A 138,969-nucleotide genomic window follows, 5' to 3' on the forward strand; every position below is an offset into this window, starting at 1 on the left:
AATTTCCAACCATGTGTGCACATTGATACCTTGAGACTTTTTTCTTGAAACTTTTCTCGCCCAGGCTGGTGTGAAGTGGCGTGATCTCTGTTCACTTCTCCTGCTTCAGCCTCAACCTTGGACTACAGGCACATGCCACCATGCCTGGCTAATTTTTTTATTTTTTATTTATTCATTATTTATTTATTTTGAGACGGAGTTTCACTCTTGTCACCCAGGCTGGAGTGCAATGGCGTGATCTCGGCTCACCGCAACCTCCGCCTCCTGGGTTCAGGCAATTCTGCCTCAGCCTCCCGAGTAGCTGGGACTACAGGCACGCGTCACCATGCCCAGCTAATTTTTTGTATTTTTAGTAGAGACGGGGTTTCACCATGTTGACCAGGATGGTCTCAATCTCTTGACCTCGTGAGCCACTGCGCCCGGCCTTTTTATTTTTTTAGTAGAGATGGGGTTTCATTATATTGACCAGGCTGGTCTCAAACTCCTGGCGTCAAGTGATCTGCCTGGCCTGCCAAAGTGCTGGGATTATAGGCGTGAGCCATGGCCATGGCACCCAGCCCCTCCAGTGATTATAAGTGGTATCATTCATTCTGAGGTACTTTTTAGAAGTAGCCATTATTAGAATTTCCTAACGACAGGTTACACCTTTTTTTTTTAAGGTTATGGGGACTGGAAAAGGAAATCGTGAACTATTGAGTGTTGCGGCAGGTATTATACAGGGGGAAGAGTGTACTTCATTTTTTACTTTAGCTTTATTGACTGGATTTTTTTGTCAGCCTAAAGATTGTGACAAAAGCAGCTTATAGTATGTAATAAAGTCTGCTGTAACTGCAGAGCAGCATATACGCTGTTTAATATAACTTGCATTAGGACAGAAGCACCTCTGGATATAGTCAGTTGATTGCCTTCCATGGTAGATAAAGTTTAATGTAGCTGAAAGCCTGGGTATTCAGTGTTGAATGAGTTTGAGGTGGTTTTATACCCTGTCAAAGGACCCTCCTCATTGTTGAGCTAGCTGAGTTTGAAGCACCCTCCCACTTTGATCCTTAAGCGATAAGGTCAAGATTCTTAGTCAACACTGGTGCCCAAACGGGAATATTTTTCCCTTTAGAACCAATGGTTTTCAAATATTTGCCTGAATTAAATTTACCTACAGGTTAAAGCATTACTCACTGCCTGCCAGATTTTTAAACAGTAAGTTTGGGTTGGGTACTGATGATTGCTCGCTGCCTGCCAGATTTTTAAACAGTAAGTTTGGGTTGGGTACTGATGATTTGCTTTTTTCTTTTTTTTTTTTCTTTTCTTTTTTTTTTTTTTTTTTTTTTTTTGAGACATCTTGCTTTGTCACCAGGCTGGAGTGCAACCTCCAGCTCACTGCAACCTCCCCCTCCCAGGTTCAAGCAATTCTGCCTCAGCCTCCCTAGTAGCTGGGATTACAGGCACTCACCACCACACCCACCTAATTTTGGTATTTTTAGTAGAGTCGGGGTTTCACCATCTTGTCGAGGATGGTCTCCACCTCTTGACTTTGACTTTGTGATCTCCCTGCCTCAGCCTCCCAAAGTCCTGGGATTACTGGGCGTGAGCCACTGCACCCAACCAGTTTGCATTTTTGAGAGCTTGTTTGGATGTTCTCACCGGAGTTCAGCTACTTGTATATGGAAGACTTGTCCTCCTCTATTGGGGATGGTTGTCCTTTTCAACACACCACGCAGCGTCGGGAGGGGCACACTGGGACCCATGAGGAAGGAAGGGGGCAGCTGTCCAGCCAGCCAGATCAGCCAAATCAACCCTGGCAATCAGCAGGGTAACAGATAGCGCAGCCAGATCACCCTCACATCCAATAATTTGCATTTTTAACAAGTTCCTAGGTGATTGCAGTGTCAGATCAAGCTTTTTTGAGAACTTCAACTGAAGATGTGTTGGTGGTAGGTCATTGTAACCAGATCCTGCCTGGTTTGGTTACTGTTGCCTTAGGTGCTGATTTTGCTATTCTTTCCAAAGCTAAAACTAAAGGAAAAATAGTCACCATTTAAAAAGATTTATGGGAGACAACCGCTTCCAGAGCCATAGATGCAGTTACCCTTTATTTTTTGCTAAACATAAAAGTTTTGTCATTTTATTGGGGATGTGGTAGGAAATTGCAAGGAATGATACTGGAACAGAACTATGATGGGAATTAGCCATTTTGTCTGACCAAGTGGTTTTTATGTTTTTCCTTTGTTGCACCTCTCAAGTGTAACATGGGAACTAATGATGCTTGGTAACAACTACTTTGTTGAAATTTAACGTGAATGGAAAAATGGAAATGGTTCTCTATCACTCCAGCAGTTCTAACTTGCTGATGGAGCTCAGTTAAACCTCTATTTGGTAATCTGAAACTTGATTTTTTTTTTTTGTCAAAATAACTCCCTATGAAGGTTAGTTGAAAAAATGAGTACAGTCAGGAAGTAACAATTTTGACAAGAATTATATTTTTAAGTTTTTTTCAACACAGGGTTTTGCTTTTGTTGCCCATGCTGGAGTGCAATGGCACTATCTCGGCTCACTGCAGCCTCTGCCTGCCAGGTTCAAGTGATGTTCCTCAGCCTCCCAAGTAGCTGGGATTACAGGCACCTGCCACCACACCCAGCTAATTTTTTTGGTAGAGACGGTTTCACCATGTTGGCCAGGTTGATCTTGAACTCCTGACCTCAGGTGATCCACCTGCCTCGGCCTCCCAAGGTGCTGGGATTATAGATGTGAGCCACCCAGCCCAATTATATTAATTTTAAAGAATTTAGGGCCGGGCGCGGTGGCTCACGCCTGTAATCCCAGCACTTTGGGAGGCCAAGACGGGTGGATCATGAGGTCAACAGATCGAGACCATCCTGGTCAACGTGGTGAAACCCCGTCTCTACTAAAAATACAAAAAAACTAGCTGGGCATGGTGGCGTGTGCCTGTAATCCCAGCTACTCAGGAGGCTGAGGCAGGAGAATTGCCTGAACCCAGGAGGAGGAGGTTGCGGTGAGCCAAGATCGCGCCATTGCACTCCAGCCTGGGTAACGAGTGAAACTCCGTCTCAAAAAAAAAAAAAAAAAGAAAAAAAGAATTTAACTTAAGAGTTTTCAGCTGGGCCGGGCGCGGTGCCTCAAGCCTGTAATCCCAGCACTTTGGGAGGCCGAGGCGGGTGGATCATGAGGTCAAGAGATCGAGGCCATCCTGGTCAACATGGTGAAACCCCGTCTCTACTAAAAATACAAAAAATTAGCTGGGCATCGTGGCGTGTGCCTGTAATCTCAGCTACTCAGGAGGCTGAGGCAGGAGAATTGCCTGAACCCAGGAGGCGGAGGTTGCGGTGAGCCGAGATCGCGCCATTGCACTCCAGCCTGGGTAACAGGAGTCAAACTCCATCTCAAAAAAAAAAAAGTTTTCAGCTCTGTGCTAACTTTGAAGTTTTCTTGTTTTTTGTTTTTGAGATGGTCTCACTCTGTCACCCAGGTTGAAGTGCCATGGTGCGATCATGGCTCACTGTAACCTCCACCTCCCCAGGCTCAGGTGATCTCTCCATCTCAGCCTCTAGAGTAACGGGGACTACACGTGCATGCCACCACACCCAGCTAATTTGTGTGTTGTGTGTGTGTGTGTTTGTAGAGAAGTTTTGCCATATTGCCCACACTAGTCTCAAACCTGGACTCCAATAATTCACCCACCATGGTTTCCCAAAGTGCTGGGATAACACTGGTAGGCCACCACTCCTGGCCTCTTTCAATTGTCAATTATAGCCTTAGAAAGTTGTAATTTCCATACCATTTTAAGAACTCTGTAAAGTCAAATATATGGTAGGGGCTATGAAAATTAGTGAAAAGAGGCCAGGCGCGGTGGTTGACACCTGTAATCCCAGCACTTTGGGAGGCCGAGGCGGATGGATCACGAGGTCAAGAGATCGAGACCATCCTGGTCAACATGGTGAAACCCCGTCTCTACTAAAAATACAAAAATTAGCCAGGTGTGGTGGTGTGCGCCTGTGGTCCCAGCTACTCGGAAGGCTGAGGCAGGAGAATCGCTTGAACCCAGGAGGCGGAGGTTGCAGTGAGCCGAGATTACACCACTGCACTCCAGCCTGGCAACAGAGCAAGACTCTGTCTCAAAAAAAAAAAAAAGAAAAGAAAAGATTGGGCGGGGCGCAGTGGCTCAAGCCTGTAATCCCAGCACTTTGGGAGGCTGAGGCCGGTGGATCACGAGATCAAGAGGTCGAGACCATCCTGGTCAACATGGTGAAACCCTGCCTCTACTAAAAATAAAAAATTAGCTGGGCATGGTGGCATGTGCCTGTAATCCCAGCTGCTCAGGAGGCTGAGGCAGGAGAATTGCCTGAACCCAGGAGGCGGAGGTTGCGGTGAGCCAAGATTGCGCCATTGCACTCCAGCCTGGGTAACAAGCGAAACTGTCTCAAAAAAAAAAAAAAAAAGAAAAGATTAGCGAAAAGAGTAGACGCTTTTAAGGAAGGGGTAGTCTATTGAGTGTGGTAGACAAGAGTCAATAAACATCTCACTTCAGCAGGATTTGTATACTTGAGTTGAAAGTACCTGAGATTAGGTACAGGATTAATAACCTTTATGAACAATGATAACATGCTTCACATATTGCAATATTTATGAGGAATTCCTTATAAGGACCTGATCCAAAAGGGTATACACAAACAGCAGCAGGAATCCCTACCTTTGATTAGGACAAAATGCTTTTCAAGTTTCACTCCTTGCCCCTGCCTGTCAAAAACAGGACCAATTTCAGTTTGCTCAACTTTGACAGGGTGGTTAAATCAGAGGTAGCAGCTTCTCACTGGCTATTTGGATTTTGAGATTTAAAATGGGAAAGTTTGTTTTCCTACATAATAGGAAAATTAAAAACATCACAGAGCAATTAGATCCCAGCTACTTTCTTATTAACTACCAACTCTACTTGTTACATTGATTTTTTTTTTTTTTTTTTTTTTTTTTTTTGAGACAGGGTCTGGCCTCTGTCACCCAGACAAGGACGCAACGATAGCTCACTGCAGCCTTGAACTCCTGGACTCAAGTGATCCACCTTTCACCTCTCAAGTAGCTAGGGCTACAGTCATGTGCTGCCACACCCAGCTAATTTTTGTGGGCTGTGTGTATGTGTGTAGAAATGTGGTCTTGCTATGTTGCTCAGGCTGGTCTTAAATCCATGGGTTCAAGGGATCCCCCTACCTTGGCCTCCCAGTGTGCTAGGATTATAGGCATAAGTCACCATGCCCGGCACTTCACTTTTTTTTTTTTTTTTTTTTTTTTTTTGAGAGGGGTCTCGCTCTGACACACCCAGGCTGGGGTGCAGTGCTTTCATTTCGGCTCACTGCAACCTCCACTTCCCAGGTTCGAGTGATTCTCCTTCCTCAGCCTCCCTAGTAGCTGGGACTACAAATGCACAACCACACCAGACTAATTTTTATTATTGTACTTTTTTAGAAGAAACGGCGGTGGAGGGGGTCTCATCATGTTGGCTAGGCTGGTCTCAAACTCCTGACCTCAAGTGATGCACCCACCTTGGCCTCCCAAAGTGCTAGGATTACAGGCATGAGCCACCTTACCTGGCCACCCGACCTTGCAGCCTCGAAATCCTGGGCTCAAGCAAGCCTTCTGCCTCAGCCTACAAGTAACTGAGACAGGAGTGTGCCACCACACTTAGCTAATTTTTAAAAATTTTTGTGAAGACAGGGTTTTGCTAAGTTTCTCAGGCTCGTTTTGAATTCCTGGCCTCAAGCATTCCTAATGACTCAGCATCCCAAAGTGCTGGGATTACAGGTGTGAGCCACAGAATCCAGCCTATGCCCTATTTGAATAGGGAACCTGCTTTATGGTGTCATGAGAGACTGTGGAAAGGGATTGCAGTTTAAGGGATGATTGGTGTAATGGACAGCGAGACTTTAATGATACTGTTATGCCAGATCAAGTATAAAAATTTAACACCAAGACAAAAGTATGCCAAATTGCAGGGTCTTTATTGCTGGCAGCCATAGAGGACTCACGTCTCTCCAACCTGTGGCCACAAGCTCAGGGGGAGCAGGGTTTTTAAACTGGAAAACCACATCCTGGTTTTAGGACCAAGAGGGTGAGGGGATGCAGGACAATCAACTTTACAGCAAGCTAGCTGTTTTTATTTACAGAAGCCAAGGTCAGTTACTGCAAGGAAAACGAGGCAGCAAAGAATTATCAAAGGAAACGGGGCAGCAGTTACAATTTATTTTTGGAAAAAAAAAAAACGGTTTTCTTGGTGCTTGCAAGGTACGGGGTTTAAGATGGTGTTGCTTAGGTTCTAACTCTGGGTTAGCTATGGCACAGTCCCCCGTTTCTATGTACATTGAATCAAATCATTGATTTTTGTACTTGGAGGGGCTGCTCAGTTTGGTACAAGGGCTCATATTCGGATCTGAGGACCATTAGTTTTACAGAGTTGATTCTTGACTGGATTATGTTGAGTAATTGGTTTAGGAGGCAAGGTCCAATCATAGGTCCTAGTATAAGCAGGATTAGAGGTTCCGCTATTGCAGTAAGCAGGGAAGTAAGCCATGAGGACCAGGAGAACAATTTTTGATACCAATTTTCTGAGGCTTCCTGGAGCTGTCTTCTGGTTTCTAAATTTTGTCTGACCAAGGAGAGACTGTCCCGGATAAGGCCTGACTTATTAGCATAAAAATGGCATTGTTCATTGAGGGCATCGCAGAGCCCTCCTTGTTTTAGGAAAAAATTTGTTCCGTTGTAACTCAGGGGAAGAGTCTTATTACAGAAGTGTTTGTAAGGGGAATTGGTGAGGGTGTAATCAGGGGAGTGGTAACATTTACCCCTTCTCTTGAGATCTCCCAAAGTTAGGTGGAGTATTTTTCCAGAGCACGGAGTATTAGACAGGGTTAAAGTAAGTTGTGCCATTAGGCCCGTGTAAAATGGAGGTTGAGGATTTAAACATAACCAACAGTCTATACCCAAACTCGAGTTGGTTAGGTTAAGTAGGTGGTGGATAGAAGACAATAAATCTAGGAGTTAAGGCTTTCCACAGTTAAAGTTAGGGTCGTTGGGGCTGAGCAAAGGGAGTAATAATGGAGAAAAGGGGGCTTCCTCGGCCGGGCACGGTGGCTCAAGCCTGTAATCACAGCACTTTGGGAGGCCGAGGCGGGTGGATCATGAGGTCAAGAGATCGAGACCATCCTGGTCAACATGGTGAAACCCCGTCTCTACTAAAAATACAAAAAATTAGCTGGGCATCGTGGCGTGTGCCTGTAATCTCAGCTACTCAGGAGGCTGAGGCAGGAGAATTGCCTGAACCCAGGAGGCGGAGGTTGCGGTGAGCCGAGATCGCGCCATTGCACTCCAGCCTGGGTAACAGGAGTCAAACTCCATCTCAAAAAAAAAAAAGTTTTCAGCTCTGTGCTAACTTTGAAGTTTTCTTGTTTTTTGTTTTTGAGATGGTCTCACTCTGTCACCCAGGTTGAAGTGCCATGGTGCGATCATGGTTCACTGTAACCTCCACCTCCCCAGGCTCAGGTGATCTCTCCATCTCAGCCTCTAGAGTAACGGGGACTACACGTGCATGCCACCACACCCAGCTAATTTGTGTGTTGTGTGTGTGTGTGTTTGTAGAGAAGTTTTGCCATATTGCCCACACTAGTCTCAAACCTGGACTCCAATAATTCACCCACCATGGTTTCCCAAAGTGCTGGGATAACACTGGTAGGCCACCACTCCTGGCCTCTTTCAATTGTCAATTATAGCCTTAGAAAGTTGTAATTTCCATACCATTTTAAGAACTCTGTAAAGTCAAATATATGGTAGGGGCTATGAAAATTAGTGAAAAGAGGCCAGGCGCGGTGGTTGACACCTGTAATCCCAGCACTTTGGGAGGCCGAGGCGGATGGATCACGAGGTCAAGAGATCGAGACCATCCTGGTCAACATGGTGAAACCCCGTCTCTACTAAAAATACAAAAATTAGCCAGGTGTGGTGGTGTGCGCCTGTGGTCCCAGCTACTCGGAAGGCTGAGGCAGGAGAATCGCTTGAACCCAGGAGGCGGAGGTTGCAGTGAGCCGAGATTACACCACTGCACTCCAGCCTGGCAACAGAGCAAGACTCTGTCTCAAAAAAAAAAAAAAGAAAAGAAAAGATTGGGCGGGGCGCAGTGGCTCAAGCCTGTAATCCCAGCACTTTGGGAGGCTGAGGCCGGTGGATCACGAGATCAAGAGGTCGAGACCATCCTGGTCAACATGGTGAAACCCTGCCTCTACTAAAAATAAAAAATTAGCTGGGCATGGTGGCATGTGCCTGTAATCCCAGCTGCTCAGGAGGCTGAGGCAGGAGAATTGCCTGAACCCAGGAGGCGGAGGTTGCGGTGAGCCAAGATTGCGCCATTGCACTCCAGCCTGGGTAACAAGCGAAACTGTCTCAAAAAAAAAAAAAAAAAGAAAAGATTAGCGAAAAGAGTAGACGCTTTTAAGGAAGGGGTAGTCTATTGAGTGTGGTAGACAAGAGTCAATAAACATCTCACTTCAGCAGGATTTGTATACTTGAGTTGAAAGTACCTGAGATTAGGTACAGGATTAATAACCTTTATGAACAATGATAACATGCTTCACATATTGCAATATTTATGAGGAATTCCTTATAAGGACCTGATCCAAAAGGGTATACACAAACAGCAGCAGGAATCCCTACCTTTGATTAGGACAAAATGCTTTTCAAGTTTCACTCCTTGCCCCTGCCTGTCAAAAACAGGACCAATTTCAGTTTGCTCAACTTTGACAGGGTGGTTAAATCAGAGGTAGCAGCTTCTCACTGGCTATTTGGATTTTGAGATTTAAAATGGGAAAGTTTGTTTTCCTACATAATAGGAAAATTAAAAACATCACAGAGCAATTAGATCCCAGCTACTTTCTTATTAACTACCAACTCTACTTGTTACATTGATTTTTTTTTTTTTTTTTTTTTTTTTTTGAGACAGGGTCTGGCCTCTGTCACCCAGACAAGGACGCAACGATAGCTCACTGCAGCCTTGAACTCCTGGACTCAAGTGATCCACCTTTCACCTCTCAAGTAGCTAGGGCTACAGTCATGTGCTGCCACACCCAGCTAATTTTTGTGGGCTGTGTGTATGTGTGTAGAAATGTGGTCTTGCTATGTTGCTCAGGCTGGTCTTAAATCCATGGGTTCAAGGGATCCCCCTACCTTGGCCTCCCAGTGTGCTAGGATTATAGGCATAAGTCACCATGCCCGGCACTTCACTTTTTTTTTTTTTTTTTTTTTTTTTTTTGAGAGGGGTCTCGCTCTGACACACCCAGGCTGGGGTGCAGTGCTTTCATTTCGGCTCACTGCAACCTCCACTTCCCAGGTTCGAGTGATTCTCCTTCCTCAGCCTCCCTAGTAGCTGGGACTACAAATGCACAACCACACCAGACTAATTTTTATTATTGTACTTTTTTAGAAGAAACGGCGGTGGAGGGGGTCTCATCATGTTGGCTAGGCTGGTCTCAAACTCCTGACCTCAAGTGATGCACCCACCTTGGCCTCCCAAAGTGCTAGGATTACAGGCATGAGCCACCTTACCTGGCCACCCGACCTTGCAGCCTCGAAATCCTGGGCTCAAGCAAGCCTTCTGCCTCAGCCTACAAGTAACTGAGACAGGAGTGTGCCACCACACTTAGCTAATTTTTAAAAATTTTTGTGAAGACAGGGTTTTGCTAAGTTTCTCAGGCTCGTTTTGAATTCCTGGCCTCAAGCATTCCTAATGACTCAGCATCCCAAAGTGCTGGGATTACAGGTGTGAGCCACAGAATCCAGCCTATGCCCTATTTGAATAGGGAACCTGCTTTATGGTGTCATGAGAGACTGTGGAAAGGGATTGCAGTTTAAGGGATGATTGGTGTAATGGACAGCGAGACTTTAATGATACTGTTATGCCAGATCAAGTATAAAAATTTAACACCAAGACAAAAGTATGCCAAATTGCAGGGTCTTTATTGCTGGCAGCCATAGAGGACTCACGTCTCTCCAACCTGTGGCCACAAGCTCAGGGGGAGCAGGGTTTTTAAACTGGAAAACCACATCCTGGTTTTAGGACCAAGAGGGTGAGGGGATGCAGGACAATCAACTTTACAGCAAGCTAGCTGTTTTTATTTACAGAAGCCAAGGTCAGTTACTGCAAGGAAAACGGGGCAGCAAAGAATTATCAAAGGAAACGGGGCAGCAGTTACAATTTATTTTTGGAAAAAAAAAAAACGGTTTTCTTGGTGCTTGCAAGGTACGGGGTTTAAGATGGTGTTGCTTAGGTTCTAACTCTGGGTTAGCTATGGCACAGTCCCCCGTTTCTATGTACATTGAATCAAATCATTGATTTTTGTACTTGGAGGGGCTGCTCAGTTTGGTACAAGGGCTCATATTCGGATCTGAGGACCATTAGTTTTACAGAGTTGATTCTTGACTGGATTATGTTGAGTAATTGGTTTAGGAGGCAAGGTCCAATCATAGGTCCTAGTATAAGCAGGATTAGAGGTTCCGCTATTGCAGTAAGCAGGGAAGTAAGCCATGAGGACCAGGAGAACAATTTTTGATACCAATTTTCTGAGGCTTCCTGGAGCTGTCTTCTGGTTTCTAAATTTTGTCTGACCAAGGAGAGACTGTCCCGGATAAGGCCTGACTTATTAGCATAAAAATGGCATTGTTCATTGAGGGCATCGCAGAGCCCTCCTTGTTTTAGGAAAAAATTTGTTCCGTTGTAACTCAGGGGAAGAGTCTTATTACAGAAGTGTTTGTAAGGGGAATTGGTGAGGGTGTAATCAGGGGAGTGGTAACATTTACCCCTTCTCTTGAGATCTCCCAAAGTTAGGTGGAGTATTTTTCCAGAGCACGGAGTATTAGACAGGGTTAAAGTAAGTTGTGCCATTAGGCCCGTGTAAAATGGAGGTTGAGGATTTAAACATAACCAACAGTCTATACCCAAACTCGAGTTGGTTAGGTTAAGTAGGTGGTGGATAGAAGACAATAAATCTAGGAGTTAAGGCTTTCCACAGTTAAAGTTAGGGTCGTTGGGGCTGAGCAAAGGGAGTAATAATGGAGAAAAGGGGGCTTCCTCGGCCGGGCACGGTGGCTCAAGCCTGTAATCACAGCACTTTGGGAGGCCGAGGCGGGTGGATCACGAGGTCAAGAGATCGAGACCATCCTGGTCAACATGGTGAAACCCCGTCTCTACCAAAAATACAAAAAATTGGCTGGGCATGTTGGCGCGTGCCTGTAATCCCAGCTACTCAGGAGGCTGAGGCAGGAGAATTGCTTGAACCCGGGAGGCGGAGGTTGCGGTGAGCCGAGATCGCGCCATTGCACTCCAGCCTGGGTAACAAAAGCGAAACTCCGTCTCAAAAAAAAAAAAAAAAAAAAGAAAAGGGGGCTTCCTCAGTTAAGGGGGTGATGGCAGCAAGGGAAGGAAATACGGGGCAGTACAATTCCTGCATTTGGCCCTATAGGGTGGTTAGGTTGGGGTGTGGTTTTAAGGGAGGTTGTCTATCTGGGTTGACAGTACAGATTAGAGAGTCGAAGGTAGTGACCATGAAGAGCGAGCGCGTATGTCTTAGCTTTAGTGAATCAAGGTAGGAGTGGTCAATGCTCCATTGTCCTTCCCGCAGGCCAGTCTTGACGTGGGTGTGGTGAATCCAGGCTGTTAGTCCCTCCACTTTAAGTGCAGTGGGGGTGGTCAGGATGACTGTGTAGGGTCCCTTCCAATGAGGGGTGAGGCCGGAGGTGGTGAATCTTTTAATAAAGACTGAGTCTCCTGGTTGGAAGGGGTGCATCGGCTGGGCAGTGAGGTCCACTGAAGTGGGGGTAGGACGGATGTCTCTGATGAGCTGGTGCACCTGGGATTGAACAGACTAGAATGCCTGTACGGATTTAAGGAGGGTATGGTTATGGACCTCAGCATGTATGGTGTCTGTGGGTCTGGGGAGTAAGGGAGGGGGTCTTCCAAACATAATTTTAAAGGGAGAGAAGCCTTTTTGGGAGGGGGGTGCATTGGATGCGGAGGAGGACAAAAGGGAGCAGGCTGACCCAGTTTTCACCGGCCTCTAGGATGAACTTTGTTAGGGTTTCTTTTATGTGTCTGGTTCATCCTTTCAACCTGCCCTGAACTCTGGGGGCAATAGACACAGTGTAGTTTCCAAGATATGCCCAGGGCCTTGGCCAGGCCCTGAGAAACTTGTGCTGTAAATGCAGGGCCATTATCCGATCCCATAGTCAGGGGCAAGCCGAACCGAGGAACCAGGTCCTGTAACAACTTTTTTGCTACTACCAGTGTGGTTTCAGACCTAGTAGAGAATGCCGCGACCCATCCAGAGAAGGTGTCTACAAACACAAGGAGGTATTTATAGACACACGCTGGGGGCTTTATTTCAGTAAGGTCTACCTCCCAGTGTTCTCCCGGGCTAGTACCGATAAGTCTTCTCTTTACCTGACTAGACCTACTGCCTCCTGGATTTACCCTGGCACATATATCACATTGAGCTGTAGTTTCCCTGACAAATTCGTGTAGACATGGAATATGGTATCTGGCCCTCAGCAGCTCAGTTAGTTTTGGCTGTCCTAAGTGTGTGGCCTGGTATGTGTCCTTAACTAGAGCCTGTCCTAGAGCCTCGAGGACCACAATCCTTGTGTCTAGCAGAATCCACAATCCTGGGGCAACTGAATTGAGGCTGGCAGAGTTACAACGAGGGGGCCACCATATTATGTCACCCAGGCAGGGAGGTAGGCTGTGTGCAGTAGGGGGCTGGAGATTTCAATGGATTTTTTTTTTTTTTTTGAGATGGAGTTTCACTCTTGTTACCCAGGCTGGAGTGCAATGGCGCGATCTCGGCTCACCGCAACCTCCGCCTCCTGGGTTCAGGCAGTTCTCCTGCCTCAGCCTCCCGAGTAGCTGGGATTACAGGCACGTGCCACCATGCCCAGCTAATTTTTTGTATTTTTAGTAGAGACGGGGTTTCACCATGTTGACCAGGTTGGTCTTGATCTCTTGACCTCATGATCCACCCGCCTCGGCCTCCCAAAGTGCTGGGATTACAGGCTTGAGCCACCGCGCCTGGCTGGAACTGGTTTTAACTATGTTTTTTTTTTTTTTTTTTTTTTGTCGTTGTTGTTTGTTTGTTTTTAAGCCAATTCAGATGGAAAAGTTCTGCTGCAGAGACCACAGATTCTAAGCAAGACAAATTATACTAAACATAAAGTCCTGCTGCCTTCAGCTTCTGAATTTTTCCAAGAGACTTTTTTTCCCTGTTAAACTGGCTCCACTGACGATTTGAACCAGCAACCTTGCAGTTGCAGACTCTATACCTTAACTACTGTACTAACAGGCCACTTGCAGTAAAGACAGGCAGAATACTTTTTTTGTCGTATTTTGGATACAAATACTACACCCTGAGGTGGTGTGGCCTGCCTGAAAGCTGGGTGGGGCTGGCAGCTGACAGAGAAAGGGAAAAAAAATGCTTTTCATGTCAGTTTAAAACTTAGCTTGCAGCTGCTGGGCCAGCTGCGAATTCCCCGCCCCTGCTGCTTTTGGTCGCCTTGACACACGGACAATGAAAAGCATTAAATTCCTCTCTCCCTCCTCTCTGTCTCTCTCTTCTCTCTCTCTCTCTGTCTCCTCTCTCCTCTCTTTTCTCTCTTCTCTGTCTACTTTCTCTCTCTCTTCCTTGTCTCCTTTCTCTCCTGTCTCCTCTCTCCTCTCGGTCTCCTTTCTCCTCTCCTCTACTTTTTCTCAATGGTTACTCGGGTCTTGTGGCTTTTGTGGTATTTCCAATTTTGGCAGGTGTTACACTTATGTTCTGCTTTCCCCAGCACCGGTTTTAAGAGTGCCTCTACAGCTAGATCTTGTAGGGAAAGTATAATCAAATTAACAGGTCTGTCTCTGGCACAGGCCAAGGGAACAGTTAGCAGGGTAAGGATAGGATTTTCCTAAGAAGCCCCAAAAGGGCCAGTAGTAAGTCTTATAAAGGTTTTGCCAATCAGTCTCTATTAAACCGTGGCAGCCTACTTCCCAATAGTCGGGATGGTGCCACTATGCTGACCTGTGGTGAGTGTTTGGGCAACACCCATAACAACACCGAATTTTTCTTGACAGCAGAGACAATTACTTCCTTTTCACCCTAAATGAGTTAAGAGGGCTGGTAGTTTCTTATTTAAGGTTTAACTCCCTAAAACAGAAAAAAACTACACCCAAGTCGTTGGGGGCAGAATTTTTTCTCGGACATAAAAAAGAGGAAGAATGAGGCCTCAAAGATAGAATAAAAAGAAGAAAAGGAAAGAGAACAGAGTTATTTCCAGGAGTGTAAACTTAATCAGAGTTCCTTGAAGTCAATGGTCACTTGGTCTAAACCACTGTATATCAGTCAACAGGAGTCTAAAAAAACTGGTGAATCTACAGTAAAGACAGAATCACATATAGGATTGACAGACAAAGGATGGTTGCCCCCCAGATGGGAGACCAGTCTGGTGCCTGCCCGGCCACATCCCCGGAGGGATATTTCAGGATGCCTTGGCTAAGGTGTACCCGTATAAACCCCGGGCCTGGTCACCTCAGAATTTTTAGTTCTTTTTTTTTTCCAGAATTTTTAGTTCTGAGATGAATCACTGTTATGCCTTATGATGCTCTCGTGGAACCACGGGTGAAGTCTCTCACAAGCCCCATAGCCTACTGGCCATGGGACTACATATATACACATTCATTATAATTTACACAGAGGTTACGGGAAACAACTGAAAACTAATACCAGAGCCTCCGCACAATCAGAGGTTACAGAAATACCAGAGCCTCCACACAATCAGAGGTGACAGAAATACCAGAGCCTCGGATGACGTCTCATGGAGGCTTGCCTGGTCAGAGTTGCAATGACGGTGTCCAGTCCCCTGACGCAGGCTACAGATACAGATGGACCGGTCCCCAGATTTCAGACCCAGAACAGACTTACCTCCGGAGGTTTCCAGGACCCTGAAAGAATTTGGGGCAAATGTTGGCGGAGTGGTCGCTTGTCCATCACGGGGCTGGAACTCTGGGGCCCTGGAACATAATCAGGGGTGCCTCCCCCAGAGATCCCCAAGGTGGAAGCAGCTGCCCAGGTGAGGTTCTAAGGGCTTTTGTCCAGGTAATGGAGGAATATAAATAAAATCTCGCTGGGGCCTCCAAAAAGTTATACCAGATCAAGTATAAAAAATTAACACCAGGCCGGGCGCGGTGGCTCAAGCTTGTAATCCCAGCACTTTGGGAGGCCGAGGGGGGCAGATCACGAGGTCGAGAGATCTAGACCATCCTGGTCAACATGGTGAAACCCCGTCTCTACTAAAAATACAAAAATTTAGCTGGGCATGGTGGTGCGTGCCTGTAATCCCAGCTACTCAGGAGGCTGAGGCAGGAGAATTGCCTGAACCCAGGAGGCGGAGGTTGCGGTGAGCCGAGATCACGCCATTGCACTCCAGCCTGGGTAACAAGAGCAAAACTCCGTCTCAAAAAAAAAAAAAAAAAAAGCCGGGCATGGTGGCTCAAGCCTGTAATCCCAGCACTTTGGGAGGCCGAGGCGGGTGGATCACGAGGTCAAGAGATCAAGACCATCCTGGTCAACATGGTGAAACCCCGTCTCTACTAAAAATACAAAAAATTAGCTGGGCATGGTGGTGCGTGCCTGTAATCCCAGCTACTCAGGAGGCTGAGGCAGGAGAATTGCCTGAACCCAGGAGGCGGAGGTTGCGGTGAGCCGAGATCACGCCATTGCACTCCAGCCTGGGTAACAAGAGCAAAACTCCGTCTCAAAAAAAAAAAAAAAAAAAAAAGCCGGGCACGGTGGCTCAAGCCTGTAATCCCAGCACTTTGGGAGGCCGAGGCGGGTGGATCACGAGGTCAAGAGATCGAGACCATCCTGGTCAACATGGTGAAACCCCGTCTCTACTAAAAATACAAAAAATTAGCTGGGCATGGTGGTGCGTGCCTGTAATCCCAGCTACTCAGGAGGCTGAGGCAGGAGAATTGCCTGAACCCAGGAGGCGGAGGTTGCGGTGAGCCGAGATCGCGCCATTGCACTCCAGCCTGGGTAACGAGAGTGAAACTCTGTCTCAAAAAAAAAAAAAAAAAAAATTAACACCAAGATAAAAGTATGCCAAATTGCAGGGTCTTTATTGCCGGCGGCCACAGAGGACTCACATCTCTCCAACCTGTGGCCCCAAGCTCAGGGGGAGCAGGGTTTTTAAACTGAAAAACCACATCCTGATTTTAGGACCAAGAGGGTGAGGGGATGCAGGACAAACAACTTTACAGCAAGCTAGCTGTTTTTATTTACAGAAGCCAAGGTCAGCAGTTACTGCAAGGAAAACGGGGCAGCAAAGAGTTATCAAAGGAAACGGGGCAGCAGTTACAACTTATTTTTGGAAAAAACCGGTTTTCTTGGTGCTTGCAAGGTACAGGGTTTAAGATGGCGTTGCTTAGGTTCTAACTCAGGGTTAGCTATGGCACAATACCTCCTAGATCATTTTCCTGATTTTGGCTGCTGCTGAAACACCAAGTGTATCTCTGGCCCATCTTATTTATTTATTTATTTTATTATTTATTTATTTTTATTTTTTATGTTTCTTATTTATTTATTTTTATTTTTTAAAAATGGGGTTTCACCATAATGGCCAGGTTGGTCTTGAACTTCTGACCTCAGGTGATCCACCCACCTCAGCCTCCCAAAGTGCTAGGATTACTGGCCACCGGGCCCAGTGGTCCATCTTATTTTAAAAGACAAGGTTCTAGACGACTGAATGTGGAGAGGACATGGAAACAAAGCTGAGCTACACAAAGTCAGCAGGGAAGGGTTTTCCTGGCTGGAAAAGAGGAATTGCTTCTGCCTTTCCAGTTATTCACATCTGTAGGCACACATGATGATTTTGCAAAAACCTTTACCTATTCTCCACCTACACATTATTTTCTATATCCTGCTCATGCTGCTTATTCCACCTACACAAGTTTGGCTCTTCAAGGCCAGGTGAGTTTTAAACTTGACCAACTTTTCTAGGAAAACCTACCACTTACTGTCTGTGTGTCCTCAGTGCCTAGAACAGTGCAGACATAAGTAGGCATGTTTAAAGTTTATTGAATAATTTGAATACTACTTTATCCCCTCACCTACTCATTCAGAGCAGGGACCTTTGCTTACCCTGCAGTGTTAGAACCTTACTCAACCCTACATACCTGCTCTAGCTAGCTACATTCTCTGACTAGCTTGATATAAAGGAACATAGGGACAAGAGCATTACTGAAGTACTATAGGAACCTATGTTACAGTTCATGTTGAGGTATGTTCCTGTTTATAAAGGCAATTCAAGCTTTCCTAGAGAACTTAGACAATATTTTAAAACTCAACAACTATTGATTCCTTTGAAATCTGACCTCCTGGAAGTACTGCTATTAACATTTTGTTGATCATTCCATCAGATACATGGCATTTACCACTGCAGAGGCAGTACAGTCACTTGACGCCGGGAGGTGGAGGTTGCAGTGAGCTGAGATCACGTGACTGCGCTCCAGCCTGGCCAACAAGAGCAAAACTCCATCTCAAAAAAAAAAAAAAAAAAAAAAAAAGAGAATGCCGGAGAGAGATCCAAGATGGCTGATCACTAGCAGCTCGGGATTGTAGCTCCCAGAGAAAACGCAAAGAACGAGAGGACGCCACACCTTCACATGAATTCTTGTTGCTCACACACCAGGAGATTCCCAGCGGAGGAGCCCCACGGGTCGCCAGCGCGACTCTTGTGACCGGCGAGGCGGTTTTGCTGGCGCCTCAGAGCGTCGGTTCTTGGTGCAGAGTCAGAAAAGCACCATCAATCTTAACGCCGCTGATTTAGCCGGCGCAGTGGGTTGCTCAGATTTCGGCGCTGAGAATCAATAAGTTGGACGTCCACTCAGAAACCCAATTACAAAGACGGTAATTATAAAGACCACAGATGGATAAATTTACAACGAAGGGAAGAAAACAGTCAAAAAAGACTGAGAATACCCAAGATCAAAACGCCTCTTCCTCAGCAGGGGATCCCAGTTCCTCATCAGCAACGAAACAAGGCTTGATGGAGAACGAGTGTGTTCCAATTACAGAAGCAGGCTTCAAAACGTGGACAATAAGAAACTTCTGTGAGTTAAAAGAACTTGTTCTAACACAATCTAAAGAAACTAAGAACTTTGAAAAAAGGTTTGACGAAATGTCAACAAGAATACAAAATTTAGAGAGGAAAATAAGTGAATTGATGGAGCTGAAAAACACAATGCGAGAACTACGTGAAGTATGCACAAGTTTTAACAGCCAAATTGATCAAGCAGAAGAAAGGATATCAGAGGTCGAAGACCAACTCAATGAAATAAAACAAGAAGACAAGATTAGAGAAAAAAGGATAAAAAGGAACGAGCAAAGTCTCCAAGAAATATGGGACTATGTGAAAAGACCTAATCTACGCTTGATAGGTGTACCTGAATGTGACGAAGAGAATGAATCCAAGCTGGAAAATATGCTTCAGGATATTATTCAGGAAAATTTTCCCAACTTAGTAAGGCAGGATAATATTCAACTCCAGGTAATACAGAGAACACCACAAAGATATTCCTCAAGAAGAGCAACTCCAAGGCACATAATCGTCAGATTCACCAGGGTTGAAATGAAGGAGAAAATACTAAGGGCAGCCAGAGAGAAAGGTCAGGTTACCCACAAAGGGAAGCCTATCAGACTTACAGCAGATCTCTCAGCAGAAACCCTACAAGCCAGAAGAGAGTGGGGACCAATATTCAACATCCTTAAAGAAAAGAATTTTCAACCAAGAATTTCACATCCAGCCAAACTAAGCTTCATAAGTGAAGGAAAAACAAAGTTTTTTTTGTGAACAAGCAAGCACTCAGAGAATTCATCACCACCAGGCCTGCTTTACAAGAGCTTCTGAAAGAACCACTACACATAGAAAGGAACAAACAGTATCAGCCTTTCTAAAAAATACCAAAAAGTAATATAGCATTTTTTTTTATTATTTTTTTTTTTTTGAGACGGAGTTTCGCTCTTGTTACCCAGGCTGGAGTGCAATGGCGCAATCTCGGCTCACCGCAACCTCCGCCTCCTGGGTTCAGGCAATTCTCCTGCCTCAGCCTCCTGAGTAGCTGGGATTATAGGCACGCACCACCATGCCCAGCTATTTTTTTTTGTATTTTTAGTAGAGACGGGGTTTCACCATGTTGACCAGGATGGTCTCGATCTCTTGACCTTGTGATCCACCCGCCTCGGCCTCCCAAAGTGCTGGGATTACAGGCTTGAGCCACCGTGCCCGGCCCAATATAGCATTATTAATTCTAAATTTAAATTGACTAAATTCCCCAATTCAAAGACAGACAGGCAATCTGGACAAAAAACTAAAACTGTATGCTGCATCCAGACCCATCTCACATTCAAGGATACACAAAGACTCAAAACAAGGGATGGAGAGAGACTTACCAACCAACCAGAGAGCAAAAATAAATAAATAAAAAGCAGAAGTTACAATTTTTGCCTCTGATAAAATAGTATTTAAAGCAACAAAGATCAAAAGAAGCAAAGAAGGACATTATATGATAAAAGAATCAATGCAACAACAAGAAGAGTTAAAGGTCCTAAATATATACGCACCCAATACAGGAATACCCAGACATACAAGACTTATAAAGCGACTTAGACTCCCACACAATAATAGTGGGAGACTTCAACATTAATATTAGACAGATCAATGAGACAGAAAATTAACAACGATGTCCAGGACTTGAACTCAGATCTGGAACAAGTGGACGTAATTAACATTTATAGAGTTCTCCACTTTACACAAAATGTACACTCTTATCAGTACCACATCATATCAACTTAGAAGTTTAAACGAAATGTTGGTTGGCTCCTTGTTTGTTACTCTCTTCCCTCATTTTCTTTCATGTCTCCATTATTAAGGACAATTATAGGCATACCCATATTTAGACTGCATTCTAGCCCGGGCAATAAAGCAATACCCCCATTCTCTCTCTCTCTTCCTCTTTCTCTTTCTTCCTCTTCTTTATTCTTTTTCTTAGTATTCTTTTTCTCTTTCCAAAATAAATAAATAAATAAATAAATAAAGAATGCCAAGGAATACTGGGCTCCTGATGCTTAGCCACAATGGTGATCTTGGAGTTGAGATCATAACCCCTTTGTGTGGGAAAAACAGCATTGGCCTTTGAGTGGTTCACATGATTTATCAAATATTTTTGATTACCATACCATTATAACCAATTAAGTGGCTTGTGTTACTAAATAATAAATTCAATTATCTCGTGTTTACCTTTTAAGAGAGTCTGGTTTAGGCCAGGCACTGTGGCTCAGAGTGTAATCCCAGCACTTTGGAAAGCCAAAGCAGGCAGATCATTTGAGCCCAGGACTTCAAGACAAGCCTGGGCAATGTGGCAAAACCTCATCTCTACAAAAAATTCAAAAATTAGCCAGGCGTGGTGGTACATACCACTGTGGTCTTGGTTCCTCAGCAGGCTGAGGTGGGAGGATTGCTTGAGTCAGGGAGGTTGAGGCTGCTGTGAGCCATGATCATGCCACTGCACTCCAGCCTGGATGACAGAGTGAGACTGTGTCTTAAAAAGTGTCTGAGTCATCTTGGATTATATAAATACCTATTTTGTTCTGTTCAAACGTCTTCCAGCCTCAGGTTGATAGCTTATCTTGACAGTTTAGAATATAGATCTGTAAATGTGGCCAAAGTGGTTGACCCAGGAGCTAGGGCAGAGCCATCTGCATTCACTTCTTTTGGGCTTTGGACTGGCTCAAAACTGTACTCTGAAATGGCCCTGAAGAGGAACAACCTTTTTTTAAATTCAAGCCTTCCCATGGAGGGAATTTTTTGTCTTAGTAAATACTACAAGTATGTGCTTTTTAAAAGATTCAAATTTTTCAGGAGAGTAAAAAGATAATTATTTGTACCCATTTCCTAGTCTTTCATTTTCCCTCCCCAAAGGGAAGAAATTAGTTTGTGTCCCCCTTTAAAAGATATCATGTCGGCCGGGCGTGGTGGCTCACGCCTGTAATCCCAGCACTTTGGGAGGCCAAGGCGGGTGGATCACGAGGTCAAGAGATCAAGACCATCCTGGTCAACATGGTGAAACCCCGTCTCTACTAAAAATACAAAAAAATTAGCTGGGCATTGTGGCGCGTGCTTGTAATCCCAGATACTCAGGAGGCTGAGGAAGGAGAATTGCCTGAACCCAGGAGGCGGAGGTTGAGGTGAGCTGAGATTGCGCCATTGCACTCCAGCCTGAGTAACAAGAGCGAAACTCCGTCTCAAAAAAAAAAAAAAAAAAAAAGATATCATGTCGACATATTTGAACATCCAGATTTGTAAAACACATGCTCTCTTCTTTGCATTGCTTAGTGTCTCTAGAAATGTATCTTGGGGCTTGTCAACGATGACAAGAAGGAAGCATAGGTAAGAATAACAGGGTCCAGTGCACCCAGGATCCCGGACTAGGAAATTCATGAACCCGGAGGTCACACCCTTCTATCCTGTCTGGACAGGGTATTTCCTCCTTTAGCCACCAAGAAGCTTGCACAGGTTGTCTGGGAACCATGCATTTGTATTTTGCGTTTGCTTTCAGCTTCAAAAAGTGTGTTTTTGTGTCTGCACGTGTCTGAGTGCGGGGACTTGCATATCATTTAGTATGCCTCTGTGATTTGCCTTAGTTTATCATGTTTCTGTGTCAGGATCTTTTTTTTTTTTTTTTTTTTAGGCGGAGTTTCGCTCGTTACCCAGGCTGGAGTGCAACGGCGCGATCTCGGCTCACCGCAACCTCCGCCTCCCGGGTTCAGGCAATTCTCCTGCCTCAGCCTCCTGAGTAGCTGGGATCACAGGCACGCGCCACCATGCCCAGCCAGTTTTTTGTATTTTTAGTAGAGACGGGGTTTCACCTTGTTGACCAGGATGGTCTCGATCTCTTGACCTCGTGATCCATCCGCCTCGGCCTCCCAAAGTGCTGGGATTACAGGCTTCAGCAACCGCGCCCGGCCTGTGTCAGGATCTTGATGCGACTCGGTGCATGTCGCTGTTAGTGTGACATTGTGTATCATTCTTGGGTATGGGTGTCTGTGTGTTATGTCGTTATCTAAATGTTACTTTCTAGGGTGTGTGTGTGTGTGTGTGTGTGTGTGTGTGTGTGTGTTTGTGTGTATATTGTCAGGGTGCTCCTCAGTTCCCAGCTCCCTCCCTCATCGCATCCCATCATTCTCGAAAGATGGGCGGGTGTATGGACAGTGGCGCGCCCCGACTCCTACCTCCCAGAGAGAACGCGTGACAGCGTTCCTGGTACACCCCGAAGCCGTCCTCAGGGGCGCGCTGGAAAGGCCGTTGCGCGTGCACATGTGTGCGGCCTCGGAGACTAAGCCTTCGGGGTCGCGCGTTCTCTCGCGCGCCCTCTAGTGGCTTGGGAGGGCAGAGCTGACAGAACAAGAGGGCGGGGCTGGCAGCGACGGAAGTGAAGTCACTTCCGGGCTGGGGTGTTTGTTTGGACTGGAGAAGGGAGGCGGCGGGCTAAGCGCACGTCGAGCGGGGGAGCGGCGCTGCCTGTGGAGATCCGCGGAGGCCGACAGGATTCGTTGGCTGCCGTCCCCGCTGCTGTGCACTGGGTGAGGGATCCCCTCGGGCGAAGTGGCGACAAGGGTGCAGCGGTTGAGGGACAGCACCGCGGCGACGGCAGAGGGACCTAAAGGGTTTCCTGGGTGGTTGGCCGCCGAGTCTCTTGGCGGCCTCCGTTATTCGTTGCCTCTTTGCACCAAGTCTGAGGGATGAGCTTGGGCCTATTTCGTTTCCCTCTTCTCTGAGACATGGCCGTCGCTTTTTTTTTTTCATTGTCATTATTTATGATTTGGATCTCGCAGCTCTCTATCCGGGTCCTCGGTGGCGCGAGGGTTGCCGGGATAGCACTTTCTCCTGTTCCCCATTCCTTGGGTCCTTTCTCCCTCCGCCGGGTCCCCTTTCCCCTGCCCCCCACCACCGCCTCGGCAACAAAGCTCATTGTTTCTACCCACTTTACGCCTGCGCGTCGCCACGCGCAGCCCCTACTTGCTGCGCTTGCGCGCCTCAGCCGAGGCTGGGGTTTGGGGGGAGAGGGGCGGAGGGACTGGCGGGCTGTTGGCGACCTCGGGGAACGCTGCAACCGTCGACAGGCCTTATCAGAAGATCGCATTTCTCCCGTTTCTTCGCCATCCCTACCCCTTATTTTTGTTTGTATTGTAGCTCATGATCCGGAAAAGAAAACCTTTGGGGTACTGGAACCCTTACCTTAGGAGGGTGTTGAGTTAGACGAACTTTAAGATTCACTTACCTTTTGATAATTTTCTGTGCTTACTCTCCTCCTTCCCCCACCACCGCCACCAAAAATAAATAAGGCTTGTGATGAGCTTAGGTCTGCAAAACATTTGTTGCAGCAGCCAGCAGTGATGTTTTTTAGTGACTCCTAAAAGTGGTCTTACCTGCTTCCTTTTGTTTCTCTTCTCTGATTTGGCACCCGTATCCAACTCTAAAAAGAATTTGGCTTCCAGTTTGCCTTGGAAGGTGTACCAGCTGACAGCCTTTGACGTTCATTTCAACAGGAAGCAGATGCTCTTTTTGGGTGGGCTGGCTAATGTTGGAACGTGGTGGCTTTGTTTTTTCACAGATTTCGTTTGAGCAGTTAGATCAGGTGTTGGTGTCGCTTTTGAAATTTCAAAAGCGTAGGTTACGTTTGCGATAAGTAAAAGTTCTTTATAAGAATTTTTAATGAGACTTCACTATTTGCTTTTGTGATTCTGTTTTCAGTTGGTGAAAGACAGGATATTTGGGGAAAATTAGACTGTTTATACTACTTGTCAATTGTGAACTTGAAGAAAACTTTCTCACAGAAAAATACCACAGGATAGGTAACCTGATAAGCTGTAGAGCTCGTTTGTGTCTCTTTAAGGGATGGAGGTTAGCGAATGGAGATTTCCTATGATGATTCAAGGCTGTGCATGTTGCTCCTTGGAACTTAAATTGAGGTAATTTCCACCGTCTCTGGGTCAGAATGAGTTTATAGCAGGCTTTTCCTTAAATAATAAGCACTCTGTACCTTATTCAGGTTTATCCCTTTATAAGTAGAGTGTGATGCCCCAGTTTTAGTGAAAAATTTTAAATTTATTAAATGAACACTTAGCACAGCAATTTGGTTGATATTGTGGGAGGTTAAAGAAGTTGGAAGGTAAGACCTCTGCCCCCTTGTAGTCTAATAACCTTTTGTGCTTTTAAAACATTTTCTTGTAATTTACATCCTGTTGTCATTCATTATCATGACAACTTGTGAAATAGGCAGAGCAAGTTTTATCTTGCCCACTTGGGAATTAAGAAAATAGAAGCTTGAGAGATTATTTTTATGTAGCAAATATTTATATAACGTTTAGTGATGCCGGGCATTGTTCTAATTGCTTTTTACAAATATTCTTTGTGTAGTTTGCAGGGGGGAAAAAACAAGCAAATACTAATTTGATCCACAACATAGCTAAGAGGTAGGCCCTACTGTAAAATGAAGAGAACACATGAGAGATGTGAAGTAACTTGTCCAATGTCACATAACTAGTGATAGCCGGAATTCAAATCCAGATAGACCAGAGATTGTGCACTCTTTTTTTTTTTTTTTTTGAGACGGAGTTTCGCTCTTGTTACCCAGGCTGGAATGCAATGGCGCGATCTCGGCTCACCGCAACCTCCGCCTCCTGGGTTCAGGCAATTCTCCTGCCTCAGCCTCCTCAGTAGCTGGGATTATAGGCACACGCCACCATGCCCAGCTAATTTTTTGTATTTTTAGTAGAGACGGGGTTTCACCATGTTGACCGGGATGGTCTCGATCTCTCGACCTTGTGATCCACCCACCTCGGCCTCCCAAAGTACTGGGATTACAGGCTTGAGCCACTGCGCCCGGCCGAGATTGTGCACTCTTAACCAATATACAGTGCTGTGTGATTTAGTGACAGGTCTAGGGTACTTTAAGGTGGTCAAGTAGCATAGCTGGGATTTGAACCGAGGTCTTCTGACTGTGGTCTAAGATTAAAGTTGTTCAAGTCATTGCCTTTGTGATGTAGACCACCTGTTGCACAGGTACATGAACAGTTTACATTCAGTGTAGGCTGTGGTTCAGTTCCTTTTTCTTTTCTTTTTTTTTTTTTGAGACGGAGTTCTGCTCTTGTTACCCAGGCTGGAGTGCAATGGCGCGATCTCAGCTCATCGCAACCTCTGCCTCCTGGGTTCACGCAATTCTTCTGCCTCAGCCTCCCGCGTAGCTGGGATTACAGGCACGCACCACCATGCCCCGCTAATTTTTTGTATTTTTAGTAGAGACGGGGTTTCACCATGTTGACCAGGATGGTCTCGATCTCTTGACCTCCTGATCCACCCGCCTTGGCCTCCCAAAGTGCTGGGATTACAGGCTTGAGCCACGGCCCCCGGCCACATTCCTTTTTCTTAGGTTTTTTTTTTTTTTCCCCCCATTGTTTAGAGTGGAGCTGTCCAATAATGTAGGTATTGTATGGTTATGAGCACTTGAGATGTGGCTAGTGTAAATAAAGAACTAAATATTAATTTAAATAGCTCTATGTAGCTGATGGCTACCATATTGGATGGGCGCAAGTTTGGAGGACTTGAAGTGCCTCTGCTTCTTGTATCAGTTTGTATAAATTTGGGTGGCATTTCTAATGTGCTTGAGCTTTTATCGTAAGTAAGGATGGCCCATCCTTGCTCTCACCTAATTAGCCTTGTTACAGCTGTAGTTGAGATTAGGATAGACTTTGATTGGAATTTTCTTGTGACATTGTTTCACCTCCTAAGGTTTAAGATCTGTGATTTTTACCTCGTCCCTTGGTCTGGAGACCTTTAACTGCCCTAAATTTTTTTTTTTTTTTTGAGACGGAGTTTCACTCTTGTTACCCAGGCTGGAGTGCAATGGCGCGATCTCGGCTCAGGGCAACCTCCGCCTCCTGGGTTCAGGCAATTCTCCTGCCTCAGCCTCCTGAGTAGCTGGGATTACAGGCACACGCCACCATGCCCAGCTAATTTTTTTTTTTGTATTTTTAGTAGAGACGGGGTTTCACCATGTTGACCAGGATGGTCTGGATCTCTTGACCTTGTGATCCACCCGCCTCGGCCTCCCAAAGTGCTGGGATTACAGGCTTGAGCCACCGCGCCCGGCAACTGCCCTAAATGTTTAATCACCAGATAGATAATGCTAATTGTTATGCTCCAGGTTCTCTACCAAGGTACTGTTAACCTTGTATGGATGAGGAAACCGTGACTCAGAGAGGTTAAGTAACTTGCCATGGTCACACAGCTAGTAAAGCAGCCTGGTTCCAGAGTCCATGTTTTTAAATCATTATCTTATTGCGTCAAATAGTAAGACAAAAAAAATCGGTGCTTTTCACAGACTTCAGAGTAGAAAACAGAACAATTGAAAAATTTATCAGTCCTCCCTAACTGCCAGAGGAAGTATGCTTAAACGTATATATTAGTAAAATCGATAACAAAAATATATATGCAAATAAGGATCACAGTGGTTCAAAGTAGAGTCCAAGGGAATGGGAAAAGATGGTGCCTATGGAGGTGAATTAATGAAAGAAGCAGAAGAGAACTATATTTGAATTTTAATGAGAATTCTTAAGTGATGAAACCAGTGGAGAAAGATTGTAAAACCTAAAAGATTTCTTTTTTTTTTTTTTTTTGAGACGGAGTTTCGCTCTTGTTACCCAGGCTGGAGTGCAGTGGCGCGATCTCGGCTCACCGCAACCTCCGCCTCCTGGGTTCAGGCAATTCTCCTGCCTCAGCCTCCTGAGTAGCTGGGATTACAGGCACGCACCACCACGCCCAGCTAGTTTTTTGTATTTTTAGTAGAGACGGGGTTTCACCATGTTGACCAGGATGGTCTTGATCTCTCGACCTCGTGATGCACCCACCTCGGCCTCCCAAAGTGCTGCCATTACAGGCTTGAGCCACCACGCCAGGCCAGATTTTTAAAATAAAGAAATCTTGGCCGGGCGCGGTGGCTCAAGCCTGTAATCCCAGCACTTTGGGAGGCCGAGGCGGGTGCATCACGAGGTCGAGAGATCCACCATGAGACCATCCTGGTCAACATGGTGAAACCCCGTCTCTGCTAAAAATAAAAAAAAAAATTAGGCCGGGCGCGGTGGCTCAAGCCTGTAATCCCAGCACTTTGGGAGGCTGAGGCGGGTGGATCACGAGGTCAAGAGATCGAGACCATCCTGGTCAACATAGTGAAACCCCATCTCTACTAAAAATACAAAAAATTAGCTGGGCATGGTGGCGCGTGCCTGTAATCCCAGCTACTCAGGAGGCCGAGACAGGAGAATTGCCTGAGCCCAGGAGGCGGAGGTTGCGGTGAGCCGAGATCGCACCATTGCACTCCAGCCTGGGTAACAAGAGCGAAACTCCGTCTCAAAAAAAAAAAAAAAATTAGCTGGGCAAGGTGGCACGTTCCTGTAATCCCAGCTACTCAGGAGGCTGAGACAGGAGAATTGCCTGAACCCAGGAGGCGGAGGTTGCGGTGAGCCGAGATCGTGTCATTGCACTCCAGCCTGGGTAACAAGAGCGAAACTCCGTCTCAAAAAAATAAATAAATAAATCAGTCAATCTGTAGACAATGTAAAAGGACACTGCTGGAAACCAGTATGTCTAAGAGGCGTTTCAGGAGGGGAAAAAAATAGCTGAAGATACAGTAAAGCCCTAAGGGTTTGCTGACTTCCAGGCAGCAGTAATGGGGAAAAAAATTGCTCTTACCAACCAAAATCTGGTGAAATATATGAATTTAAGTGTTAAACATCTTAAACTGTCATCTAGAACAAAATTTTTTTTATTTTTATTTTTTGAGATGCAGTCTCACTCTTGCTCAGGCTGGAATGCAGTGGCATCATCTCAGTTCACTGCAACCTCCACCTCCCAGGTTCAGGTGATTCTGCCTCAGCCTTCCTGGTAGCTGGGACTTCAGGCAAGCACCACCATGCCCAGCCACTTTTTGTGTCTTTTTTTTTTTTTTTTTTTTTTTTTTTGAGACGGAGTCTTGCTCTGTCGCCCAGGCTGGAGTACAATGGCGAGCTCTCAGCTCACGCAACCTCCGCCTCCCGGATTCAGGCAATTTTCCTGCCTCAGCCTCCCAGCTAGCTGGGATTATCGGTGTGCACCATCATGCCCAGCTAATTTTTGTAATTTTTTTTTTTTTTTTTTTTTGAGATGGAGTTTCGCTCTTGTTACCCAGGCTGGAGTGCAATGGCGCGATCTCGGCTCACCGCAACCTCCGCCTCCTGGGTTCAGGCAATTCTCCTGCCTCAGCCTCCTGAGTAGCTGGGATTACAGGCACGTGCCACCACACCCCGCTAATTTTTATATTTTTGGTAGATACAGGGTTTCACCATGTTGGCCAGGCTGGTCTTGAACTCCTGACTTCAGATGATCCACCCTCCTTGGTCTCCCAAAGTGCTGGGATTACAGGCGTGAGCCACCGTGCCTGGCCTGAGTGATGAATTTAGTAAAATATAAATGGATGATAATGTGAATTGTCAAGTATTCAATTCAAAAATTATTTTAAAAGAGTTAGAGAAAACCTAATAGTAGGAATCTATCAAGTGCTAATGTCCAAAAAACTAAAGATCAGGGAGGGAAGAAGTAGGTTAATAAAATAATTTTAAAAGGCTTGCTTTGGCCCAGAGCAGGGATTGGGTTGGGTGTATTGCAGAAAGAAAGACATTCTAAATGGGTGTAAAGAGGTGGTTTTTTTTTTTTTTTTTTTTTGAGATGGAGTCTCTCTCACCCATCTCAAGTGGAGTGCAGTGGCATGATCTCAGCTCACTGCAACCTCTGCCTCCCAGGTTCAAGTGATTCTCCTGTCTCAGCCTTCTGAGTAGCTTGGATCTACAGGTGCACACCACCATACCTGGCTAATTTTTGTATTTTTAGTAGAGACAGGGTTTCACCATGTTGGCCAGGATGTTTTTGATCTCCTGACCTCGTGATTCACCTGCCTTGGCCTCCCAAAGTGCTGGGACTATAGGCATGAGCCACCACACCCGGCCCTTAAGAGTATATTTTTAATTGACAGGAAAATAGCTAAAGCTATTAAGTGTAGGAAAAATAAACACTATAGTAAAGAAATAGTTAATAGAACATTTGAAAAAGCATAAGAAAAGTAAACATGAAATTATAGTGAAAGACATAGAATCAAACATCGATTATAAGAATGTTAATTTCTATCCAAGTCACGGCACCAAAAAAGAAAAAAAAAAGTTAATTCGTGACTGGGCAGTGGCTCACACCCATAATCCCAGCACTTTGGGAGCCTGAGGTGGGCACATCACCTGAGGTCAGGAGTTCAAAACCAGGCTGGCCAACATGGTGAAAACTGGTCTCTGTTAAAAATATGAAAGTTAGCCAGATGTGGTGGCAGGCGCCTGCAATCCCAGCTACTCAGGAGACTGAGGCAGGAGGATTGCTTGAACCTGGGAGGCAGAAGTTGCAGTGAGCCGAGATCACACCACTGTGCTCCAGTCTGGGCATCAGAGCGAGAGTTCAACTCCTTAGGAAAAAAAACGTTAAGTCTTTATGAGACAAAGATTCTCAGACTGGGTCACATATTCTATCTACTGTAGTGCAGGAATTAGATAAACCATTTCAGAATTGAACAGATAAGTAAAGTGTAATATGTGTCCATCATTCTTATACTTTAGAAATAGAAATCACATATTCTTCCGTTTAAGCTTAAGTAATATTTTGCAAAAATTAATCATTGTTGTATGCAATCAAAGCTGTAATGATTTCTAAACATGAAGGTTTTCTGGCCACATTTTATTTTTATTTTATTTTATTTTATTTTTTTTTTGAGACGGAGTTTCGCTCTTGTTACCCAGGCTGGAGTGCAATGGCGCGATCTCGGCTCACCGCAACCTCCGCCTCCTGGGCTCAGGCAATTCTCCTGCCTCAGCCTCCTGAGTAGCTGGGATTACAGGCACGTGCCACCATGCCCAGCTAATTTTTTGTATCTTTAGTAGAGATGGGGTTTCACCATGTTGACCAGGATGGTCTCGATCTCTCGACCTCGTGATCCACCCGCCTCAGCCTCCCAAAGTGCTGGGATTACAGGCTTGAGCCACCGCGCCCGGCTCACATTTTATTTTTTATTTTTATTTTATTTTGAGACAGAGTCTTGCTCTCTTGCCCAAGCTGGAGTGCAGCGGTGCAATCTTGGCTCATTGCAACCTCTGCCTCCTGGGTTCAAGCGATTCTTCTGCCTCAGCCTCCTGAGTAGCTGGGATTACAGGCATGCACTACCGTGCCCCGATAAATTTTAGTATTTTTAGTAGAGATGGGGGTTTCACCATGTTGGTCTGGCTGGTCTCAAACTCCTGACCTTTGCCTGCCTCCCAAAGTGCTGAGATTACAGGCGTGAGCCATGGCTGGCCTGGCTGCATTTTATAACATAATTAGAAATCAGAGCATTGACCAGGTATGGTGGCTCACGCCTGTAATCCCCGCACTTCGGAAGATCTGGAGTTCGAGACCAGCCTGGCCAACATGGCAAAACCTCACGGCTACTAAAAATACAAAAATTATTCTGGCATGGTGGCATGTGCCTGTAGTCCCAGCTACTCAGGAGGCTGAGACAGGAGAAGTACTTAAACTCGGGAGGTGGAGGTTGCAGTGACCCAAGATTGCTACTCCAGCCTGGGTGACAGAGTGAGACTCTGTCTCAAAAAAAAAAAAAGAAAGAAAATTTAAAAGTCAACCGGCGCCGTGGCTCACGCTTGTAATCCTAGCACTTTGGGAGGCTGAGGTGGGTGGATCACCTAAGGTCAGGAGTTCAAGACCAGCCTGGCCATCATGGTGAAACCTCATCTTAAAAAAAAAAAAGAAAAGAAAATTTAAAAATTGAAACAGTTTAGGTTAAAAGATCATGCCTGCACTTCATCAAAGGCTTAAGCAACAAGAATTAATAGAAAAAACAGGCAAAAGACTGATGAATTTATATGAAAAGTTTGTTGTGTTCTTTGTACTGTTTCAGTTTTTGATATTGGTATAGAAATACACAATTACAGAATAAAGAATCTCAGAATAGATACAGACAAATGTGAATTTAATTATGATAAACATGAGGAATATGCTTTTATTAGATAATGGGGAATGATATTATTTATATGGAAAAATGTAGACCCTTCACATCATACACAAATGTTCACATCAACTTTAAGTTTTAAATATAAAAATTTGAAGCTATAAAAATACTGAGAGAAATTATAGGAAATATAACCTCAAGGTGGGAAAAGACTTCCTTGATGCTGTAAAGGAAAATAAATGTCATTTTTAACCCATCTGATTGCAAAAATAAAATACACATTCATAAAATCCAAGATTGTTGAAGATGGAGCAAAATGGATGCATCCAAACACTATAAATGTTATAACTATAACATTTTTATAAATAATCTGTCATCTCTTACAGTAAAAATGCACATGGCCCTTGGCACAATTATTTCCACTTACAAGAGTATGTCCTATAGGAAGCACTACTACCTTGTCTCTACTAAAAAACAAGAAAGATCATAGCAAGATTGTTTGTAATAGCAAAAAGTGGGAACATAAATGTACATCAGAAGGGGGGTGGTTGAGTAAGTGCAGTTGCATCCATTAAAAAGTGAAGTATGCTAATACCTGTTGCCTGGTGAAGACTTTATGTAACATATTTAGGAAAATTCTATTAAAATACAAAAATCCTTTATGAATGTTTCTGTAAACAGAACTATGAAATGATACATATTAAGTTGTTAACATTGATTAATTACCTCTAGGATAGGATCAGAGATGGAGAGGGGAACAACTTAATATATACACTTGAGACATTTGTACCCCTAACTTGTATTTTCTTTTCTTTTTTTTTTTTTTTTTTTTTTTTTTTTTTTGTAGGTAGTGTGTACTTTTTACATTCATTCCTGTCACTTTTTTATTTTTATTTTTTTGAGAGACAGGGTCTTGCTCTGTTACCCAGGCTGGAGTGCAGTGGTGTATCACGTTCAAGTAATTCTTCTGCCTCAGCTTCCAAGTAATAGGGTGTACAGGTACACACCACTATGCCCAGCTAAAATTTATTTATTTATTTATTTGTATATGTGGGGTCTTGGTATGTTTCCCAGGCTGATCTTGAATTCCTGGCCCCAAGTGATCCTCCCACCTCGACCTGCACTTTAATGCTTGCTTTAAAGTCCTTTCACTTTACTGCTTGCTTTCCTAACAAAATTGATCCTAAATATGTGCAAAGACCCCTGTGACCAAAAATTTTCAAATAAATACTGAAAGCATAAAGTGCAAAATAACTGTTTATGACAAGTCGAGCATCCAGATTTGATACTTGAACTGTTCCAAAGTCCAGAACTTTTTGAATGCCAACATGACACTCAAAATTTCAGATTTGGGATGCTCAACTGTAAGTATAATAAAGTATTCCGGCCGGGCGCGGTGGCTCAAGCCTGTAATCCCAGCACTTTGGGAGGCCGAGGCGGGTGGATCACGAGGTCAAGAGATCGAGACCATCCTGGTCAACATGGTGAAACCCCGTCTCTACTAAAAATACAAAAAATTAGCTGGGCATGGTGGCACGTGCCTGTAATCCCAGCTACTCAGGAGGCTGAGGCAGGAGAATTGCCTGAACCCAGGAGGTGGAGGTTGCGGTGAGCCGAGATCGTGCCATTGCACTCCAGCCTGGGTAACAAGAGCGAAACTTCGTCTCAAAAAAAAAAAAAATAAAAAAAAAATAAAAAATAAAGTATTCCAAAATCTGAAAAAAAAATCTGCAACACTTCTGGTTCTAAGCATTTTGGATAAGAGGTATACCACCTTTATTCTGTGATTTTTTTTCACCAACAACTACTAGATACATTAAACTGGTTTTTCTGAGTTATTCTTACTGTGTTATCAAAACATGTTATCTCCTTTGCATGAGATTAATGCTGAACATTTTTTATTTTTGATATATTTTCTGACAGTTTTAGGGTTTTAAAGCATAACATAGGCTGGGCGCGGTGGCTCACGCCTGTAATCCCAGCACTTTGGGAGGCCGAGGCTGGTGGATCACGAGGTCAAGAGATCGAGACCATCCTGGTCAACATGGTGAAACCCCGTCTCTACTAAAAATACAAAAAAGTAGCTGGGCATGGTGGCGCGTGCCTGTAATCCCAGCTACTCAGGAGGCTGAGGCAGGAGAATTGCCTGAACCCAGGAGGCGGAGGTTGCGATGAGCTGAGATCGTGCCATTGCACTCCAGCCTGGGTAACAAGAGTGAAACTCCATCTCAAAAAAAAAGCATAACGTGCCTTGAAACAAATACAGGATATAAAAAGCCTCGGGAAAATTATTGGCTTTCTCAGTTAATTCCTGCCAGTTTTATAGTGGGTCAGAATGAGGCATAAGCCAAAGATGGTAACAGATGAGGCTGGGTGTGGTGGCTCACACCTGTTATCCCAGCACTTTGGGAGGCCAAGGTGGACGGATCACCTGAGATCAGAAGTTTGAGACCATCCTGACCAACATGGAGAAACCTGGTCTCTACTAAATACAAAATTAGCCAGGTGTGGTAGTGCATGCCTGTAATCCCAGTTATTTAGGAGGTTGAGGCAGGAGAATTGCTTGAACCCAGGAGGTGGAGGTTGCCATGAGCCAAGATCACACCATTGCACTTCAGCCTGGGCAACAAGTCCTGAAACTCTGTCTCTTAAAAAAAAAAAAGAGTAACAGATGAGTATAGTCAGTTTCTCAGTTTTGTGTTTTTGTTTTCTTCTGTGACTTATTTGTACCAGAGTTTTTATTTAACTGTATTTGTTTTTTGTTTTTTGTTTTGAGACAGAGTCTCGCTGTTGCCCGGGGTGGAGGGCAGTGGCACAATCTCGGCTCACTGTAATCTCTGCTTCCTGGGTTCAAGTGATTCTCCTGTCTCAGCCTCCAGAGTAGCTGGGATTACAGGCGCGTGCCACCATACCCAGCTAATTTTTCGCATGTTTAGTAGAGACAGAGTTTCACCATGTTAGCCAGGATGCCTTTGATCTCCTGACCTTGGGATCTGCCTGCCTCGGCCTCCCAAAGTGCTGGAATTACAGGTGTGAGCCATCGCGCCTGGCCTTTTTACTGTATTGTTAAGTCATTATCTGCTTTTGGCCCTTAAACGTGATTCAAGCAAATCAGGTGCTGCTTTTGTGTGTCCAGTATTTCCTCTAAGTTTTAACTGTTTTTGTTCTGAAGAAAAGCATTCTCTCAACCAAGGGAGACTCTCAGCATATCTAGGTTTGAGCTCATTGACTCCTGGGATGTTGAAGTCACCTGTTTCTGGCTATTTCTGAATAGGGTGATGATATACCCCAGCTATCCACATTTTTACTGTGTATTATTTTCTTTCTTTTTTTTTTTTTGAGGTGGAGTTTCACTCTTTGTTACCCAGGCTGGAGTGCAATGGCGCGATCTCGGCTCACCGCAACCTCCGCCTCCTGGGTTCAGGCAATTCTCCTGCCTCAGCCTCCTAAGTAGCTGGGACTACAGGCACGTGCCACCATGCCCAGCTAATTTTTTGTATTTTTAGTAGAGACGGGGTTTCACCACGTTGGTCAGGATGGTCTCGATCTCTTGACCTCGTGATCCACCCGACTCAGCTTCCCAAAGTGCTGGGATTACAGGCTTGAGCCACTGTGCCCGGCCAATTTTTTTTTTTTTTGAGACGGAGTTTCGCTCTTGTTACCCAGGCTGGAGTGCAATGGCACGACCTCGGCTCACCGCAACCTCCGCCTCCTGGGTTCAGGCAATTTTCCTGCCTCAGCCTCCCGAGTAGCTGGGATTACAGGCATGCGCCACCATGCCCAGCTAATTTTTTTTTGCATTTTTAGTAGAGATGGGGTTTCACCATGTTGACCACGATGGTCTCGATCTCTTGACCTTGTGATCCTCCCAAGGTGCTGGGATTACAGGCGTGAGCCACCGCGCCCGGCCTGTTTTTGTTTTTTCTTAAGTATTCCTTTCGAAGTTTATTGTTGTATTGGCAGTTCTTTTTAGTAGTTTTGTAGAGATGAGGGTCTCACTATATTGCCCATGCTGGTTTTGAACAGCTGGGTCTGGAGACCCACCTCAGATTCCCGAAGTGCTGGGCCCTGGTGCATGTTTTAGAGTCAGGCTACCTTGACTTGAATTTCAACTCCACCATTTACTAGTTATGTAACCTGGTAAAAGCTACTTAAGACTTAATTTCTTTGTCATGGAAATTAATTGGACCATAATGGCTGTATCCACAGGACTTTTGTGGGTATTAAATAGGTGATGGTGGTAAGCCCCTTAAATGCAATGCCTTTGTTGGGTGTGTACTTTTTGTGAGTTCTTTTTTTTTTTTTTTTTTGAGACGGGGTTTCGCTCTTGTTACCCAGGCTGGAGTGCAATGGCGCGATCTCAACTCACTGCAACCTCTGCCTCCTGGGCTCAGGCAATTCTCCTGCCTCAGCCTCCTAAGTAGCTGGGATTACAGGCACGCGCCACCATGCCCAGCTAATTTTTTGTATTTTTAGTAGAGACGGGATTTCACCATGTTGACCAGGATGGTCTCGATCTCTCGACCTTGTGATCCACCCTTCTCGGCCTCCCAAAGTGCTGGGATTACAGGCTTGAGCCACCGCGCCCGGCGGGTGTATACTTTTTAAGACAGATATATGCAGCTTTAGCAGTGCTTAATTTTGGGAAAAGGGCCGGGCGCAGTGGCTCAAGCTTGTAATCCCAGCACTTTGGGAGGCTGAGGCGGGTGGATCACGAGGTCGAGAGATCGAGACCATCCTGGTCAACATGGTGAAAACCCGTCTCTACTAAAACTACGAAAAATTAGCTGGGCATGGTGGCATGTGCCTGTAATCCCAGCTACTCAGGAGGCTGAGGCAGGAGAATTGTCTGAACCCAGGGGGCGGAGGTTGCGGTGAGCCGAGATCGCGCCATTGCACTCCAGCCTGGGTAACAAGAGTGAAACTCCGTCTCAAAAAAAAAAAAAAAAAAAAATTTGGGGGGACAAGGATTTGAAGTGAGGATTATGTTTGGTGGTAAGGAGGGAGTCCGCTACCTTTTTTGCTCATTTTTTGCTGTCGCAGTTGAAAATGTGTAGCTAAAAGACTGACTAGCATTGAAAGAACACACTCTGGGTATACATTCAGGAGAACTGAAAAAACATGCTCATATAAAAACTTGTACACAAATACTGATAACAGCATTATTAATAGCCAAGAAGTGGAAACAACCCAGATGTTCATTAATCAGAGTGGATAAACAAAGTGTGTATCTCCATACAGTGGAATATTGTTTGGCAATAAAAGGAATGAAATGCTGATACATACTATAGAGACAGAAAGTAGACTAGTGGTTGCCTGCAGTTGAAGGGCTTGGGAAATGGAGAGTGACTACAGATGGGTACGGAGTTTCTTCTTGGGGTGATGAAAATGTTCTGGAATTAGGCAGTTGTTGTGTTGTAAAAACCAGTGAATCAGTTTAAAATGGTAAATTCTTTTTTGAGATAAAGTCTTGCTCTGTTGCCCAAGCTGGAATGCAGTGGTGTGTGATCATGGTTCTCTGTAGCCTTGACCTCAGGCTCATGTGATCCTCCCACCTCAGCCTCCTGAGTGTCTGGGAGGTGCGCACCACTATACCTGACCTTTTTTTTTTTTTTTTTTTTTTTTTCTGGAGACTGAATCTCACTTTGTCACCCAGACTGGAGAGTGCAGTGGTGCGATCTTAGTTCATTGCAACCTCCACCTCCTGGGTTTGAGTGATTCTTCTCCCTCAGCCTCCTGTGTTGCTGGGATTACAGGTATGTGCTGCCACACCTGGCTAATTTTTGTGTTTTCTATAGAGATGGGGTTTTTGCCATGTTGGCCAGGCTGGACTTGAACTCCTGACCTCAAGTGATCTGCGCACCTTGGCCTCCCAAAGTGCTGGGATTATGGGAACCAGCCACCATGCCCCGTGTGAAAAGTAGAATTTTATGGGTATAAGTTGGGACAGGATACAAATTGGGAAGATAGTGCAAAGCCATTTTATATTGAGATGTCTTTGTACCTAACGTAATGATAGGTTCAGATGCAGATTTAAGCAAAGTTCCATCCAGTTGGGAGGTAGGATTGATCCCAGCTATTAATAGTATTAGAGGATTAGCTAAAATATAATTTTTTTTTTTAACAGTAAGCAGTTTGGTAGCCTGCCATATAACAATGAGTAATTTTCAGCTGGGTGCAGTGACTCATGCCTGTAATTCCAGCCCTTTGGGAGGCCGAGGTGGACTGATCACTTGAGAACAGGGGTTCAGTGCCAGCCTGGTCAACATGGTGAAACCCTGTCTCTACTAAAAATAGAAAAAAATTAGCCAGGCATGCATGGTGGGACACACCTGTAATCCGAGCTACACAGGAGGTTGAGGCAGGAGAATATCTTGAACGCAGGAGGCAGAGGTTGCAGTGAGCAGAGATCGCACCACTGCACTCTCTGTCTTAAAATAAAAAGAGCCGGGCGCAGTGGCTCAAGCCTGTAATCCCAGCACTTTGGGAGGCCGAGGCGGGTGGATCACGAGGTCGAGAGATCAAGACCATCCTGGTCAACATGGTGAAACCCCGTCTCTACTAAAAAAAAAATACAAAAAATTAGCTGGGCATGGTGGCGCGTGCCTGTAATCCCAGCTACTCAGGAGGCTAAGGCAGGAGAATTGCCTGAACCCAGGTGGCGGAGGTTGCGGTGAGCCGAGATCGAGCCATTGCACTCCAGCCTGGGTAACAAGAGCGAAACTCTGTCTCAAAAAAAATAAAAATAAAAATAAAAATAAAAAGGTGGAGTGCAATGGCGCGATCTCGGCTCACCGCAACCTCCGCCCCCTGGGTTCAGGCAATTCTCCTGCCTCAGCCTCTGGAGTAGCTGGGATTACAGGCACGCGCCACCATTCCCAGCTAATTTTTTGTATTTTTAGTAGAGACGGGGTTTCACCATGTTGACCAGGTTGGTCTCGATCTCTCGACCTTGTGATCCACCCGCCTCGGCCTCCCAAACTGCTGGGATTACAGGCTTGAGCCACCGCGCCCGGCTAATTTTCTTATTTTCTTTAGAGGAACTAATAATTTAGTCAAAACTTGCTGTCAAAATAGTTTTTCATCCAAGTTTAATGATAAATAAAAATAACAGATATCCAGTGTCTTTTTTTCTGTCTTGTCTGCTTTTACAGTGACTCAGTTCCCTAACAAATCATATTTTCTTTCTACTGACACCCTAGCACATAACTCTGAGTCTGTTTCTGCCTTTCTTCTTTTGTTTGGTTGTATTGTTGTACAATACAGACAGGGTCTTGCCCTGCCACCCAGGCTGGAGTGCAGCGGCACAATTTCAGCTCACTGCAATCTCCACCTCCCAGGCTCAGGAGAGCCTCCTACCTTGGCCTCCCAAGTAGCTGGGACTGCAGGCATGCACCATTATACTATGCTTTGCCATGTTGCCCAGGCTGGTCTCAAACTCCTGGGCTCAAGCGATCCACCCCTGTTGGCCCAAAGTGCTGGGATTATAGGCATGAGCCACCACACCCAGCTTGTTTCTGCCTGCCTGCCTGCCTTTCTTTCGTTTTTTCTTCTCTATTTTTTTTTTAGACAGAGTCTTGCTCTTTCGCCCAGGCTGAAGTGCAGTGGTGTGATCTTGCCTCTGTAACCTCTGCCTCCTGCGAAGCTGGGATTACAGGCGTGCACCACCACATCTAGCTAGTTTTTTGTATTTGTAGTAGAGATGGCGTTTCTCTGTATTGCCCAGGTAACGAACTCCTTGGCTCAAGTGATCCACCTGCTTTGGCCTCCCAAGATGCTGGAATTACAGGAGTGAGCCAAGACATACATACTACAACTAGGGCTGAAGTTCCTTAGTATGTTTTAGTTGAGGACCTCTCAACAATTAAAATTTTCACCCCTGTGATCCTATTGTCAGTATCTCGTATTTGTCATATTATGTAAACAGCTATGGATTTTACACTTATGTTCTCTTAAGGATAAGTCTGTAAAATTAATTTAAAGGGCCAGGCAACACACATAGAGCTAGTCTTTTCCTGAAGATTATCCCAAAGGGAAAAAAAATACACATATATTTCCAGTAGGAGATTTTAGAGTTAGTATTTTACTTGATTATGATAAATTTGAAGTAAGCAGACCTCAATAGCCCTTTCTTTGGCACAAGTCACAATACTCCTTGGGTTTAGGTACAGGTAAATTGTCATGTAAACTGCTTTTAGTGATTTCAAACTTAATGAATTGGAATATTTAGAAGGTGAAACCTTGCTTTTCAAATTTTCAGTCTGCAATGTATCAATTAGGTTAGATCATGTTATGAGCTATTGAGTAGTATAAGACATCAGACCTGTATTTGATACTACTTTTACTCAGATGAGAAGATACTGGGCCAGGCACAGTAGCTCATGTCTGTAATCCCAGCACTTTGGGAGGCCGAGGCAGGTGGATAATTTGAGGTCACGAGTTCAAGAACAGCCTAGCCAATGTGGTGAAATCCTATTTCTACTAAAAATACAAAAATTAGCTGGGCAGTAGTGGCATGTGCCTGTGATCCCAGCTACTCAGGAGGCTAAGGCAGGAGAATTGCTTGAGCCTGGTGAGGCAGAGGTTGTGGTGAGCTGAGATCCTGCCACTGCACTCCAGTCTGGGCAACAGAGTCAGACCCTGTCTCAAAAAAAAAGATATTAGATGCCTGAAACTCACAGTACAGTGAGGAAACCCAGACATGGAAGAACATGACATGGACCTAGAGAAAAAGCAGACAGAGAATGGGCTATGAAAGAGAGATCCAGAGCTGTACCTGAGGAACCTAAGAAGTTATTAAAAATCTGTTTTCACTTTCAATCCCTGGACTTTTTGAAGTCAGTTTTAAAAAATGGAATTTGCTTTTCATCATTTCGTCACTTGATGACTCAGTCTTCTAGACCATGCTTGTTTTTTTGTGGCTGTTTTATTTGAGATAGAGTCTCGCTGTGTTGCCCATGCTGGAGTGCAGTGTGATCTCAGCTCACTGCAACCTCCTCCTCCTGGGTTCAAGGAATTCTTCCACCTCAGCCTCCTGAGTAGCTGGAACTATAGGCATGCGCCACTGTGACTGGCTAATTTTTTTGTATTTTAAATAGAGACAGGGCTTTACCATGTTGGTCAGGCTGGTCTCAAACTCCTGATGTGAAATAATCTGCCTGCTTTGGCCTCCCAAAGTACTGGCAATACAGGTGTGAGCCACTGTGCCAAGCCGACCATGTTTGTTTTATAAAGCAAGCAATATGTAACAGAAAATATAAATTGGATGGTTTGGAGAGTCCATGTAAGCAACTGATGGACTTTATTTACTGTTATCAGAAAACATTAAATAAAAAAGAAAAAATATAACTCAAGACAGTTGCAGGTGGGCAAAAAAAAAAAAAAAGAAAACATTAGATGTGGCTGGGTATGGTGGCACACTCCTGTAATCCCAGCACTTTGGGAGGCCTAGGTGGGCAGGTCATCTGGGGTCAGTTCAAGACCAGCCTGGTCAACATGGTGAAACCCTGTCTCTACTAAAAATACAAAAAAATTAGCTGGTCGTGGTAGCACATGCCTATAATCCCAGTTACTTGGGAGGCTGAGGTGGGAGAATCACTTGAACCCAGGCAGTGAAGGTTGCAGTGAGCCAAGATCGTGCCACTGAACTCCAGCCTGGGCGACAGAGTGAAACTCCATCTCAAAAGGAAAAAAAAAAAAGAAAACATTAAATGTTTTAGGCTCTCCTCAGCTATTTCTTAACATTAAAATCATTTGGGAAAAAAATATGAAGCTTTCCATTTGCTCAACTTACTATGTATACTTAATGTATCATCTACTTCTAACACCTATTCATGATGCCTGCTAATAATAAACAGGTGCTCACTAAGAACTGAAAGGATCAGCTGGACCCAGTGGCTTATGCATGTAATGCCAGCACTTTGAGAGGCTGAGGTGGGAGGATCACGTGAGCCCAGAAATTTGAGACCAGCCTGGGTAACACAGACCTTGTTTCTACAAAAAAATGAAAAAAATTCAGCCGGGTGCCATGGTGCACACCTATAGTCCCAGCTACTTGGGAGGCTGAGGCAAGAGATGGAGGCTGTAGTGAGCTGCAGTCGAACCACTGCACTCCAGCCTGGATGATGGAGCAAAACCTTGTTTCAAAAAGAGGAAAACCTGAATGAATAAATTAACTGTAGTGTTGTTCTTTTAAGGTTAAAAACGACAACTAACATCAACCATGAAAGATCCAAGTCGCAGCAGTACTAGCCCAAGCATCATCAATGAAGATGTGATTATTAACGGTCATTCTCATGAAGATGACAATCCATTTGCAGAGTACATGTGGATGGAAAATGAAGAAGAATTCAACAGACAAGTTAGTTTTTTTTGTACAAACATGTTATTTTTTATATTCCATTTCAGTCCTCAGTATGATTGTACTTGTTCCTGAAGTGTTTATCTTGTCCTTTATGTATTAAATATGTAGATTGATGTGCCACCATTCCTATTTATTTGGCTGCTGATTACCACCAGGCTTAACTGCTTACAGAAATAACCTGGGGAACTTGAATCAGGAGGACGAGGGTGGAGCCTGGGAAACTTCTGCAAAGCTCCAAGATGGTTCCAATGAGCAATCAGATTTGGAAGCCACTGCCTTATGCCAGTCAGATTGCTGTGTTACCATGAAAGTCAAGAGAATTCAGGAGTCAGGACAAGACAGGCACAGATTTAGGATCCAGAATTATACTGGTTTTCACCTGCAGTCCTTGATGTGATCAGCCTGAAAAATTTGATACCACTCTTCTGTTGAGAGAACTGTCATGCATTGATAAACGTTGTCTTTTATTCCCATATGTCTGGAATCTGTTCCATTTTCTAATTCCTCACCTAATTATGGCTTTAATAACCAGCAGCCAGCTTGACTTTTCCATATCCGGTGATGGATATTCAAGAGTAAAACACTTAAGTCTTATTTTTGTGAGGATCAGTTGGGTGTTTGGTTTTTTTTTGTTGTTGTTTTTAATTACTCATTCTTTGACTCTGCCCCTTAGTTGTTTTGTTTTATTCATTTTGGGGTTGGATTATCGTTTGTATAGTTTTAAAGTATCACAGGTAATTCTGATATGCATTCCTTGAAGAGAGCGTCTCTTTTTACTTCTTCCCTGCCACCCTCAATGGAAAAAAGAATGTTCTATAATAAAAGTAAAAATATAGCAAAACCCTAAACAGATCCTCACAGGTCATTATAGTGAGCATTTTTTTTCCTTAGCACAGAAGCAGAAAAGAAAGTATGACCTTGTGCTTTTAAATGGTTTAGTTCAAGATATTTTAAGCCATTCCTAGTGATATATATCAAGTGTGTTACAAATTATCCTTTATTATAAATAATTGCAGGCCGGGCGCGGTGGCTCAAGCCTGTAATCACAGCACTTTGGGAGGCCGAGGCGGGTGGATCATGAGGTCAAGAGATCAAGACCATCCTGGTCAACACGGTGAAACCCCGTCTCTAATAAAAAATACAAAAAATTAGCTGGGCATGGTGGCACGTGCCTGTAATCCCAGCTACTCAGAAGGCTGAGGCAAGAGAATTGCCTGAACTTAGGAGGCGGAGGTTGCAGTGAGCCGAGATCGCGCCATTGCACTCCAGCCTGGGTAACAAGAGCAAAACTCCATCTCAAAAAACAAAAAACAAACAAAATAATTACTACAAATTATCCTTTATTATAAATCTAGATAGAAGAGGAGTTATGGGAAGAAGAATTTATTGAACGCTGTTTCCAAGAAATGCTGGAAGAGGAAGAAGAGCATGAATGGTTTATTCCAGCTCGAGATCTCCCACAAACCATGGACCAAATCCAAGACCAGTTTAATGACCTTGTTATCAGTGACGGCTCTTCTCTGGAAGATCTTGTGGTAAAAAGTTACTTTTCATCTTTTTAAAATGTAGTGCATCTTTTTCATGTCGAAAAGCCAGCTGCCATCTATTTAAGAATTCTACAGCCGGGCGCGGTGGCTCAAACCTGTAATCCCAGCACTTTGGGAGGCCGAGGCGGGTGGATCACAAGGTCGAGAGATCGAGACCATCCTGGTCAACATGGTGAAACCCCGTCTCTCCTAAAAGTGCAAAAAATTAGCTGGGCATGGTGGCACGTGCCTGTAATCCCAGCTACTCAGGAGGCTGAGGCAGGAGAATTGCCTGAGCCCAGGGGGCGGAGGTTGCGGTGAGCCGAGATCGCGCCATTGCACTCCAGCCTGGGTAACGAGAGTGAAACTCCGTCTCAAAAAAAAAAAAAAAAAAAAAAAAAAAAAAAAAAAATTAGCTGGGCCGGGCGCGGTGGCTCAAGCCTGTAATCCCAGCACTTTGGGAGGCCGAGGCGGGTGGATCACAAGGTCGAGAGATCGAGACCATCCTGGTCAACGTGGTGAAACCCCGTCTCTACTAAAAATACAAAAAATTAGCTGAGCATAGTGGCGCATGTCTGTAATCCCAGCTACTCAGGAGGCTGAGGCAGGAGAATTGCTTGAACCCAGGAGGCGGAGGTTGCGGTGAGCCGAGATTGCGCCATTGCACTCCAGCCTGGGTAACAAGAGCGAAACTCCGTCTCAAAAAAAAAAAAAAAAAAAAAGAATTCTACATTTCTTCCCCTTCAGAAATTATGCTGCTCTGGCTAGGCATGATGGCTCATGCCTGTAATCTAGCGCACTTTGGGAGGCCGAGGTGGATGATCACTTGAGGTCAGGAGTTTAAACCAGCCTGGCCAACATGGCAAAATGCCATCTGTACTAAAAATACAAAAATTGGCTGGGCACAGTGGCTAATGCTTATAATTCCTGCACTTTGGGAGGCCTAGGTGGGTGGATCACCTGAGGTCGGGAGTTCAAGATCAGCCTGGCCGACATGGTGAAACCCCATCTCTACTGAAAATATAAAAATTAGGTGGGTGTGGTGGCACATGCCTATTATCCCAGCTACTTGAGAAGCTGAGGCAGGAAAATGGCTTGAACCTGGGAGGCAGAGGTTGCAGTGAACGGAGATCAAACTATTGCACTCCAACCTAGGCAACAGAGTGAGAGTCTGACTCAAAAAAAAAAAAAAAAAACTGGGCGAGGTGGCTCATGCCTATAATCCCAGCACTTTGTGAGGCCGAGGCAGGTGGATCATGAAGTCAGGAGTTCGAAACCATCCTGGCCAACACAGTGAAACCCCATCTCTACTGAAAAATTAGCTGGGTGTGGTGGTGCGTGCCTATAATCCCAGCTACTCAGGAGGCTCAGGCAGGAAAAGCACTTGAACTGGGAGGCGTAGATTGCAGTGAGCTGAGATCGTGTCATTGCACTCCAGTGTGGGCAGCAGAGCTAGACTCTGTCTCAAAAAAAAAAAAAAAAAAAAAAACAGAAAAAAGAAATTGTGCTGCTTTTTTTCAGTGAAAGCAGAGTCTCACGATGTGGAGTGACTTCTGGCAACACTGTGGAGCTAGTCTTAGACTTCTAGCTCCTGCTTTTAGTCCTGATGTTGCCCTAGGGTACTTAAATGTCCTAAAGAATTACCAATTTTAAAACACAATATTACCATGTTACTTGCCTATATAAAAATAGCTTGATGGAGAAGTTTTGCTCTTTAATCTTGCCTTGGCTGAGCATGGTGGCTCACGCCTGTAATCCCAGCACTTTGGGAGGCCGAGGCCGGCAGCTCTTGAGGTCAGGAGTTCAAGACCAGCCTGACCAACATGGTGAAACCCCATCTCCACTAAAAATACAAAAATTAGCAGAGCATGGTGGTACATGCCTGTAATCCAAGCTACTTGGGAGGCTGAAGCAGGAAAATTGCTTGAACCCAGGAGGTGGAGGAGATTATGGTGAAACATGCCATTGCACTCCAGCCTGAGTGACGGAGTAAGACTCCATCTCAAAAAAAAAAAAACTTAAACATTCAGTGAAATACGCAAATTTTTATCTGAAAGGTAAAAATTTCAGAGATCTTTTCCTGACCCAGGATTTCATTGACGTACCCAGTTTGTTTGGAACTGTGGTTTAATAAAGAATTTTACGGCCGGGCGCGGTGGCTCAAGCCTGTAATCCCAGCACTTTGGGAGGCCGAGGCGGGTGGATCACGAGGTCAAGAGATCGAGACCATCCTGGTCAGCAAGGTGAAACCTCGTCTCTACTAAAAATACAAAAAGTTAGCTGGGCATGGTGGCACATGCCTGTAATCCCAGCTACTCAGGAGGCTGAGACAGGAGAATTGCCTGAACCCAGGAGGCGGAGGTCACGGTGAGCCGAGATCGCGCCATTGCACTCCAGCCTGGGTAACAAGAGCGAAACTCCGCCTCAAAAAAAAAAAAAAAAGAATTTTACAAGCTCTTAGCAGAAAAGAGACACAAACCTAGATTTGCATTTTTGTTATTCTTAGTGTCTCATTGCTAATGATATAAAAAGTTTTCTTTGGGAATTGTGATAACTAAATATCACCACTAGAGGAGAACTGGTAAGGTCCACTGAACTAATCTGTACTCCGTAATTACCTATGAAGCATTAAATACAAAAATCAGTTCTTTAGTTGCATCCCAGCATGCTCAGTTGTCTGGGCATGTTGATTTTTTTAAAGTACTCCAGAAGATTTATTATATAGCCAACCTGTCTGAATTGGGCATTTTGAAACCATTCTTCTAAAGGATGGTGTAGAGAACACTGATATTTACATAGCCTTTGTTGCAGTAAGTGATGGTAACCCATTTGAGCAGCCGTATGATCTGAACAGTCTCGGTGGGTATGATTACTTACAGCTACATTAGTCACCATAAATAATCCCAGTTGCCCTGTAATGTATAACTTTAATCTGTACCCTGTATAATTCCATAGTACAGAAGCTGATTTGTTTTTCTCAGTCTATTTGATACTACTTTGTTTCATTGTTATTCTTCTGTGACTCTGAAAAGATTGTTCATTTAAGAAGATTATGTTGTGGTCATCCCAGCACTTTAGGAGGCCAAAGTGGGAGGATCACTTTGACTCAGGAGTTTGAGACCAGCCTGGGCAACATAAGGAGACCCTGTCTCTACAAAAAGTTTAAGTTAGCTGGGTGTGGTGTCACAGGCCTGTGGTCCCAGGTACTAGGAAGGCAGAGGCTAGAGGATAGCTGGAGCCCAGGAGGTCAATGCTATAGTGAGCTGCGATTATGACAGTGCACTCTAGAATGGGCAACAAAACGAGTCCGTCTCAAAAAAGAGAAAAAGAATGCTGTTTTTCCCCCTAAACTTCACACTTTTTTTTTTTTTTTTTTTTTTTTTTTTGAGACAGAGTTTCACTCTTGTTACCCAGGCTGGAGTGCAATGGCGCGATCTCGGCTCACCGCAACCTCCGCCTCCTGGGTTCAGGCAATTCTCCTGCCTCAGCCTCCCGAGTAGCTGGGATTACAGGCACGTGCCACCATGCCCAGCTAATTTTTTGTATTTTTAGTAGAGACGGGGTCTCACTATGTTGACCGGGATGGTCTCGATCTCTTGACCTCGTGATCCACCCGCCTCGGCCTCCCAAAGTGCTGGGATTACAGGCTTGAGCCACCGCGCCCGGCAACTTCACACTTTTAAAGTGTAGATACAGTATTTCCCTTGGAGGAAGGGAGCATATATCCTGTCCAAAGAAACTGCTGTGTATAAATTACAAAACTAAAATTATTTTTCCAACATGGTGTTGGAAAAATATTATGCAATAGTCTTGAAGTGATGTAAGGTCAAATTCAGTGTAAAAGCCTGCCAGCGTACCTACATTTCAGGCCCTGGAACCTGCCCTCATTTCTTTTTATTTTTATCAACTTGCAATCTAAAATATCGCAGAGGAAAATTTCTAGCTGTTCTTCCTGGATGCTGACAAGTCTACTTAGGATAGTAAAGATTTAGCGACATAGCATAACATTGGTACAAGTCTCTAAGACTCAGACTTTGCCCCCCCGCCCCCTTTTTTTTAACTGATGCAAAAAAATGGAATCCCAGAGAAAAGTGACTTATCTGAATTTACATAGAAGTTAGGGGTAGAGGTGGGATATTGGACTTAGGTCTTCTTGTTTCCCATGCAGTTGTCTTTTCCTGTTATTTGCCATGCTTCCTGTGGGAATTAGAAGATGGCAATTGTCGAAAAACAACTCCATGTTTTTAGTGAGGATTCTAAAGTAGAATTAATCCATCAAACAATTCTCCACTAACTTTAATCATAATTTCAACACTTGCTTAGCATGTTTCCTTGGTATTTGGTGTTTAAAGAAAGCTACATACCATAATTGAATTAACAGAATTCCTTCTTCAGTGCTATTCCTTTAATTTATATGACGTTATTGGATTTCGGATTACACTTAAGCAAACTGAATTTGAATTCCTACTTTCTCTTTAGAAAATTGATATAATTTGATATGATATATAGGTTACATCTGGTCCCTCCTTTTTGGGGTTAAGTGTAGTCGTACAGTTCTTTTGTCTTACTTTTTGAAAGGTGTTTTTGCATAAGGATCTAGGTTGAATTGAGTATCTGAAACTATCTGTTAACGAACTTGCTTTTTTATATACTTATTTTCCAGGTCAAGAGCAATCTGAATCCAAATGCAAAGGAGTTTGTTCCTGGGGTGAAGTACTAAAATATTTGAGTAGACGGGGCCCTCTTTTGGTGGATGTAGCACAATTTCCACACTGTGAAGGCAGTATTAGAAGACTTAATTGTAAAAGCTCTCTCTTGTCACTGTGTTACACTTATGCATTGCCAAAGTTTTTGTTAGTCTTGCATGCTTAATAAAAGTGCTGAGACTGTTATTAAGTAAAAAGCTGTCAAACATTTACTGAAAATAGAATTGGCCCCATGGCTTCATGTGAAGACAGCAAGGAAAGAAGCACCAGTCAAGTTGTGAACAAGCACCAAATTAAAAGACCTAAACCTTACTAAATTGTCTTTTTTTCAGGCTAAACTGGTCTCTTAATGTTAACTAACACTTGTGTCTAAACTTTAAAATCAGTAAATTTAATTTGAGTTCCAACTGTTAAGCATATTTGAGATAATTTGTTGTAGACAGGTATGTCATATGACTGAGGCTACAAGGTAGTTAGCAGATGAATGCCAGTCCAGGTTTTTCTGATACGTTATTGTGTTAGAAATACTGAGTTCTAATGTTACATCTGAGGAAGTATATAATTGGAGAATTGTAACTTCTAAGGGATTCACTGCATCATAGGTATGCCTGTGTGGATTCTAACATATGACCAATACCAACCCATAATCCAGCTGAACAAAGATACTGTAACATTATGATTTGAGTGGTGCTTTTCCTTGCTTTGTTAACCATCACAAGAGTCTGCAGCACAACTTTTCTTTTAACAAAGCTAGAACAGTTTTGGCTTCTTAAACTTCATATTTGGGTAGGTTAAGCTGCCATACGTGTTCAGTGTGAATAGTGTTTAAGTTGAAAATATTGTAAAAAAATTATATTTTTTCAAAAATATTTAAAAAAATAAATAATAGTAGAACTGAGCAGATGGTTGTTTTTATTGGTGCTGGAATGTACTGTAGTGTCGTTACTTTAGTATGGGCCTAGTGCCTCAGGACTACCTTGCTGGCAGAAATGCTAAGCGATCAGACTTTGTTAGATTCCAACTAACAGATATGTTGCCGTGCAAGTATCTGTTCAGAATACAGCAGTAGAATAACTCCATTGTCCATCCTTGCTTCTTAATCACCTCAGGCTGCAGTGTCAGGGGAATCCTAGACAGCCATGTAAGAAACTTTATGACTGACCAATATGATGGTGACCTTACTTTAATAGAACTTCCATTGTCTTTTGTTTTTTCACAAGGGCTCTTCTTGAGCTTGTTAGGTTGAAAAAGATGAAGAAAGCCATGTAGTCATTTCTGACTCACATTCTTCTGGGAGAGGGGTTCTTTGGTGTGTGCACCTGTGCCCCAGTGTGTGGGGTTATTTTGGGCTTTTTGTTTGTTTTGGAGACGAAGCCATGCTCTGTTGATCAGGCTGGAGTACAGTGGCGCCATTTCAGTTCATTGCAACCTTCACCTCCCAGGTTCAAGCAGTTCTCCTGCCTCAGCCTCTCTGGTAGCTGGGATTACAGGTGCACGCCACTATGCCCGGCTAATTTTTGTATTTTTTTTAGTAGAGACGGGATTTTGCCAAGTGTTGGCCAGGTTGGTCTCGAACTCCTGACCTCAGGTGATCTCTCACAAGAATGAAGATTCTCAAATGTAGCTTTTGTTGTGGAAAATTTTTTAAAAAGAGGGCTCTAGCCAGACTTCTCGATGTCAATCCTGTGATCGTGGCCATGTCACTTAACCCTCTGTGCCTTCCTTTCCACATCTCTAAAATGGCAGTAATAACTGTCTCTGGATTATGTGAGTAGTTAATACATATAAGCATTTAAGACAGTCTCTGGCACATAGAAAGTCCTGTTTTAAGTGTTGTTATTTTTACTATGAGGAGTCATTTAGGCTAACCTCTCTTTTTTTTTTTTTTAAGACAGAGTTTCGCTCTTGTTACCCAGGCTGGAGTGCAATGTCGTGATCTCAGCTCACCGCAACCTGTGCTTCCTGGGTTCAGGCAATTCTCCTGCCTCAACTTCCTGAGTAGCTGGGATTACAGGCACACGCCACCATGCCCAGCTAATGTTTTGTATTTTTAGTAGAGAGGGGGTTTCACCATGTTGACCAGGATGCTCTCGATCCCTTGACCTCATGATCCACCAGCCTCGGCCTCCCAAAGTGTTGGGATTACAGGCGTGAGCCACCGCGCCCGGCCTTAGGCTAACCTCTCTTTTTGAGAACTTTTCTTGTCTGAGGGAACATGCACGTTGAAACCATGTCAGTGTTTAATTAGAGAGCCAGGCATCTGCATTCAGATAGTGACAGAGGGTTTCTGAGCATCAGCTGCCCATGTGTTACGAAGCCCTAAGGACAAATGATCACCTCATCAGGGCCTGTACAGGCATCGTTTTAGGATAAAGGCATCCTGTTTTAGAGGGTTTTAATTTTACGATGTTATTGAAATAAGGTACAGTGTATATGAGAGGATTTTTCATGTTCTTGTGCTGTTCTTCTCAACCTTTTCCATGTTACATATCAAAGTGATACTTGTTTAGCATACTGGAGTACAAGAATGAGGTTGCCCGTGGCTGGAGTTCTTAGCTCAAGAACTCCAGTTGGCCCAGATTTTGCCCAGGTGTATGGAAGGCTAGAGGATCTGCATTTCAGCATACTTGTAGCCTCTTAGTGGCCCATACCAGTTGAGAAGTTCTGCTCTTACTATGAAATGGCAAAGGAATTCCACTTAAAATCCATATATTGACTTTTTACCGAGTTCACCTTCTCTTTGAGGACATTGAAACAGGTTACAAGAAAGGAAACTGAGTAGTTTGGTTTTAGCATAAGAATGTTTTGATTTTTCAACCGTCTCACAAAAACTATAGACACATCCTACCTTTCCTGGAAGTCATTTTTTAGACCTTGGTGCACACAGATGCAGTTTCTGTATTTTCTGGAGTGTCTTCTGGAATTGGAAACTGATCTTTTGAACTTGAAGAAAATCCTTTGAAGACTGGGCAGATAGGAATGTATTTCAGAAAAGCAGTTCTCTTTACTATGCCCATCCCAATGGGGAAGTCATAGCTCTTGAGGCTGGAAGACGTGTCACTGTTGGCATGAGCCCCAGCTTTCCACTGTATCAGACCACGCTCCTCTGGGCTCCCTGGAAGAGGACAGTGGGGTCATTTACTAGGGTCAGCAACCCTCAGCTGCCTCTTACTTCCCATAACCCAGTCCTAAGGCAGACTTCTGGAATCAAGTATCTTTCTTAACTATCATCTGGTCCTAAAAAGCAGCTGTATCATTTCTGAGCTCCTAACTTGGCCAGAGCTCTAAGGAACACTAAAGGATACTAGTTATAATTAGTATTTATTATGTAACTACAGTGTGCCAGGCTCTGTGCTAAGTGTTTTAATTTCATTATCTTGTTTCTTCAAAACATACCCCTGGGAGGTGTATAGGCACCATTACACAAAATTTTAAGACGAAGAAAGGGAAAAAAGGTGAAGTAGTTGTCAACCTAAACCTGTGTGTGGCTAATGTGTGTTAGGCCCCTGGGGACCAAATTGGGCCGAGATTGTGTTCTGGGGTTAATGGAGGCATATTTTGAAACACTATAATCAGTATTAATATTTAGTATTATGATTCTGTATGTAAAAAATAAACTCATTTACGATACAAACTTCAGAAAGTCAAGCTAAATAAAATCTTTGATGGAGGTAGGAATATGACATTTTATTTATATATATGTATATATACACACACACACACATATATACATATATATACACATACACACACACACATATGTATATATAATTTTTTCTTTTTTTTTGAGACAGAGTCTTGCTCTGTCGTCCAGGCTGGAGTGCAGTGACTTGATCTCGGCTCACTGCAACCTCCACCTCCCAAGTTCAAGCAATTTCTCCTGCCTTAGCCTTCCGAGTAGCTGGGGTTACAGGCACATGCCACCACACCGGCTTATTACTGTATTTTTAATAGAGATGGGTTTTACCATGTGGGCCAGGCACTAGTCTCAAACTCCTGACCTCAAGTGATCCACCCACCTAGGTCTCCCAAAGTCCTGGGATCACAGGCATGGCCATTGCACCCGGCCAATAATTTTTACAACTAGGAATTCTTCCTCAGGTCGGGGAGGGGCACATGAGATCTTGGGTTTTCATAAGAGGGCTGGCATTGACAAAGACTGAAATACTGTAAATGTAGCAGAAGGAGTGGAGATGTCCACTTGCTGGCAGCCCAGGCCGAGAACAACCCTGTGAGTAACACAAACCAACTCATGTTTCAGAATCTTACAGGAGGGCACTGAGGGAAAGTGGAGTCCTCAGGGAAGACTACCTGGAAGAGACACTGTTTGACTGGGCTTGGCTGTACAAAGAGCACACACAGATGGGCAGAGTAGAGTGGGATGAGCCATAGTTATGGCATAGGATTATATTCTTGGCGTCTGATTACCTTACACCACTGCCAAAACACATGGCAGCCAGACCAGAGCTTTCTCTAGCCAACCAGTCAGCCTGCCCACTACATCCCGACCTTCAGTGCCTTCTCTACTTCTCCAAGCCCCTTCCTTTTTCCTAGGCCTCACCTACTCTCCCTCATCAGGAAACCCTGCCAATAACTCCAGCCCAGCTTCACTGGCTTCATTGTGCACTTAAATCCAGTTTTACCACCTATCTTGTGCCAGGAGCTCCTCTAAACAAATTGTTACTGACTTAACACTTTTTGGAATATCCTCTCAGTGTCTGATTCTGGGCTAAGCTGGTAAGCTCTAGCAGCATTTGCTGAACTAAGTGGACTGCCCTCTATGGTTGGGCTATGGATAGGTAAAGAGAAAGAGCAAGTGCAAAGTAGCCCATCCCCAGCAGGAAGTTAAGGACTGAGAAAGTCTTTTGCTACTCCATGGTTAAGGATGGGGTTTTGAAACAGCTAGACCTTGGTATGAATCCAGTTTGTGTGACCTTAGGCAAGTGACTTAACCTCCTTGAGCTTTAGGTTCCTCAGTGTATACTGCTGAGCTTATGTGGCGTGACACACACGGTGATTCCTGGCAGGGATGGTTATGATGCTCAGACGGGTTGAAAGGTGAGGTGTGAGGGACTCAGGCAGTTCTGCAGCTGTCTTTAAAGACAGCTGGAGGCTGGGCGCGGTGGCTCAAGCCTGTAATCCCAGCACTTTGGGAGACCGAGGCGGGTGGATCACAAGGTCGACAGATCGAGACCATCCTGGTCAACATGGTGAAACCCCGTCTCTACTAAAAATACAAAAAAATTAGCTGGGCATGGCGGCGCGTGCCTGTAATCCCAGCTATTTAGGAGGCTGAGGCAGGAGAATTGCCTGAGACCAGGAGGCGGAGGTTGCGGTGAGCCGAGATCGTGCCATTGCACTCCAGCCTGGGTAACAAGAGCGAAACTCCGTCTCAAAAAAAAAAAAAAAAAAAGACAGCTGGATAGCTCAGTCTAGCTACCCAAGTCATGAAGAAGCCTCTTGATAAACAGGCGCCTCTACTCAGATGCTCTCCATCTCCTCATATTCCCTAGGCATTGAGGCTGCCATGACTGTCTCAGGGCTATAGGATGGTCTGTTCCAGCCCCCAGTTCAGCATCCTTTAAATGAGAAGGGGTGAGTACCATGTTCAAATACCCACCCATCCACCCACAGGACAGCTGCTACCAAGAGCACCCTCCTTTGATTCTGCCTAAAATCCTATGGAGAACCCTGGCCCTCCTCTGTCCTTCCCACTTTGAGAGAGGGAGGCCAACCAAGGTGGGCGTATCACCTGAGGTTGGGAGTTTGAGAACAGACTGACCAGCATGGAGCAACCCTGTCTCTACTAAAAATACAAAACTAGCCGGGTGTGGTGGCACATGCCTGTAATCCCAGCTACTCAGGAGGCTGAGACAGGAGAATGGCTTGAGCCTGAGGCAGAGGTTGCTGTGAGCCAAGATAGCACCATTGCACTCCAGCCTGGGCAACAAGAGCGAAACTCCGTCAAAAGTGTATACATACATACATACACACACACACACACACACACACACACAGAAGAGAGAGAGAGGTGGCCAGTTGTGGTGGCTCACACCTATAATCCCAGTACTTTGGGATGCTGAGGCTGGAGGATCACTTGAGCCCAGGAGTTTGAGACCAACCTTGGCAATAAAGTGAGACCCCATCTCTACAAAAAATTTAAAACAGCTGGGCATGGTGGCATGCACCAGTAGTCCCAACTGCTTGGGAGGCTAAGGCAGGAGGGTCACTTAAGCCCAGGAGTTTGAGGCTGTAGTGAGCTGTGATTGTGCCACTGCACTCCAGTATGGGTGACAGACTAAGACCCTGTCTCAATTAAAATACATATCCCAGATTTGTGATGTTTTAATTTTGTGACTATGACTTCGTGGTCATAGTTTTTGAGGATGAAGTAAGACACTTCGCTCTGCCTCACCTATAGTAGATGTTTGGTAAATGTTAACTGTTTGTTATCAGAGCACTGGTGACATTTATTTTATACATTTACTGGCACCTTTTAGCGGGCCCCACAAAGTATCCTCAATCTTTGCAAAAAGCTCTGGTACCAGAGGGAGATGTTGGTGGCTCTTCTAGTCGCCATTGTGACATATTTGGAATGGATGGATTTTGCCAACAAACTGATGCTGCATTTATCTGTGTCCTGCTCTTAAGAAAGCAAATATACGGACAGGCGCGGTGGCTCAAGCCTGTAATCCGAGCACTTTGGGAGGCCGAGGTGGGTGGATCACGAGGTCGAGAGATCGAGACCATCCTGGTCAACATGGTGAAACCCCGTCTCTACTAAAAATACAAAAATTAGCTGGGCATGGTGGCTCGTGCCTGTAATCCCAGCTACTCAGGAGGCTGAGAGGCAGAATTGCCTGAACCCAGGAGGCGGAGGTTGCGGTGAGCCGAGATTGCGCCATTGCACTCCAGCCTGGGTAACAAGAGCAAAATTCCATCTCAAAAAAAAAAAAAAAAAGAAAAGAAAGCAAATATACCCCTCAGCCCGGTGGCTGTTAGAAAATAGATGTCAGGCACAGTGGCTCATACCTGTAATCCCAGCACTTTAGAAGGCCAAGCCGGGTGGATCACCTGAGGTTGGAAGTTCAAGACCAGCCTGACCAACATGGTGAAACCCCATCTCTACTAAAAATACAAAATTAGCAGGGCATGGTGGCACATGCCTGTAATCCCAGCTACACAGGAGGCTGAGGCAGGAGAATCGCTTGACCAGGAGGCGGAGGTTGCAGTGGCCAAGATTGGGCCATTGTAGTCCAGCCTGGGCAATAAGAGCGAAACTCCATCTCAGGAAAAAAAAAAAAAAAAAAAAAAAAAAAAGGAGGCCAGGTACAGTGCCTCATGCCTGTAATCCCAGCACTTTGGGAGGCCGAGGTAGGCAGATCACTTGAGGTCAGGAGTTCAAGATCAGCCTGGCCAACATGGTGAAACCCCATCTCTACTAAAAATAACGAAAATTAGCTGGGTGTGGTGGCATGCACCTGTAGTCCCTGTCACTCAGGAGGCTGAGGCAGAAGAATCACTTGAACCTGGGAGGAGGAGGTTGCAGTGAGCTGAGATTGCACCACTGTACTCCAGCCTGGGCAACAGGGTGAGACTCCGTCTCAAAAAGGAAAAAAAAAAAAAAAAAAAAAGAATGGCCGGACGCGGTGGCTCACGCCTATAATCCCAGCACTTTGGGAGGCTGAGGCGGGTGGATCACGAGGTCAAGAGATCGAGACCATCCTGGTCAACATGGTGAAACCCCGTCTCTACTAAAAATACAAAAATTAGCTGGGCATGGTGGCGCATGCCTGTAGTCCCAGCTTCTCGGGAAGCTGAGGCAGGAGAATTGCTTGAATCCAGGAAACGGAGGTTGCGGTGAGCCGAGATTGTGCCATTGCACTCCAGCCTGGGTAACAAGAGTGAAACTCCGTCTCAAAAAAAAAAAAAAAAGAAATGGAAGAAATGGAGAGGAAAGGATTCATAGGACTCAACAGTGACTCTCCTGGCCCCATCCTCTTCAAGACCTCTGAGGCATGTCTGTGCCTCATTCTGTCCCTCTAGCCTGTGGGCACTCCACCAGCTTACCTGTTCCTGCAAGGCCTGCATTGCCTGGGACCTAGCCACAGCTCCAGCTTAGAGGCCGTCTGTTGGAATGCATGAGTTCAGCCTAGTTTTTCATTCCCCTCCCAGGACAGAACCATACCTGGCACTGTGTTGTCAAGTATGAAAGCAAGGCACCCGCCCACAAACATCTCCGTGGTCAGCAGCACCGTCAGAATCTGATCCACTTCAAGAATGCCTGTGGAATAGGCCAAGGGCCAATGGGTGTCATGGTTCAATCTAGAGATCAGAGTTCAGGGACTTTCTCTTGTGCAGCCATGGCAAATGAACAGTACAAATCTCTGTCTCAAACCTATCTGTGCCTCTGTCTTTCCTATCTCTGGGTTCAAATCCCAATTCTGCCAGTTGCTTGCCAGTTGTTGACTTGGGACAAGTCACTGAACCTCTCTGAGCCTCATGTTCCACATCTGTAAAGTTGAAATGATAATGGATAAATAATAAATATAAATCAATAGATAAATAGAGCTGTTTTGAAAATTAAATGAGCACATGTAAAGCTCAATATCTGTCCACAGGAAGTGTCTTAGTAAAGGGCAGCTGTGACCCAGCCTCTCAGCTGTTGATTCACATCGAGTTGGGTGGGATTTGTGCCTCTAGTCGTGTGGAGCCTTTGAGGGAGGAGGCTGTGCTCAAAATTTTGGGCCCACCCCACCTTTGGAGACAGTAAACAGCAGGAGGCACCTGTATTGATGGCGCCAGGGTTCGACTCCAGGTAATTGGGCAGCGTGAGCCCGAAGAACATGGAAAATCCGAGCACGAAGAGGTTGCGAGAGGAGTTCATGTCCACGAACTGCAGGTTGGACAGCCCCACAGCTGTAATCATGCCTAAGGGCGCAGGAGAACCTCTGGAGCGCCGCGCACGCGCAGTCCATGCGGGCCCCCACCACTCGGCGACCCGCGCCGCGCTCCAGGGCTCGCGCCAGACACTCACCAAAGAGAGTGCAGAACATGCCCCCCAGGATGGGGTCAGGGAGCGAGGCGAAGAGGGCCGTGAACTTGCCGATAGTGCCCAGGACCAGCATGATAACTGCACCGTACTGCACCACGCGCCGGCTGCCCACCTGCCAGGGAGCCAGGGGCGGAGCTAGACCTGGGGGCGAGGCTGGGGCGGGGTTAGGTCCGGGGGAGGGGTCTGTTATAAGAGGGAGGCAAAAACCGGCTGGGGCTTCATGCGGGGGCAAGGCCTCTCAAAGACAGGGTGGGGCTAAATCAAAGTTGGGACCGGGTTGGGGCGGGGCCTGCAGCCCAAGGAATTAGGGCGGGACTTGGCGCTGCTCCGGCTCTTCGCGACACCTTGGTAATCCCCAGAACGCCAATGTTGGGACTGGAGGAGGTGGACCCGTTGCCCGTGCCCAATAGTCCCGCGATGATGCAGCAAATGCCTTCGGTGAAGATGCCTCTGTAAGAAAAGGGTGAGTCCCGGAAACTCAGTCCAGCCTCTGCACCAGCCTGTGTTCCTCCCTACTCCCACGCCTACTCCTGTGGGCAATTCTGGCCTTCAGTTTCCTCCTCTGTAAAATGGGGATAAATGCTGGTGCCCGTCTCACAAATGCTTGACAGATTGCATAAGAACGCACAGCCAGAGCCGGGCACAAGGAGGGCTCTCAATGACGGTGGTTCCCCTCGGACTCTGCCATCTACTCAGCTACTCCCAGCAACCACACAGAGGGTGATGAGAGGGCACCCTGATCGCATGCGCAATGAGGTCTGGAGTGTGTTCCCGACTTGCCCAAACCTACCCCCTGGGCCTCCACCCCGTTCCTGTGTGTGCTTCCTTGTGGGAGTCCTGAGATCAGATACTGAGGAGGGCAGGTAGGCTACCTGTTGATAGCATGTACTGGAGGGGGTGGGGCACCAGCCAGGCGCGCACAGGCGTAGTAATCTCCGATGGACTCAATGATGCCTGCTAGAGTCGCGCTGAACATTCCCAGGACGGCAGCCGCAGTTACTGTGGGCAGGCCCCACTGACCTGTGCCGGAGGGAGGCCGGAGGGTAGTTACAGTGAGGAGACTGTGATGGTCAGGAATAGACAGTGCAGTGCTGGAGGGCGCAAGGGCAGGTAAGGGGACCTTGAACTGGGATGGGAGCCGTACAGTTGTGGGAGCTTATTTGGGTCACTCAGAGTCAGGAAGTGGGACTGAAGATTTGTCTAAGTAAAACACCACTCTGCTGGGCGCACTATAAATGTGCAGCTAATGCTAGGTGTGTCACCTGCTGGATTGTAGTCACCAGGGGTCTGTCTTATAGGTGGTCTCAGTTGGGGGCAGAGGGGCCAAGTGGTGTTGCTCACAGGGATAGGGGATTCGGATCCAGGGTGCAATAGCCATGACATCACCACGGGCATCAGTTCGTGCCTGGAAGCCATAGGCTTTTGGGTCTGTGGGCAGCACGTCCGTCAAGGTCAGGACATAGCAGAGCAGCCATACGGTCATGATGGCCAGCATGATCTGAAGCAGGGGGGTAAGGGGGCGCTGAAGGCACTGGAGGTCTCAGTCGGTCCAGGCTAACCAGCTCCCACCTCAGCCAGAGTCCTGGCCATAGTCCCAGCCCCAGCCGCCTGCCAGGTCCTCACAGGAAACATTTTGAAGATCTGGATGCGGAGGACAGTGAGGCCCTTGCCCCAGCGGTAGACAGGCAGCAGGAAGGTGAGGTTGCGCAGGTACTGGGAGAAGAGGATGATCAGGAGAATGGAGCTGGGGGCAGAGGCACAATCAGGAAGTGGATGGTAGGCCAGGCTGGAGCCAGGAGCCAGGACGAAGGACATGAAGAGGGTGGGGTGCTGGGGCTGGGGAGGAATCAGGCCTGGTGCCTGCTCACCAAGCTGAGATGCCCCAGTGGGAGCCAGCTCGGTCGCCAGCAGCTTGGAAGACAGAGAGGCCAATGAGGGAGACAGTGGGGGTGACCGTGAGAGGCCCAATGTAGTTGAGCAGGGCCCCAGGCAGCCCCAGCAGGCCAATCACCACCTCCACCACGCTGGACACCATGATTGCACCCTGGACCTGGAAGGGCAAACATCAGCTGTAAGTCACCATGTAAAGACCATAACCTGGCGGCTAGCAGGATCAAAGCTCCTGGACCACCTCCTCAAATCCCCAAACTCAGTGGCCACCCTCACTCCCATATAGCCCCTCCTCAGGACCCAGCCTCTTCCACTCGAACATGCAAACCCACCTCCCGTATCCGTGGGTGCCAGATATGAGAGGTATTCAGGGGCAGACTCCAGTTACCGTAGATCTCCTCTGGGGGTTGAGTCAGGGACACACACGTGAACCAGGTACAGAGACAGACCGAGAGATGCTGCCATGGCTGCACCCTGGTGTCTGGACCCAGGACAGGCTCAGACCTCCAGGTCTCTAGACCTCCCCTTCTCCCCTGTGCAGACCCGAGAAGTGTACCCACCTTCCGGAGGGCATTTCCATCTCTCCAGAGCCAATATGGCTTTGGCTGGAACCAGAAATGCAAAGGCACTGGCCTGGAACAGAGGCAGCCTGGAGGAGCGGCAAGAGCAACAGGGGAGGGAGGGGTGGGATGGGGCAGGGTGGGGAGGAGGGATATAGTTGTAGGGAGATCGGGAAAGGAGGGCACAGAAAGAGGGACAGAGACACGAAGGACAAGGGCACATGGAAGTCGTTGAGGCCCCAGGGAAGACCATCTCTAACATTTTGGTGGCCCAAGGAAGAAAACAAATGGAGCTCCCAGCTCAAAACTTGCCCCCTTTCCTTCCTCCTGTCAGCTCCTGCACTGTGAGGAGAGAGCACAGGGCTGGAAGTGGACAGCTCAGTTCTGGAATCCAAGCTCCTCACACAGTCTTCCCCTGCCTGTCACTGCCCAAACAGCTCAAATGCCACCGGGTCTAGGGCTTTGCACTCAGGGCGTGGGGCCCCGGGAGAGTGGGCTGTTGAAGATGCCAGCACCGGCCTTGGGAGCCATTGGGCAGTATTCAGAACAGACCTTAAGAGGGGAGAGCCGGCTGGGCGCTATGGCCCACACCTACAATCCCAGCACTTTGGGAGGCCAAGATGGGTGGATCACCTGAGGTCAGGAGTTCGAGACCAGCCTGACCAACATGGAGAAACCCCGTCTTTACTAAAAACACAAAATTAGCCAGGAGTGACAGTGCATGCCTATAATCCCAGCCACTTGGGAGGCTGAGGCAGGAGAATCACTTGAACCCACAAGGCTGAGGTTGCAGTGAGCCAAGATTGCATCATTGAACTCCAGCCTAGGCAACAAGAGTGAAACTCTGACAAAAAAAAAAAAAAAAAAAAAAAAAGGAGAGCCAGTGAGGGCACATTCCCTTAAACCTGCAGATGCCTGGTCTCTGAAATGCACCTAGATCAAGGTGCCCAGGGTCAAGGCCTCACTCTAAGGCTGGCCTGGGATAGGAGAAGCAGGTGGAGGTAGATAGCGGCTTTTTTGTCTCACCGGTATCCTCTGGGAGACCACCTGCTCCTGTTGTGTGGATCAGGAGTTGGGGGGGGCTGGGCAGCTCACCGGATGCCCAGGGTGGTCTGGATGAGAGTGGTGATGCCCACGCACGTGAAGATGGTGCCGATGAGCTGACTGACCATGTGTTGGTCATGGCCCACACACAGCGCCTCGGCCAGCAGGAAGGGCACGGCGATGGTGCCACTGAAGCATGTCAGGTAGTGCTGGGCAGAGGGAGGGAGCAGAGTGCATTAGGCAGGACCCCAGAGCTCCAGGGAGAGGGGACAACCTAGTGTCCTCACACCTGCATCAGCAAGCCTGGACCTGCGCTGTCCGCCCAGTACTGGCAGTCCCACAAGGGATTCCCTGAGAGCTACTGCTCACCACTCTGGGATTACTAATCTCTGCTCAAGTTATTCCTGCGGCTTCTGTGGAGTGGGCTCCACTCTCTGTCACCAACACTCCACCTGGCAAGCGTCACACGCCCCAAGGGAGTTCATCTTCTCTCAGGCCTCCTCTTCCCCAGCCCTGCCTGCTGACAGCCACTGTGCTGACCTCAGTTTTCTCTTCCTGTTACCCAAGATACCCTCTGCTGGCCAGGGAGGGGCTGGAGGCCCTGGGAAGTGCACAGAGTGAGGGCAGGGAGGGCCTGGGGACACACCTGGAAGCCCAGCAGGATGCACAGGTACCAAGGCGGCACGTCCTCAATCTTATACAACATGTCAAACTTGGGCTCTGTGGGCAGGGGCATCGGGGGGTCTCTGGTGGATTCATGCTGAGGGAAGCAGAGAGAAGTAGCTTAGGGTAGAGTAATGGGGACAGACAAAACTCCATTCTGCCCTGGAATCCATCAGGTAGCCCAAGTGGCCAGTCAGCAACTGAGAGTGGGGTCCCTGCCCTCCCCAGCAGTCCATCCACCCGGCTGCCACTCGCTCTGGCCACAGTTGTCTCCCCCTTCACATTGCTTCCTGCAGGGATGAGTCTACTGAGCCGACTTCCAGAGCCCTCAGGACCTGGCATTCTAGCCAGGGAAATGGACCCCTAAGTCAGAAGTCTTGGGAGACCACAGGAGAGGGGGCTGAGAGGGCTCAAGACTGTGGACAAGCCCAACCTGGTCCCACTTCTTCCCCCTGGAGATCCTTAGGATGTTACTGGAGGGGAGGGTAGGCCCCTCCTGAACCCCCACCTGAGTCAGCCAGTCCCAAAGCTGACACCTCCTTCACCCCCACGTCCACCCATCCCCCAGTTGCCACATTCAGTTTGGGCCAGTCACTCTTTATTGAGTTCATCAGAGCATTTATCTCTGGCCTCCACAGGCCCTCCCACCCCCACCCCACCACCTGCAGTCCCCAGCACCTGTGTCCGGCCCTCGGGGTCCTCCTGGGCCCTCATCTCTGGGGCACAGGTTTGAGCTGTTCCTGAGGAGAAGAGGGGATGACTTTACGAAGGCCAAGGAGGAGGACTTTACTCCACATATCAGGCATTGTTCGAAGTAAATCTGTAACCAGATGCCCAGCTCCGGATTGCGAAAGGGGGGCCCGTGCAAAGGTAACGTATTAACTTTCGCTAGAGTGGTAAAGGCCACCCGAGCCTCTGCCACATGTGTTCTTCCCTGCCTGCATCTGTGCCTGGGTGCCGGACCTGTTCTTGTTTTCCAAGAGAGGGCCAGAGTTGAGTTGAGGGGTGAGGACCAGAAGTTTACCAGGCCCCAGGTGAGGGGAGAGAAGAGGGAGTGGAAACCAGCATTTATTATGTAACACCCTGTATAAGGCCCTTCCTCACTTATTTATTTTTTTATTTTTTTGAGACAGAGTCTCACTCTTGTTGCCCAGGCTGGAGTGCAGTGGTGTGATCTTGGCTCACTGCAACCTCTGCCCGCTGGGTTTAAGCAATTCTCCTGCTTCAGCCTCCCGAGTAGCTGGGATTATAGGCATGTGCCACCACACCCAGCTAATTTTGTATTTTTAGTAGAGTCGGGGTTTCTCCATGTTGGTCAGGCTGGTCTCGAACTCCCGACCTTCAGGTGATCTGCCCACCTCAGGATCCCAAAGTGCTGGGATTACAGGCATAAGCCACTGCACCTGGCCCCTTCCCCACTTTTTAGTAACCGATTAATCATTATCATCATCATCACAGTCATTCTCGTTATTGAGGAATGGCCTGTGCCAAGAAACATGGATATGCACTGTCCCAAGTAGCCCCTGTGCTGGGCGGTATTCACCCCTTTCACAGCAGAGGAAACAGATTCAGTAGATGTGATTTGACCCAAGCCAAGCAGATAGCAAGGTTGCAGAGATCAATCCTAAAATTCAAGTTGGTCTAAGCTACCTTACCCCCACCACCCCGCACCCCTCAGGGTCCCTGAGGCAGGCAGCAGATGGGCCCCTCCCTGCAGGTGGAGCTGCCTAGGCTGGCCCGGCCTGGCCTGCACCCTGGGTCAGGACACCGATCCCTTTCCCCTCTCAGCCACGTAATTTCTGGGACCCAGTGCAAAGTAAGAATGTGGGGCCTTTGTTCCAAAAGTATAAAGAATTTAAAGACAGCCACAGCAGAGCACTGGATGGAGCATAGGGACTTTCTATGTGCCGGGCCCTGTGTGGCTGCCCAGCCCAGCCCAGGAAGGTAGTCTTGTGCCCAGCCCGTCTCCCTTCCTGGCAGGCCCAGCCTAGCCTGGCCCTAGGGCCTGAGGATGGCAGATGGGGACATGGGGTGGAGGTGCTAAGAGCTCAGTCTCCTCAGCTGGTGAGGGCCAGGCCTGAGGTTGCCATTCTGTTCCCCTCTGGGATGCCCCAGCCTCAGCACTCTAAGGTCCACCTACTTCTGAGTCGCTGTGCCCATGGCCAGGCCCTGCCCGAAGGGTCCAGGGGCAGCATCACTCTCCAGCTGGGCAGCAGCTTCATGTCACAGCCCTGAATCTGCCTGTGTGTCCGGCGTCGACACTTCCTTTGTCTGCCTGTCCTCTCCTCTCCCTCTTGGCTCCTGCTCCCAGATTTCCAAAGTTGCTGGACCAGTTTGAAGCCTCTGCAACTCCCCAGCACTTTCCTCTCCACCCTCTCCTCCCAGAACTCCCCAGGGGACTGTGGAGACCAAGCCCCACCCCTTGCACACACAGCTCCATGGACACTCAATTCAAGCCAAACCACATAACACGCATAGAGAACGAGGTGGAGAGCAAGGTCCCAGATCCACAGTAGCATGAAGGGGCCCACACACCCAGATCTGATGCAGCCTCTCATCAGCCCACAGAAACACAGGTCCACGTCATGGAGGCCTGGCTCCACACCCGGTCCTACTGGCAGTTTAGTGGGTTTCTTGGGTCCTGATTCTCCTCCCGGTGTCTAGGGGTTCTCTCCTGAGTGAAGGCCAGGGAAGATGGGGCTTCAGGCAGGTCCTGGAACAGGTAAAGGATGGAAGGGGCTGAGTGCAGCTCCCAGGAAAGCTCAAGTGGCCAGGGCCTGCCCGGGCACCTCCATTCCCCCCGCAGCCTACCTCCCCTGTCCCCTAAGTCTGAATCCCCTCCCAGCCTGCTACTACTCAGCCTGAGACTTGGCCCGAACCTCTTCTGTTTTGGTTTCTGCATCTGTCCAAGGGGGATTAGATTGTCTTCCTACACATGGCTCATGTGCAAAATAAAAGTTTTTTTTTTTTTTTTAAGACAAAGTCTCACTGTGTTGCCAGGCTGGAGTGCAGTGGCATGATCTCGGCTCACTGCAACCTCTGATTCCTGGATTAAAGCTATTGTCCTGCCTCGGACTCCTGAGTACCTGGAATTATAGGCACCCGCCACCACGCCCAGCTAATTTTTGTATTTTTAGTAGAGACAGGGTTTCACCATGTTGGCCAGGCTGGTCTCCTACTCCTGACCTCATGATTCATCCGCCTCGGCCTCCCAAAGTGTTGGGATTACAGGGGAGAGCCACTGTGCCCAGCCCATAAAAGTATTTCTAAAAATAGGGGTTAGAATGTTCTGTCTTTCCTCTGAGGGCTTGGGCAGATCAGAGACACTCACAAAGCAAACTCAAAGTCCTGGTGCCACCGATCTATGGTTCCCAGACCTGGGCGGGGCCCAGGCCTCCTTTACTAAGGAAAAGGCTCCAGCCAGAAGAATTTCCAGGGAAAGCAGCATTGAGGACCAAACTGTTGAATCTGGCTGGTCAAAAACCCAGGGCCCAACCATACCAGCTGGAGTCAAAGGCAGAGTGCGGAAAGTGAACAGCTACTGAGTGTAGACCAGGTGAGCTGCGTGCTCTGGGAGGCGCAGACAGCATGGAGTGGCTGGAGTAGGTGTGCCACGAGGCGGCCTGTATGCAGCTGTCCTTGGTTCTCTTTTCTCATGATGGCTCTGAAGACCTGGGATGTCACTGAAACCGCCTTTGCAAAATTATGATTGAGACAGTGAAAGAGATCTAATTGAATCAGCTCCATCTTGCTTCTAATCTCCAACCTGTCCTTCTTCATTCCTGTGTGAAGGCTGAACTCACCTTGGCAGAAACTTAGTTTTTCCTTTATAGTTTAAAACAAAGGCAATAACAGCCCTTTGTCAAAGCAGATCTCCTTCTCGCCTGGGGACTGGATGGCTTTTGTAGGACTATTAGCCACAAGATTAGAAATGATGGTTTAGGAGTCATGCAGCTGGAGACTATAAGATTCTGACCCTCTCTAAACTGTTCTTAAGATCAGTGCTTGAGATACTTTACAGACCCTGCACTTGATGGATCGGCTGGCACCGCCCAGAACAATCTGTGGCTCCCACCGAGGAACTGACTCAGCATAAGAAGACAGCTCTGACTCCCTGTGATTTCATTCCTGACCAATCAGCATTCCTGGCTCACTGGCTTCCCTGCCATCCACCAAGTTGTCCTTAAAAAGTGCTCCCCAAATGGTCGGGGAGATGGATTTGAGTAATAAAACTCTGGTCTCCTGTACAGCCAGCTCTGCATGGATTACTCTTTATTGCAATTCCCCCATCTTGAGAAACTGGCTCTGTCTGGGCTGTGGGCAAGGGGAACCCCTTAGACAGCTACATCACCACGCGATTGACGGCTCTCTCTTACCTCTGGAATTTGTAGGGATGTATATTGGGCCTGCCGTAGGAGGGATGTAATATTGTGAAATATATATTTGGTCTTTGACCTCATTTCCTGGAGTATAATTTTTAAAATCTTAAAATCCCCAAAGTGATGTCTTTTTGTGTGTTAATGATTGACTGATGGCTGGCAGCCCCTTGGGTAGCTTCAGGACAGGGGCTGGTCACCAGAGAAACCAAGGCAGGATTTCAGCCCCCCATCCCATCCTCGCCGAGGGAGGGCAGACAGGCTGGTGGATAAGTTGTTCACCAATGGCCAATGGCTTAATCAGTCATGCCTATGTAGTGAATTCTCCAGAGAAACTCAAAAGGACAGGGTTCAGAAAGCTTCTGGATACCGAACACGTGGAGGTCCCTGAAGGGTGATGCGTCAATTGAGGGCAGCTCCAAGCCCATTCCCCATACCTTGCCCTGAGCATCTCTTCCTCTGTATCCTTTGTAACATCCTTTATCAGAAACTAGTAAACATTTCTCTGAGCTCTATGAGCCACTCTAGCAAATTAGTTGAGCTCCAAGATGGAGCTGTGGGAACCTCATCTTGAAGCCAGTAGGCCAGAAGATCCAGAGGCCTGGACTTGGAACTGGCATCTGAATGGGGGCAGAACAGGGGACTGAGCCCTCAGCCTTGTGGCTCTGATGCTATCTCCAGGTAAATAGTGCCAGAATTGAATTTTGGAGGGCACCCAGCTGTTGTCGGCTGCAAAACTGCTTGCCTGGTGTGTGTGGGGGGAAGCCCCAAACGTTTGGTCACAGCTGTCTTCTGTGTTGTTGTGTGATAGAATAGGAAAAGCATTTTGAAGGCCGGGCCCGGTGGCTCATGCCTGGAATCCCAGCACTTTAGGAGGCCAAGGTAGGCAGATCACCTGAGGTCTGGAGTTCAAGATCAGCTTGGCCAACATGATGAAACCCCGTCTCTACTAAAAATACAAAAATTAGCTGGGCATGATGGTGGGTGCCTTAATCCAAGCTACTTGGGAGGCTGAGACAGGAGAATTGCTTGAACCCAGGAGGCTGAGGTTGCAGCAATCTCAGATCACCCCACCGCAGTCCAGCCTGGGTGACAGAATGAGACTCTGTCTCAAAAAAAATTTGATTTGAGAATTTTTTTTTTTCTTAAAAGGACTATCAGCAGAAATACCAATGTCTGTACTCCCAGCCCTCCAAGGACCTTTTGCAGAAAGAATAAGTGAGGTCACTGGGTTTTATTTGAGTCCAGAGGGGAAGGCCTTGGCTCCTACCCAGGCCCCAGTGCCCTGGAGCTGGAGGAGGGAGGCAGGGTGGTAGCACAGAGCAAGGCCTTCCTGCCCTCCTGGCCGTCTGCAGATGGGGAGTGGAGACCCTCAGAGCAAGCCCAGCTTCCTTCAGAAGAAGGCACAGTCTGGCACTAGAGTTCTTCTCTTGCATTTGACATCTCCTCCGAGCAGGCCCCGTGGGGCCCCCCACACAGCAATGCCTCCAGAGCCCCTCGGCCTTGTTGGTGGGCTTCATAGATCTGGTCTTCTCCAAACTCCCCCAAGTAGTGAAAACAGGTCCTGGAGAGCCTAGGGGAACCCAGCAGGAGACTCAGATGCTGCTCAGTCCACAGTGGGGCAAACCAAGGCTCCAGAAGCTTCATTCTATTCCCCAAACCCCAGGCATCACCTGGTAGGCCAGGGGCCCCCTGTGACCATCACGCTGATGCTTGGCTCTCGCCCCTCGCTAAGTCCTGGGCCTGTGAGGTGTTTCACTTGGTCCACTTCTCGAACTCCATAGCTGGTGGCAGTGGGGAGAAGAATACAGCTTTGGCAAGGAGAGACTCATCTCCACACCAAGCTGGACATGCTGGGCATTTGCAGAATTCAGAGAGGGAAAGCCCTTGGCCCAAGGTCACTGTCTGCTGGCCACCTGCTCTCCCCCACTGGCTCTCAGCTCCAGAGCCCAGACTTCATCCCAGCCAGACCCTCTCTTGGACCAGAGTCCTAGTGGAGTATACGTGTGGGGTAGCGGGTGAGTGGGAATCTCCACCCACTAGCCCTGACCTTGGAGGAGGGAGGTGGAGGCAGAATTGGCAACTCACTCCTGCCAGTTCCGAGAGCAGCTCCGGTCCAGGACATCCAGGTAGACAGACTCGCTCAGCTCCCGCTGCCCCCCGGAGTTTGGGGAATGAAGTTTGGTCTCTGCCTCTGCTAGATTTTGCCACATCTGGAGCAAGGAGGGAGTAGGAGCCAGGGCCTCAGGACTGCTGCTCAGTTGGGGGGAGGTGGGGAGAATAGGAGCTGAGTCTCTGGGGAGAATGAGGCAGCAAGAGAGCCGTTTGAGCAGGAAGCACCTGTGAGGCTGCTGCACAGCCCTGCCCCGCCCCCAAAGCTCCCTGGGATTGGGGTGGGGGGTGGGGAGGAAATGCTGAAGTGCTAGGTGAGGCCTGGGCACTGGGGCCCCTCCTCCAGGCCACACCTGCCCAGTGGCATGTGCCATTTTATTAATTAATTAATTTATTTTGAGACAGAGTCTCACACCATCCATTGCCCAGGCTGGAGTGCAGTGGTTCGATCTTGGCTCACCGTACCCTCTGCCTCCCAGGTTCAAGTGATTCTCCTCCCTCAGCCTCCTGAGTAGCTGAGACTACAAGTGTGTGCCACCACACCCAGCTAATTTATTGTAACTTTTTAGTAGAGACAGGGTTTCATCATCTTGGCTAGGCTGGTCATAAACTCCTGACTTCAGATGATCCTCCCTCCTCAGCTTCCCAAAGTGCTGGGATTACAGGCGTGAGCCACCTCGCCCAGCTGGCACATGCCTTTTTTTTTGAGACAAAGTCTCACTCTATTGCCCAGGCTGGAGTGCAGTGGCATGATCTTGGCTCACTGCAACCTCTGCCTCCCAGGTTCAGGCAATTCTCCTGCCTCAGCCTCCTGAGTAGCTGGGATTATAGGCGTGTGCCACCACGCCCAGCTAATTTTTGTATTTTTAGTAGAGATGAGGTTTCACCATGTTGGTCAGGCTGGTCTCGAACTCCTGGCCTCGTGATCCACCCATCTCGGCCTCCCAAAGTGCTGGGATTACAGGCGTGAGCCACCGCGCCCGGCCACATGCCATTTTAAACCACAAGAACAAGGAAAGAAAAACTAGAGCCCAATCTTCAATAGCACCTGCACTCAAGCCCCCCACCCCACAGAGACACTAGCATGCAGGCATGCTCAGCAGAGGTGTGTGTGGACCCAGACACACGAATATTCACATGCAAGTGTTCACATGTGTGCACATGCACCATGTACACATAGCCAAAGCTGCCCCGTCAGGTCTGGGAAGGGAGTCCAGACCCAAGGATGGGCCTGGAAAGGGAGAAGTCCAAGGGCAAATGAGTGATTTCCTGGGGTCTCAAGATACTATGGAGGTGTCCCAGATTGTTTGCTCCCTGTTAGGTGGGCAGATGGGTAAACTGAGGCATGGAATATAATGAAAGGCTGTGTCTGTGGCTTGATGCCCAGTGGTGGGGATTGGGGATCAAAGGCTGGTGGTAGAATGTGAGGTGGATGGAAGGGTCTGGCATGAGAAGGGGTATGGCAGGGCAGGGTGACAGTGGTGAAGGACTCACCTGGTAAGCCACAGCTCTGCAGGCATCACAGCGCAGGTGAGAGGGCATGTGGGTTGAGTACTTCTCCTCATCGTCCAGTTGCGGGGCAGTGGCTGTGAGTGGGGCCCTGTCCCCGAGTCCCCCTGGGATGGCCCAGGCTCCAAACAGCAGCAGCAGTGACAATGACAGCCTCATGGCCCCAGGAGCCAGCTCAGCAAGTACAGTCTGTGGCTGGGGTGCAGATGTGTGTGTGCTTGTATGGTGTGGGGACCGCCACAGAACACCTGGCCTAGACCAATGGGGAACTGACACCTCACTCCTCCCCTTCCCCTCCCATTCCCTTCTCTAGGGCCCTGGAGACGCCACGTGGACATGTCCTCTAGCTGGACCCTGGCGCCAGCCATCTAAGCTCCATTTCACAGATAGGGAGCAATGAGGAAAGGAGAGGGGTTGGGCCTGGGCAGGAACACATGGAGGCTGATACCTCCCACATCCTGTGATCTGGCTGAGTGGCAGGCACTGTGCTGAGTGCCTTGTGGGAAGAGGTCGTTGGCCGCTGTCATCTTTTTTTGTTTCAGTGATGTTTCTGAGAAATGAGACTGTCATGTTTATTCTGCCCCTTCTGACACAAAGGCTCAGAGAGAAGTGACAAATCCAAGGCCACATAGCTAGAGGGGCCCTGCTGAGAAACCCAAGCCTGATTGACCCCAGAGCCCCCTGGCACTCAACCACCAGAAGGAATGAGGTGTGGCTGCGAGCCTTCTGGGAGGCAAATTCAGAGAGACAGGGATGCTACAATGTTTCAAAGACACACATGGCCTCCTTCCCTAGCCCTGAGGTCCCCTTCACCCAGGCCATACCCAGGCATGGAAGGGCACTGTGGAGGGTGTTGAGAGGCCGTGGCAGGAAATTAGGCATCTCACACCAGTTATTTCAGTCATCACGGCTCCATGGTCAGTGATTTATTACACACCGCAGCGAGGTAAGGCACCTGGGGTGGCCCCCAGGGCCCTCCATGCCATCAGAGCTGGCGTCTCAGCCAGAAAATGGCCGGGTTGTTCTGATTCATAGTTCTCCAGTCCAGGGCAGAAGGCAGGGACTGTGAGGGACATGGGCCCCCCAACAGGCCTGGAACAACAAAGGCATCCATCCCCATCCCTGCCACTGCTTCTGATGGAAACTGTCCTTCCCAAACTCATCACATCACACACCAGGCTGGCAAGGGCCAGCCATTTCCAGTTCACAACTACACACAGACCCCCACACAGACCTCCTACCTCATGCAGACCCCTTCATCTCCTTCAGAGGCTCCTGGAATTCAGGGCAACTGAAGGGCAGGCTCTGGGCCCTGTTCCTTGCTGCGACTGGTCTGTAGGGCCAGCCCCCTCTCTGGGCATTGTTGCCACATCTGTTACTGGGGGAGGGAAACTGCCAAGAGCTTCAGGTCCCTCTGGCTACTCCACCAGGGGTATCACTTCTACTGCCAGCCCTAACCCACCTTCCAGCCACACAAAGGGTTAAGAGGCTCCTGTGGGACGAGAGCCCAACCACCCTCCATCTTCTCAGACCTTCCGATGACCATCTCACCTACTCCCGATGTGGGGGGTGGGGGCTGAAGCCCCACTCCAGCCCAAAAACAAGTCTGCTCAGCTCTGAGGGCCAGGCTCCCCATCTTCCCACCCCAAGTTCCAGGCTCACCCCTCACCCAGGCCCTCCCTGTATTATTTCCTTGCTTCACCTCCACCTATTGCCCCCGCCTTAGCTCCCTTTCTCAGAGCCAGCCTGGCCCAGGGGCTGCACTGGCCACTTTCACCCGGGTAGCCTCCAAGGCCAAAGCTCAGCTCCTCTTCCTAAGAGCAGATTTGACAGCCAGAGTCCTTACCACTGCCTCACCAGGGGCACTGGCCGGCCCCACCTCAGCTGGGCCCGCCCTCAGGGAGGCCAGACAGTTCCCTTCCCTGTCGCCTGCTGCTCCCGTTCCTGCTGCCCCGGGGCAGCCCCAGCACCTCCTCTGATTGGCTCCTGGGGACAAGCCCCAGGGATGCCTCACTTTCACTATTTGCTTGCCTGCACATACACATATACACACCCACACACCAAACCACACCGCACCCTGGGAATGCCTGGGAAAGGGATACATAATTTTGTTGGGGAAGGAAGTAGGCAACCGCTTCCTGGGTGAGCTCCAGCTCCACTAGCCTCGGGGCTCAGATTCATTCTCTGAAGATCACTTCCGGTCCGACGACCGGCCGGGATGAGTTAAAGACGGAGGTGACGGAAGGAGAGGAGGGTAGGGGCTTGAATTTCAGAACCTCCCAGGCCATCCAAGGGTTCCAACTCCATGGGTATCGGGCTGGGGCCTCACAGCGGGAACAAGGAGCCCTTGCCGGGCTGAGTAGGACCCGAGCTGGAGGGCGGCGCACAGAGGAGCAGAGGAGGTGCGGGGCTGGGGGTCCCGCTCACCGGCAGGTAGTAGGTCCGGTCCAGGGGCCCTGCCTCAGAGGCCCACGATAGCTGGGGGCTGCCGAGGGCCTGCGGGCCTGGGGACGGTGGCAGGGAGAGGCTGGGGATAGACCCATAGGCAGGCGGGTAGAGGCCGCCGAGCCCCAGGGCCAGAGGGGTGTAGACGCGGTGGGGCAGCCCGGGGGATGAAGGCGGCAGCAGCACCTCCACGTACTGCCCACTCTCGGGGTCGAAGAGCACCCTTAGCCGAGGCTGCCGCGGTGCCTCCACAAAGTAGTAGCGGCCGCTCTCGGGGTCCACCAAGATCTTCCCTGGGGGCGCAGCCCCGGGCGGCCTACGCGCTCCCTGGGAGGGGCTTTGCGGGGACCGGTCCGTGGGAGGCGCCGAGGCAGCTCGGGGCTGGGCGGGGGCCATCCTGCCAGCCGACGCCAGGGTCTCCCGCGGCAGTGGCACCTGGACCGGAGCCCCGGGCTCGGGGGCCTTAGGTGGTGTCTTCGGTTTGGGTGCTATCCCCGGGCTCGGGCTGGGGTGCACCTGAGGGGAGCTGGGGCGGGGCGATGGGGCCCCTGCTGGCCCTATGGGGGAGCGCTGGGATGAGCGGCGGTCGCCGCCTAGGGGGCTCGTCCGACCCTCGCCTTCGGGAACGAGGCGCTGGGCCTCTGCATCCCTGTTCTCGCCACCTGGGCCGCGCGCTCGCACTCCCGGGGTTACCTCGGGCCGGCGACCCAAGGCCAGGGCCCCAGGCAGGCGGATCTCTGTGCGCTTGAAGGGCTTCGCCGTGCTGTTCTCTGCCCTCCGCCGCAGGACCCCGTTGGGCTGTGAGGCGTCGCGGGGGACCGTGTCGAAGGATGGCTCTGGAGGCTCGTAGGGGTGCGGCACGACCGGTAGAAAGTCCTTGATGAATACCGAAGTGTAGTGAGCCGGGGCGGGGGGCCCCAGCGCCGGCAGCTCTTGCGTCTTGGATTCGCCGCCCTCCTCCCTGCAGGTGTCGGCAGGAGGCGCAGGCAGCCCAGAACCTGGGGTTCCCGCCGGGAAGCTTGGCGCGTACGTGGTCTTCACCAACTTACGCACGTCTCGAGGCCGCGGAATGGCCACGCGCGGGCGTCCCGAGGCCGCTTCCCCAGGACCCAAGACTTCTGGGCACTTTTCGGAGTCCAGGGTGCCTACAAGGTGACTGCCGGGCGGCTCAGGTGCTGCCACCTCTGGGGAAGGCTGTCTGACTCCAAAGGCAAGATCCGGAATCTCCCGCGTGGATGGACTCTGCACCTCTGTTGGTTCTGGAGTCCCGGGTGCTGACGGTGTAGGTGGTGCCAACTCCTCCTGAGTTAACCCATTCTGAGCTTCCTGAGTAAATACTACCGATGAGCCCGGCCCCATCGGATCCCACGTCTCTTGGGGCGATGGGCTCCAAGTTCCAATAGGACGATCTGGCGCCTCCCATGGCAAGAAGGCCAGCGGGGACGGGCTGCTACGTGGCTCTACCGCATTCCCGACTGCCGAATGTGGAATCTCCCACCGGGAAGGGGCTTCGAGGGATGGACCCCTTTCTCCTGCAACACACTGTTTCCACTGGGAAAGGGTCGGAGGGGAAGGGCTTCTGCTGACAGTTTCCTCGACGGCGGGATTCTGATTTTCCCAGGCGGTGGAGGCTTCAGGGAACGATGGGCTACTCACCCTCCGAGTACTCCGATCCCACGGGGACAGGTTCCGGGGGGACCGGCAGCGAGGACCCCGCACAACCCCATTTGGAGCCTGCCATGGCAGGGACGGGCTCCTTGGCCTCACAGCCTTACTCGGAACCTCCGAGGGGACCCTACACTCAACAGGCGGACTCCATGCCTTCTGGACAGTTCGATCTGGCGTTTCTCTCGGGACCCGAGTCTTCCGTGCCTCCAGGATCTTCTCCTCCGACTGAAGGAAGATGCTGGAGCTAACAGGACCCAGCGGCTCGGTTCCGGGAGCAGGCTTGTCGCGCCGAATTGCGCGCTCACGGAGGCTGGGCCACGGCCTCGGGGCTTTGGCGGAGGCCAAATTATCTTGTACGCGAAGTGGCCGAGACTTAGCCTTTTCCAGGACCACGCGGGTGCTGCGGGCCGTTTCCCGGGTTGCAGGATTCGACGGCCCCGTGGGGCCAAAGGTGTTACTGCTCAGGGCCGGGGCCTCCGGGCTCAGTTTTCTGGCCAGCGCTGTCTGCACGAAGCCCGCGGCGGCCTGCAGGCGGCCCAGCGACTCATCCAGGGAGCCGGTGCGCAGGAGCAGCCGGGGGCGAGGCGCGCTGGCCGCCCGTGGGGGACTCTGGGGCCGGGGGCGTAGCTCGATCTGACGCTTGGGCACTGTCCGCGGCCTGGCGGGCGCGGCGCTCTCCTCCACAGCCACCTCCACACACTCGAACTGCGCTGGGGCGGCAGGACTTGGCCCGCGGGGCCGCAGCTCTAGGTAGGTGGCCCAGCGGGAGCTACCGTCGGGGGCCTGCGACTGGCGAGGGGCCGGGGCGGGAGACTCTGGCCCCGGCGGCAAAGGGCTGCGGAAGGCCGGCTCCGTGAGTTGTTGTTGCGCCTCGCTATCCTCTGCGCCGGAGCAGCCGAACAGGGGTCCGACGCCGAAGATGACTTCCATCTCCCCCGACGGCAGCGTGCGCAGCTGGGGCTGGGTTGGCCGTGGGCCGGAGCCCGAGCCTCGAGGGAAACTCGAGCCGGGCCTGTGGCGCTGGCGGCTATTCTGGGCGCTGACGGACAGGCGAGGCTGCGCGCCCGCCCCCCGCCCAAGGGCCACCCAGGGCCAATTCGCCGGGCCTTCCGCGTCCGGCCCAACGTCCGGGGGCTCCGGAGAACCCGGAGCCGTGTGGTAGGAGCCTGACGAACCGGAGGAGTCCTGGCGCCGTGCGGGGGCCGCGGGCAGCTGTCTCGGGATCCCAGGCAGGGCTGGCGGGGCGAGCGCGGTCAGCATGGTGGGGCCGGACGCCGCGCACTACCTCCCTCGCATTCGCCTCCGCTGGTGGCGCCGGCACTGTCCCCGCCCCGCCCGAGGATGCCGTGGGGTCACCGCGCCTTAAAGCGGCCGCGTCCACTCCTGAGCCAGCGGCACCGGCAGCAGGAGAGACCTGGGCCCTGCACCCTTCCCTCTCCAGCCTCCATGTCCAATCAACCCCTTTCTCAGGCACAAGCCAGAGCACCTGGTGTGGGCTCCAAGCTTTGGCTGACGGGCAGGTGAGGGAACGGCAGGCCCACCTTTTGAAGCCCTGGAGCCAGGAGTTAGGCCCAACTTCACCCATCACAGGTGAGGGAACTGAGGCCCAGCTGCGATCCGCCTGCAGTCAGGCACTGCTGTGCGCGGTTCAGGCTGTGAGCCGGGGAACCAGGCCTTCAGGCTGGGCGACTCAGGTAGTGCAAGCAATTTCATCTTCCCCTCAGCCCCGGGTGTCTTAACATCACTGCAGGGGATCCCCATCGCCATTGCTGGCCTCAGCTAGAGCTCCTAAGGGTGCACCCACCACCTTCCTTGACCCCAATTACGCTCTCCCCAATCCCCAACCTTCAGCAGAGTAAGCAGCACTGCTAGAGGCCTCCCTGGTGCCTCAGGGCCCCAGGAAGGTGCTACCCCTGGCTGGACCCATTGCCCTCAGTGGGACCTATTGGAAGGGGCTGGAGTGGACAGTTCTAGCTTTCACAGTCTGCCTCAGCTCCTAGAACAGGCCCTTGATACCAACATGGAGTCCCATGGGAAGCTTCAAAGTAGCTTGTGGTCCCAGCTCCAAAGCCCCTGGAGGTCAGAACAGCCCTGTGCTCCCCAAGATACTCAAAAGGCCCTCATTTCGGCCCCCATAGCCTTAGGACCTGCCCTGGAGACAGGCGCTGGTGGGGAGGCAGCCACCTCCTGTCATTGTCTTACAACAGTGGGCCCCACTTGCCCTGAAACTTCTGGCTTCAAGGTCCTGCTATGACTCAGGCCCCAGCTGGCCCTGGGGCAAGAGCACTGGCCCCTCCTGTGCACTCAGCCTCAAAGTGACCCAGGACAGGCTACACTGGGCTAACCTGACCCCTGAAGTGGGTCCCTTGCCTGGGTGTGTCCCCGTGATCACCTAGGGTACACTCAGTGACAGCTTCTGAAAGAATGTAGCCAGCCCATCCCATCCTGCCCTGCCTGTGCAATTTGAGCAAGTCCAGCTCCCTTCCCAGATTGTTTCTCCACCTGAAAACCAGACACAGCAGTCTTTTCCCTTCCTCCCATTGGTGAAGCTCCCACTTGTTGCCGGGAGGTATCAGCAGGTACAAATTCGATTTGCAGGTATAACATTATTGTTATGTGATGGAAACTGACTTCCCAAATTCCTTCTAGTTCTGGAACCCCCTGTTTTTGAAGATTCTGGTCAGGGCTTCCTGCCCTGTAGTCAAGTTGAAAGAGTTAAATTTACCAGGACAGTTAGAGTGGGGTGTGATGTTACTGGGTAATAAGGGCTGTTTATATAGGAAAGGATTAAATACCCAAAGTGGTGGTGTCTACCAGACAACAAAGACCCAGCTCCTCCCCTAGGCTACAAGCCCCTACCCTGTGGACCCCTACTACTACCTAAGAGGGAGAGAAGTAGCAGGGGCTAGAGGCTGGGGACTCCCAGAGCAGAGCAGGCAGAGGCTGGGGATTACAGCCAGAGAACAGGAAGGCAGTGGCCATTTTATTTTTCCCTGGGATACTGGTGGCTGCAGGCCTGACGCGTTCCTGAGGCTTTCTTATGCTTCTGGTCCAGCACCTGGGCCATGTAGCTCTCCTGCTCCTTCTGGATCCGGAAGTCAGACATGTGATTCCTGCAATGTAGCCGGCTGGTGGTGGGCTGTGGACAACCCAGGGTAGGTGGAGGCCAGAGATCTGGCTCCTTAGTGTCATCAACATCCCCAGCCGAGCCCAGACCCCTCACCTGAAGATCTGCTTCTGCTGGCTGATAACTTGCTGCAACTCTTTAATCTCATTCTCTTTGCCATTAAGTATATCTTCTTGCTTTATAATGTGAGACTCAATCTCTGTGGGGGAGAGAGGCAGGGAGGAGGGGTGGTTCCCATCCCAAGAGCTCCTTCCTGAGATAAGGCATTCCCTCATGGGGCTTTTCAGAGCTTGGCTCCCCACCCACGAGTTCTCCATGAAGAACTGCTACTACCTTAGTATGAATGAGTTTATTGTGCAGTCTTGGGGGAGTGCAGTGTTTGAGGTTTGTTGTCAGTGACTTCACAAGTCTATTCTGGACCAGAGGACCCACATGAGGGCAGGAGAAGGTCCTTAGAGAGAGGTGGGCAGTCCTGTTCAAAGGCAGGAAGATGAATGGCACCTGTCCTCAACTCCTGCAGGTCTTTACAGATGTCGCCTCCTTGGAGAAACTCTCCCTTATCTAAAAATTACATTTCCCAGTACTGCCTACTCCCTCTTCCTGATTTATGTTTCTTAACACTTTTACCTAACATACCATATATTTTACTCATCTGTCTTCTCCATTACTGGGGTGTAAGGTACACAAAGACAGGGATCTTTGTCTTATTCACAGCTTTATCCCTAAGGCCTAAAACAGTACCGAGCACATAGTAGGTGTACGGAAAGCATATTTCCAGACCGAATGAATGGGATGTCCCTGGGGCTTTAGGACTTAGAAGCATGACTTAGTTCAGTCATCCCAGTCCAACCAAACCTCCTGAGGGCCGGCTGGATGCCCAGCCCTGTGCTAGGGCTTCAGGGGTGGTGGGAGAAGATGGAGTTGCCTCAATTTTCAGACCTGTTTCATCATCTCAAAGATGGGGAAAGAGACAGCCCTATCCCATGGTGGTGTGGGGAGGACGCAGTGAGATAGTGGTGGCACACAAAGCCTACCCCCAAATTAATTGCACATTTGATGCAAAGATGACTCTCTGAGACAGGGCGATGGCTTGAGCCCAGGAGTAAGAGACCAGTCTGGGCAACATAGTGAGAACTCACCTCTAGAAAACTAAAAAAAAAAATTAGCTGGCCATGGTGGTGGAATGTACCTGTAGTCCTAGCTGCTTGCTGAGGCAAGAGGATCACCTGAGCTCAGGAGTTAGGGCTGCAGTGAGTTATGACTGTACCCCTGCCTGGGTGACAGAGCAAGACCCTGTCTCTAAATAAATAAATAAATAAATAAAAGATAAATTTTCTGTGTTGGATCAAAATCCAAGGAGGCTGTATGGATCTGGGGGTGCTTCATTTATATAACTGTTCTTCATGGTGCCCTGGAAAATTCTGATTCCCACAGAAAGAAAATCCTACTGTCTTTAAAGGTTGGACAAGGGGCTGGGTGTGGTGGCTTACACCAATAATCCCAGGACTTTGGGAGGCTGAGGTGGGTGGATCAGCTGAGGTCAGAGTTTGAGGCCAGCCTGGTCAACACGGCAAAACCCTATTCTGCTAAATGTACAAAAATTAGCCAGGTAGCCGGGCGCGGTGGCTCAAGCCTGTAATCCCAGCAGTTTGGGAGGCCGAGGCGGGTGGATCACAAGGTCAAGAGATCGAGACCATCTTGGTCAACATGGTGAAACCCCGTCTCTACTAAAAATACAAAAAAAATAGCTGGGCATGGTGGTGCGTGCCTGTAATCCCAGCTACTCAGGAGGCTGAGGCAGGAGAATTGCCTGAGCCCAGGAGGCGGAGGTTGCGGTGAGCCGAGATCGCGCAATTGCACTTCAGCCTGGGTAACAAGAGCGAAACTCCGTCTCAAAAAAAAAAAAAAAAAAAAAAAAAAATTAGCCAGGTATGGTAGCACATGCCTGTAATCCCAGCTACTTGGAGGCTAAGGCAGGACAATTGCTTGAACCTGGGAGATAGAGGTTGCAGTGAGCTGAGATTATGCCACTGCACTTCAGTCTGGGCAACAAAGTGAGACTCCGTTTCAAAAAAAAAAAAAGTAAGTGGCCAGGCATAGTGGCTCACGCCTGTAATCCAATCCAAGCACTTTGGAGGCCAAGGTGGGCAGATCACCTGAGGTCGGGAGTTCAAGACCAGCCTGACCAACATGGTGAAACCCCGTCTTTTAAAAAAAATAGGCTGGACATGGATTGATTAGCTAGAACACAAACTCTGAAAATACAGAAATGTCTAAGCACTTGAGGCACAGCATGGAAAAGAGAGACAGGTGCAGGTAGAGAATGAAGATATGAGTTCACCAGGCCATGGGGTGAGGACTCTTGAACCTCCTGCCCAGGCCATCCAGCTAATTGGTATTACTTGTGAAGTTCGTATGGGAAAAAGAATTAGAAATATATGTGACTCTTTGAAAAGAAAAGCCTGTGGCACCCGATAATGAGAGAATGGTTAGAAAATCTCTTTGAAAGTAAAGAACTATGTAAAAACCAGACTGAAACCACTCAAGGGTAGTTTGTAGGGGTGGAGTGGGGTGGGAGGATCTGGCCAGGGTGAGGTCCACATCACCAGATTGGCTCAGGAGGGGTTTAGAATATTCTGGGCGAGGTAGCCAGGACCTGTCCCCATGACCCACACACCTTCCAACAAGAGATCCAAAGCCCTGCGGTCTTGAGTGATCTCTGTTGGAGGGAAATGGCCTAGAGGAAGGATGTCTCTGGCCCCACCAGGAAAGAACCCCAGGTTCTTTTTTGGGAAGTAAGGGAATGCCTACGGAGAGGGCAAGACTGAGGGTACCAATGGCCTTGGGCATGGGGGGCAGTGACTGCCTGTCGGGCCCTGCCCTGGCAAGAGCTGGTGACCAAACTACTATGAGACCTGTCAGCCTGCCTGGCCACATCAAGATGTTTGCTGGCATCTTCCCAGTGAGAGCACTCACCAGGGGAGAGAGATGTCTGGACTGGTGGAAGGCAGGGTACCCAAGGCTCCAGGTGGGAGCCCTACCAGGAAGGACCTTGAACCTTTTGCACTTGGGCTCTGGCCTACTAGAGATCTGCTAAAGTGAACGAAGCAGATGTTGCACCTGGAATTCATACTTACTTCTTAAACCGTGTAAGGGGAGTTTAGCATTCTGGGAAGTGAGACAGGCTCCTGAGGTGTAGGGGCACTGGGTAGCTGATTCTGAAGGTGCTCTACAACTTACGGCACCAACTGAGCCAATGAGTGGCCTGCAGGCATCTGCACAGAGCACAGCTGAAAACTGGGAGCCCACACAATAGCTGGCCTATGCAAAAGTTTTAAAATTTCAAAATCAGCTGCCAATACTAAAAAGTCAAAAAAAGCTTCCATTAAAACTTGGTTTTGGCTGCGCGGTGGCTCATACCTGTCATCCCAGCATTTTGGGAGGCCAAGACGGATGGATCACCTGAGGTCAGGAGTTAGAGACCAGCCTGGCCAACGTGGTGAAACCCCATCTCTACTAAAAATACAAAAATTAACTGGGCGTGGTGGTGTGCACCTGTAATCCCAGCTACTCAGGAGGCTGAGGCAGGAGAATCACTTGAACTGGGGAGATGGAGGTTACAGTGAGCCGTGTGCCACTGCACTCCAGCCTAGGCAACAGAGCAAAACTCCGTCTCAAAAAAACAAAAACAAAAAACAGGCTGGGCATGGTGGCTCATGCCTGTAATCCCAGCACTTTGGGAGGCCAAGGCGAATGGATCCCGAGGTCAGGAGATCCAGACCATCCTGGTCAACACAGTGAAACCCCATCTCTACTAAAAATACAAAAATTAGCCGGGCATGGTGGCACACGCCTGTAGTCCCAGCTACTCGGGAGTTGGAGGTTGCAGCAAGCCAACATCATGCCACCACACTCCAGCCTGGGTGACAGAGTAAAACTCTGTTTCAAAGACAAAAAACAACAACAAACAAAACAAAACAAAACTTGGTTTCCCTGGGCCTGGTGGCTCACAACTGTAGTTCCAGCTACTCGGGAAGCTGAGGTGGGTAGATCACTTCAGCCCAGGCACTTGAGACCTAGTCTTAAAAAAATAAAAATAGCCAGGCGCGGTGGCTCAAGCCTGTAATCCCAGCACTTTGGGAGGCCGAGGCGGGTGGATCACGAGGTCGAGAGATCGAGACCATCCTGGTCAACATGGTGAAACTCCGTCTCTACTAAAAATACAAAAAACTAGCTGGGCATGGTGGTGCATGCCTGTAATCCCAGCTACTTAGGAGGCTGAGGCAGGAGAATTGCCTGAGCCCAGGAGGCGGAGGTTGCGGTGAGCCGAGATCGCGCCATTGCACTCCAGCCTGGGTAACAAGAGCGAAACTCCGTCTCAAAAAAAAAAAAAAAATAGTCAGGCATGGTAAGCCCAGCACTTTGGAAGGCCGAGGCAAGTGGATCACGAGGTCAGGAGTTTGAGACCAGCCTGGCCAACATGGCGAAACCTTGTCTCTATTAAAAATACGAAAATTAGCTGGCATGGTGGTGCATGCCTGTAATCCCAGCTACTCAGGAGGCTGAGGCAGGAGAATCACTTGAACCCAGGAGGTGGAGGCTGCAGTGAGCCAAGATTGCACCACTGAACTCCAGCCTGGGTGACAGAGCGAGACTCTGTCTCAAAATAAAATAAAATAAATAAATAAAAATAAAAACAACCCTTATTTCCATTTTAAAGATCTGGTAATCCTGGTCCCCCATCAGCATGTGCACCCTTCCCTATTGAGTCCTGACCCTGAGACTAAGGGTCAGCTCCCAAATAGGACAGTGCTCACCCTGTGTTCCTCTTGTATCAGTTAGGAGTAAAGTGCACTATTTTTAACCCAGCAAAGTGGGAAAACAAAAGGTGGACTAAGAAGGTCGTATATTTCAGGAAAAATGGGAGCAAGCCCATTTCTTTATGGTGGTGAAGAATATAATACACCGACTGCTTCCTTCATTTCCGTGGCCTGCCTGGTCCCTTAAGGCCTTTTCGAAGGTGTGGCCCACCCGGGCCTGCCTGTATCCTCAGCTGGGGACAGGTGTTAGAGTGAAACCCTGCCTTTGACACAGGCACTGGGCGGTTAGGAAAGAGCCCATTTACATAATTGTGGTGGGGAGCACGGGCCTCCCGCCTACCATTGCACTTGGTGATGAGCTGGTCCTTCTTGCTGGACTCCTGTAGGACTTTGCTCTTGACACTGGAGAGCCTGGGTGGGGAAGGTAAGACGGGAGGGTGGGCAGGTTGGCAAGCAGATGCATCCCCCAAACCCCACACCTGCTACTGAGGCCCACTCACGCTTTTTCAAAGGCCAGCTTCTCTTTCTCCAGCTGCTTGGACAGCACCTCTACCTCTCCGAGGGCAAACTGTAATTTCTCCTCTTCCTTGGCCAGGAGGACCTTGGTCTTGGCATGGGCAGCTTTCTCTTCCTGCAGGGGCAGCAGCAGTCACCTCATTACCCTAGGCTGCCTTAGGTCTCCTAGACCCCCTTAACCAGCCCCCCTTCTCAGAGGGATGCATAGAAGCCAGAACACAGGGAGATTCTAGCCTTGCTACTGGGGCTGGAGGTTCTCAGAGGCCAACCTTTCTTTTTCTTTTTTTTTTAGACAGAGTCTCACTGTGTTGCCCAGCCTGGAGTGCAGTGGTGTGATCTCAGCTCAGTGCAACTTCTGCCTCCTGGGTTCAAGGAATTCTCCTGCCTCAGCCTCCCAGGTAGCTGGGATTATAGGCACCTGCCACCATGCATGCTTGATTAATTTTTTTTTTTTTTTAGTAGAGACAGGGTTTCACCATGTTGGCCAGGCTGGTCTAGAACTCCTGACCTCAAGTGATTTGCTACCTCAGCCTCCCAAAGTGCTAGGATTACAGGAGCAAGCCACTGAACCCATCAGAGGCTAATACTTAATGAGCCTGCCTAACCACAGGGGTCCTGGGAAATGGGGGAAGATTAGGAGCCTGCAGAGGCCATTACTTACCACCAGCTTCTTCTCTACTGCCTGGAACTCTTCTTTACTGACAAAATTTTCATCCTGGAGAACCATCTGCAACAGAGCCTGGCTGAGTGAGGGCTTGGGACTGGGGTAGAAGGGGTGCCCTCTAGGGACCAGGACCAAAAGCCGATAATAGGATGATGCTCCTGGTACCTAGGATGAAACTGAGGCCCTGAGAAAGGAGAATTCAGTTCCACAGATAAACAGACTCAGCTCTAAGTGCTGCCCTCAAGGAGCAGCCGGTCTCATGGAGGAGGCAGTCCACAGCCAGCACTTCTAACATATTGTGTGCCTTGATGGGTAGACATAAGGGGATCTGGTGCTCAGAGGAGGCCCCTGGCCCAGCCTGGGGAAGGGTCAGAATCACTTCCAGAGAAGGGGACGTTAGACCTGAGATCTGACTGCTATATACAGTAGGCCAGAAGAGGGATAGTGAGAAAAGCACTCTGGATGGTGAGGACACACATGCCAAGGTCAGCTGCCAAGAGAAACACCTGGGTACTTTCTGGGAATCAAAGGCAATTCAGTGCCTAGAGTTCCATACATTTTGTTGAATGTCAGCATTAGGGTGGCAAATAGGACCTCTCTCCCCTTTCCCCAACATTCAACTTCCCAGAAGGGAATAAACTGTCTAAGAACAACTTAGAGCCGGGTGCGGTGGCTCAAGCCTGTAATCCCAGCACTTTGGGAGGCCGAGGCGGGTGGATCACGAGGTCGAGAGATCGAGACCAACCTGGTCAACGTGGTGAAACCCCGTCTCTACTAAAATTACTAAAAATTAGCTGGGCATGGTGGCACGTGCCTGTAATCCCAGCTGCTCAGGAGGCTGAGGCAGGAGAATTGCCTGAACCCAGGTGGCGGAGGTTGCGGTGAGCCGAGATCGCGCCATTGCACTCCAGCCTGGGTAACAAGAGTGAAACTCTGTCTCAAAAAAAAAAAAAAAAAAAAAAGAACAACTTAGAGTGAGAAATAGATGTGAAGCCAGTTTTATTTCTGAGATGGAGACACATCCCAACCTTGTTATCAAGACAGAAAAACCATGAACTCGCCAGACGCGGTGGCTCAGGCCTGTAATCCCAGCACTTTGGGAGGCCGAGGCGGGTGGATCACAAGGTCAAGAGATCGAGACCATCCTGGTCAACATGGTGAAACCCCATCTCTACTAAAAATACAAAACATTAGCTGGGCGTGGTGGTGCCTGTAATCCCAGCTACTCAGGAGGCTGAGGCAGGAGAATTGCCTGAACCCAGGAGGTGGAGGTTGTGGTGAGCCGAGATCGCGCCATTGCACTCCAGCCTGAGTAACAAGAGCGAAACTCCGTCTCAAAAAAAAAAAAAAAAAAAAAGAAAAAGAAAAACCATGAACTCCAGCTGGTTAGGATTCCATCACGCCTAGCCACGTAATCTGTGACTGCAATGCTTTGCACCCATTAGCTGGGGTTTGATTGAGTTCTTGGAGGCCCCTAAGTTAGCGTTGGCAAGAGCCAAATCTGCGCTTACTGCATTCAGCATGGCACTGCCTTTGACTCTGGGGCAGGGTGTCCATAACAGAGGGGATGACACAGTTTTTCTGCCTGCACACGAGGCCCATGGGAACCCAGTGAACTCGTCTCCCCTGAAAATGAGGAAACTGAGGCTCAGGGACTCTCTACCAGCTCCTGTAGCAACCAGGCAAACAGAATGGAGAATTTGGCTTGATTTTAGTTAAAATTCCCTGGTTCAGGAAGGTCCGCCCCTGAGCCCGGCCTCCTCCTGATGACGCCATGGGCCATGCGTTGTAGCCACGCCCCCGCATCGGAACAGGCCCTGGCCCCCCTTCTCCCCGAGCTCCTCTGGCTGCATACCACGTTCCTCAGCTGATGGATCAACTCCTCCTGAGACTCAATCACGTCCCGCAGTTGATCGAAGGCGAGACACACAGATCCTGACCCCGCCTTCGACCACCCGAGGGGCGCCGCCATCTTTCGCCCCCCGCCAGCTCGTTGGAAATGGCTGCCTCGGAGGTGCTCCTCGCCGTCGCCCACCAATGAGAATGCGACGCCACAGAGCACCCTGGCAACGCACCGCCTCTTAAAGGAGCCGCCGGGGCAGAGAAACTACTAACAGCCCTTAAGCATTTAAGTTTATAGGAAATCGCGCTTTTATTACGTCATCTGTTTCTCACGCGGTCTCGGGAAGCCGGCAGGGCCTGGCTTATACTTGCCTTGTCTGCGAGCAGGTAACGCTCAGAACACCAGCCCTCAGCCTTCACCCAGGGCCTGTTCAACTGCATGACCGCGAAGTGAGAGCCAGCGTAGGCAGCTCCTGCATCTTTAGCTTCTCATGCTTCTTTCTCCTAAGAGAAAGATTTACATACAATGGAGGACATTGTAGATTTCAGGAGGCTGGAATCTTATACAGTTTCCTCCATTGTATGAGATTACAGCCTCCTGAAACACACTTAGTACTTAGGGTGCCTAACCCTAAGCGCGGAAGATAGAAAAAAATAAAAAACGAGAATGGCTTCACCTGAGATCAAAGTCTTCATATTCTGATACCAGGCTCTGGGCAGCTGCACGAGAGCCATGTGCCATCACCCCCGGAGGAGGGCCCTGAAAAGATTAGGAGGACTGAGGGGGCTTGAAGAAGGAGAGTTGTAAAATGGAAGCAGGGAAGGATACGGTGATAAAGGACACTCACCAAGTCTCCAAAAGTCTCCGCTGAGGCCTTTTTTCCCCCCCCAAATAAGATTAGATTTTGAGAACAATGGAGCGAATATATATTGTGTTCACTATTTTGTGGCACCATTATGTTTATGTTATTTCATGTGACCCTCATAGAATTCCTATTAGCCCCTTTTAACCCAGGCTCTGTGAGAATGAGAAGGAATAATTTGATCACTCTAGTAAGTTGTGGGACTGAGTTCTGACATGGGCAGTTTGGTTCCAGAGTCCATGTTCTTGTTTATTTGTTTTTTTGAGATTGGGTCTCACTCTGTTGCCCAGGCTGGAGTGCGGGGACATGATCTCGGCTCACCGCAACCTCTGCCTCCCGGGTTCAAGTGATTCTCCTGCCTCAGCCTCCTAAGTAGCTGGGATTATAGGCACCTGCCACCACACCGGGCTAATTTTTGTGTTTTTAGTAGTGCCGGGGTTTCACCGTGTTGGACAGGCTGATCTCAAACTCCACACACCTCAGGTGATTTGCCTGCTTTAGCCTCCGAAAGTGCTGGGATTACAGGCGTGAGCCAACGTGCCGTTTGTTTTTCCAGACAGGGTCTCACTCGGTCACCCAGGCTGTGGAGTAGTGAGAACACAGCCCACTGCAGCCCTGACCTCCCCAGCTCAAGGGATCCTCCTACCTCAGCCTCCTGAGTAGCTGGAACCACAGGCATGCACCATCACACCCTGCTTTTTTATATTTTTTAATAAGAGGTTCTCACTGTGTTCCCCAGGCTGGTCTTGAACTCCTGGCCTCAAGGGATCCTCTCACCTCAACTTCCCAAAGTGCTGGGATTAGTGGTGAGCCACCCTGCTCAGCGTTGGAGTCCATGTTTTTTTTTGTTTTTTATTTTTTGTTTTTCTGAGATGGAGTTTTGCTCTTTTTGCCCAGGCTGGAGTGCAATGGGGTGATCTGGGCTCACTGCAACCTCTGCCTCCCAGATTCAAGTGACTCTCTTGCCTCAGCTTCCTCAGTAGCTGAGATTACAGGCACGCACCACCGCACCTGACTAATTTTGTATTTTTAGTAGAGATGGGGTTTCACCATATTGGCCAGGCTGGTCTCAAACTCCCGGCCCCAGGTGATTTGCCCACCTTGGCCTCCCAAAGTGCTGGGATTACAGGCACGAGCTACCACGCGAGGCCTGGAGTCCATGTTCTTGTTTGTTTGTTTGTTTTTTGTTTTTTTGGGGACCGAGTTTCGCTCTTGTTACCCAGGCTGGAGTGCAATGGCGCGATCTTGGCTCACTGCAACCTCAGCCTCCTGGGTTCAGGCAATTCTCCTGCCTCAACCTCCTGAGTAGCTGGAATTACAGGCACGCGCCACCATGCCCAGCTAATGTTTGTATTTTTAGTAGAGACGGTGTTTCACCATGTTGACCAGATGGTCTTGATCTCTTGACCTCGTGATCCACCCGCCTTGGCCTCCCAAAGTGCTGGGATTACAGGCGTGAGCCACTGCGCCCGGCCCACAAGTCCGTGTTCTTTTTTTTTTTGAGACGGAGTTTCGCTCTTGTCACCCAGGCTGGAGTGCAATGGCGCGATCTCGGCTCACCACAACCTCCGCCTCCTGGCTTCAGGCAATTCTCCTGCCTCAGCCTCCTGAGTAGCTGGGATTACAGGCAGGCACCACCATGCCCAGCTAATTTTTTGTATTTTTAGTAGAGATGGGGTTTCACCATGTTGACCAGGTTGGTCTCGATCTCTCGACCTTGTGATCCACCCGCCTCGGCCTCCCAAGGTGCTGGGATTACAGGCCTGAGCCACCGCACCCGGCCCCAAGTCCGTGTTCTTAACCAGGATGCTGTGCTGCATTTTTGTTGCACTTCATGGATAATTAAGTTATGTAATTTGATACCCCCAAGTAGGAATTGAATATATTAACAAGGAGTTTGGAGAAAAATGTTACCAGTGATTACAAAGGGAGGTAGAAACTTCAGGTTAAGTCACTCACGCTGCTCCCCAAAGCTCCCAAATGGCCGGACAAACTTGGCCATCCCTGTGGTTTTCTCAGCAGGAACCCTTGTTTTGTTTCTTGCATTTGTTCTCATGGACTTGGCCACAAGGCCATCTCTGTTGACCTCTCTCTCTTTTTTTTTTGAGATGGAGTCTTGCTCTGTCACCCAGGCTGGAGTGCAGTGGCGTGATCTTGACTCACTGCAACCTCTACCTCCCAGGTTCAAGCGATTCTCCTGCCTCAGCCTCCTCAGTAGCTGGGATTACAGGCACCTGCCATCAAGCCCGGCTAATTTTTGTATTTTTGTAGAGACAGAGTTTCACCATGTTTGCCAGGCTGTTCTCGAACTTCTGACATCAGGTGATCTGCCTGCCTCGGCCTCCCACATTGCTGGGATTATAGGCGTGAGCCACTGCACATCACTGACCTCTCTTAAAGGGCCTAGAACAATAGAGTTCAGCAGAACTTCTAGTGATGAAAATGTTCTATATCTGCACTATTCATTATGGTAGCCACTAGCCACATGTGGCTCTTAGCACTTGAAACATAGCTCATGTAACTGAGAAACTGCTTTAAAATTCTTTTTTCTTTTTTTATCCTTTTCTCAAGGTCACTTTAATCATAGCTCTTTAACATTTTTGAATTTTTGAGTTCAAATTTAAATGGCTATGGGTGGCTACTAACTACTGTACTAGAGAGTGTGTGCCTAGAGGGCACTGTGTAGGTTGTGTGTGCCTCAGCACAGACCCCTCTCAGAGCTCTGTGTACCAAACGTGAATGATCACCTGAATCGCCCTGCACGAAGCTGCACATTCCTCTGGGGCAGTGATCCCTGAGCCTTCCCCACGAACTGTATTCCCTCCCTAGGGTCTTTCGTGGGCACTGCTTGATGTCTCTTGGTATCCAACATCCACCTTCACCAGCTGGAACAGGCTGCTCTCCGCGTATCTGGGGCAAAACTCTGGAGAGCAGTAGGCTCCAGCAGTCACCTGGAGGTGGAAGGTTATAAGCAAGACAGAACCATGGATCCAGGTTCCTAGCATGGACATGAGGGGTGGTCACCCTCGTTGGGCACTACCACAGACTCCTACTCTACATGTTGAAAGGCACTTTGGGCTCCTGGCCAACCAGGACTCAGTGAGACTCAGGATGACATGGCATCACAAACAGCTCTGTGATCCTTCCTGGGAAGGGCTGCATTTCCGCACAGCCTTGTCATTTTGGCTGATGTTCTGTTTATCTATTGCATAATAAACCACCTCCCCAAATTTTTTTTAAGTCATTGAAAAAAATTATTTTGTTCATGAATTTGGCAAGGTTCAATGGTGAAAGCTTATCTCTACTCCATGCAGTGTGAGCTGGGATGGTTCAATGGTGTGTTAGAAGTTCTACTTCCAACATGGCTCACTCACGTGACTGGCAAGTTGGTGCTGTCAGCTGGGAGGTCTGCTAGGGCTGAGGACCAAGGGTCTTGGTTTTTCTCCATGGGCTGCCTGGGCTTTCTGAGAGCATGGAGATTAGGTTAAAGAGAAAGCATTTAAAGTGACAGAAAATGGAAGATGCCAGTTTCTTAAGGCCTGGGCCTGATACCTGGCATGCTGTCATTTTGCTGGGTTTTTTTTTTTTTGTTTTTTTTTTTTTTTTTTTTTTTTTTAGGTGGAGTCTCACTTTGTCACCCAGGATGGAATGCAATGGCACGGTCTTGGCTCACTGCAACCTCTACCTCCCCAGCTCAAGTGACTCTCCTGCCTCAGCCTCCCAAGTAGCTGGGATTACAGGGACCTGCCACCATGCTTGGCTAATTTTTGTATTTTTAGTAGAGATGGGGGTTTCACCATGTTGGCTGGGATGATCTCGAACTCCTGACCTCGTGATCTACCCACCTTGGCCTCCCAAAGTGCTGAGATTACAGGTGTGAGCCACTGTGCCCACCTCATTTTTACTGTGTTCTATTGGTTAAGGAGTCACAGAGTCCAGATTCCAGAGGAGGGGACACAGATCCTGCCCCTCCACCACCTTTCAATGGGAGTAGTGTCAAAGAATTTGGGCTGCCCTTCTAGAGCAAATCCTTACGACAGATGGCACACCACTCCCTTCAAGGTTCATTTCAGGTAAAACCAGACAGGAACTTAGTCTAGTGGGAAGAATCAGACAATAATCAAACAACCAGGTAAATCTAAAGGGCTATTTAGCCAGGTGGGACTAAGCTTCTGTGCAAGGGAAAACGTCTCTGAGGCAATGATGTTCCATCTGAAACCTATTAAGATAACCAGGAAGCACTTTAGCAAAGAGGGTAGGGGCAGGTGAGTGGGTAGGGATAGCAGAAAGAGGGAACAGTATACACAAAGTCCCTGGGGCAAAAGAGGTTGGTAGAGTGTAGTAACTAAGGGCTGGTATGGCATAAAAGAAAAAGATTTATAGGGCAAGAGGGGGCTTGGGGAATGTTTAAAGACCAGGAACTTGGCAGAGCCTTGCTAAGCAAGGTAGGCCATGCTAAGGACTTTGATGATTTTTATTTTAGGGACAAAAGAAAGCTACTGAAATATTTTATGCAGGAGGATGACGTGATCCAATTTATGCTTGGAAAGGTCTCTCTGGCTGCAGTGAGGTATACAGATGGGAGCGGAGCTGTGTAGGTGCACAGAGACTACTTTTACTGAGAAGGCTACTGCAGTGAAAGTGGATGGTAGTTTGAGAGTCAGATGGTGTCACAGATGAAAGGTTTAGGATGTTCTGGAGGTAAAATTGATAGGGCTTAACAGAGAGGTGATGTGGGGACATGGAAAAGGTGTTTTGGTTGTCTCTTGCTAGAAACCACCATATAATGTAACGGCTTAAAACAACACTCTTTTTTTTGACAGAGTCTTACTCTGTCGCCCAGGCTGGAGTGCAGTGGTGCAATCTCAGCTCAGTGCAACCTCCACCTCCCAGCCTCAAGCAATCCCCCCACCTCAGCCTCTCCAGTAGCTGGGATTGTAGGCGCGCAGCTATTTTTTGTAATTTTCAGTGGAGATGGGGTTTCACCATGTTGCCCAGGCTGGTCTTGAACTCCTGGGCTATAGCCATCTGCCTTAGCATCCTTAAGTGTTGGGATTACAGGCATGAGCCACCACACCTGCAATAAAATGGCAGCAGTCGTTTTATTATTTGCTCACAATTCTGCAGTCTGAGCGGGACTTGGTGGGGCAGCACATTTCTGCTCTGCCCATCATCTAGGGTAGCACAAATGGCTCATTTGAGTCCTCAGTTGTTGCTGTCAGTTTGATTGCTTGGTTCTCTTCTGCATGGTTTCTCCTTTGGTTAGTGGAGTGGTCTCAGCGTAGTTGAATTTATGTGGTACCTGGCTTCCCTCCAAGTACAAAAATGGAAGCTGCCAGTTTTGCCACATTCTATTGGGCTGATCAAAGGCCAGCCCCAATTAGAAAGGGGACTACACAAAGGCATGACTATTAGGGGATGCCAAATTAAGTCGGCCACAGAAAGTTTCCTGGGTTTTTGACTTTATTTTGTTTTTAGAGATGGAGTCTTGCTGTATCACTCAGGCTAGTCTCCAGCTCCTGGCCTCAAGTGATCCTCCCACCTCAGCCTTCAGAGGTAGCTGGGATACAGGTGTGCACAACAGTGCCTGGCTTAGGTTGCTGACTTTTACACTTGGATGGGTGGAAGTGCTAGTGATGGAGGTGGGGCACTGGAAGAGTCTTGCTTCCACAATCCTTCACCAAATAAAAATCCACTCACCTCTGTAGGAAGGGCGATTATATTTCACATCTCTCTTCCTCAGAGTTGCTTTCACTGACCCCTCAGACTGGGTTAAATCCCTTTGTTATAGCGTCTGTGATCCCCCCTTGGTCTCCCTTTAGCTATTCATCACGCTGCGGACGCTGTGTAAGCCTGGCCTCTCCACTAGATGTGAGCTCCAGCAGCCTTGGTGTTGGGCCTTACCTGTTCCCTGACCCCCATCCCAAAAGCCCAGCCCACCTGGCTCAGAGTAAGTTCTCAATCATTGCTGAATTGCATCTCCTCTCACTTTCTTTTTCAAATGAAAGCTATCATGACCAGTTAGGATCATGTGAATATCATTTTCTATATATATATATTTTTTTTTTCTTTAATTGCGTTTTAGGTTTTGGGGTACATGTGAAGAACATGCAGGATTGTTGCATAGGTATATACATGGCAATGTGGTTTGCTGCCTTCCTCCCTATCACCTATATCTGGAATTTCTCCCCATGTTATTCCTCCCCAGTATTTAAAAAAAAATAATTATATATATACATATATATATGTATATATATATACACACATATATATATTTATTTATTTATTTAAAGACAGGGTTTCACCATGTTGGCCAAGCTGGTCTTGAACTCTTGACCTCAGGTGATCCGCCCACCTAGGCATCCCAAAGTGTAGAGATTACAGGCTTGAGCCACCATGCCCGGCCTATTTTTTTCTTTTTTAAATAATTTTTTTTCTTTTTTAGAGATGAGGTTTCACCATGTTGGCCAGGATGGTCTCTAGCTCCTGACCTTGTGATCCACCCACCTCAGCCTCTCAAAGTGCTGGGATTACAGGCATGAGCCACCGCGCCTGGCCCATTTACTATATTTTTAAATCAATACTTTCCTAAATATGGGCCACTAGGAACAGAGCCAGCAAGGAACTGGGATAACACCTGAATTTCTGATGCTAAGTGTAGTTTTTATCGGTCTATTGGCTGTGATATACTGCGACTGCTGTTATCTGATAGAAAATGTGGAACTGATGATGCCAACAATGCTGTCTACTATTCCAAATGCAAATAATCCCACTGATGGGTGAGGGAAGACTGGAGCAGATGCCAACAGCTTCTCTAGTCCAAAGTGGCTCCAAGGGAGTCAGGCAGTGGCCAGGGATGCCACGGGCAAAGGTAAAAGAACCAAGGAAAAATAGCCATTCTTTTTATACAAAATTGTTTAATGTTTTTCTTTGTTAAAATATACTCAATCCAGATGTAGTGGATCAGGTGACCAGATTTTTTCAAGATTCTTAGTCCACCAGGAGCTGATTCCATTTGTGTCATCGCTACTCTGGTCACAGAACATCCACATCTTTAATTCCAAATACTGAGCGTGATGTAAATGATGTACTCAGTATCTAACACATGGGTATATACTTAATTGGTGCATCACATATCAACAGTGCAGCCTCAAGAAAAAAAAAGATGTTTTGTAACTTGGGCCTTTCCAAAAATAAATATATTAGGACACTAAACTTACACCTTAAATGAGGCCAGAATAAATATGAACGAAGTGCAAGCTCCTGTGAGGAGCAGTGCATGCAGACAATGAGCTTGCATGTGTGGTGTGGCCAGTTGGAACAGAAGCCACTGGAATCACACAGTGCCTCCTCACAAAGCCCAGCCTGAGTATGAGGAGGAAAAAGAATGACGCATAGCTTGGCCAGGCTGCTGGACCCCATGTTCCAGTGGCATCTGGAGTTCGCTGCATTTTTTTTTTTCTTTTTTTGAGGCAGAGTCTCCTTCTGTTGCCCAGGCCGGAGTGCAGTGGTGTGATCTCTGCTCACTGCAACCTTCGCCTCCCAGGCTCAAGTGATTCTCCAGCCTCAGCCTCCCAAGTAGCTGAGATTACAGGTGCCTGCAACAATGCCTGGCTAATTTTTGTATTTTTAGTAGAGATGGGGTTTCACCATGTTTGCCAGGCTGGTCTCAAACTCCTGACCTCAAATGATATGCCCTCCTTGGCCTCCCAAAGTGCTGGGATTACAGGCGTGAGCCACTGCGCCTGGCCAGTTCACTGTATTTTCTAATACTTTCCAACAGAAAGCAGAGAAGTGGCGTTTCCTTATTGGTCACTACTCATGGGATGTGAGGCCGGAAGCTGATCAAGGAAGTTTACACATTTTCTGGCTTGTGCAGATGAGCCCTAGGGTTGCTAATTTAGGGACATGGATTCCTTCAACCTCTTTGTGATGAGAAGGATTTTTGTCCTCCTTCATTTGAATGAGACCTTCAGTTTCTGCCTGAGCCTCAAGCCCTATTTCTGAGCCCTGCTCCCATCATACATGTCTCCAATCTGCAATAATGCTCAAAGAAACAGTCTAGAGCTGGGTGCCAAGTTCTGACAGCAAGAATAAGCCCTACCTAGAGTTTATGTATGATCAGGAGATCTTCCAAAGGATGTAGGCAAGAGGAAAAAGCTTATTTTACCACCATGCAGACGATCCATCTAAAATATAACCCAGGAAATTATAGTTTAACAATATTCTGGATAGTATCAAATAGATTAAACTATCCTTCAACCGAAAGCAAATACAGTTCCCTTGAGGAAAAACAGATGTGAATGTATGGTCTATTGGTAATAAATAAAACAGTACCATCAGTGCTATAAAAACAGACAACCAGTGTGTCATTTAATGTAGTTAGTTACTATTGCCTCTATTTAGTATCATCACAGATTACTCATCACTGCCATGAAGTCCATAAAATATGTGACTACTTGATTCCTGGGCATCTAGAAAAGGGTCTTTTAACCTGTCAAGTTAGTTTCATTATGGCCAATTTTCTAGCAAAGGTTGGGGATGGGGAGAGGAGAGTTTCAATTTTTGTGTATATAGGTGAACTTTCCATAAGCCTGTTTGGCTCATGGACACATTTTACAATCTAACTTCCCTTAGTCACTCAGATGGGATCAAGAAGGGCCCCCCAAACCAGGAGGACAGACCTACTAGGGCAGCAAAATCTGGCTATTTCTAGAAATGCTCCCTCTCCCTACAACTGAGCAGTTGTCCCCTGCAAGCCACTAAAGCCCTCAATCTTTACCTATGAACCCATCTCCTGACTCTGGAATGCATACAGAAGCATGGTAGGGAACAGCTGTTCCGCTGTTGATGAGCCATGCTAGGCACGTCTGTGTAAATCATGGCTGTGCATTGGGATGAAGAAACTTTGCTTTGGAGATCTGTTTTAATGTAGACTCTTTTTTTTTGTTTTGTTTTGAGATGGAGTCTCACTCTGTCACCCAGGCTGGAGTGCAGCGGTGTGATCTCAGCTCACTGCAACCTCTGCCTTGCAGGTTGCAGCAATTCTTGTGCCTTAGCCTCCCAAGTAGCTGGGACTAAAGGTGTGCACCACCAAACCTGGCTAATTTTTGTATTATCAGTAGAGATGGGGTTTCACCATGTTGGTCAGGCTGGTCTTGAACTCCTGACCTCAGGTGATCCACCTGCCTCAGCCTCCCAAAGTGCTGGGATTACGGGCATGAACAACTGTACCCGGCCGACTCTCTAGCAGAAACTTTTCCTCCAATCTGAAGAAAGCATGGAATGTAGGCTTCAGTCACCTAATGATCCTTCCAGCTTCAGAGTCATGATAATCCAGGCAGCTCAGCTCCACAGGAAGGCACAGCCCAGGCAGTGACTGAATTCTTCCTTGTAACCAGTGGGAAGGCTGCCTGCCCGTGAGGAACCTCTTATTTTGTGTACAGAATTTATGTTAGACAGGGTCCTACTTCCTAAAGAGTAGCAAGGACATTGTCCTTAATGGATGCAGGATTGCCACAGAAAGGATGCGGGGTCATGGAGTAGGGTGCACAGAGGCATCCTCAGGAAAGGTTCTGCTTCACCAGTCTGGCTAGAATCACCTGAGACATGAGGATGCTCTCTCCCACTTTCTACTTGACACAGCCTATCGTCTAGCTCTGCCACCACCAGCTGTATGACCCACGTCAACCATTCATCCTCTCTGGGCCAATGTTCTCATTCATAGAACCAGGGATAATACATCTACTTCAGAGTTGTGAGGAGGTTTAAGTAAGAAAATATGTGTGAGAGCCCCTGCTTTATAGTGGGCACTCATTAAATGTTGAATGCATGAAAAGCATCTCAAATCACAAACCTTATAGAACATTGGGTTAAACAAAGTGGCTGCTAGGGCCAACGCTAGACCCCCATACCCAGGAAGAGAGGGTCTGTCCCCTCTATCTCTAGGCTTGAGCAAACAGCCTGGAGAGCTGGCAATGCCTCCTCCTGGGTCTGCCCATCTGCCTCTGTGGCATGTAGGAACTCAGCCCAAGTGCAATGACACCAGTGCTGATACTGAGGGGAAATGACTGAAGGGACATTCTCTAGGTTCTATGATGGACTAGGGAGGCTGCATAGAGGAGCTGAGGCTCAGTCTTGCATTATACCTTCACCCCAACCTTGCCTCCTGATGCTGCTTAGTAGTTTTAATTTCTGGACCCTCCAAAAGAGAGAGAGTTAAGGAAATAAAGGAACCTCAAATCAGGCAGTTTGCTAACGCAACTAACTGAGCAGAGATTGGAATATTAGAAAACTATTGACTACGATTGTTTAAATTTCTCCGTATTCCCTTAGAAAATAGAAAGCTGGGCAGGAACAGGTTCCAAAGGCTAAATCTTGGCAGAAGATAATGACTCTAATGAAGGGAGAGGTATAATTCTTGGTAGACAGCGTAAATAACTAATATTAAGATTTGGCTAAGCTTAGGAATGCCTGGGTCTTCAGACTTCACTGAAGAAGGGAAGAAGGAAGAAAACACAGATCTGCTGTGGGATGCCCTGAACTACATTCACAGAGGCAGCATGGGCGTGGAGCATGGTGACGGAATCCAGAGCTTTGCCGTTCACTTAGCTTAGAGGAACTGCTCCTGGCCCCTGGAGCCACTCCCCAGGAAGGAATGTGTGAAGACATGACTGGCTCTCGTGCCCATGCTCCTGCCACTCTGCCCAACCAACGAAGTTAGCAAATAGTAAAGTGTTCATCATTTCCTAATTTTGTATTATAAAATGGAATCAGGAACATAAATAGGAACAAGTAGCAAAACCCCAGCCCTGCGTAGGGCCATGATCCTCTCAGCCACCTCTGCGTAGGCCAATAAGTTTGGAAAGTTTCTCACAGTTTTCAAGTTTCAGCGACTCTGCTTTCTGTTTCAATCGTTCATCTCTGTATAATCCTGCCAAATTTGTCAACTCTGACTCTGAAAGATAAAAGAGGTAACCAGTTCATCAAGAGTTGAACTCCTTTGTTTCATTTCAACATTTCTGGAGTCAAAGCTCCTTTTACTTCATTTCATGCTTTTTCTTTCAATTAAACTAAGAAACATTTACTCATTTATTCATAAAACATGTCTTAGGCACTAGACCTAAGTGCTGAGGATTAAAGGGCACCTGTGAGCCTGCAGTCCAACAGTATCTGTGCTCTCTCATAAAAGCACTGGACTTAGTTACCAAGAAAACACTTGGCACCAGACTTAGGAAACCTGCGTGTGTGCAGTGAGACTGCCCCCCAGCCTCCTACCAACGGGATTCCAACGGCAGCTGGGAGGGAATGGAGTCCAGTGGCCTATTCCTGTCATCTGAAATAGACAGCTGCTTTATTCTTCCCCTGCACTGCTGCATCATAACTCACATGTGCAAAGGGACACAGAGCCTACTGCTGTCGGGTATGGGTCTATAGAAGTCCAGGGCGCTACCGGCATTCTTCATTCCCTCACCACACATGGGGTCCCTAACTCAAAGGCCAAAGGCAGCTGGGCTTTTTTAAAAGTTGAATCATCCGGATCGGGTAACCTTTGTCTCCTTGACTAAATGAACTTCATTTTCTCTTCGTGGTGGTGAAGGTCACTCTATTTTTAACCAGAATATAATCTCTGCTGTGTCTCCCGACTCAATGGTGGGTTGGCTGCCTCTATTTTTTATTCTTTTGTGAGGTTCAGACATTCTCAGGGAGGATTGCCTGAAAGCACCTTCAGAGACGTATTGCGTATTATTAGCAGGATGGCATGCTTGGATGTGGTGTGTGACTTCTGAAAGCCTCTGACAGCAGGCAGCTACTCAGTGTTTAAAGGACCAGACTTGGCCGGGCGCGGTGGCTCAAGCCTGTAATCCCAGCACTTTGGGAGGCTGAGGCGGGTGGATCACAAGGTCAAGAGATCAAGACCATCCTGGTCAACATGGTGAAACCCCGTCTCTACTAAAAATACAAAAAAATCAGCTGGACGTGGTGGCGTGTGCCTGTAATCCCAGCTACTCAGGAGGCTGAGGCAGGAGAATTGCCTGAACCCAGGAGGCGGAGGTTGCGGTGAGCCGAGATCATGCCATTGCACTCCAGCCTGGGTAACAAGAGCGAAACTCTGTCTCAAAAAAATAAATAAATAAAAATTTTTTTAAAAAAGGACCAGACTTGTGAAAATGCTATTTTAGTCGTTTTGAAATATGCCTATCTATTCTTTTTTTTTTTTTTTTTGAGGTGGAGTTTCGCTCTTGTTACGCAGGCTGGAGTGCAACGGCACTATCTCGGCTTACCGCAACCTCTGCCTCCTGGGTTCAGGCAATTCTCCTGCCTCAGCCTCCTGAGTAGCTGGGATTACAGGCACGCGCCACCACGCCCAGCTAATTTTTTGTATTTTTAGTAGAGACAGGGTTTCACCATATTGACCAGGATGGTCTCGATCTCTTAACCTCGTGATCCACCCGCCTCGGCCTCCCAAAGTGCTGGGATTACAGGCGTGAGCCACCGCGCCTGGCTGCCTATCTATTCTTAATCATCTTGCTGACAGATTTTGTTTTTCTTGGTGGAACGAATGACACCTGTCTGATTAATCAGCAAACTGCCTGGAAACAGGAATTATTATTTAGCCAGGGGGAACAATGGGCATTGCTTTCTGAATAAGTTTCTATCAACACAGAACACTCTGGCATTTCTGCTCACAATGATGCTATTTACCCCAAGTAAGGCCCAAAGTGCAGATAAAGTGCAGGACTCCAGGGTGAGGAGTGGATATGCATTAAAAAAATCTCCCCCTTCAATGGAGGCTGCACAGCCTGGGCTCTAGCACAGCAGTGGCTTGGCAAGCACTGGGTCTCCCAGGCTCCAAAACAATGTGCTCTCCCCACGTGGTGAGGGTGCCTGCGGCGCCTGCTAGCCAGGGCTTGCCTTGGCACAGTCACCCTTGCAGGTGATGGGGCTCCATGGAGGATCATGGGCTGTATCCAAATGAAAGCTCTCTCTGCTCCTGCATGCTGCCCAGGGCTTGGCACTAACTCCAGTCTTGGGCTTCTTTGGTATCTAGGTAACGTCTGCCGAAGGAGGCCTCTGTGAAGTCAGTCTATGCCTTCAGTCCTCTAGAGTCACAGTTATACCAGTATTGAAACAGATTCTGTGGTTTTGCTTTTCCTTGAAATGATTTCCTTAGGTTTTACATTTGCCCAGCTTTTCTAAATGCCTCGCTCCCTGAAATATTGCTCCAGGAAACATTAAGGGCTAGTGACTCTATATTTTCTACATTGAAGGCCACTTCAACAAGCTGATGAAAGATAACTGCTTTTCTCAAAATATCACATTGCTTTTCATAAAGCTCATGAAACCAGGTCAGAGACCCCTGCTCCAGAGCAATGACCTTGTACAAGGTCAGCGTTTCAAGGAACCACGTCCCACATCCCCAATACCAAGCTTAGAGCAACTTCTCTTCAAACTGCCAGTGAATCCTTTCATCCTTCAATGAGCAAAGGGTCAACTTGAAGAATATGCTACTTTTGACAAATTCTGTTAATATTCAATAACTTCCAAGTAATTAAAAAATTTTTTTGAGAGTAGCAGGTTCAAGAGAATACCTTTTCCGCCGGGCGCGGTGGCTCAAGCCTGTAATCCCAGCACTTTGGGAGGCCGAGGCGGGTGGATCACGAGGTCGAGAGATCGAGACCATCCTGGTCAACATGGTGAAACCCCGTCTCTACTAAAAGTGCAAAAAATTAGCTGGGCATGGTGGCACGTGCCTGTAATCCCAGCTACTCAGGAGGCTGAGGCAGGAGAATTGCCTGAGCCCAGGAGGCGGAGGTTGCGATGAGCCGAGATCGCGCCATTGCACTCCAGCCTGGGTAACAAGGGCTAAACTCCGTGTCAAAAAAAAAAAAAAAAAAAAAGAGAATACCTTTTCTTCTTAGCAGAAGGTTCCCCTTCCTCTGAATGCCACTGTAACCGATGGACAGAGCATTGAACCTTAAAGGTAACTGACACAGGCACATTGCCAAAAGAAGCCAGACCCAGAGCCTCTCCTAAGAACACACGGCACAAGAGCCCAGATTGGAGTCTTGACAGCTGAAACACTGCAACAGATCTCAACTACCCTCAAGATCCAGCCCCATGAGACGGTGCTGCATCCAGTCTACAGTGCAAAGCCAGGTAAAGCCAGGACTCCACCAGAAATCAGGCACTTTCTATGTGCCTGATACTGAAATGCACCATTACATTCCAGCCTGGGTGACAGAGAAAAAATTCCGTCTTAAAAAAAAAAAAAGGTTACCCAGATTAAGCATTCTAAGGAAGAGCAGAGAAAATAAATGAACCAAAGCTTTGAAAAGTCAATGGCTAACCTTGCTAAAAACAGTTTGCATTTGGCATTTTGCCAAGAGCGAACTTTGTTCTCAAGTGGGTTTATTTTTACAACCTCCAAGTGCTAAATTTAACCTTACTGGCTGCACTTGCTGCTGGATTCAGAGGGCAGATGCTGCTTATTCTCAAATGGCACTTCGGTTGTGTGGCGGCTCTGCACAGCCACTGTACTTAAATGCCAGAAATAGATTTTTAAGGGGTGTGTGCTGATAGCTCCCATTTGGAACTTGTAGGTACACACATCATGCTTACTCACTGGATTTACTTTTATTTATTTATTTTTGAGTTGGAGTCTTGTTCTGTCACCCAGGTTGAAGTGCAGTGGTGCAATCTTGGCTCACTGCAACCTCCACCTCCTGGGTTCAAGCGATTCTCCTGCTTCAGCCTCCAGAGTAGCTGGGACTACAGGCATGTGCCACCATGTCCGGCTAATTTTTGTATTTTTAGTAGAGATGGGGTTTCTCTATGTTGGTCAGCCTGGTCTCGAACTGCCAACCTCAGGTGATCTGCCCGCCTAGGCCTCCCAAAGTGCTCGGATTACAGACATGAGCCAGTGTGGGCAATTTTTGTATTTTTATTTTTATGCCAATTTTTGATCAATTTTTGTATTTTTAGTAGAGATGGGGTTTCGCCATGGCTGGTTTCAATCTCCTGACCTCAGGTGATCCACCTGCTTCAGCCTCCCTAGGTGCTGGGATTACAGGCATGAGCCACCGTGCTTGGCCACTCAGTAGATTTTTATTTATACCTGGAGAATGTCAAAACTCTGAACTAGGCCTCATGGGGATGGGGACAAAAGCTTAGAAATGACCTTTGGTGCAGTCCTTACCATGAGCTCTTTGCTTAATTCCAGCATCTTACTGTCACAGAGGAAGATGTGGGGCGGGGGGATGTGTGAAGAATGTGAAATGCAGATTTTCATCCAGTTCTTGCAGAAAGCAACAAAGTCAAAGCCCTCCCAGGACCCAGACAATGGGGACTTTTAGGACATACACTGGCTTTCACCTGATTTGGATCCATGTATATACTGCCTTTTTTATTGAGAAAGACTCTCCCTCTGTGGCCCAGGCTGGAGTACAGTGGAGTGATCACAGCTCACTGCAGGCTGGACCTCCCAAGCTGGACCTCCTGAGTAGCAGGAACCACAGGCATGTGCTGCCACACCTGGCTTACTTTATTTATTTATTTGAGATGGAGTCTCACTTTGCTGTCCAGGCTGGAGTGCAGTGGTGTGATCTCGGCTCACTGCAACCTCCACCTCCCAGAGTAGCTGGGACTACAGGCACGTGCCACCAAGCCTGGCTAATTTTTTGTATTTTTAGTAGAGATGGGGTTTCACTATGTTAGCGAAGATGGTCTCGATCTCCTGACCTCATGATGTGCCTACCTCGGCCTTCCAAAGTGCTGGGATTACAGGCGTAAGCCACACCTGGCTTATTTTTATACTTTTTCTAGAGATAGGATTTCACTATGTTGCCCAGTTGGTCTTGAACTCCTGGACTCAAGTGATCCCCTTGCCTTGGCTTCCCAAAATGCTAGGACTATAGGCATAAGCTACCATGCCTGGCCTATATACTGCCTTTTAGTATAAGGTCTTTTTTTTTTTTGAGACAGTCTCACTCTGTCACCAGGCGCCAGGCTGGAGTGCAGTGGCGCGACCTCGGCTCACTGCAACCTCTGCCTCCCGGGTTCAAGCAATTCTTCTGCCTCAGCCTCCTGAGTAGCTAGGACTACAGGTGCACGCCACAACGCCCAGCTAATTTTTTTGTATTTTTAGTAGAGACGGGGTTTCACTATGTTGACCAGGATGGTCTCGATCTCTTGACCGCGTGATCCGCCTGCCTCGGCCTCCCAAAATGCTAGGATTACAGGCGTGAGCCACCGCGCCCAGCCTAGTATAAGGTCTTTATTCTGCTCCAAAATTCTTTCCTGATTTTTGATTCTTGTAAAATCTAATTGAGATATGGGGTAGGGTATTTCATGAAACCTCAGTGTTTTTCAATAAAAATGGAATTTCCTCCTCCTGTTTAATTTCCTCTTATATCCCAGAGTCATTGCTCACCAACTTCCTAATGTACCTTGAGAGAACAGTGGGTCTTTGCCCTACAGAAATAGGGGTCAGAGATCAGGGTCCCTAAGGATTGAGCTAGGACACTAACCCTGCTGTTATTCACAATCCTCAGCATTTTCATTGTTTTCTACTCCTGAGAATCCTCTCTTCAAAAGACATTTGTTGAGCACCTGTTCTGAAGCGAGGGCTGTGCCAGGGCCCTGGGACACAAAATTAGTTAAGACCAAGTTCTTATTCCCAGAGAGCTCATAGTCTCTTAGGGAAGACTGACATATATCTCTGGAACTCTAACACTGTACAATTGGTTCTATGTTAGCAGGCTGAACAAAGTGCTTTAAGAACACAGAGGAAGGAGAACTTAACTTGAGGGTGGAGTTGGGAGTGTGTGATGGTCACTGAGGGCTGAGTGGCACTGTGACCCAAGAGCTAATTTTATCAGACACCATTAGGTATGTTGCACTACTAGGTAATAAAGCTTTAGAAATGAGTTAGAATTTGCTTTTTAAACATGAGCCAACACTTCAGTTAAAAGGGTAGCTCCTGAGAAATAAAAAAGAAAATAAAAATAATTAACCAAAACCAAGTTTTAGAAGATACGGTCATTAATGGTGTGTGTGTGTAGAATTCAACTGGGACCAAAGGTGAAGCTGTTCTCAAGTGGGACCAAAAGTGAAGCTGTTGGCTGAGACAGGGCTACACCTGCTGCAGACACGCCTTAGTAACACTTGCTGAAGCTGCAAGCCAGTGGCAGATGCGTTATGCCCACCGTCTCCGGAGAGGGAAATAGTGGAAAGGCCTGCCACACCCACGCCTACTAAAGGGGCAGACCAAGGGGGTCACTTTTGTTCTGTGTGGCCACAACCAGCTGGATAGGAGGGTAAGGGACACCTCATTCAATACCAGAAACCTCTAAACCTTTGTTGTGGCTAAAAAAGTTAGGCTGGCTCAGGGCCAGGCATGGTGGCTCATGCCTGTAATCTCAGCACTTTGGGAGGCCGAGGCGGGTGGATCACAATGTCAAGAGATCAAGATCATCCTGGCCACTATGGTGAAACCCCGTCTCTACTAAAAATACAAAAATTAGCTGGGCATGGTGACACACACCTGTAATCCCAGCTACTGGGGAGGCTGAGGCAGGATGATTGCCTGAACCCAGGAGGTGGAGATTGCAGTGAGCCAAAATCACGCCACTGCACTCCAGCCTGGAGACAGAGCGAGACTCTGTCTCAAAAAAACAAAACAAAACAAAACAAGTTAAGCTGGCTCAATCAAATTTCCCTCTAGGGAGTGTGGAATTGGGAAACTGTAGACCAAATCAGCGAGCACCAAGAACTTACAGAGGTGTGTGCTACAGAAGGGGGCACTGACTGGTGAGGCTGGGGAATTCGAGAGAGTGACAAGGAGGGTGGCAACCATAGTAAACCATGGCAAACAAGGTTATGAAGAAGGGAAGCTGGAAGAAAGAAAGGAAGGCAGCTGGTGGGGAGAGGAGAAGGGGCACATGGGCAGAGAGAGGTAGAGACCCAAAGAGAGACAGACATACAAACAGGTGACTAGCGCCACCGAAATTCCTAAGATTTCCAAGTCCTGGCCACATGCATCCTGTCAATAAATTTCCCCCCACTTTTTGGTAGTATCCTGAATGGTTTGTCTTTTGACTCTGTTCACATAAATATGTGTAGCCCCAAACAAGAAGAGAGGAGGGATCAGGAAGCTGGGGGTGCCTCCTGCTGGGAACCACGGCCACCAGCTAATGCCCCTTTTACAGCATCTTACTTTGTTGTTTCTCCTTCCAACAACTCGTCTGGATATAATCAATGTAATCCTTCTCTATTGTCTTCTCCAGGTCATTCAAAGAAGCTCCTCTGTAGGCCTTGTCAAAGTTTTTATCCACAAAGTAAGGCACCTGCAGGTTCTGAGTTTCTCTAGAAATGGTGTAGCCCAAGGTCCTGAAACAAGGAGAGAGAGAGAGGCTCATGTGAGCTCATAATATTTGGGAATATTACTCTTAGCAGTAGCCTCGTACATATCATCATCATCATCATCATCATGATCTGTTCATAGAGCAGAGGCAGATATCATTTTCTAACGTACCCAGTACTATTTGCCTTGCAAAGTTGTAAATATAACATCATCATAATTGGTATTACATGAGCACGTTCATACTATGAATTCAGGTTCAGCATAAATGGTGTATCCTCTTAAAGGACTCACCTCTCTTATACTGCTCTCTGTCCTAAAAGAAGAATGCTGAATGCTTTAAAAAACCAATTTTTATGTTGTGTAGGATCTAGTACGGTGCCTGACAGAGTAGGCTATTAGAATTGCTGGCTGAATGAACTGATTATGTTATATAGCAAATTATCTGAAAAAAAAAAAAAAACAAACAAAAAAAAACCAACAACAACAGATAGCTCGCACCAACCTAGAAGCAGTATTTCGGACATGATAAAAAGTACTTTGCATGTAGCTGCGAATTGAGAACTGCAAGAAACTCAGATAGAAGATTTCAATGATGCTTCAGAGCTAACTCTCTGTGGGTCCAAGGCATCCAGTAGTATCTGGTGCTCAGCAACATTAAGAGTACTGAGCTGGCTGGGCGCAGTGGCTCATGCCTGTAATCCCAGCACTTTGGGAGGCCGAGGCGGGTGGATCATGAGGTCAAGAGATTGAGACCATCCTGGTCAACATGGTGAAGCACCGTCTCTACTAAAAATACAAAAAATTAGCTGGGCATGGTGGCATGTGCCTGTAATCCCAGCTACTCAGGAGGCTGAGGCAGGAGAATTGCCTGAACCCAGGAGGCGGAGGTTGCGGTGAGCCGAGATTGCACCATTGCACTCCAGCCTGGGTAACAAGAGCGAAACTCCGTCTCAAAAAAAAAAGAAAAGAAAAAAAAAGAGTACTGAGCTGATTAAATTCTAACCATAAGGAAGTATAGAAAGGACCTCAAACTCAAGTTAAAACAATGTGACAGCAATGTGCAAAACCCAAGCTGGTTTTCTTCAAACTGGACAAATTGTACCTTAAAGGGGCTCTATTTTATTTGGCCTTTCCCTGGCCCTCACTCTTGATCCCCTCTACTTACAGAGTAAGAGCCGAGGCCATGACTGCTCTCCCCTCATTCTAGGGAGGGGTTTACAGTGCAGGTTCGTGCTTACCCTGCTGGCCTCACAAGAAAGAAAGCTGAAGTACCATATGGAAAAACAAGAAAAGTTGGGAAACAGAGGGAATCAGGCCAGTGTGACCCGAGGGCAAAAACCTCTCTCTGAAGGCCGGGCACAGTAGCTCATGAGTGTAATCCCAACACTCTGGGAGGCTGAGATGGGTGGATTACTTGAGGCCAGGAGTTCGAGACCAGTCCGACCAACATGATGAAACCCAGTGTCTACTAAAAAATACAAAAATTAGCCAGGCATGGTGGTGCACACATAATCCCAGCTGCTAAGGAGGCTGAGGCATGAGAATCACTTGAACCTGGGAGAAGGAGATTGCAGTGAGCCATGGCTGCACCACTGCACTCCAGCCTGGGAGCCTGGGTGACAGAGCAAGAATGCCTCAAAAACAAAAACAAAAAACCTCTCTCTGAGTCTCAGTTTTACTCTCTGCAAAAGGAAAATACTGGCTGGCACAGTGGCTCACGCCTGTAATCCCAGCATTTTGGGAGGCTGAGGTGGGCAGATCACCTGATGTCAGGAGTTTGAGACCAGCTGGCCAACATAGTGAAACCCTGTCTCTACTAAAATATAAAAATTAGCCGGGTGTGGTGGCACACACCACCTATAATCCCAGCTACTCAGGAGGCTGCGGCACAAGAATTGCTTGAACTGGGGAGGTGGAGGTTGAAGTGAGCCCAGATTGCACCACTGCACTCCAACCTGGGTGACAGAGCGAGAATCTGTCTCAAAAACAACAACCAAAAAAGGAAAATACTGACTTGGATTGACCTGGAATGACAGTCTTCAGTCTACAGTCATCACTCACAAAGACTCTTCCTGTTACATATTGTCTAATAAATTCTACTTTTGAAAGTTTTTTTCCACTAAACTATAATAATGAGTAACAACTTATTATTCGCTATTAACAAAAAAGATAATCTAGTGATTCTCAAACTTCAGTGTGGACCAGAATCATCTGGAGAGTTTGTTAAAACTCAGGCCTCTGGTCCCACCCCCAGAGCTTCTAATTCAATGGACATGGAGGGCCCTAGAATCTGCCTTCCTAACATGTTGCCTGTTGATGCTGATGATTGCTGATCTGGGGACCAAACCTTGGGAACTGAATCAACTGAAAGAATTAATTGAAGAAATGTTTAAAAATCCTATCAGAGTTTATAATCTGTATGCCATAGGCATTACAATGAATTTCTGTATTTTCAGCGAAACAAAGAAATTGAAAATAATCACTTGATCCTAGTTATTAATACCATGCTCTGAGACCCACAGGGTCCAGCAATCCTATCAGCAGCTCAATGGTCTTTATAACTCTACCATGGTGTGAAAATGAGTTCATTAAACCTTCAATTCTACTGATCCTTCAAAAACCAGTTACTGCTGTTCTGCAGCCGACCAGATGGTGTCACTATAGAACAAAACAATCTATTTCGTGAGGCACACAGGAGACTGCTTCAGTATTTTTGAGTCTTGGCACCATGACTACCCAGCTGTTCCTTTAAACATCAAATCGGTGTTTTCCACAGCAAAAGGTGAAATGAAATGTTAGTAATTTAGCAGCAAAACCTTCAAGTCTTTCACCCCCAGACTGTTACTGAGAAAGATTTAGAAATATCAGACTTACGATTTATAGAATAGACTATATGGGGGATTAGTAGCCAGCAGCTGAGTAATGACAGATATAATCACAATCACAAGAACTGGAAGTAGCTGAATAAATGCAGAATACGTAGTCTAAAAAAGAAAACAATACTTACTGTAAGTGTTCTTCATCAATATAAAGCATACTGAAAATAAGATAGCGGTCCCAAAGAAAATAACAAGTCACCGACACACTGCCCAGGAGGATCCACAAAGCCCCAGGCTTTTAGGGGAAGGCTCTACTCTCAGCTGAGAAGCACAGGTTGGCCACTCGTAATCAGAAAATTCAAAATTGAAAACGTTCCAAAATCTAAAACTTTTTGAGTGCCAGAATGACACTCAAAGGAAATGCTCATTGCTTTTTTTTTTTTTTTTTTTTGAGAAATGATCTTGCTCTGTCACCAGGCTAGAGTACAGAGACACAAACATGGCTCACTACAGCCTTGACCTCCTGGGTTCTGATGATTCTCTTGCCTCAGTCTCCTGAGAAGCTTGGACCACAGGTGCACATCACTGTGTCCAGCTAATTTTTTTTTTTTTTTTTTTTTTTGAGATGGAGTTTCACTCTTATTGCCCAGGCTGGAGTGCAATGGTGCGATCTCAGCTCACCGCGACCTCCTCCTCCTGGGTTCAAGGGATTCTCCTGCCTCAGCCTCCCAAAGTAGCTGGGATTACAGGCATGCACCACCACGCCTGGCTAAATTTTGTATTTTTAGTAGAGACAGGGTTTCTCCATGTTGGTCAGGCTGGTCTCAAACTCCTAAACTCAGGTGATTCGCCTGCTGGCCTCCCAAAGTGCTGGGATTACAGGCATGAGCCACCATGCCTGGCCTAATTTTTAAATTTTTGTAGAGACAGGTTTTGCCATGTTGCCCAGGCTAGTCTCGAACTCCTGGGCTCGAGCAATCTTCCTACCACAGTCTCCCAAAATGTTAGAATTACAGGTGTGAGCCACTGCACCCAGCCTCAGATTTTCAGATTAGGAATGCTCAACTGTTTAATGGTATAATGCAAATATTCCAAAATCTAAAAAAAAAAAAAAAATCTGAAATCTGAAATACTACTGGTCCCATTTACTTCAGGTAAGGGATACTCAGTCTATACCAAATAACCTTCATTCTCTCTGCTGAGCAGGTTGAAGGAGGCCCAACAACAAACTGGATCGACAATCAGCAATCCCCCTGCAGTGCCCATTTATAAGACCAATGAAGCAGACATCTCTAGGTCAATCTGCCCAGACTGTGTCTCTTACAGGAGTGGGGCTCTAGGAGCCAGATTAGCATTATGCAACTCTGTCACTTGGCTACAGCTGGTTGGAATGGGGAGACATCTAACTCTAACAGAGATAATCACATTTTCTCTCCTAGGAATTTGGGGTTGAGACTCATCACCCTTCTTTTCTGGGTCATCACTTTAAGGAAGAACACACACTCTCAGGCACTGTAGACTAGCTATTTGCAAGGAGAAGTAGAATAAGCAAAGCTGCTCTGTGAAAACAAAACAGAGGCAAAGAGTGGCAGAAAAACTGAAGACAATTTGGCCCCAGAGAGTCCTGCAGAGCACAGCTGCTTGGGAGCCTGACAGTTCCTTGTTCCTGTCTGTCATGAGGCCCAGCTGTGCTTCTTGTCCTTTGATCCCTTACCTTAAATCCCCTTCAGTTCTAAATATTTTGAAGAAAGTTCCTATTTTCTGCAGCCAAGAAAACTTTGAGGCCAGTGTGGTGGCTCATGCCTTTAATCCCAGCACTTTGGGTGGCCAAGGCATGAGGATCACTTGAGCCCAGGAGTTCGAGACCAGCCTGGGAAACATGGTGAAAAAATTAGCTGGGCATGGTGGCACACAACTATAGTCCCAGCTACATGGGAGGCTAAGGTGGGAGGATTGCTTGAGCCCTGGAGTTCGAGGCTGCAGTGAGCTATGTTTGTGCTATTGTACTCTAGCCTGGGTGACAGTGAGACCCTCTTTCAAAACAAAAAGAGCCTTGATGAAGTCAGCCCCACAGGGGAGCTGAGACCCTGGGAGAATCACCCAGGGTCTGAAGGAAGGGATGGGCAGAAGGAAGGGATGCCATTCTGCCTATTTAGGCCAATTATTCAGCTCTTCTCACCATTGCTTTTGCTTTCCTGAAGCACATCTTAGCAACATATCTCAAATTCAACTACTAAAACTTGACCATGTACCATCAAGGTTGGCCCAGTACAACTGTTTATGGGCAGCAGCACTCCTCCCTCCCTAGGTACCTGAGGTTTCTCTTCTTCCTCCTCCTTCTGAGTCTGTGTCCTCTCATGTCGGTGCCGTCGGCGGTAATAGTGAGTGTCATCTGTCACATTTGAAAACATATGAATATTTCCTGGAAAATAAAGAAAAACAAATACTCAGTATGGGATATGGCAAATACTCCTTCCTTGCCTTTTTATTTCTTTTTTTGGAGACACAGTTTCACTCTGTTACCCAGGCTGGAGTACAATGGTGTGATCTTAGCTCACTGCAACCTCCGCCTCCTGGGTTTAAGTGAATCTCCTGCCTCAGCCTCCTGAGTAGTGGGGATTACAGGCACCTGCCACCACACCTGGCTAATTTTTAAATTTTTAGTAGAGATGGAGTTTCACCAAGTTGGCCAGGCTGGTCTCGAACTCCTGACCTCAAGTGATCCACCCACGTTGGCCTCCCAAAATACTGGTATTATAGGCATGAACCACCACGTCTGGCCCTTCATTCCTTTTTTCAAGGTCCTTGTTCCCAGCTAGGTTTGTTAAGGATAGAGTATTGGCCTATTTTACCCAGCAGAAAAAAAATACAGTAAGCAAGCCAAGTGAACCAGCTGGAGCTAAAGCATGCTGAGCTCTCCCGACTTCATTTAAATAGTCCTTTGCAACTAGTGAGAGAGAACCCCGAAAGGCTAGAAAAGTGAGAGCATTTGGGCCATGAATCCTATTTGGCATGCTCACGTCTGCTTCCGTGCCCAATACCACATTGTGTCACTGATATCTTTTAATAGCAATTCATAAAATTCAATTTACTTCCTGGGCACTGAATTGTACCAAATTCCAACTTGCTGGGGGTCACTTTCCAATCTTTTATCTTTGTAAGTGCTATTTTATAATAATAATAATAATAATAGGCATTTTGTTACTTATTTATAAGGCACTTAAAAGTATCTAATCCTCACAGTGAAACTGTGAAGTAGGTATTATTAACAGCCCCATTTTTCAGGAGAGGAAACAGGGTCAGAGAGACTAAATAATTGGTCAAAATTATGCACAGCTGGAGGCTGGAGACTTGCCTCAAACTCCTGCTCAACTGATTCCAAATCCTTGCTGTCTCCATCATACCATCGTCTCTCTATTCAGATTTTCAAACAGGAGCTTGCTGAGAGCCATAAAGAAAGAAATATTTTAAAGATAATTTTGGGATACTAACCTGTAGGAAAATGTCCTCCAAAGAAGACATTGAATAGCTCTTCTGGAGTGATGTCAGCTTCAAAGTCCCTGTAATAATTATAAGGTCTGGCTCGAGGGGCAGTGAAAGTCACCTGTTCATCTCCGTATTCATCATAGCGAAGTCTCTTATCAGGATTGCTCAGGACTGCAAACGCATTTCCTATTGCTGCAACCAACGAGAAGCAGCACATGAGAACACAGTCTGTGCTACAGCTGACAGTGATCACAGCAGCAGTGATGAAGAGCCAAGAGGTGACTCATGCTGGACAACTTTGCAGGGGCCCAAGGAGAGGTGCTTGGGCCTAGAAAGTTCTCCAAAGTGCTTGCCCTTGAGGTTTTCCCTGATTGCCAGAAACAACAACACTGGAATCACAGGAATTAAGAACTACTGCTGAAGTGAGAGTTAACTCCCAATCAACAGTCCTGGAGTCATCCCAGCTGTCCTAGAAGTTAGGATCCCCCCACCTCAGTTTTGGTTCCCAGTCACCACAAGTCTCAGATATGTTGGGAAAATGTTCTCCAACTGGCCAGCACTCTCATTCATAAAAACTGGCTAGGCACAGTGGCTCATGCCTATAAAATGAGGCACTTGGGGAGGCTGCAGTGAGCTGAGATCACATCATTGCACTCCAGGCTGGGCAACAGAGCAAGACTCTGTCTCAAGAAAAAAACAACAACTGTTCTTTACTTAATTTTTTTATTTTTTTTAAAGAGATGGGATATTGCTACATTGCCCAGACTAGTCTCAGATTCCTGGCCTCAAGTGATCCTCCCACCTTGGCCTCCCAAACTGTTGGGATTACAGGTGTGAGCCACGGCATCTGGCTAAAAATGTGTCCTTATTTCACTTGAGTGCAATAGTTCATGTTGGAAACAGTTTACCCATCAGTAGTGATATTCTAACTTATTAGTCAGAAAAATTTCCTGAATTCTCTCCTGAAACAATCTTTTTTTTTTTTTTTGAGACAGAGTCTCACTCTGTTGCCCAAGCTAGAATGCACTGGCTCAGTCTTTGCTCACTGCAACCTCCGCCTCCTGGGTTCAAGTGGTTTTCCTGCCTCAGCCTCCCGAGTAGCTGGGACTACAGGCACCCACCACCATGTCCTGCTGATTTTTCCATTTTTAGTAGAGACAGAGTTTCATCATATTGGCCAGGCTGGTCTCAAACTCCTGACCTTGTGATCTGCCCACCTCAGCCTCCCAAAGTGCTAGGATTACAGGCGTGAGCCACTGCGTCCGGCCTCCTGAAACAATCTTAATAAAAATCCTCCTGCATGCTGGGCACAGTGGCTCACACCTGTAATCCCAGCACATTGGAAGTCCGAGGTGGGTAGATCACGAGGTCAGGAGATCGAGACCATCCTGGCCAACATGGTAACCCCGTCTCTACTAAAACTATAAAAATTAGCTGGGCGGGGCGGCACACGCCTGTAGTCCCAGCTACTCAGGAGGCTGAGGCAGGAGAATTACTTGGACTAGGGAGTCAGAGGTTGCAGTGAGCCAAGATTGCGCCACTGCACTCCAGCCTGGTGACAGAGCGAGACTCTATCTCAAAAGCAAACAAACAAACAGCCATCCTGCTTGATTGAAAACAAAGTCTTTGTCATAATCTTATTTCAGTTTTCTTTAGATAATTATTTTCTGAAATTAAGAAATATATTTCCAATGTCTCAAAAAGGGTTGAAAGGCTGAGTAGTTACATATGTTTACCAGTATGTCTCCTCTCTTTGTACAAATGTGCAAACCTTGCCCAATTTCATTTAAACATAAAATCAGTAGCACCAATCAATAGAAACCTAAAAAAAAAAAAAAAAAAAAAAGTATTTTAAGGCATCCCCAACTCCCTCCCTGTAATTCAGTCAATACTGTCATAAACACAGTCAGAAAGAGTATTTCTTCATGTTTCTTTTATCTGAGGAATTGTTAAATGTTTGCCTTGCCACTCTGTTACCCACAACTCTCTTTATATATACATATGTACATACATATTGTAATAAGTATACACTTCTTTTGCTGAATCATTTGAAAGTAGGCCACAGATATTATGACACCTTGCCCCTAAATACCTCAACATATATCTCCCAAGGAGAAAGACATTCTCCTGTGTGATCACAACACCATTATCACAGGTAAGAAAATTAATATCAATCCATTATCATCCAATGCATCCATGCAAGATTCAAGTATTGCTTTTAGTTTTATGTCTCTTTACTTTCTTTTTTTTTTGAGACGGAGTTTCGCTCTTGTTACCCAGGCTGGAGTGCAATGGCGCGATCTCGGCTCACCGCAACCTCCGCCTCCTGGGTTCAGGCAATTCTCCTGCCTCAGCCTCCTAAGTAGCTGGGATTACAGGCACGCGCCACCATGCCCAGCTAATTTTTTGTATTTTTAGTAGAGACGGGGTTTCACCATGTTGACCAGGATGGTCTCGATCTCTCGACCTCGTGATCCACCCGCCTCGGCCTCCCAAAGTGCTGGGATTACAGGCTTGAGCCACCACGCCCAGCTCTTTACTTTCTTTTAATCTAAAACTGTCACCTTTTTTGTTTTTCATTATGTTAACTTTTTTGGAAGAACAGATCAGTATTCTTATAGCCAGGTTTTCCCTGATCGCCAGAAACAACACTGGAATCACAGGAATATGTTTCTTTTTGTTTTATTTTCTTTTTTTCCCCACCTGCAACTGTCTTGATTGAGTTATAATGTTTCATATTCTAATTGTTTCCCCATTATTAGATTTAGGTCAAACATTTTGGCAAGAATACCACATAGGTGACAACCACCTTGGACTCAATGGTTTTAGTATTCACTGATGATCTTTGCCTGAAACAATTATTTGGAGTACAGTGGTTCAATCATGGTTCACTGCAGCCTTGATCAAGCAATCCTCCCACCTCAGCCTCCCAAAACAATTTTTTTAATTTTTATTTTTAGTAGAGATGAGCTCTCACTATGTTGCCCAGGCTGGTCTCAAACTCCTGAGCTCAAGCAATCCTCCTATCTCAGCCTCTTAAAGTGCTGAGGTTTACAGGTGTGAGCCACCATACCTGGCCAGGTGAAGCTCTTAAGATTTGTACTCATGTGTTAGGTACAAATTTTTTTTTTTTTTTTGAGACGGAGTTTCGCTCTTGTTACCCAGGCTGGAGTGCAATGGCGTGATCTCGGCTCACCGCAACCTCCGCCTCCTGGGTTCAGGCAATTCTCCTGTCTCAGCCTCCTGAGTAGCTGGGATTACAGGCACGCACCACCATGCCCAGCTAACTTTTTGTATTTTTAGTAGAGACGGGGTTTCACCATGTTGACCAGGATGGTCTTGATCTCTTGACCTCGTGATCCACCCGCCTCGGCCTCCCAAAGTGCTGGGATTACAGGCTTGAGCCACAGCGCCCGGCCCAAAATACTTTTAAAGAATATATTTCATCCGAGTCACAGCACCAATAGAAAATTGAAAAAGTTTTTTAAAAATAAAATTAAAAAGAATATATTTCTTTCTTTATTTTTTTGAGATGGAGTCTCCCTCCTGTCACGCAGGCTGGAGTGTAATGGCGTGATCTCAGCTCACTGCAACCTCCACCTCCTGAATTCAAGCGATTTTCTTCCTCAGCCTCCCAAGTAGTTGGGATTACAGGCATGCGCCACCACACCCAGCTGGTTATTGTATTTTTAGTAGAGACGAGGTTTTGCCATGTTGACCAGGCTGGTCTCAAACTCCTGACCTCAGGTGATCCACCCACCTCAAGCTCCCAAAGTGTTAGGATTACAGGAGCGAGCCACTGCACCCAGCCGAAAGAATATATTTCTTAAAATTTCATGGAGGAAAGGCACAGTGGCTCACACCTGTAATCCCAGCACTTTGGAAGGCGTAGGTGGGCAGATTGCTTGAGCTCAGGAGTTTGAGATCAGCCAGTGCAACATGGTAAAACCCCATCTCTACAAAAGATGCAAAAATTAGCTGAGCATGGTAGTGCTCACCTGTAGTTCCAGCTACTCAGGAGGCTGAGGTGGGAGGATCACTTGAGCCCAGGGGGCGGAGGTTGCAATGAGCCAAGATGGCACCACCACACTCCAGCCTGGGTGACAGAGTGAAACCCTGTCTCAAAAAAAAAAAAAAAAAAGGAAAGCAAGAAAGAGAAAGAAAAAAGGTGAAAGGAAAGAAAGAAAGAGAAAGAAAGAACAATTAAGGTAAGTGGATAAAATCAAGTGGGAGCTGTGTTCATAATCACTATTTAAGAGGTGTGCAGGGGGAAAACCCCTCCTTATGGCCTCATAAAACAACTATGGGGAAGGCTAAAAACAACTTATTATGACCAACCATGACAAGGGCAGCACTGAGCATTGATTCAGAATCAGACCTTTGAAAGCATCTGTTGCTCCAGGAGCACAGTTCTTGTCAGGGTGAAATTTCAGGGCGAGTTTTCTGTACGCTTTCTTAAGCTCTTCGTCACTGGCATCTCGAGAAACTCCCAGAATTTCATAGTAATTTCTGCATTTCTTGATCCTAAAAAAAAAAAACGCAAAAATATATGTCTACAAAGGCCCCTTTTGTACGACTAACTGCAAAACAATACATCCATCTTCCCTCCAATCTGTGGGACCCAAAACAAACCTATGAGAAAATTAGTGCAAACGTTAATGAAACATTCACATTCATTAACAATGTCCTTCTCCCATCCTGAACTTAATGCCTTTCAGAGTACTTTTACATCTACTATTTATTCTTCCTATATCCCTGCAAGTGAGTAGAACAAGTATGCTAATCCTTACACCAAGGTTCAGGCTAACATCCTGAGAGAGGAACCACAGGACAGCAAAGCCAAAAGAAACAGTTAATCTCCCTGTTTGTCTATAATTTTTTCTCTCTTTTTCCTATAGCTATCTTTTTAAACTGTGTTTTTGTTGTTGTTGTTTGTTTGTTTGTTTTTGTTTTTTGGTTATTTTTTGAGATGGAGTCTTGCTCTTGTTGCCCAGGCTAGAGTGCAATGGTACAATCTCGGCTCAATGCAACCGCCACCTCCCGGGGTCAAGTGATTCGCCTCAGCCTCCCAAGTAGCTGAGATTACAGGCATGCACCACCAGGCCTGGCTAATTTTTTGAATTTTTAGTAGAGATGGTGTTTCTACTAAAACATCATCATGAGGTCAGGAGATCGAGACCAGCCTGACCATCAGGTTAGAAGAAAAGAGCCAACAGAACTAAAGTTTATATAGTAAAAATTCTTCTGCTTCATCATTCCCTGTCCCCCAGCATCCCACCACAGGGACAACTATCATTAGAAGTTTTCTGTGGATCCTAGATAGAGAAAGAATACAGGTATAGTCCTCTTCATTTTTTTTTTTTTCCTACCTAAATAGAAACATAATCACCTTTCTACATCTTGCTTTTGTTTAAAAAAAAAAAAAAAAAAGGCCAGGTGCAGTGGCTCACGCCTGTAATCCCAACACTTTGGGAGGCCGAGGAGGGTGGATCACGAGGTCAGAAGTTCAAGACCAGCCTGGCCAACATGAGTGAAATCCCATCTCTTAAAAAAAAAAAAAAAGAAAAAAAGAAAAAAAATTTTGGGCTGGGCATGTTGGCTCACACTTGTAATCCCAGTGCTTTGGGAGGCTGAGGTGGGAGGACTGCTTGAGGCCAAGAGCTTGAGGCCAACCTGGGCAGGATGGTGAGACCCTATCACTATGAAAAATTTTAAAAAGCCAGGCATGGTGCCTTGCATCTGGAGTTCCAGCTACTCAGGAGGCCAAGATAGGTGGATCACTTAAGCCCAAGAGTTTGAGGCTGCAGGGAGCTACGATTATTCCACTACACTCTAGCCTGGGCAACAGAGCATGATCCTGTCTCTAAAAAACAAACAACCAAAAAACAATGTATCTTGGAGATCAATCCTTAACATATAGAGATGAGTATAGAATAATAGTTTAGACTAGACAATAGTTTAGGTTAGAGTGATAGTTCTGAACTTTTGATCTCAGCAATACTGTATACTCTAAAAAAATTACTGATAGGCGTGGTCCAGGAAGACAAAAAAAATTACCAAAGACCTCAAAAGAGCTTTTGTTTATATGACTTGTATCAATCCACATTTACTATACCAAAAATGAAAACAAAAATTTTCTAAACAGTGATGATATAATTACATGTCATGTAGCCTCTCAAAAACTCTATAATCATGAGAAAATCAGTGAAAAAGATAAGTATTATGTTTGTATCATTATGACTACAATTTTAAACTTGTAGACCTATCCCTTAAAAGGGTCTTGGGGCTCCCCAAACACCTTTGAGAACTGCTGGACTAGAGATGAACTCTGGAGTCAAGATGCCTTGGTTTAGATTTGATTTTGCTGTGTACTTAACCTCTAGAGCTTGATGTTATCTTCTGAAACGGGCTAATAATTATACCTATATTTCTCAGAGTTGATTTTATGATAAAGTCTTCATCAAAGAACTTGAAAGCATCTAATACTAAATAAATGTTAACTAGTATCATATATCTACCTCATTCTTTTTTTTTTTTTTTTGAGACGGAGTTTCGCCCTTGTTACCCAGGCTGGAGTGCAATGGCGCGATCTCGGCTCACCGCAACCTCCGCCTCCTGGGCTCAGGCAATTCTCCTGCCTCAGCCTCCTGAGTAGCTGGGATTACAGGCACGCGCCACCACGCCCAGCTAGTTTTTTTGTATTTTTAGGAGAGATGGGGTTTCACCATGTTGACCAGGATGGTCTCGATCTATCGACCTCGTGATCCACCCGCCTCGGCCTCCCAAAGTGCTGGGATTACAGGCTTGAGCCACCGCGCCCGGCCTTTTTTTTTTTTGAGATGGAACCCAGGCTGGAGTGCAGTGGCATGATCTCGGCTCACTGCAACCCCCCTCCGCCTCCTGTGTTCAAGCAAGTCTCCTGCCTCAGCCTCCTGAGTAGCTGGGACCCGCAGGATCGTGCTACCTTATCCAGCTAATTTTTTGTATTTTTAGTAGAAACAGGATTTCACTATATTGGCCAGGCTGGTCTCAAACTCCTGACCTCAAGTGATCCACCTGCCTTGGCCTCCCAAAATGCTGGGATTACAGGCATGAGTCACCATGCCTGGCCTACCTCATTCTTTTTCTTTTTTTTGAGACAGAGTTTTACTCTTATTGCCCAGGCTGGAGTGCAATGGCACAATCCTCGGCTCACCGCAACCTCCACTTCCCAGGTTCAAGCAATTCTCCTGCCTCAGCCTCTAGAGAGGCTGGGATTTCAGGCACGTGCCACTACATCCAGCTAATTTTTTATATTTTTAGTAGAGATGGGGTTTCACCATGTTGGCCTGGCTGGTCTTGAACTCCTGACCTCAGGTAATCTGCCCGCCTCAGCCTCCCAAAGTATTAGGATTACAGGTGTAAGCCACTGTGCCTGGCTGACTTTTCTGTTTTATTTTTTAAATGTCTCTAAAAATGTTTCCAGTCAGTATCAATCCTCCTTCCACTGCTTGCTTTAGTGTTCAGTGTCTGTTACATAAAAGGGTCCATGTTGTAAAAGAAGTCAAAAGTAGTCCCAAGGCCGGGTGCATTGGCTCAAGCCTGTAATCCCAGCACTTTGGGAGGCCGAGGCAGGTGGATCACGAGGTTGACAGATAGAGACCATCCTGGTCAACATGGTGAAACCCCGTCTCTACTAAAAATACAAAAATTAGCTGGGCATGGTGGCGCGTGCCTGTAATCCCAGTTACTCAGGAGGCTGAGGCAGGAGAATTGCCTGAACCCAGGAGGTGGAGGTTGCGGTGAGCCGAGATCGCGCCATTGCACTCCAGCCTGGGTAACAAGAGCGAAACTCTGTCTCAAAAAAAAAAAAAAAAAAAAAAAGTAGTCCCAAATAACTGGAACCCATCTGCCATATGGTCTAATGTGAATTTGTTTTCTGGCACTGCATCTTTGATGTCTTTCATCATTTCCTTGATTGGCTCTGTAGTCAGTCCTATGAGGTCATGCACAACATCTGGACACAGTTTTCTCCAGCAGAAATTGATTGTTTGGGGATGATGGCTTTCACAGCTTTTTCTGTAACAATGGACTCTTGAATGGTGTAATCCCTACACCTGGCTAAGTTTTTATTTAGTAGACACAGGATCTTGCTATGTTGTTCAGCCTGGTCTTGAACTCTTGGCTTCAAGCAATCCTCCCATCTCAGCCTCCCAAAGTTTTAGGATTACAGGTATGGGCCACCACACTCAGCCTCAACTATATTTTCTTTTTTTTTTGAGACGGAGTTTCGTTCTTGTTACCCAGGCTGGAGTGCAATGGCGCGATCTCGGCTCACCGCAACCTCCGCCTCCTGGGTTCAGGCAATTCTCCTGCCTCAGCCTCCTGAGTAGCTGGGATTACAGGCACGTGCCACCATGCCCAGATAATTTTTTGTATTTTTAGTAGAGACGGGGTTTCACCATGTTGACCAGGTTGGTCTCGATCTCTCGACCTCGTGATCCACCCGCCTCGGCCTCCCAAAGTGCTGGGATTACAGGCTTGAGCCACCACGCCTGGCCAACTATATTTTCTTAATTTCATTTTTTGATTGTTCATTGCTAATATATAGAAAACAATTAATTTTTGTATATTGATCTTATATCCTATAACTTTGTTCAACTTATTAGTTTTAACAGTATTGTGTGTGTGTGTGTGTGTGTGTGTGTGTGTGTGTGTGTGTGTATTTGTTAGGATTTTCTATTTAAAAAATCATGTTATCTGTGGATGTAGTTTTACTCTTCTATCTAATCTGGATGGCTTTTATTTCTTTTTCTTCCTTAAATGCCCTGACTTGACCCTCTAGTACAATGCTGAACAGAAGTGGCAAGAGTGAACAGACATACATGTCATGTTTCTGATCTTGGTGGGAAAACACCCAGTTGTTCACCTATAAGTACGATGTTTTAACTGTGGATTTTTGTAGATGAACTTTATCAGGTTAAAAAGTTCCCTTCGGCCGGGCGCGGTGGCTCAAGCCTGTAATCCCAGCACTTTGGGAGGCCGAGGCGGGTGGATCACAAGGTCGAGAGATCGAGACCAACCTGGTCAACATGGTGAAACCCCGTCTCTACTAAAAATACAAAAAATTAGCTGGGCATGGTGGCGCGTGCCTATAATCCCAGCTACTCAGGAGGCTGAGGCAGGAGAATTGCCTGAACCCAGGAGGCGGAGGTTGCGGTGAGCCGAGATCATGCCATTGCACTCCAGCCTGGGTAACAAGAGCGAAACTCCGTCTCAAAAAAAAAAAAAAAAAAAAGTTCCCTTCTATCCCTGGCTTTTTGAGTGTTTTGTATTATGAAAGAGTGTTGGATTTTGTTTAATGCTTTTTCTGTACCTATTGAAATTATCATGTGATTTTTGTCCTTCATTGTATTAGCACAGTATATTACATTGACTTGTGTGTTATACAATCCTGCAATACTGGGATAAATCCCACTTGGTCAAGATGTATAATACTTTTTACATTGCTTTATTTGTTTTGCTAGTATTTTATTGAAGATTTTAAAATCTATATCCATAAGGGATCTTGGTTGATAGTTTTCTTTTTGTTGTTGTTGAGACGCTCTGTCATCCAGGTTGGAGTGCAATGGCACGATCTCAGCTCATTGCAACCTACATCCCCCGGGTTCAAGCAATTCTCTTGCCTCAGCCTCCTGAAGTAGCTGGGACTATAGGCTCCTGCCACCACGCCTGGCTAACTTTTGTATTTTTAGTTTCGCCATATTGGCCAGGCTGGTCTCAAACTCCTGACCTTGTGATCTGCCTGCCTTGGCCTCCCAAAGTGCTGGATTACAGGCATGAGCCACCACACCCAGCCCATAGTTTTCTTATGATATTTTGTCTGATATTATATTTCTGATGAATTTTGTCTGGTTTTGGTTACAGAATAATACTGACCTGAAAGAGTGAGTTTGGGAAGTATTCCCTACACTTGTAGTTTATAAGAGTTTATGAAGGATTAGTGTTAAGTCTTCCTCAAATATTTGGTAGACTTCGCCAGTGAAGCCAGCTGGACCTGGACTTTTCTTCATTGGAAGTTTTTTTTTTTTTTTTCCAGGCAGGCTCTCTGTCTGCCACCCAAACTAGAGAGCAGTGGTGCAATCACTGCTCACTATAGCCTTGACCTCCCAGACTCCATCAATCCTGCCACTTCAGCCTCCTGAGCAGCTGGGACTATAGGTGTGCACCACCATGCCTGGCTAATTTTTGGGTGTGTTTGTTTTTTTTTTTAATGTAGAGATGAATTTTTGCCATGTTGGCCAGGCTGGTCTTGAACTCCTGTGCTCAAGTCATCCTCTCACCTCAGCCTCCCAAAATAATGGGATTACAGGCATGAGCCACTATGCCCACCCAAAAGTCTTTTGATTGTTAATTCAATCTCCTTATTTGTTGTAGGTCTACTTGGGATTTTTTTTTTTTTTTTTGGAAATAAGGTCTCACTCTCACCCAGGCTGCAGTGCAGTGGCACTATCATAGCTTACTGTAACCTCAGACTCCTAGGCTCAAGTATCCTCCTGCTTCAGTCTCTAAAGTAGCTGGGACCACAGGCATGTGTCACCATGCCCAGGTTTTTTGTTTTTTTTTTTTCTTTTTTAGAGATGGGGTCTTGCTATATTGCCCAGGCTGATCTCAAATTCCTGGTCTCAAGCAATCCTCCTGCCTGAGCATCCCAAAGCACTATTAAGGGTATGACCCACTGTGCCTGGCCTCCAGTTTTTCTTGAGTTAGTTTCAGTAATTTGTATCTTTCTGGGCATTTGTTGATTTTACCTAGGTTATCTAATTTGTTTGCATAGTATTTAGATTGGTAGGGATATCCTTTCTTCCTTCCTTCTTTCCTTCCTTCCCTTCCTCCCTTCCTCCCTCCCTCCCTCCCTCCTTCTTTCCTTCCTTCCTTTTTTGAGAGATAGGGTCTTGCTCTGTTGTCCAGGCAGGAGTGCAGTGGTGCAATCATGACTCACTGCAGCTTCAGCCTACTGGGTTCAAGCAACCCTCCTGCCTCAGCCTCCTGAGTAGCTGAGACTACAAGCACGTGCCACCACACCAAGCTAAGCTTTCTTTTTTGTAGAGATGGGATTTCACTGTGTTGTCCAGGCTGTCTAGTTCCTTAAGGTACATTAGGTTACTAATTTGAGGTCTTTAAAAATATATATAAGCATTTAGAGCTATAAATTTCCTTCTAAGCACTGTTTAAGCTGCATCCTATATATTTTAGTATGTCATGTTTTCATTTTCATTCAACTCAAAGCATTTTCTAATTTTCCTAGTGATTTATTCTGTGACTTATTTGCTTATTAGGAGCTTGTAGTTTAATTTTCACATATTTGTGAATTTCTCAAATTTCCTTCTGTTTTTGATTTCAGAGAACATATACTATATGATTTCAATCTTTTTAAATTTACTGAGGCTTGTTTTATGGCTTAAGATATGGTCTACCCTGGAGAATATTCTGTGTATCCTTAAGAAGAAAATGATTCTGTTGTTGTTGATACAATGTTCTATAAATGTGTGTTGCGTCTAGTTGGTTTCTGCTGCCTCTCTTAAAGCAGAAGCAGGTAGTCAGTTCATGTTATACCCTAATATTCCACTTCTACTCAGTCTTCCTTCTGAGGTCAAGAAGCTAATATGCTTCAATCATCATCATCGTCATCAGTCAATACTTACATAGCACAACGTGGTACTCTTCTAAGCACTTTCCATAAAATCACTCATTTAATCCCACCACATGCTCACCTTTGTACCCCAAGCAGCTGTTCCTCACTGTAAGTGGAGCTCCCCTCAGCCTGCCGGGTCTGATTCCATTCATTCTCAGACTTCTTCTCCTTTTGTGCCTTCATGCAGTTGCAACAGCCACAGGGGTCATGATTCTCAGGTGGTGTGTCTTCTGGGTATTTGTTTCTTCTAACTGCATCAATGTAAGCTGCAAAGCAACAGCCCCTCCATTAGGTCTCCATCTGACCCTGAAAATCAACTTTTCGACTTACCTTAACTCTCTAGGAGGCTGCTCATAAGCATGAGAAGGTAAGTATAATGGCCAGGGCTAAGGAGGTCAAGCTGACTTTTAAGCATTCATATGAAGCTGAATAAACATCTGTTTCTCTGTGGTCAATGGTCAGAAGAGACATTGCTCATAAAATAGCATTTTTTGTTGCAGTGCCTCCCACCCCTAAGATTTAAAGTAGAGAGGAGTTCAATTCTTTTAAACTAACAATTATAGAACTAATATGTACCAAGGCACTTGGCTAGATAGATCAAGGGGGCAGATGAGTAAGACCTACTCTTGAGCACAAAGAGATTACAGTTTAATGCAAGCTTGTCCAACCCGTGGCCCACAGGTGGCATGAGGCCCAGCATGGCTTTTAGCCCAACACAAATCTGTAAACTTTCTTAGAACATTATGAGATTTTTTTTTTGCAATTTTTTTTTTAATAGCTCATCAGCTGTCATCAGTGTTAGTGAATTTTATGTGTGGCCCAAGACACCAAGACAATTCTTTTTCCAATGTGGCCCAGGGAAACCAAAAGGTTGGAAACCCCTGGTTTAAAGGGAGAAGATTCAATAATAACACCTGTAGAATGTAAAGAGGGTCATAAGCAATTCAGTGAAAAGGGGCAGAGCACTCATGTCTTCTCTGGAGGACCTGGGAAAGGCTTTAACATCTTTCTTCTGCTTAACATCCCTCAGCTACTACCCACTGCTCCTGGACACACTTCCTCTAAATCGGCCTAGCTAACTCCAACTCCAACGCATCCTTCTTGTCACTGTTTCTAACACTTTCTGCAAGAAGCCTCCCTTGACAGCCAGTCTGCATTAGATGCCTTGTCCGTGTGCTCCCCAAATCCCTGACCTTGCTATGTAGCCCAGGCCATTTTGTATTATTAGCCTGTTTTGTAATTGGCTCCTCAGTCATCAAACTCTCTCAGTGGGCTGCGAGTCTTGTGAGCTAAGGAACTCGTGTCAGTCAAATCTTCACTGCAGAATCAGGATAATGCGGGGCACACAATAGGTACTAGATAAATACTTTTTACCTGACTGTAGGGTGGAAAAGGCTAGTCCTGATGCCGGCTGGAGCGACAAGATCAAAGAGGGACTGAAGGTCAGGTGGCCCAGTTAGGCGGAGGATAGGGGCCAGGTTAGCAAGCTGCGGGGAGACCGCAGCACCCCACGGGCCCTCCAGTCACCCTGGCACGGGCGGGGCCTGACCCGCTGCGGGTCCTGGGCGGGGCACGGGCGGGGGAGGGGGCGGGGCTGGGGGCCGGAGGCAACAAGTCGTCACTGGTGACTCTGGCTCGCCGTCGGTCCCCAGCTTCCCTACCTCATCCTACTCTGGCTCAGCATCTTCTCACAGGCCTCTATCCCTCACCTCAGGCCCAGGATCTCAGCCCTTGTGCGTCTTCAGGATCCTCATCCCTGATCTTTCCCGAACACCGCCCTGTCCCTCCCTCGGGCGGGAACCTAGTACCTTCAGTCCAGCGTTCCCCGCTGCCCAGAGTCGCCGCCATCTCTGTTCCCAATCAGCAGGTCCGCCTAGCCTCCCGGAGCCCGAGGCTGAAAGAGAAGGGGGCGCGGAACGCGGGGCACGCTGGTTATTGTAGTCCAGTCCATACGAGCTCCTGGAGCACTGGACTACAACTCCCGGCAGGCTCTGCGCCAGAGGCCGTGGGAGATGCACAGAAGCAAAGGACTTGACCTTCGAGAGGAGACCTGTAGAAGAGTGTTGCTGCCAGCTGCGTGCAGCCCTGCTCTCCTCATTTGTAGGGTTGCCATAGACTTCGTCCCCGCCTAACCCTCTGGACATTCAAGGAGGGGCGACTAAGGTCCTGCCTGGAAAGGGCTTTGCAAACTATAGGCTCGAGGGTGACAGTATGACTATTATGCTCCTCAGGGATGTCTTTGAAGCATATGCTAATGCCTGTTCTGTGCAAAGTCAGTGGTAGGCCCTGGAGATTCAGAGAGGGGTTTTGGAGATGCCGAACCTCTGCCTTTGGAAGCTTAAGAGTCAAGAAAATAGAAAAGTGATGTAGATTTATGGGATTGGAGGGCAATCTTGGTATGCCCCTGCTGCCCCAGCTCCTCAGGCACTGGACATCAGAGGGTGTCGGGGTGGAGAAAGAAGACATGGAAAGGTATTGGGGCCGGTATTAGAGCCTCCATCTTTGCTGTTCCGGTCCTTCCTCCAACCTGTCCTACTCCAACCCCCTCTGACACCCTTTACCTCTCTTCCAGCCCAGTTGTCTCTTTAGTCCATTCTTTTATTTTCTGAAGGACTAGACATTGAGATTAGTAAAAAGGAAATGAGGAAATAAATATTCTTGTTTCCCATCAGTTACGGGTGGAGCCTAGCAAAGAATAAAAGCAACTTTCTTCATAGGTGGATGGCTATAGTTCATCCCCGAACAAAAAATTACCCTGAATTCACTGAGATCTTACCGAAGAAGATCAAATCAATCATGGTATCAACTAGAACCGATATAGGCAGTGGGGAGAGATGTATATTCCTGGACATAAACTTGGAAGGGTAAAAGCCCCAGAGGGCATGCAGTTCCAGCCTTTTCCTACAGTCACAGCCCTGGCATCAGTGACATCGTGCCCACTTAAGAACTTAGAGAACAAGGCCTCTCAGTGGAAAAAGCACTGGCCTAGAAATTGTATGGGCATTATATTAATAGTTGGAGTTTTGCACAAATCATTGTGTGATCCTGAACAACTCCTTTTTCCTTCATCTTTGGCCTCAGTCTCCTCACCTATAAAATGAGAAGGTTGAATTCAATTCGTAGATTTTAAATTGAGGAATCCTTAAGGCTCAATGTGTAGATGTCTCTGGGATCTTCTATTGAGGAGTGGGAGAGGGTAGGAAGGCATAGCCGGGAAGGCACCTTACCCTTCTTCAATCAAAGCAGCTCTGCTTTTTTCTGTTTTGTATTTTGTGGCCTACTAGAGGAAAGAAAATCCACATGTTTGAAAACTACCAAACTAGTTGACCACTAAAGGCTTGTGTCATTTGTAATATCAGTTTCTCCTGGAGCACTTAAAGACAGCGTTCTTCCCCCACCCCCACCCCCATAAGCACTGAGAAAGTAGTCTAGAAATTTGGTCATTTTTACTTAATTTAGGAGGAGGAATTTAGCATAGTGGTTAAAAAATCCACATAGGATTGATGTAGGATATAATAAGATAATGCTTGTCAAGCTTTTAGCACCTCATCTGGCATGTAGTATGTGCTTAATAAATGCTGGCCACTGTTATAGACTGGCTCAGAGGAGGAAAAACCGTTTTTTATGGTTTGACACTGTAAATTAGGAGTGAAGGGGTGTATGTTGGGTATATCATAAAGTCTTGGATATGATTAAGTGGACCCCATTCCTGTCTATCTGTCAATCATTACCTGCAAATAGGACAAGAAGCAAAACACTGCCAAAAAGGGCTGAGAAGCTGCTTTTCATGCACCCTAACCCCTGAATCCAGCCACTAAAACCAGTGATTTTCTCCCTTTCAAAAAGAGAAGAAGACGGCAAAAGTGAAATAGTATGAGAAGGTTTCGGGTCATCCTAAATTCCATGAATTATGTATGCCCTTAAATTTGAGAGGCAAAGGAGGCCCCAGAACCATGAGATGAATCAAAAGCTCAGCTCTGGGACACTGGACCTCTGACTACCTAACCTAATCCAGGTAGCAGTGTGCTCACAGAAAGCTCTGCAGCTGAGGGACCTGATCAGGGACATCTATCAGGTGGTTGAATATAAAAAGGAAGTTTTTCTGGTTTTGGGAGGCTAGACCACATGCTCTAGAAGATGAACAGCTGAGGGTGGGATGGACCTTGGAGTCCAGGGGAACAGGGCAAAGGTCTGGAGGCACTACTTGGAGATATTAGAATACCATGAAGTCAGAGGTATTTGGCTGAAAGTGGGCTGCTAGAGCACTACTGTAGGGGTTAACTGGATTGAGAAGAGGAACTATGAATTATGAGACTATTTAGGAGCAGAGCCTAGGCTCAAGAGTATTGGACAAGATTTGGGAAGCTGGAGTTTCTTCTCAAATCTTAGCAGCTGTCTGGTAGCTAAGCATCCTCTCTCCTCATCCTCTGAAATCTTCCATCCCCTTCTTTTCTAGACTTCTTTTCATTTACTTCTAGAACAGTAACAAAAATGAGTTAGCATTATGACCTTCTCAAATATTGCCAAGTGTCTAAATGTATTCTTCAGTTTGTTTACACCTCAGCTAACACTTCTCTGGATGCATTTTTCTTTCTTTCTTTTTTTTTTTTATGAGACAGAGTTTCGCTCTTATTGCCCATGCTGGAGTGCAATGGTGGGATCTCGGCTCACTTCAGCCTCCGCCTCCCAGGTTCAAGCGATTCTTCTGCCTCAGCCTCCCGAATAGCTGGGATTACAGGCATGCGCCACCACACCAGCTATTTTTTGTATTTTTAGTAGAGACGGTGTTTCTCCATGTCAGTCAGGCTGGTCTCGAACTCCCGACCTCAGGTGATCTGCCCACTTTGGCCTCCCAAAGTGCTGGGATTACAGGCGTGAGCCACCGTGTCTGGCTGAATTTTTCTTAAGATTGTGTCATTTGGACTAACGTGGAACTCGAAAGCTCAACATCGAGAACATTTCTGTGTCAGTTTTTGCTTAAGCTCATCAGCTAGTTAGCAAAAATCGTCCCCACTGTCAAGTTCAATGTCTATGTTTTGTAAAAGAGGAAGCTATGGGCCCAAAGGGTACAGGATGGAGATGCTGGGAGAAAGCAACCCACAGGAAGAGTGAGAGGGTAGCTGGGAAGGAGGTGAGGGAAGAGAAATTGGGATCTCCAAGGCAGTTCACAAAGAGAAGGAGATGGGCATGGAAAGAAGTTCGAAGAGGAGAGAAAGGAGGACATCCACAAACCCAGGAAAAGACTGGTGTACAGAATCACACAGTGTTTTCCAGCACATTCAAATTGAATAGAGTAGTACTAGCCAGGCTTGGTGAAACTGTGTGTCAGAACTAGGTCAAGGGGGCCTGCAGTGATCCTTCATCTGCTAAACCATTTCACCTTAGGGTCAGCCTCAGGTTTCTTTCAGTTTTCTCCACTTACTTTTTTTATTTTTAGAGACAGGGTCTTATTCTGTCACGTGGGCTGGAGTGCAGTGGCGCTATCACAACTCACTGCAGCCTTGATCTCTTGGACTCAAGTGATCCTCCCACCTCAGCCTCCTGAGTAGCTGGGACCACAGGCGCATGCCACTATGCCCAGCTTTTTTTTTTTTTTTTTTTTTTTTTTTTTTTTTTTTTTTTTGTCGATACAGGGTCTCACTATGTTGCCCAAGCTGGCCTGAAACTCCTGGGTTCAAACGATTCTCTCACCGGAGGCTTCCCAAGTGTTGGGATTACATGCATGAGCCACCACGCCCAGCCTCCACTTACTTTTTAACAATATGTGTTGAACTGTAGTGGATTCTTGTTGGTGATACTGAGGTTTGTCCTGTGCCCTACATGACTAAGATGCTGCCCCCTCCAGCCCTAGAAGAAAGAAGCTGAGTAAATGATCCTCCTGTTCCACTGGGCCTGTGTGTCTGAGCTGGTTTATCGGTTGCCCTCCCACAGGATGGGGGAAGAAATGAGAGAAAGACATTCTGCCACAAGCCCCCCATCCCTGCCACCTGTTCCCCCTTTAGGACCACGTAGTCCTGTGTGAGAAAAAGGCTGCACTCAGATTTCCTGTCAGAGGTGGGGTCTTGGATTTGCGTAAATAGTAGGATCTTCCACGAGAAACCTCCCTACTAGAGTTTGCTCCAGAGCAGAATTCAGCATTGAGTTCATCCTCTACCCCTTCCCAAAGGATAGAGTTACCTAGCAACAGGAAAATCCACATGGCTCATGCCGTACTGCGGTGTCAGTGTCAGGGTAAAAGCCTTTAAATCTCAAAGATTATTAATACCAGTTCTCTCCCTCTTCCCCCACATATAAATACCTTGTGACTAACAGCTCATATATGCAGGTCATTGCCCAGAGTCAGAGGAAAATGTGTGATTTTATACTGAAGATGTCAGCCGACTTTCCTAGAGTGAAGCCCCATGTCCTTGACCTGTTTAGTCCGGTATGGCAAGCAGCTGTACTGAGTGCCCATGGCAGGCAGAATAACAACAGCACAGACAGAATCCAGACATTGTTATGTCACTGAGGGGATTCCACCCCAATGGTGGATGTTAGACCAGAACTGGCTAGTAAGTCATGTGCTGTAGGCTGTGAGATTTAAATCAAATACATATGAATTATTTAAAAAATATTAGCCAAGGCTGGGCGCAGTGGCTCACACCTGTAATCCCAGCGCTTTGGGAGGCCAAGGTGGCCGGATCACCTGAGCTCAGGACTTCAAGACCAGCCTGACCAACATGTTGAAACCCTGTCTCTACTAAAAATACAGAAGTTAGCCAGACATGGTGATGGGCACCTGTAATTCCAGCTACTTGGAAGACTGGGGCAGGAGAATTGTTTGAACCCGGGAGGCGGAGGTTGCAGTGAGCCGAGATCAAGCCATTGCACTCCAGCCTGGGCAACAAGAATGAAACTCCATCTCAAAAACTAGCCAAGGATGATGGCTCACACCTGCAACCCCAGCACTTCAGGAGGCTGAGGTGGGAGGATCTCTTGAGCCCAGTAGTTCGTGACCAGCCTGAGCAACGTAACAAGACCTCATCTCTACAAAAAATTTAAATGCATTAGCAGTTGTGGTGGCACATGTCTATAGTCCCAGCTACTTGGGAGGCTGAGGCAGGAGAATCCTTTGAACCCAGGAGTTCGAGATTGCAGTGAGCTACGATTGTGCCATTGCACTCCAGCCTGGATGGCAGAGCCAGACCCTATCTTCCCTCCCCCGAAAAAATACTGTAGTATTGCTTTCATAGGTTAGGTACCCCCACAAAATAGACTCCTAGATGCTGAGATTTGCACACTAACGGTTTCTTGGTGAGTGCTCCTGGAACAACAGCTGTGGGGAGTAAGGAAAGCAGGAATGTGGGGAGGAGAATTTAGGTGAGGGGTCCAGGTCTTCATCCGCACTCCCAACCCCCATCAGCCAATCATCAACTAGCTGTGAGTCCTCAGCAGCTGTCACCCAGGTCTGGGGAACAAGCCTTGATCCTAAAGCGGGGCCTGTGTGTTGGTGCCCCACTCCAAGCTGTCTGCTACAATCACTCACTTCCCAAGAATCTCCACATACATTATCCCATTTTACCTAGCCACTAGCCAGTGATATAGCCAGGACTAGGTAGGGGACATTCTTCCCCGTTAGTACACAGGAGAAATGAAACTTCTGAAAATGTGAAAGGCTTGTCCAGAGCCACTTGAGACTTGTCTCTGGCTCCCACCCAGAGTGATCTCTACTTAGCAAACTGTTCATTTTTCCTTACATCTAGAGCCTGTGGCACTGTGGAATATAAGAATGAGAAAAGATAGTGAAGGCCAAGTCATCGAGCCACCTCACTTTACAACCTGTCAGGCATGGTGGCTCATACCTGTAATCCCAGTACTTTGGGAAGCCAAGGGAGGGGGATCACTTGATCTCAGGAGTTTGAGACCAGCCTGGCCAACACGGCAAGAGCCTGCCTCTACAAAAAAAAAATTTAAAAATTAGCCAGGAGCAGTGGTTCATGCCAAGAGTCCCAGCTACTTAGGAGACTAAGGTAGGAGGATTGGTTGAGCTCAGAAGCTCAAGGCTGCAGTGAGCCATGATTGCGCCACTGCACTCCAGCCTGCGAGAGGGAGTGAGACCCTGTCTCAAAGAAAAAAAATAAATAAATAAAAATAAAAATGTAAGAGAACAGGCTTGGAGAAAGGGGACAATTTCACTAAAGTCAACCTGCAAGTCTGTGCCAGGGCCCAACTTTATGACCAGATTTCCTTCACCCAAGAGCCAGTTTATATTACCTAGGATGTGCTAGGCACAGTGTGTCACACAGGAGCTGCAGACACCGGCAGGTTACAGGCCCTGTCCTGGGGCATTTTAGAATACAGTAGGTTCTTTTCTCTTTTCTTTTCTTTTCTTTTTGCCTGCCTGCCTTCCTTCCTTCCTTCCTTCCTTCCTTCCTTCCTTCCTTCCTTCCTTCCTCCCTCCCTCCCCCTCCCTCCCCCTTCCTCTCTCCTTCCCTCCTCCTTTTCTTTCCTTCCTTCCCTCCCTCCCTCCTCCCTCCCTCCCTCCTTTCTCTCTCTCTCTCTCTCTCTCTCTCTCTCTCTCTCTTCTCTTTCTTTCACATCTTACCCTGTTACCCAGGCTGGAGTGCAGTGGTACAACCAACCATGGCTCACTGCAGAAGAAAGTGATCTCCTACCTTAACCCCCTGAGTAGCTGGGACCACATGTACCACCACACCCTGCTTATTTTTGTATTCTTTTGTAGAGACAAGGTCTTGCCATGTTGCCCAGGCTGGTGTCTCCATGAAAATCTCATCTTGAATTGTAATCCCCATAATCCCCACATGTCGAGGGAGAGACCAGGTGGGTGGTGATTGGATAACGGGGGTGATTTCCTCCATGCTGTTCTTATGGTAGTGAGTGAGTTCTCATGAGATCTGATGGTTTTATAAGGCAGTTTTCCATGACCTTGCTTACTCTCTCTTCTGCTGCTTTGTGAAGAAGGTACCTGCTTCCCCTTCCACCATGATTGTAAGTTTCCTGAGGCCTCCCCAGCCATATGAAACTGTGAGTCAATTAAACCTCTTTCCTTATAAATTACCCGGTATTTCTTTATATCTGTGTGAAAACGGTCTAATAAAATACAATATTTGAATATTATTATTTATAATAATAAAACGGTCTTGAACTCCTGCCTCAAGCAATATTCTACCTTGGCCTCTCAAAGTGCTGGGATTACAGGCATAAGCCAACATGTCCTGCTCACTAGGTTTCTGCAGTCTCATTTTAATAGTTTTAATGAGACACAGACACTTTGTTCTAGGCCATCTCTCTCATATCGCCTTGAGAAGTCCGAATCAGAAAGAATAGCATACTGAGAGCTGGGCGCAGTGGCCCACACCTATAATCCTAGCACTTTGGGAGGCTGAGGTGGGCAGATCACCTGAGGTCAGGAGTTCAAGACCAGCCTGACCAATATGGTGAAACCCCATCTTTTTTTAAAAAAAAGAAAGAAAGAAAAAATAGCATACTCTTGCTTCAGAATTAGTAAGCAGTATTCTCCCTGTGTTCCAAACTGCCAATTAGCTGGTACTTACAAAGTCAAATACTCCTGGAAAATACACATGGACAACTCCTCCCTTGATTTTCTCCAACATTCATTTCCAGACTAGTGTTTTAGTAGACATGCCTAAGACTAAGAAAGCAGACCTCCTTTCTTTTCCTCCTTCTCTTTAAATGACTTTCCAGTATTTCTACAATCTTCTATTCTGTATCTAGGACATAAGATAACAGTTGTATGGGGTAAGGTGGGGAGGGTTTGGGTTGATGAAGTCACAGACCTATCCCCACTGCAAATCTTCCCAATGTTTATACCATAGTTAAGACCAAAGTGATGCATGTCTACTCAGGGGCAAGCGGAGGACATTTGCCCACATCTCATTTACCTCTCCCCACTGGCATTTCCTAGTCAAAACTTATTTCTTGGTGATGACTGATCACTGTTTACAGTCCCTTGTTTCTCTCCTCTACTGGAGTGGTTAGTCAGTTGCCTCAACTCTATCTAATAAACCAGGTGATACTCTGGTTTCTCTTCAGATCATATAAATCTTTCACCTTTTACTAAAGATTCCTGTGGAGAGGAGCAACTTTGAGTTTTTAGCTAATTTTTTTGAGGCTTTGCTTTAGCAAAACTAGTATAAAGAATAAAAGAAAACAACAATGGCTGGGTGCGGTGGCTCACACCTGTAATCCTAGCATTTTGGGAGGCTGAGGCAGGTGAATCACATGAGGTCAGAAGTTCGAGACCAGACTGACTAACATGACGAAATCCCGTCTCTCCTAAAAAAATACAAAAAATAGCCAGGCATGGTGGCACACACCTGTAGTTTCAGCTGCTCAGGAGGCTGAGGCAGGAGAATTGCTTAAACCTGGGAGGCAGAGGTTGCAGTAAGCTGAGATCACGCCACTGCACTCCAGCCTGGGAGAGAGTGAGAGTCCATTTCAAGAAAAAAAAAAGCAACAACAACAACAAAATCCAGATGAACCTGATAAAACCTGACAAAAACTTCCTTCTATCAACCATCGAAGTTTCTCAGAGAGCTGCCCATAGGGGCAGAAACCTTCATGTATGTCTGGCCTAGGAAAGAAAGCCCCAAAGCTGCTAGAACATGCTGTTAAGAAATGTGCATGGGAGCATAGACCTTAAAAGTAATTAGACTGCAGACCAGAAAATAATTTTAATGCAAAGTAGAAAAGATCGGTCCACCTTGTCATTCTTCTTGCTCTTGCTCTGTCACCTCCTCTTTCCTGTGACTTTGAGAAGGTGGGAGAAGCAGGTAGTATTTCCACAGCAGCTGTCCATATAGGAAAGTGTCTCTCATCTTAGTAGCTTGCTACCAGATCTGGGGCAATGCTAGTGTCCTTTAGATCTGGGAGCTGACATGAAACAATAAAATAATTTACATGTGGTTCATTGCCTCTACCAATTCCATCTCTTCCTCCTTGTAGTCACGAGGCAGCTGCATTATCCTTGGACTCACGGGGACCCAAAGTTGCTTTTAAAGAACCTGCAAAATAAATGCATAATGGGGAAGAGTGAACTTCTTAGGAGTGGCGGGGTAGAGAAGAGGGGAGAAGAGCCTGGGTTTCTGAGAGTATCTCCTTTCTGGCCTGAAAGTAGGAGGAGGAGGGGAAAGGTGAATTTCGGGAAGGAAGGCAGGAAACAGAAAAATGTACCTTCTCTGCTGAGAGACTTTGTTTGCCGTTATTCATGTTGATGTTCTTCATGGAGATGAGGGTGATGCTGTCTTTCTCTCCATTGGCTGTGGAGCCGCTGGGGGAGGAAAGGGGTCTGGGTTAAAAAGAGGAGGAGGGCAGGTCAATGGGGAGTCAAGGAACTGTGAAGTTGTTGAGCCTTAGACCTTTGTCTGGAGAAATCTGTATTTTGGTGGTGGACCATTGTGAAATGAGAGTGTACTTTGAAGACCAAAGGACTTTATTTAGAGATGGAGTCTCACTCTGTCGCCCACTCTGGAGTACAGTAGTATGATTTCGGCTCACTGCAACCTTCACCTCCTGGGTTGAAGCGATTCTCCTGCCTCAGTCTCCTGAGTAGCTGGATTACAGGCATGTGCAACCACGCCCAGCTAATTTTTGTGTTTTTTAGTAGAGACAGGATTTCACCATGTTGGCCAGGCTGGTCTTGAACTCCTGACCTCAAATGATCTGCCCATCTTGGCCTCCCAGAGTTCTGGGATTACAGGCATGAGCCACCGCACCTGGCCAAGACTTGCATTTAAATTTTGGTTTTACGCCGGGCGCAGTGGCTCAAGCCTGTAATCCCAGCACTTTGGGAGGCCGAGGCGGGTGGATCATGAGGTCAAGAGATCGAGACTATCCTGGTCAACATGGTGAAACCCCGTCTCTACTAAAAATACAAAAAATTAGCTGGGCGTGGCGGTGCGTGCCTGTAATCCCAGCTACTCAGGAGGCTGAGGCAGGAGAATTGCCTGAACCCGGGAGGCGGAGGTTGCGGTGAGCCGAGATCGCACCATTGCACTCCAGCCTGGGTAACAAGAGTGAAACTCTGTCTCAAAAAAAAAAAAATTTTTTTGGTTTTACTACCTACTACTTGTTTGATCTTGACCAAATTCCAACCTCTATTAAAGCCTCAATTTAATTTTTTTATTTTTTGTTGAGACAGGTTCTTGCTCTGTCACCCAGGTTGAAGTGCTGTGGCACGATCACAGCTCACTGCAGCCTCAACCTCCTGAGCTCACACAATCCACCTCTCTCAGCTTCCCCAAGTACTGAGATTACAGATGTGAGCCACCATACCCGCCAAAGCCTCTTTTTATTTTTTTATTGTTCCAAGATGGAGTCTTGCTCTGTCACCCAGGCTGTAGTGCAGTGGCACAATCTTGGCTCACTGCAACTTCCACCTCCCAGGTTCAAGCAATTCTTCTGCCTCAGCCTCCCTAGTAGCTAAGATTACAGGCACTCACCACTATGCCTGGCTAATTTTTGTATTTTTAGTAGAGACAGGGTTTCACCATGTTAGCCAGGCTGGTCTTGGACTCCTGACCTTATTATCTGCCCGCCTTGGCCTCCCAAAGTGCTGGGATTATAGGCATGAGCCACCACACCTTGCCCAAAGCCTCAATTTTTAAAATGTATAATGAACTAATAATGTCTTGGTTTACACCTATACTCCCAGCACTTTGGGAGGCCAAGGCAGAAGGATCACTTAAGAGGAGTTTGAGACCAGCCTGGGCAACATAGTGACATCCCATATCTATTTTAAAAATTAAAAATTAGGCTGGGTGCGGTGGCTCACGCCTGTAATCCCAACACTTTGGGAGATCAAGGTGGGTGGATCACCTGAGGTTAGGTGTTCGAGACCAGCCTGGCTAACATGGTGAAATCCCATTTCTACTAAAAATACAAAAAATTAGCTGGGCATGGTGGCACACACCTGTAGTCCCAGCTACTTGATGTGCTGAGGTGGGAGGACGGTTTGAGCCCTGTTGGCATCATTATGCTCCAGACTGGGCAACAGAGCAAGTCTGTCTCTTTAAAAAAAAAAAATTAGGTGGAGGGAGGGAAGAAAAAAAAATAATTAGGCTGGGTGCGGTGGCTCACACCTGTAATCCCAGCACTTTGAGAGGCCTAGAAGGGTGGATCACCTGAGGTCAGGAGTTTGAAACCAGCCTGGCCAAGGTGGTAAAACCCAACTCTACTAAAAAGTACAAAAATTAGCTGGGCGTGGTGGCAGGCATCTGTAATCCCAGCTACTTGGGAGGTTGAGGCAAGAGAATCGCTTAAACCTGGGAGGCGGAGACTGCAGTGAGCCAAGATCGCACCATTGCACTCCAGCCTGGGGGCAAGAGTGAGACTTTGTTTCAAAAAAAAAAAAAAAGTAATATATACCTTGAATAATCGCTATAAAGATTTGAGGTAATATTATAAAATATATACCTTTACGTTTGGCCCATAGTAGGTACAAGTGGTTCCTAAGCTTAGAGAGAATGTCTTTTTATATTAGAATCTGAATTCCCACACTTCCATGATGGGGTTATAGAGGCTTAGCCCTGGGGGTGAAGAGTCATTCTCCTGTCACTGCAGTGTTCCCTTTCAGGTCTGCCCCTGTCCTGCTCACCCCAGCCGTGGCCTCAGGGGATCCTATCAGAATTGTATGTGTGTGTATGTGTGTGTGGAGTGAGGGGTGTGTATGTGTGGTATGAGGTAAGTGGTGTGAGGTATATATGTGTGTGGTGTGGAAGGGGGTGTGTATGGGGTCTGTGTGTATGTGGTGTGAGATGTGTGTGTGATAGGGAGTGTTGTATATAGCATGATGTGTGTGTGTGGTATGGGGTGAATGAGTTATATGTGGTGTGTTGTGTGCATGTGTATGGTGTGGGGTATGTGGTGTGGGTGTGTGTATAGCGTGAGATGTGGTATGTGTGAGGAACATTTTGAGAGGTGTGAGGTGTTGAGGGGTGTGTGTGTGTGTGTGTGTGTGGTGTGATGCATGTGTGGTGTGTGTGTATGTGGTGTAGGGGGTGTGTATGTGTGGTATGTGCGGTGTGAGGTGTATATGTATATGTGGTGTATGTATATATGGGGTGCATGTGTGTTTTGTGTGATGTGTGGGTGTATGGTGTGTGTGGTTTGGGTGGGTGTGTGGACTGTGTGTAGTACAAGGTGTTTGGTGTGTGTAGTATAAGGTATGGAGGTGTGTGGTATGTGTGTAGTATAAGATATGAAGTGTGCGTGTGGTGTGGGGTGTGTGTGTATGGTATGGGATGATGTGTGGTGTGTGTGTGTGGTGTATGTGTGTGGTTTGGGTAGGCATGTTGGGTATGAGGTGTGGGATGTGTGATGTGTGTGGGATGTGGGTATGTGTAGTGGGGTAAGGGATGTGTGGTGTGTGTGTGGTGTGTGTGTGTGGTTTGGGTGGGTGTGTGGGGAGGGTGGGTGCATATAGTATGGGTATGAGGGTGAGTATGGTGTGGGTGGGTGTGTGGGGTATAGGGTGTAGGATATGTCTGTATGTGTGTATAGTATAGGATGTGTGTGTAGTGTGAGTGTGTGTGTTTGGAGTCAATGTGTGGGGTATGGGGCATGCTGTATGTTTATGGTGTGTGTGGGATGTGTGTGTATAGTATAGTGTGTGTGTGGTGCATGGGGTGCATGTGGTATGTGGATATGTATGTGTAGTGTCGGGTATGGGATATGTTGTGTGTTTGTGGTGCAGGTGGGGGTGTGTGTGGTATGTGGATGTGTGTGGGGTGTGTGTGTAGTGTATGGGTATGTATGCATGGTGTGGGGTGTGGGATATGTTGTGTGTTTGTGGTTCGTAGGGGTGTGTGTGAGTGTGGGGTATGTCTTGTATGTGGGTATGTGTAGTGTGGGGTATAGGGTGTGTGGTATGTTAATGGTGTGCATGGGTGTGTGTGTGTGTGTGTGTGTGTGTGTGTGTGTGTAGTATGGGGTATGTGTGGGGTGTGGGGTGTGAAGCCTGTGACATATTTGAGGTGTGTGTGTGAAGGGGTGTATAGTATGGGGTGTGTGTGGTTTGTGGGGTGTGTGTGGTAGGTGGGTATGTGTGTGTAGTGTGGGGTGTGGAGTGTGTGGTGTGTTTGTGGTGTGTGTGGAGGTATGTATAGTATGGAGTGTGTGTGGTGTGTGATGTGTTGGGGATGTGTGGTGTGTGGGTATCCGTGTGTATAATGTGGGAGGCGGGGGTGGAAGTGTGTTTGAGGTGTGTGTGAAGGTGATCTCTATAGTATGAGGTGTGTGTGGTGTGTGGGGTGTGGTGTGTGGGGTGTGTGTGAGATGTGTGGGTGCATGTATAGTGTGAGATGTGGTACGTTTGAGGTTGTGTGTGTATAGTATGGGGCATGTGTGGTGTGTCGGGTATATGGTATGTTTGTGATGTATGTGTGTGAGTACATATAATATGGGATATGTGTGTGGTGTGTGGTATGTGTGGTGTGTGAGTGGTGTGTGGTGTGTGTGTGTGTGGTGTGTGGTGTGTGGGGTGTGGGGCATGTGGTGTGTTTGAGGTATGTGTGGAGGGTGCATGGTGTGTGAGATATGTGTGTAGTGGGGTGTGGGGCATGTGGTGTGTTTGAGGTATGTGGGGTGTGTGTGATGTGTGTGGTGTGGTGGTGTGTATGTGTGTAATAGGGTGTAGGGCATGTGGTGGGTTTGGGGTGTGTGGGTATGTGTGTGATTATGGGGTGTGTGTGTGTGATGTGTAATGTGTGTGATATGTGGGTAAATGGGTGTGTGCACTGGGGTGTAGGGTGTGTGTGTGTGTGTGTGTGTGTGTGATTATGGGTGTGTGTGGTGTGTGGGTGTGTGGAGATGTGTGTGGAAGGCAGGAAGGGTTGGCTCCCTCTGGGAACTGGGGTCTGGGTGTGACATAGAAGATTCTTTTGACCATCTTACCTTTCAGACAGCCCTGAACTCCCAGGCTTCTGGGGATCTGTAAAAACCAAAGGCACAGGTTGAGGGTCACATGCTGTAACTCAGAAGTCCAGGTTTCCCCTCAAAGCCCACCTGGGGTCCCCTGCTCATGGAGTGGCACTCATGTGCCATTCCTTGCCGTAGCTGCAGGGGGTGCCCGAGGGCAGGGCGCGCACCTTCAGACTCCTTGCTCTTCCGACACTTGAACCTCAGGCTGACCACAGCGACGAGGATGATCACCACAACCACCAGAATGACAATGAAGCTGATAACACCTGAACAGAGAAACGAACGGGGTGAAGGGGAGCCAGTTGGGGAGACAAAGGAGCCAGCAAGAGTCCAGCATTCCCTTCCTAGCTAAGTACTGTGTAGACAGACTCCAGGAGCAAAGTGAGTTCCAATTCTCTGCTGAATAGCTGAGCTTTTAGCCTGCCGCCCCCTAGCCAGAGTGGGCTCTCCAGCCCAACTCCACCGCCCATGAGAGCATGGAACCCAGCACAGCCAAGAAGAGCTGTCTGGAGGGCCAGGGGTCCCCCTCCCACAAGGGCCTTCCTCATCAGCCAGAACCTCCTGGAACAAATGGGTGAGATTTGAACTTGTGTTTCCAGACCTCAAGTCCAAGTCAATTCCAGGGGTGAGGTTTCCCCCCATGTCCCACCTTCTCCTCCCGCTCTCACCAAATGCAGCCACGGTGAGCACAGTCTCTGATGTGGGTTTGGGCAGGATGGTCACATCTTCCCTCGTGCTCAGGCTTATGGTGGTTGAATTGGGAGGAACATTTTGAGATGTGTCTAAAATGGAGTGGGGTCGGGGCATCAGGGAAGGGGACTGATACAGCCTATCAGAGAGAGCTAGCTGCCTTCCCCATTCCCCCTTCCTAGGGATTTATGCTGCAGAGCTGCTGTCTGTGTTGTGCCACGGTAGGGGTGGGAGGAATGCTTCTGCTCAGGTACAGATCCAACAAGCCAGGCTGCCTGTTAAGGGGCACAGGCTTCTGGCCCTCTTAAAAAAATGCTATCTTGGCCGGGCACGGTAGCTCACGCCTGTAATCCCAGCACTTTGGAAGGCTGAGGCGGGCGGATCACTTGAGATCAGGAGTTTGAGACCAGCCTGGCCAATATGGTGAAACCTCGTCGCTACAAAAAAATACAAAAATTAGCCAGGCGTGGTGGCACATGCCTGTAGTCGCAGGAAGCTGAGGCAGGAGAATCGCTTGAACCTGGGAGGTGGAGGTTGCAGTGAGCTGAGATCACACCACTGCACTCCAGCTTGTGTGACAGAGATAGACTCCGTCTAAAACAAACAAACAAACAAACAAAAAACAAAAAAATACTAGCTAGGCCTGGTGGTGCATGCCTGTAATCCCAGCTACTCGGGAGGCAGAGGTTGCAGAGAGCTGTGATGGCACCACCGCACTCCAGCCTGGGCAACAGATGAGACTCTTCAACAACAACAAAAGGTGCCATGTCCCCTGTGTCTTCCCTCCTCAACCCATTGTACTTCAGGTCCAATTATTGTTCCATTCCCTTATCTCTCCTCACTCCCCAAATAAGTCTGGGAGAGTGAAAAATCTGAGAGCCAAGGGATAAGATGAGGGAAAGGGCCGCAGACATCTCCTGCCGCCTCCTCTTCGGGGTGAGTGCAGCGGGACATACCTCCGTTTGTGCCTCCGCCTCTTCTACTGCTGGGGACACCTGCGCCTGTACCATGAAACAGCATGACCAAAATGGAGCATCCCACACCAGCTCTTCT

The 138,969-nt window shown here is 47.4% G+C and overlaps 7 protein-coding genes and 1 non-coding gene across 20 annotated transcripts in view; 2 read left to right on the forward strand and 6 right to left on the reverse strand.

Annotated features, from left to right (window-relative positions):
• The first annotated feature begins 41,417 nt into the window (after window positions 1-41,417).
• On the forward strand, window positions 41,418-48,688 carry PAIP2 (poly(A) binding protein interacting protein 2). Its single transcript, XM_039468424.2, has 3 exons — window positions 41,418-41,555; window positions 42,914-43,093; window positions 47,748-48,688. The coding sequence occupies exons 1-3, from the start codon at window positions 41,418-41,420 to the stop codon at window positions 47,802-47,804; spliced, it is 375 nt and encodes a 124-aa protein (XP_039324358.1). The 3' UTR covers window positions 47,805-48,688.
• SLC23A1 (solute carrier family 23 member 1) lies at window positions 43,092-66,527 on the reverse strand. 6 transcript variants are annotated; one of them, XM_074380063.1, is made up of 16 exons: window positions 63,143-66,527; window positions 61,681-61,742; window positions 60,986-61,099; window positions 60,391-60,548; window positions 59,296-59,384; window positions 59,068-59,135; window positions 58,714-58,895; window positions 58,469-58,589; window positions 58,187-58,343; window positions 57,718-57,865; window positions 57,190-57,295; window positions 56,828-56,957; window positions 56,578-56,721; window positions 55,979-56,074; window positions 50,639-50,905; window positions 43,092-47,281 (listed from the first exon to the last, which is right to left on the reverse strand). In XM_074380063.1, exons 1-15 carry the CDS (start codon window positions 63,558-63,560, stop codon window positions 50,658-50,660), a joined length of 2,241 nt encoding a protein of 746 aa, XP_074236164.1. In that variant the 5' UTR covers window positions 63,561-66,527; the 3' UTR covers window positions 43,092-47,281; window positions 50,639-50,657. The 6 variants fall into 6 exon arrangements, with proteins under 6 accessions (XP_074236164.1, XP_010342781.2, XP_074236183.1 ...); XM_010344479.3 differs by lacking the exon at window positions 43,092-47,281 and having other exon boundaries at window positions 50,483-50,905; window positions 63,143-63,303; window positions 63,538-66,527; XM_074380082.1 differs by lacking the exon at window positions 43,092-47,281 and having other exon boundaries at window positions 50,483-50,905; window positions 63,538-66,527.
• A 66-nt stretch (window positions 66,528-66,593) lies between these two features.
• On the reverse strand, window positions 66,594-69,829 carry MZB1 (marginal zone B and B1 cell specific protein). The gene is made up of 4 exons (XM_003933920.4): window positions 68,985-69,829; window positions 67,467-67,591; window positions 67,052-67,162; window positions 66,594-66,951 (listed from the first exon to the last, which is right to left on the reverse strand). The coding sequence occupies exons 1-4, from the start codon at window positions 69,156-69,158 to the stop codon at window positions 66,795-66,797; spliced, it is 567 nt and encodes a 188-aa protein (XP_003933969.1). The 5' UTR covers window positions 69,159-69,829; the 3' UTR covers window positions 66,594-66,794.
• An 81-nt stretch (window positions 69,830-69,910) lies between these two features.
• On the reverse strand, window positions 69,911-74,437 carry PROB1 (proline rich basic protein 1). The gene has a single exon (XM_003933919.4). It carries the CDS (start codon window positions 74,370-74,372, stop codon window positions 71,325-71,327), a length of 3,048 nt encoding a protein of 1,015 aa, XP_003933968.1. The 5' UTR covers window positions 74,373-74,437; the 3' UTR covers window positions 69,911-71,324.
• Window positions 74,438-75,909: 1,472 nt separating this feature from the next.
• SPATA24 (spermatogenesis associated 24) lies at window positions 75,910-84,285 on the reverse strand. Of its 2 annotated transcripts, none has more exons than XM_039468369.2 (6): window positions 84,095-84,285; window positions 82,237-82,302; window positions 81,560-81,690; window positions 81,400-81,470; window positions 76,336-76,438; window positions 75,910-76,251 (listed from the first exon to the last, which is right to left on the reverse strand). In XM_039468369.2, exons 1-6 carry the CDS (start codon window positions 84,209-84,211, stop codon window positions 75,993-75,995), a joined length of 747 nt encoding a protein of 248 aa, XP_039324303.1. In that variant the 5' UTR covers window positions 84,212-84,285; the 3' UTR covers window positions 75,910-75,992. The 2 variants fall into 2 exon arrangements, with proteins under 2 accessions (XP_039324303.1, XP_039324306.1); XM_039468372.2 differs by having other exon boundaries at window positions 76,063-76,225; window positions 84,095-84,282.
• A 7,556-nt stretch (window positions 84,286-91,841) lies between these two features.
• DNAJC18 (DnaJ heat shock protein family (Hsp40) member C18) lies at window positions 91,842-123,202 on the reverse strand. 2 transcript variants are annotated; one of them, XM_003933918.4, is made up of 8 exons: window positions 123,096-123,202; window positions 121,367-121,553; window positions 113,992-114,137; window positions 109,620-109,805; window positions 108,440-108,549; window positions 106,183-106,292; window positions 103,162-103,334; window positions 91,842-95,901 (listed from the first exon to the last, which is right to left on the reverse strand). In XM_003933918.4, the coding sequence occupies exons 1-8, from the start codon at window positions 123,133-123,135 to the stop codon at window positions 95,777-95,779; spliced, it is 1,077 nt and encodes a 358-aa protein (XP_003933967.1). In that variant the 5' UTR covers window positions 123,136-123,202; the 3' UTR covers window positions 91,842-95,776. The 2 variants fall into 2 exon arrangements, with proteins under 2 accessions (XP_003933967.1, XP_074236228.1); XM_074380127.1 differs by lacking the exon at window positions 123,096-123,202 and adding an exon at window positions 122,662-122,819.
• Window positions 123,203-131,320: 8,118 nt separating this feature from the next.
• On the forward strand, window positions 131,321-131,437 carry LOC120365521 (U5 spliceosomal RNA). Its single transcript, XR_005580444.1, has one exon. It is a non-coding gene; the product is annotated as a U5 spliceosomal RNA (small nuclear RNA).
• Window positions 131,438-131,966: 529 nt separating this feature from the next.
• The window catches only part of ECSCR (endothelial cell surface expressed chemotaxis and apoptosis regulator), a 12,894-nt gene continuing 5,891 nt past the window's right edge, over window positions 131,967-138,969 (reverse strand). For 5 of the 6 annotated variants that reach the window (XM_074380144.1, XM_010344471.3, XM_010344470.3 and 2 more), the window contains 6 exons: window positions 138,873-138,917; window positions 137,895-138,008; window positions 137,394-137,492; window positions 137,200-137,236; window positions 132,481-132,577; window positions 131,967-132,311 (listed from right to left, as the gene is read on the reverse strand). In XM_074380144.1, coding sequence (XP_074236245.1) covers window positions 132,303-132,311; window positions 132,481-132,577; window positions 137,200-137,236; window positions 137,394-137,492; window positions 137,895-138,008; window positions 138,873-138,917 — 401 coding nt within the window. In that variant the 3' untranslated portion in view covers window positions 131,967-132,302. The remainder of the gene's footprint in view (window positions 132,312-132,480; window positions 132,578-137,199; window positions 137,237-137,393; window positions 137,493-137,894; window positions 138,009-138,872; window positions 138,918-138,969) is intronic. The other variant, XM_010344472.3, reaches the window with a different exon arrangement.

Source organism: Saimiri boliviensis, chromosome 1 (assembly GCF_048565385.1).
Source record: "Saimiri boliviensis isolate mSaiBol1 chromosome 1, mSaiBol1.pri, whole genome shotgun sequence".
Classification (NCBI taxonomy): Eukaryota; Metazoa; Chordata; class Mammalia; order Primates; family Cebidae; genus Saimiri; species Saimiri boliviensis.

Excerpts from the sequence above, each read along its gene's own strand:
- SPATA24 (XM_039468369.2), bottom strand. The coding sequence starts at position 84,211 with ATGGCGGCGCCCCTCGGGTGGTCGAAGGCGGGGTCAGGATCTGTGTGT. Across the intron at positions 81,691-82,236 it reads CAGTAGAGAAGAAGCTGGTG|GAAGAGAAAGCTGCCCATGC; the intron begins GTAAGTAATGGC and ends CTGCCCCTGCAG. Across the intron at positions 81,471-81,559 it reads AAGCTGGCCTTTGAAAAAGC|GCTCTCCAGTGTCAAGAGCA; the intron begins GTGAGTGGGCCT and ends TTCCCCACCCAG.
- DNAJC18 (XM_003933918.4), bottom strand. The coding sequence starts at position 123,135 with ATGGCGGCGACTCTGGGCAGCGGGGAACGCTGGACTGAAG. Across the intron at positions 106,293-108,439 it reads AGGAAGAAGAGAAACCTCAG|ACTACGTATTCTGCATTTAT; the intron begins GTACCTAGGGAG and ends TTTCTTTTTTAG. Across the intron at positions 103,335-106,182 it reads TATAGTCTATTCTATAAATC|GACCTTGGGCTACACCATTT; the intron begins GTAAGTCTGATA and ends TCCTTGTTTCAG.
- PROB1 (XM_003933919.4), bottom strand. The coding sequence starts at position 74,372 with ATGCTGACCGCGCTCGCCCCGCCAGCCCTGCCTGGGATCCCGAGACAG.
- SLC23A1 (XM_074380063.1), bottom strand. The coding sequence starts at position 63,560 with ATGAGAGGCTGCATCAGATCTGGGTGTGTGGGCCCCTTCATGCTACTG. Across the intron at positions 59,385-60,390 it reads CAGACCACCCTGGGCATCCG|GCTGCCTCTGTTCCAGGCCA; the intron begins GTGAGCTGCCCA and ends CCGCTCCTCCAG. Across the intron at positions 59,136-59,295 it reads ATGGAAATGCCCTCCGGAAG|AGGAGATCTACGGTAACTGG; the intron begins GTGGGTACACTT and ends CTCAACCCCCAG.
- MZB1 (XM_003933920.4), bottom strand. The coding sequence starts at position 69,158 with ATGAGGCTGTCATTGTCACTGCTGCTGCTGTTTGGAGCCTGGGCCATC. Across the intron at positions 67,163-67,466 it reads TGCTCTCGGAACTGGCAGGA|CTATGGAGTTCGAGAAGTGG; the intron begins GTGAGTTGCCAA and ends CACTGCCACCAG. Across the intron at positions 66,952-67,051 it reads GGGGGCCCCTGGCCTACCAG|GCTCTCCAGGACCTGTTTTC; the intron begins GTGATGCCTGGG and ends GGGTTCCCCTAG.
- PAIP2 (XM_039468424.2), top strand. The coding sequence starts at position 41,418 with ATGAAAGATCCAAGTCGCAGCAGTACTAGCCCAAGCATCATCAATGAA. Across the intron at positions 41,556-42,913 it reads AAGAAGAATTCAACAGACAA|ATAGAAGAGGAGTTATGGGA; the intron begins GTTAGTTTTTTT and ends TTATAAATCTAG. Across the intron at positions 43,094-47,747 it reads CTTCTCTGGAAGATCTTGTG|GTCAAGAGCAATCTGAATCC; the intron begins GTAAAAAGTTAC and ends CTTATTTTCCAG.